Source organism: Pempheris klunzingeri, chromosome 15 (assembly GCF_042242105.1).
Source record: "Pempheris klunzingeri isolate RE-2024b chromosome 15, fPemKlu1.hap1, whole genome shotgun sequence".
In the NCBI taxonomy this organism is placed as follows: domain Eukaryota; kingdom Metazoa; phylum Chordata; class Actinopteri; order Acropomatiformes; family Pempheridae; genus Pempheris; species Pempheris klunzingeri.
The window spans coordinates 7,483,738-7,625,883 of NC_092026.1; the positions used below are offsets into that span (position 1 = coordinate 7,483,738).

Sequence of the window (142,146 nt, forward strand, 5' to 3'; positions counted from 1 at the left end):
TACTATGGCATCTAGTGCCACATCTATAACCACATGATGTCTGATTACCACAAAAGTTTGGAACAGTTTGGAAAGCCTGCAACTGATAACTTTATCTATTTTTGGATCGATTTGTGTATGAGAAACATTTCAAGTGCTCAGACAACAAGGTGACGTCTTAAAATTACTTGTTTTGTGCAACCAGTGTTCCAACACCTCAACATATCCAGTTTGAAATGAAATAAAAACAGAGAAAAGCAGCTCGTTGTTTCCTTCAAATGTCGCTCAAAGTATTAACTGATATATTGAACATTGGTTGGTGGCCACTTAATTCTGTACTAAAATTGTTTACAGGGACAATAAAATACCCCTACAGTAAAACGTAGACACTTTATGTCATCAGCAGAGACAAGCACAGCACACAGCGTTACGTAAAATGCGATTTGTATTACAAGTCTTTTAAACTGACAGGTGGATGGCAGATTTATCCAAAGGGAGAATTACAATTACGGTAAGTCAAAAATGTCACATTTTTAGAAAAGGAAAAAAAAAAAAACTCTAGATAATACAGACAAACATGGCTTGCCATTCACTGAACCAAAATCCTAGTAGGTTAAAGTTACTCTGTTGTTCTTGTTGGACTAGTACCTCGAGAAACGGCCTGAATCTGACCCTGAAACAGCAGGTGTGCTCCAAGCTTAGCTTCCTGACAGTAAAACAGGAAGAGGTTTCTGACTTTAAACACCAAACAAAACTAGAACGCATATTGAAAACTGCTAAACAGTTCTGATTGCCATCAAGACGCACTGCAGAGGAAGTAGAGCTCATCAGTTGGCACAGTCACAGGGGTTTTTTTTTTCTTAGGGAAGGCACTTGACATGGGGCCGTGGCGTTCCCCATGCAGCGACAGCAATGCACTAAGGTCCTCGTTTGTGCACACTGAGGAGGGACACCGTCAGCTAAGTGCAAGTTCCATGATAAATCCACTTTCACCAGACCGGAGAGGGGAAAAAAAAAAAAAAAAAGCAAAAGAAAATAAAAATACTCAGGCGAAACACAACTCCACCACAGTCCACAGCTTCAAATACAGTATAAGTGGGTGGGTCTGTGCCTCTTGGATCACACTTGACCTTCTGGGGAAATTAAATGCGGAGATCAGATTTGAGTAACCCGTGCAAGGCTTGAGCGGTGATTGATGCGTTCATGATGCGTCTTAAGCACTTTCAGGTCTCCTGAAAGGTGACCAATCCCAGCTCTGCTTGGGATTTGCCACAACCCCCGACCACCACCACCACCACCACTCCAAGACAGATGGACCCAGCCCAGAAGATGTAACATTACAACTCAACAAATAAAACCACAAAAAAAAAGAAGAAAGAAAAACCAACCAGAAAACGGGTGTCTCTTAGGTTTCACAATAAGACATTCCCATTGAGGCACATTTCCAGAGAAGTGTCATATACAAAGCTATAAAAAATCCCAAAACATTCAAGTACTTTGTCATGTAAACACTTTTCCAGACTATAATACATAATCGATTGTTGTCGTGGTCGATTTTTGTTTGTGTGCAACAATAAGACAACAGTGTGAGGAGAGAGAGTAGTTTTGTAACAAGCCTGCAGGACAAGTTAAAAGCTCAATTATAGCCCGGATGCACTGTTTCTGTATGTTGTTGTTGTTGTTTTTAGAGCAGGACACAGGAGCAGCACTGGTCCCCACCACTGGGAACAGTGGAGTAGTTCATCTGTCTGACTATCTCTGCAAACAGTTCATCGACTGATCCTTTATTTTTGGCTGATGTTTCCATGAAGGGACAGCTCCAGTCCTGGGCCAGCGCCTTTCCTTCCCCGGAGGACACCTCTCTCTCCCCCTCCAGGTCCACCTTGTTTCCCACCAGGATCATGGGCACCCTCTCGTATCTCTTCACCCGGATGATCTGGTCCCTCATCGGCTTGATGTCCTGGAAGCTCTGCTGGTTCACCAGGCTGTAGACCAAAATAAAGCCCTGCCCGTTCTTGATGTACAGGTCTCGCATGGAGGCGAACTGCTCGGTCCCCGCCGTGTCCAGGATCTCCAGCACGGACGGGGACGAGTCCACCTCGATCTCCTTCCTGTAGAAATCCTCTATCGTGGGGTCGTACTTCTCGATGAAGGAGCCCGTCACGAACTGGACGGTCAGCGCGGATTTGCCGACTCCGCCCGACCCCAAAACAACCACTTTGTACTCCCTCATGCCTGTGGGGAGAGGAGAGGAGGAAAAAAAAGGCAGACACCTCCTTTTTTTTTTTTTTTTTTCCGCGACGAAGCCTGCTCTCTCCCACCCGCTGACCAGCCCCGATGTTTTCAAACCGAGCAGGCTGGGAAGGGTGCCCTCTCGCTCGGATAGCAGTCGGATCCCACGCCGGCAAATCCTCCGAGCCCGCTGTGAGAGATCCGAGGAGAATGGCCGCTCCTGGACATCAGCGTGGTGAATTAAAGCGCATTTTGGTCGCGCTGTATTGTGCAACGCTGCTGGGAAGCGTGATCGTTTCTCTCCCCTCTTGCGCGGCGTTTCCTGCCCACATCCTCAGCGCGTCAAACGCACACGCTCAGTTCCGTTTTCTTAAAGGAGCCGCCACCCGAAACCCGGAGAGCCAGAGCCGTCAGATGACCACGCAGACGCTGCAGGCGTGTGCATGACTGTGGCCTAGTGTGCATGACCCCTCACACACACACACACACACACACACACACACACACACACACACACACACACACACTAACACACACTCACGGTCATTGCTCTCAACAAGAGCTGCCCCACTGTCCTTGTAATTATGATTAAACACAGGCATGGAGCTATGCTAATGAGGTCACCCATTAACTCATTATTCAAGTGGCACATGTGTCAGCCTGCTTATCCTCCAGTGGTGGAGGGAGTCTACACATCCTGTGCCTGAGTAAAAGTAACAGTACTGCACTGTAACAGTACTCCATCACAAGTAAAGTCCTGCTCTGAGAACATCTGTAGGTAAAAGTATTAAAACTAGTTCTCATGATGCAGAGAAATGGCTCCTGTGGTTATTAAACATTACACTGTTAGATTTGTATCGCCAGTGGTGGAAAGTGATGAAGTACTTTTACTTTTTTTTAAAATCTACTTCATCATTTTACTTCATTGCATCACAAAGGCAAATTATTGTATTTGTTACTCCACCAAATGTATTCAATAACTTATGTTACTTTACAGATTTATACTTATCAGACAAAACATAGCCCACAAATAAAAAAAAACAATGTACTATTATTAAGATAAAACCTTATTCATCTTATTGAGTATATGAAAGGGTAATAATTTGTGGCCTTCACCAACCTTAAAGGTGCAGAGGGTGCTTGAACACCTGCACCTTAATGTCCAAAGTACCGTTTTGTCATGTGCCCTTTTACCTGTGGCATGATTGCTGCAACGCTCGGTGATGAGGGGGATTGGTGCTGCCCAAAAAAGTCAACAACCTGCCTACTGCATGTGGCCCTTTTTAACTGTGAGCACCTGCCCCTCCAAAGGTCTGTGCACGGCCCTGCATTCATGGATCAGCATAATGTGGTGATCATGTTCAACAGTCGTCCGCTAAGGGTAACATCAGCGGTTGGATTCCTGGTTTCTTTAGTCTCCATACTGAAGTATCCTTGGACAAGATACTGAACCCCAAGTTGCTCGTGAAGCTGTGATGAGCTGTGGTGGTTAGTCTCCAAGTGATGAGCAGGTAGCCCCTGTCATCGATGTATGAAAGGGTGAATGTAACATTAAAGAGCTTTGAGTGGTTTAAAAGACCAGAAAGATGCTATACAAATACAGTCCATTTCTAATATACATTTTCTGCAATGGTCCATTTTGCATGATGAGTACTTGTTAGTTTAAGTATATTTTGATGTTAATGCTGTTGTTTTGTTACTTAAGTAAAATTGCATGACTTTTACCTGTAACAGAGTATTTCTGTACGGTGGTGTTGCTAATTGCTACAGGATCTGTGTATTTCTTCCACCTACGGTTGTTACTGATGCATGAATGTGTGCAGAATGTAGCATTTTGCTGCTGAAGTTGTTTCAGGTTGAACTAATTTATTTCACTATTGGATTGTTTATTCTTTGACCATGCATCATGTTCTTTTAATAAGCTCATCATGTATTCTGTGTGTAAAGTGTAAAAATATCTGTCTAATAGGAGTCTAATTATAAAATAAAATTAGGATGAAACAGAAACACTCAAGTACAAGTACCTTTAATTTGTACATTAAAATACTTCCACTCATGACATGGGTGGTTTTTTCTTTTTTTGTGAATGAAATATTAAAGAGAAAATGTCCATAATATCTAAAATCTTGATTATCTTATAATCTTACTTTTTTAAATCTATTCTTTCTGTCTTTATCTTTGTTTTAAGAGATTGTATGTAGGTATTTCGTAATAAAGTTCTCTGTTGAGAGTTTCCAAATGGCACGTCCCTGTTGTGTCCCCAGCAGGTAAGATGGAAAAAAGAAGTAAAACAAATAGTTGCAGACGAAAGAATGTTATGTTTTGTTATGTTTTTTCTTTTTCTGATAAACATCTGAATGTAGCCCCAAATCTAATCTGATTATTCTTCTCTACAGCAGGAGGAGGTTTCTGTCATTTATTCTTTATCTGTTGTGATAATCTTGTAATTGTTGAGTTATGGATGCAAATGTAGTTGTTTCTCTACTTATGTTAACTGAAAACAAACCATGACAATTTAATTTTTGTTTCAGTACTTGTATCAGAAAACCTGTCAATCAATTTGGGAGTAAAAGCAGGTTTTTGTGTTTGGAATTTTACTACTTTTGTTCACGTTTCGATTGCAGACTGTAAGATACCCGTGAACCCTGTGGGAGGCATCCTGTGAGTTCATCTAAGTTTTTTTTTTTTTTTTTTTTTTTTTATCATCAGTTCTGACCCAGATAATGCACACAATCTCATTAAAACGCCCGGAGTGCTGTCAGATTAACCTTGCACATCTGCCACACATCAGTCTCTGTGGAGCTGCTCCAGTCTTGCTGACACTGAAGCATCAAAGTGACGATAATAGTTCATGAGGTTGAAGTTCAGAGACACTATCAAGTACACTGTCCTAGATCGTCCCCTTCATGTATGACTTGGGCCAAAGCATGATGGGAAATAAATACTCGCATGTGGACCTGCAGTACATACAACACATTCCTGTGAATATCTAAAGCATTCGCTGAAACGTCCAGTGTGTAAACCACAGTATACCCAGGACACACAGAGGCAGTGACCACATAGCTGTTGCATGAGCAAATCAAATATTGTTTATTCAGATTTTTTTCATCCATACAGCAAGAGTCAATTATGGCAACAATAAAATGTGCATAAACAAATCTGAAGTCAGAATAGTACATTATTGTGTGGCAACTGTTAGCAAATACGTAATCGGTGGTTGCACTTACAAGTAAAAAGCAGTCAAAGCGTGCATGTGCCCTCAGCAGGGAAGAGAAACCTCGGCTCCAGCCAGGAGACTGAACATCAGGTTTGGAGAAAATGGTGCTTTGGTTCTGTAGCGACTATACAGCAGCCTCAAGTCAGAAACACGTAGACCGGTGACTGTTACATTCATTTCAAAGACTAATTTGCCAAATATGCATTTGGTGTGGTGAGCCTTCACCTGCTGAGCGCACAGCTGTGATAGCAGGAACAACTTCCCATGAGTCAATGTCCGCTCTAATTACATGGCTATGAGAAAGTATCTGGGGTGGATGAGTGCTAATATTTTATCGTTCTTTAAATAACATGTTTGCTGGAAAATATTTTATCACACAAGAGTAAGATGACTTGTTTTTGAAGTATTATTTCTCCCCACTGTGGATGTTATCTACTGTATGTATAATTTGAAAAGAAAAAACATATTACTGTGTATTCTGTAATCTGAATGTGTTACCTTTCTTTACATAACTACGCAGTTTCTTTTGTTTACATGTTTGTACTTTTACATGCAGTCAAATCAAACTATAATAGAATACAAAATTTGTGTGTTTTATGTATCAACTGTACCATGGGAGCTGCAATACTGCATGACCAAGTCCAACAAATGATATATGGACATTATTGGATATGTCATCCTACAGGAGGGGTGGAGTTAGCATGACATGGGGATATCTATTCCCCTACAACATTCCCTGGCAATACTAGCCACTGATAAAATAAGACAAAAAGCGCATAGCTTTCTCTGAATGCATTGGCCAAGAAACTAGTGCCCTTCTTTGCAAGCAATTTTTTTTAGCTGGTCTTCTAATTTAAGAATTTAAATTAATCTAGCAAAATTCCTTATAATTATAGATCTTTTTTTTATTCAAAATAATATCTCAATATGATACACATTTTTTTCTCTGTTCATTTGACTATATACAGAAGTGCAAAAAGTCAACCTTCGTCCCTTAGGTTAGAACTCATCATCTGCAGCATGTCTGACTTCTCCCGTCTGGAGGAGTCTTTGCTTTCTCGCTCCTAATCTCACTATCCACCAAACATCCAAACACCCGTCAATCTCACTGCTCGTTTTGGCCTGACATTCAGGGCAAACTTAAGAAATATTCAAACAAAAGTACATATCTTTTTGAAATGGATACAGTAGAAAATAATTTTTACTCTAAAACATGGACAATCTATATTTCAGTACAATATATTTTCAAACGTGATCTTGACATGTTACAAGGAAAATTTAAGTCGGTTAAAACAGTTTTTTTTTTATGTCTATTCAGAGATGCTGCAGTGACAGCAAATTAATTGATCTCATTCCTTGTATCAAAAAAGACTTTCATCGACAAAATTAACTGATAATGTAACATCAACTGAAAAAGACGTCCAGCTATATGAATGAAGTGAATATTTAAAACTGACTCAATACATTATCATTTATATGGTTTGAAAAAGTTATGAATGTCATACTACCTCAAAATCTACAACGGCTATATCAATGTTGTCAAGTAATATATAGTAAGGCAAAAAAAGAAAAATCTACAACTACATACCTCAAATAGATTCAAATCCTTAAGTAGTACATAACACATAAGTTCAATGAAATTTAAGAGAGTAATTGTTACTTTTACATAGAGAGAAAGAACAAAATAAAAGATCATAAGCGGCATGTGAGAGATTTATAAAACATCATTGGTGTTCTTTACCTGCATGGTGATTGAAAGTACATTTGATTGGGCTGGGACCCATTAATTGTAATCTAAGGCTTTGTTAGGTACATACAATCGGTAAAGACACACTACACACCTCAGTGAAAACAAAAAAAGAAGTGATCAGATGGATGAAAGATGATAAACCTGTTTCCTTAATTCCTCTTGAGGGATGCTTCTATACTCCTTTGTGAATACGATACGAGAAAAACTGTGCTTTGGTTTCTGCAGTCGGAGCTGCACATGAACGGGAACCTTCACGTTTTGCTTGGAAGGACAAACACATAATGTGCTGTACGTCCTCAAAAGTGAAAGTTCACTCGGGATGGGTTGGTGAATTAAAACAGGGTGACTAGACAAACAATCATTCAAGTGCACATGCGGTTTAAATGACCTAATAGACCTCCACGTCTGTTGTTTTTCTATTCCCACTGTTGGTTTTTAATTCCCATCAACACGTGGCTCAACAGTGCTTCTTGGAGACACAGTTTTAGAGTCGCTCCTCTTTAAAAGAGGGGGAACAAGGTAACACGCTGTCAATTGAAGCTACACCCTCTACTTCACCAGGCTTTAGAGTCAATGGACTTGAGCAACAACTTAATCCCAACAAACAAAAACAACACTAATCTATGAAAAGAGGTATGACAAACTTTAGAAAAACCCTCCATTTTTGATTTTAAAAGAAAAAACATCTAAATCAAAATCTAAAAAAATGGCGACAACCCCACTTCTAAAACTGATTAATTAGAGAAATTAGAGAAAAGTAAAAAAAAACAAAACACTCGCAATGGAGATTCTGAAAACAAAACAATACAAAAAGAGCCATACAAAACTTTTACCTTCGGTAAACAAATAACACTGCTGAGATAACACTCTGGTTTTAGCTGTATGGCCTTGATGGCACATGACAAGGTGAGAAAAGCTAGCCTGGCTGTGCTTTCAAGGTACACAGGTATGTTGGTTTACCCAGAACATTCATATGTCCAAGACCCTCATTTCAACATCTAGTTTCACTATAGTAGCCGTAAAAACACAATACTGTACATGCCTTATTCTTTTGGCGAATAAAATTCCTGTTAAAATCATTGTGCCTTTCAGATTTCAATTCAAATTCAAGGTGCACGTTTGCATTTCACTTGTAAACTATGAAATATGGCTATCAATTTAAAAAAAAATAAAGCAGAACAAATAAAAAAGGAAAGAAAAATCTTGGTCTGATAACGTACCAGCACTGGATGTTGCTTTATGCAACCACGCTCTTGACCTTCTGTGTGTGCAGTAATGATTATAATTAGAACAAATTGAGTGCTATGATTTAGTCAGACACAGAGGTGTAATGTGAACGTTTCCCACAGAGGGAGAGACACACTGACCCCAGCACCAAGACATCCTCTTCTCTCGGCTGGACGTTGAATTTGACAACAAAGTCTTCTTGACGTTGATATGTGGGAAGATGGCACAGATCATGTGTTGCACCCTTGATGTTTACACGTGTGATGAGACCATCGTCGTGGACCGGCTAAGAGATGGCAGACCCTCCTTGTCCCATTGCTTGACATTCTGAAGGTTATGTACATAAAGGCTGAACTCTTTTGGCTTGGACGGTGCCAGCACACATTCATTTGATCTGTAAGACATGACGGGTCTCACTTGAGAAAAACATTACCCTCTTAAACTGGAGCTAAAATGATTCAACACAAGATAAACAAACTTTGTAATGAATAGAGAGAATGTGAGGATCGAAATAGGAACTCACTGTTCTTGAGAGGAACTACATTTGAGTCAAGTACTTGTGACTACTCAGATGATCTGCAGATATTATTGGAATCTGCGGGAGGGGGGGAGAAAACAGACAGAGATCAAATGAAGCATCATAAACGGAAAGCGTTCAAGTGGACGTTGGCCGACAGCACAAAACACAGATCAATGCATTATAACCACATCCTCTCGCAGTTAGATGAGTTCATTACTGAAAAAGATGACACGATAGAAAAAAGCAATCTGGCAACAGTTGCGGCAAAATTCACTCGGGCGTGCCATGTCAATAAGAATTAAAAGACACTTCTGGACAGCAGGGAGAGGAAGAGGAGGATTGAAGGGAAGGGTGAGATGAGGGGGGCAAAGGGAAACTGTCAGTGAGGTGGCTCCCCCATGCAATTCTAAGTCCTCCATGTTGTTGACCTGCACACCTCAGTAAAATGCAGAAAAACTGGTCCTGGACAAGCCTAGTGACATGATGATTCATCCTGTACTTTCATACGTCTTTTCATTGGTATCATAAAATTGTGCAGTGTAGCTAATTGCTGACAAGATGCCATCAATAGAACTGAAATCTTGCACATCTTGCACATGAAATATTGCACATCTTACAGGCTGGTTTTTAGAACTGCTCTGACCTCAACAATGAATATGTCCAGCTTTAAAACATGAGGAGAATGGTAAAGCTTTGCTTTACGTGCTGGAAGCGGCAGCGAAAAAAGAAAAAAAAAAGCGAAGCACCAAAGGGCACAGACAGCGACTGTTGCACAAGCTGTGCTAATGGCTCTAAAAAAACGTGAAAAAGAACTACCTCATACATACCAATTGCATGTATTCGTTGGTAGTCAACTTTGATAGGGAAGAGTCCTCAAAATGGGAAAGGACAAAAATCGAGGTTACAATGAGGACAAACATTAAATGCAGTACAGATAGATCATCTATGAAATGTATGAAAATTGTAGTTATCGTAAAAATGGACATAAATGTTTTAAAACTAGCCACAGTATGATATGTGTACACATGTTGGACTCTAGTGTAGGCCAACAAGAGGGAGTACCGCCTTTTACCCAACCCACCCCTCGCTGAAAGACACAAGCATCCCCAGATCGTCCAGGTGCATTAAGGGACAGAGTGAGAGAGAGAGAGAGAGAGAGAGAGAGAGAGAGACAGAGATAGAGAGAGATAGAGAGAGAGAGAGAGAGACAGAGAGAGAGAGAGTGAGAGAGAGAGAGCGGTGTTGAGGCGGTGGAGGTGCAAACCTGATTGGTGGAGGCAGTTGCGAAGGGAACGCTTGTGGCAGATGTGGTGGCTGCAGACACAGTGGCTGGAGTACCACCGTGCATCATGGGAACTTTTTTGGAGGGAAAATCATGTAAGCAATAATACACAGAGGAGCAGTGTAGCCACATACACACCAGGCAAATGAGGGAAGGAGAAGGAGAGAGAGGCAGTCACAGAGGGATTCGATTTAACTGGTTCCCTTTCCTCCCTCTGCCGACGCTGATAAGAGGTCTTGTGATTTGAGAACTTGATGTGGCGGCAGCACCGACTTACTTCCACATTTGTGTGTATCATTAGTAATAAAATGATCAGCGCTGTACTTTGTTGGTAAACCCCAGATGAAAGCTAACTTTTAAAAAGTTCGACAAAAAAAGCACATTAATAAAAGTGCTGCTACATGAGTGTTAAGAATAGAGTCATGAAGGCAGAGGAGATAAAGGGGAAGGTTAAATTTGAACTCCCCCAGTTTTTTAAAATGGTTTTAAAAGGGTTTCAGTACGTGTCAGTTTAGACCAGCCAAAAGCCGAGTTTAGAACGAGCATGAGAACGAGAGTGGTCAAGCAATGTACGACACAGTAGGTGTACACAGAGAAATTAACAAAGTAAAGGTCACTTAAATTGATATTATGAACAATAACAGCTGTCATACAAGTAATAGACAACATCTAAATGTAACAACATTTGTCTTTCCTTATGTGGACTTTTGATTTTGTTTCAAATAACAAAAAGTCTCCACGCAACCAAAACAGTGGCTCTCAGGTCACCAAAATCTTATAGAAAAATCTGAAACTTGCTGTAAACACAATACTGTAAACTTCACAGGTTGGTTATATTTTTGATGACGTGCGAGTCACAGACATGAGGTTACAGATAACTGAAGAAGGAAAGCTGGAACCTACCAACGCTGGCTGCAGGGGTCATGCACAATATTGAGCCTGCCCATCATGCAGTGCAACAGGAAGTGGATTGGATAGGGAAGAGTAATCAAAACAGCCCATCACAAGGTTCGTTAGAGTGAGGGGAGAGATAAGGTGGGAAAAAAAGGTTAATATCTCTTGGACACAGTCATCAGTGATTTGAAAAGGCGAAGTGGCGAACTCATCGTAAGGCAATCTGTTAATCAAATGAGAGAGTGAATCTAAACTTTTGTCTGAAGTGCACTGCATATGAATGTGTAATACAACATGGGTGATAGTGCGATTGTGACTGTAACTATCAAGTATTAAACATTATATACACACTCTAGACAGAAGTGAGGAGAACAGCAGACGTGTACAGAAGCCAGACTCTGCAGCCTGCTGCTTGCTGCCAAACAGAGGCGCAAGATACCAGCCCAACCAGCCCCGTTCGTCCCAGCCCAAGCCAAAGCCCCACTGGTATCTCATCAGAGTAGGAGTGATCCGGCCATTTTAATCTGACAAACTAGGAACAAGTTCTGTCCTTTCTCTAACAAACATCCGCATTACTCATTCAGCCCGCATGTACTAGGAGGAGCATGTAGCTACATGAAGTTATATCAAAGCAGTTAGTAGGCAGAAAGGCATTCTAACCCATCCTTAGCACCTAGTGGCCATGCAGTGCCATACAAAGCATAATGTACAAATTTGTTGAGGCATTCATAGCTTCTCAACTGCACTGCACTGAGGTACACATGTTCGACTGTCACTGTACTAGAATGAAATCTATGTGAAGACGCAAAAAAATCACAGAAGTTGACCAATAGTCCACAACCAAGCTGCTCTGTGCTGCTATCTACCACACCACTGTGCCCAACCCCAGCCAAGCAGGAGCCAGGTTAGACTGCTCCAGGCATCCTCTAGGTGGCCAGAGCACGAGTGGCGGTTGCTTTGGGAGCCATACCTGATGGGAGGAAAGCAGCCTGCTGCTGAAACTGCATGCTGGCCAGGGCCTGTTGGTACTGGAGCATGCCGGTGTTAAACATGGCAGAGGCCCCGTTGGCCTTCTCCAGGGCTGCCCGCTTGGGCAGCGGAGCCATGACACTAGGGCCGATACCCTGCCCGGCCAGACGGAGGGAGGTCAGTGAGAAAGAAGAAATAAAAACAGAGATAGACAGAGAGAGAGTTGCGTGGTAAAGAGAGAGAGAGAGAGAGAGAGAGAGAGAGAGGGTGTGTTGGAAAGAAGCAAAAAACGGGAAAGAAAACAAAAAAAGGTACATACGTTAGAGGACATCATACAAACAGCATCACAACATCCTTGTGTGTACAACAACAACAACAATATCATCATATCATCAGTAGCAAGCAAGCAGCAGTCTGACACAATTACTACACAAGCAGGAGCATGGTGCCTACTGGAGCTACTGGCTAACAAGCATTCATATATCCATTATTTTATCAGGAAGCTTACTTTGATTATTATTATTACTATTATTATCATTATTATCACATATTCCTAGGGCTGACTAAATGCAATATAAGCAAGCATTAACTATTAAAACAATAAGGCTGCTAACAAGAGGTGGAACAGGTAGGAAGCACAGAGAAAGGGAGGCTGCACTGCTAGCTCCATGATAAACTGTGTAAGCCATGTTTAAGTGATGGTTCACTCTCAGACAAATGTCAAAAATGATCTCAGGCCAAGGGTCACGAATCAGATGTTTAAGAGTCAGTATTTACACCATCAAACGCTCTCTGAGTGGATTTTGTCTTGGCATGAGGCCACCTGTGAGGTCTGAATATCTGTGACAAGATTTGATGACGGAGTGAACTATCATTTGAACTGTAATCATCTGTTATGGTGGGATCACTCCTGTATGGTTTTAAAGATTGTTCCTCTTAGCCCCACCCTTATCCATCTGACATGCACTAGCAACACAGACATGCACACATTTGATTGAGCTGCTCCACAACACTGAACACTGACTTGGACGTAAGACTGAAGCCATGCCACCATTATAGAAGCTCTTCCCTAGCCCTCACTCACTTTTGTTAAATAAGCTAAAGGTGATGAATTGATTGTGGCTCCTAATCACAAATTCCACGTTCGAATTCGTGTTGGAGGTGATTTCTATATGAGGGTAGTTGTTTGGTGTTGGATGCAACCTAAACCCAGAAAGCCACAATCATTTTATCACAGGCAATAATGACAGATCAACAGGAGGAAAAAACAGACATTGCACTGAGACAACGACAACAAAAATAGCTAGGTATCGTTGGTTAAAACACTGCTCTACACAAAGCCACATGCCAAGCTAAAAGGTGAAAGGTCATAGTACCAGGTCAAAGGTTGCGTCGAGGGGTCGCTTCAGTGATTTGACAGCCGACTGAGTCTTAATTAGCAGGCAGCGAGCACATGATGGCAATGGGCCAATGGGGTTCAAGCGCATTAACATAAACCAGCAAGCAGAGGTGCATCATGGGGGCAGCAGTGCAGTTTGGGTATAGGTGAGAAAAAACAAAAACAAATAAAAAAACAAATCATTGGAATGCAATATACAAGGGGATAACAGGACTAAGGCATGCACAGTGTGGACACTAGCTCTACTGCTCAACAGTTAAATGATCATCAATAATCAATCATAACTACCAGTCTACATTAGTTATTGTCACACAAAGATGGACGAATATAGCGATGAGAATATCATTTGATCATTACTTCAAAGTGGGAAATCGTATCAGGCAGAAAATTACATGTAAGCACAATTCACAGGTTTCTGTTTCACTGTGCACATCATAGTCAGTCAGTCACATTACAATGATTCACCCCAAGCTGTCTGCCTCGCTAAGTCAATAAGAGCATGTAAAAAACACTGTGATCAACAGACAAGTGTGGCTGTACTATTATTCACAGGTTAACACACAGGCTACTGTCAGACGGGACTGAAAGCACAATGAATCCTTTTTTGATAATGTCGAGAGGAAGAGAAGTAATAGATAGGAAGCACAGAAACAATGGTGTCACAAATAAGACCAGGCCATCAGAGAGAGAGAGAGAGAGAAGGGAACTGACCCTCTGCTTGTGGTCTGGGATGAGATGAACAAGGAACAAGACAATCTTTTGTTTTCCAGATTAGGAATAAAAAAATAAATAAATTCACAGAACGAGGGCCCATTGTCTGATCCTCAGTCATGTCATCAGGTTCAGAACAAATTTTACCCAAACCAACTGGCAGAACTTTAAAATTTGACCCGGCAGAAAGCAGTACTGAAAGACAAGCTACATAATACCAACCAGGAAGGTGAGACACTTTCAGACATGAATGTGAGTACAAGCCACAGAACATATTTCCTACTGGGTGATTGCATTCATAGTAGATAGCCCTGGTATAAATTGAAGTAAATGCTCCATAGGTATTGTGTGGGTGTGAATGAGTGTGGCCACGCTTGCACAGACTGCTCACCATGGCCGCGGCGGCTGTGGCCTGGTTCACCTGGTGCTGGGCAGCCTTAATTTTGGCCTGCAGATGGGCCGGCGGGTGGAAGTACTTGCACTTTTCCCGGGAGCATCGGCCCTTGATGTAGTCCATGCACACGGTGACGGTGTTGTCGTTGGTGTCGATCATGGTGCTGTCTGCAGGGTGGGCGAAGCGACAGTCGTTTTCTCCCCGAGAGCAATTGCCCCTCTGATATTCCCGACACACCTAGAGACGAGATGAGAGGAGAGAAATAATGAAAAGACAAGGACACAACACATCCATAAATCCACAGAGAACATTTCCTGCTTTGTGCATTTGTATCTTCATGGAGAATACAACAAGTATGACTCATCAGGCCTTTGCTTCCCCATTATAAAGGATGTGTAGTTACAAATATCCATCAAACTTAAAAATGCCTGCAGAGGCCCGCAGTGCAGAAAATAGATTAAAATGCTCATATCGTAAATCATATCCCTTCTTCTAAATAAAACATTATCTAGGCCTTCCTCTGTGCCATATCCTTTCACACCACACACAAGATCTGTACAGATACAGGCAGCGTACTTCCTGTTAACCTTTCAACTTCAGTTCCTGAATAATATGACACTGTAGAAGGTTCAAGCTGTACTGAAGCTTTTAGTTTAACACAGTAAATGTAGAATCTTGAAGATGAAGTTTTTCTTTATAAAGAGCTTTGTTGAGTACCAAACATGTTTTAGTCTATGTGTCAGACACCAGAGGGCAGCACCTTCTTTCAAATCAGAAGTATCATGAACGAATGGGTATTCCATATCTGCTATCCACTGTTTTTCTGCTCTGTGTGCGTCAGCAGCGTATGGTTGAACTAAGATAAATGTGTGCTGCATAAAGACATTAGAAGTAGCAGTCGCATTTATACTTCACTGTTTTCCTGACGTGAATTAAAAGAGAAAACCTTTTCTACAACACGAATGCTCTACCAAACGCACAACACTGCTTTTTAATGACAGGCCTCTGAGTCTCTTGCGTGGTTTTGTTAATCTTTTTTACATGGATGTGATATTTGAGATTTTTCCAGACCAGGAACAACAATATTCAATTTTGGTGGAGGTCTCTCAGTAGCAGAGAGCAACACTGTTAGAATCCTACCAGCCACAACAGAAGAGGGAGACACGGTAATAGCTCAACATGTTGTTTTTGTTGCTACACTATCACTGGTGCTAGACTGCTATGGCTTTTCTTCACTCAAATAAATATTCCACAAGTTCATTTAAAAAGTAAACAACCCTTAATTGCAAAGCAACTCTTGGAATGCACCACACATCATGAACTGATGAAATGTAACACTTCTTCTTACGGTTTTATTTTAATTCTGCTTTTAATAAGCATCTATTTTACATAATGGTACCTGCTATTAATATTACAATGCACTTTCAGAAACATTTTATGGAAGTCCCATAAAGGGGGAAGTTATTTTTATGCTTGTTAAACCACTTGTTAACAACACTTGTCTTGTTTACAGGCTCATTATCATCCTGGGCAACTCCACTCCCACTAAGAAAGAAACATCATGAAGTAGAGTTTATTAGAGTTTTCCTGGAACTCTTTGGGGGGAGTGGGTTGATTCTATGCTGTGTAATGCATCCTCGCCCCAAAACAAAGAGAAAAACCTGTTACCTCAAGTCTGTCTGTTCTCAGCAGTTTCTGGGCTGCAGCGGCAGCGGCATTGGGGACTTGGCTCATGGTTGGGCTGGAGGCCATGAGGACAGGGGTGCTGGGCAGGATCTCTTGGGGCATGAGGCCTGGTGACACAGGGCTCAGGTAGGGATTAAAGGCCGCAGCTGCAGCTGCTGCTGCATTGGCGTTGGTGGCCAGGCCTGGCGTCACCGAAAACATGGGCTGGACGAGAACAAAATGAAAGCAGACGGATGAAATGACTGCGGATAGAATGTACACGTAAACCACAAACAAGCTTTCTGTGTGAGAAAAGAGAGGGACTGACGAAAAGACAAATCAGAAGACTGAAAGAGCCACGCAGACAGTGAAGGAGCTGTATGTGTGAGCTGGTCTCACCGTGGGCAGTAGCTGTGGTGTGTTCATACGTGTGTGCCCTCTCACCATAGGTGGTAGCTGCGTGCCAGGCATCATGGCGTTGGCGAGCTGCATCTGCTGGGCCAGCATGGCCATGTTCTTCTGCTGGATCAGGTTGTTCCTGCCATTGATCTCAAGCTGGGTCTTTAGGTGGGGAGGAGGGTGCAGGTACTTGCAGTTCTCCCTGGAACAACGGCCCTGAAGGAGGCAGGGAGAAGAGACAAATGGAACAACAAAGTCAAGCAACATAAGAATTCATATACTGTAAGTTAGGCTGCATTCTTATCACAGTATATGTTGAAACAAGTAAAGTTGTTGAGGGAGTATCTTAAAAATAATGTTTCCCTCAGTGTGAATTGTAATAACTCATGATCCTCTAATCTTTCATCGCGCACCATCATCTGGTCAAAGTGGTTTATGACCAAATTTCTTCAAAATCTAATGACATTCCCATCAGTCTCAGCTGTACTTCGTGTTTGTTGCTAGTTAGCAAAGGTTAGCATGTTAACATGCTGAAATAAAATGGTGACCACAGTAAACATGCTTGCTAAACATCTATCTATCTATCTATCTATCTATCTATCTAGACTGTTTGTTTTGTTCTGAACTAAGTTGAGATCAGTCTAAGTCATCTCTCAGTACACAATAAATCAATTAGAATAGTATATTGAGCATTAACATGACAGTGTCCAATCGGATTTTGGCAGAAATCAAGCAGATTTTTTTGCTTTAACGCTACAGCATCAAAAATGGTGTAAACCCTGGAATGGATGGATGTGTGTGAGGGATTAAATGCCAAATGAAAGCATGTGTCTTTGTCCACAGTTAGCTCAATGTCAGACACTCAGATTCAGATTAGGTCTGGGCTGAGTCTAGCACTAATTGTTAACAACTTGCTATTTCTGTCACTCCCAACAGGGACATGTCTGTGTGTGTGTGTGTGTGTGTAAGCCCCCCAGGAGGTCATGACTGACACTGTGGTGCTGCTTTCCAGACGTCAAGCTTAGCTACATGTCCAACTAACGCTATAAATACTCTTCCCTCATATGATCCCTATATATTGTATCAGCAGTCATTCAGAGGTCACACTTTAAAGTCTTTGAATAATTATCTAAGACAGGGATCTCTTTTTGCTGCCCGCTCGCAGTGTCTGATTATATATTCAGTCTGGAGAGGAGGAGTCTCACACATGCACACTCTCATGCAAGCAAGCATGCGTGCACATTAATGCATGCATGTCGGGGTCATGCTCTAATGACAGGTGGCAGATACACGTCACAAGGCCAGGCAAAGGCCCCCACAAACATGTCCACAGTTTAGGAGAGATGTGTATTTACTTTCAGCCCTGCGGCACAGCTGAGCTGACTGTGGCAGCCTGTGCTTTTCCTCGCTGACAGAGCTGTCCCCACCGGGATTCATGTCTATACCCCGTCATGACTTCATTCCCTTTTCCAATCTCCTTCACTTTCACTGACACTGGAGCACCAGACAGGTGCGAGGGAAAGGAGGCGGCTGGTAGGTCAGGGGGCCTCTTTAAGCTATTTAGTTTTGTCCACTTGTCTGGCTTTGCTATATCAGGTTCTCATCGGATCTCCTTTTAAAATTATTTCAAATTGTGTTACATATTGCACTCCTCCCCTCCTCTACTCTGTGACCCCGTCACCTTTCCTGTGGCCGCGGTCTGCCCTCAGTGGTCTGTTTCCATATAAAATCCACTAACTGACGTGAGATATTAAGTATCAGCATATCTTTATTTCTGTATTCTAGTTGATTTTTACGTTTTCAAAGACTCCTTTTGACATACACAAAGGAAAACACAAGCACATAAAGGTTTAGTGTATGTGATACACCTTCACTGAATTATAGCAGATAAGGAATATGTCACAGTTTCGGTATAGGATGGAATAAAATAAGCATTTCTATGACTCTGAATCAATTTAAATGGAAAATGTAAGGGCCATGTTAATCTATTCTGGGAAAATTCAACAGAAGCATAACTTCCCATGCCGAAGCGTGTACATAAAGCTGAGCTGGCATTCAGAAGAATTCTGACACTGACAACACTAAGTGGTGAGAGTGTGTGGAGAGATAGTGCGTGTTTGTAGAGAGGGCTGCAAAGGCATGAAGGATCATGTTGCGTTCACCCCGTACGACCCTGTCTGCCGACCACTAGATTCACACCTGCAGCGGAGCATATGTGGGTGTGTGTTAAAGTGGAAGGGTAATATCTGACAAACACGTGGCTCTGACTTTACCTATAAGAGTAATGCCATTCTGCCGCATCATGCAAAGAAAAAAAAAACATCAACCAACACCGGCAGCCATTTTGAATAAAGAATCATGTCCCAGAAGTGGAAACGTCAGGCTGCATGAGTGGGAGAGAGAGAGAGGGGGAGTCATAGTGCCTCTACAGAGAGAGCCGGGCTGCGTCAGGGAAATTTTAGAAGTTGCAGAAGAAGTGATTAGTGCGGGTCATCACATGCAGGGAGGAGAGAGAGAAATGGAGAGGCAGACAGAGGGAAAGAGGAGGAGGATGCCACCCCTCTCACATCATGTTTGTGGCTGTTATTGTGACATCAGCGGCCTTGAGGAGCAGCTAGAGACGGTGTCCACGGCAACAGAGCAGCCAGACACTCCTGCTCGAACAACACAGTGATTCCTGGAATCTTCCTGATTGCTGGCAGATATGGGAACTCAGCAGAGAAAATACCACAGATACAACCAACCCCGAAGCCACAGCTATTCCAAGGGTAGAGGGCATCCAGTCAGCACCCCTCTCTGTCCTGTGTCCAGGCCTGTTTTGTATCCATGCTGCTAATGCTACTGTCATGAAAAAGCTCACTGCAGATGAATGTTTAAGATATCATCTTAACCGTTTCTTATCGCTGACCAGCTCTTTTTTCTACATTGAGGGATTCAAAGCTGGACCGGAGAATTACATTATCTCATACCAGAAAACAGAATTTATAGGTAATTATGCAAAACACTAAATTGGACGTGCTATGAAGACCTATAGAGATCTTCAAATCACACTGTCCATGGCACAGAGAGGGAATATCTGATTCGTGAATAAAATGATTTGTCACAGTTACAGTAGTGCCTTTCAGGTGATCAGGTTTTAGCGTCTTGCAGAGCTGCTGCATTACAGCAACAATATTATGATCATAAATCCTGGGCCACAACTAACAAATGACAGAATTGTATACTACTGGATGGTATTTCTAAGAAATTGTTTGTTGATACATAAAAATGACCTCTGATATATACAAATTTTCATCATTACTTTAGATAACAGCTGTGGATGATGGATCCCCCGCAACCCTGACGGATAAGCGGTATAGACGATGATTGGATATATATATATATATATCTTATTTTAAAAGAAAGATCATTAATGGTCACAGTTTTTTAAAATTACCATATGCTATATTTGCCCACTCTCCAGTTCAGTGAGCCTTGTTTTTCTCAACATGCTGCAAATGCATAACTAAGCGTCTGCTGTCTTCTCCTAAGTTCAGTGTAGACTGTGTTTGAGGGAGTGGGAGTCTGTGTTTCTCCTGGTGAGATCAGTCTTGCCACACTCCGGGCCAAACAGGGAACAATAATCCCACTGGCTACCGTGCAGTTTGATTGATGATAAGTTGTAATAACATGTCCCACCCTGACCACTCTCTCTTTTAACTCTCTCACCCGTAGACACACACCCTGCTTTTGTGACTGTGTGGGATTTAAGCAAACAATGACCCAATTTATAAAGAATGCTGGGTGGGGCTGCATCCCATCCTTTTGAGGAGAAGAGATGAAGCATGCAGCAAGATGTATCAATGCACACGTGTGTGTGTGTGTGTGTGTGAGAGAAAATACACCTCTGATCTGATGCTACGCTATGAACCGTCCAGACCTCACGGGCCATCTGGTGCGTCCAGTCTGCTTGTCTAAAGCTACGATATGTGTCAACAAGTTGTGACCGGTTCAACCAAAGACGGATCCTCTCTCAGATTGTTTTATTTGAGTAACTGCAGAGACCCGAAGAGGTAAAACTGTCTGGCAATTAAGTAAAAATACAAAACTGAAAAAAAAGAAATATGTTATTTTGCTTGCCTATCCCGTTATATTCTTTCTTTATCTCTTATGACCCTTTCTGGTATCAATACAACAAACCATATTTTCTTTGAGCTTCTGTGACAAAAGCCTTTACTCAAATTCTCAGGGATTAAAAAAGATGACATAACAATTTGTGTTACACCAAAACAGCTACAGTATGTGTGTTTTATATCACTAATTTCGGGCATCACCTATGAACATATATATGTCCTGCATGCCATGAATCATATCTCTTTAACGATGCAGTATGATCACAGTCACGATGTGTCCAGATCTAATTTCGCCCTCGTCTTTGATGCTCCAGTGTTGTGGTGTGATGTTATGGTGTGAGACTCAGTTGTGTTGGGCTGTGGTGTGACGTTACGCTGTTCTCTGCTCTGCGTTCTAGTGACTTTTGTCCAAACATACACAGAGATGAAAGCCCTTTCTCCCCACACACACTGTGAATGAAGCTTTGTTCCGCTGGTAAGCAGCGGAGACTCAAAGGGCCAGGCCCAGTGGTTGGTCCCTTTGTCTACTGTGCGCTCGAATATGGAATGAAATATAAAACATATCAGCTCGTTCAATATACTGACAATGTGCAGATCATTGGACAGGGCACGCAAACTGGAATTTCCTGAAAGTCAGTGAAGTAGCATGCAAATTACTACCAACATAGCAGACCATAATCTAAGAATATTCAAACGTCATGGTGTGGTCTTATGTTTCGTACACTGCAAGCATTAAGCTAGCTAAAAGGCAATTTGCACATCACAATCAATAATACCCTTTTACAGTAAAGTACAATTGATTTTCTTTTTGTTTTTAGCCACTTAATTCAGCATCAAATTAGCAATGCAGCTTTTGAAGATGGTGAAGAGGAGATTAGAAATCCACATGTATGCAGGGCTGTTTCTCACTGTGGCTTGCATTTTTATATCAGACCAAGAACACACACTCGCACCCTTGTGATTATGGCTATATCTCCCTGCTGGGACTCAATGTACACAGTGAACCATGCTTCACAGCTTAGTGGTCAGGGAGACGATGTGACCAGAGAAGCTTATGGAGATATGGAATAGGGAGGGAGTGTTAATCTATGATAATAGTTACAATGTGCCCCCGGTGATGAATTACCAGCCTCAACAAACAACGACAGAGAAGGATTATAGGCTGAAGTAGAGCTACAACACAGACCACACAGAGAGCGATAAGGTGAGCCACATCAATGCAACATGTTTGCATGAATAGAAAACTTTGGACTTTCGAAGTTTAAGGAATTCAATAACTAAGAAATGAAAGTAGTTTCTGTTGAAAACTCACATAAACTCACATACGCATTAGACACAGCAGCAGCTACACAAACCTCATTATTTATATAGACGTGAACAGACTGACGCACACACACGCACGCACGCACACACACATACACAGAGCAATGAGTTATTCACACTTGAGAGGGTGTTGGTTCTCAGAAATGCCTCAGGTCAGATGTCACGTACACAGGAGCCCAGGATCCAAACTTAGACCACCCTGTTTTTTTCCTGACATACCCTCCTCCTCTCTGTTGCTATCTTCTTCCAGCTCTTTTCATACAAATACACTTTCATGTGACTTTATTTACGCCAGTTTTATCTCTGCAGTCTCTGTCCGCTGCAGTGCTGCGTTTCTCCTGTAAGGGCTAACAAGGTTAGGTCCGTACTTTTCATTATCAGTAATAACAGAGCAATCATGCAGGTATCGATTTGTGCAGCAGCACTTTATGAAAGCCATCCAGTACTCACAGTGCGAGTACGTGAGGCAGTCTGGGATTGTTCGTTTAATTGTCTCCAAGCCCCGCTTTCCAGTGGGAGAGAGAAACAAGAGTCACTGCGCAGAAATCACAAGGTCCAGGCAGCGCTGAGGCATCAATAACGAAGCTGTTTTTTCTGAAAACACTGAGGTGCGCTCTTTCCTCAGGGTCTGTAGGCCTCACAGAGACATATTTGAGCTCTTCCAGGGCATGTTCAAAACCATCCTAGCCTAATTGATCCTGGTTTTTAGGTTGGCATCTGCTCACAACACTGCCTGGGTATGTGAATGCTTCTACCTCCTCTAGGGCAGTGCAGAGGATAGGGTAAGCCTCGCAGGCTGAGGATCAAAGCCTACCATTTATCTTAATCAGCCATTTCATAACTCAGAAGATGAGTAATCCAATGACTAAAGATAATTGTTAGATTTGCTGCTTCTAGTACTGAAGCTCTTTTTTTGAATACTTTCCTCATTAAAGAGCATCTACATCAATAGCAAATCTAGTTTCCCTGCTATATAGATGGATAATGGTGTTCTTATTAAAATCATTACAGATATATGCTTTAAAGTGAGGATTAGGCTACCCTAACAGTCCTGAATAGGAGTATTGGTCACAGACAGATAAGAAAAATGGAAAAAGAAGGGGAAGTGATTATATAAGGCAGAAGTAACATAGGCGCACAGACAGAAAAATCCTTTGACTAAGATAACTAAAGTGTATTGTATGCCTTCCCCATCTTTCTGTCTTTCCATCTCTTTTTTGCGGAGTACACATTCGTTTCTGCCTCTTAAGAATGGCAGCTTTGATGCATCTTCACACCTCAAAAGCTGAAAAAAAGTTTGGAGGTACTCCTTTTCTCTTTTTTAAAAACATCTATTGATCCCAGCTGCTTGGTCTCCCTCTTTTAACCTCACTGCTACCATCATTATCTGCACAGGATTCATTTCCTTCTCAGTTTTGTGACATCTGGATTGTAGAAACATACAGAAAGAGTCTCTCCCATCAATGGCCAAGTAATAAAAAACGTGCAGATGATTCATTTGGTTTGCAACACTAACATATTTAATCTGGCATGTATTATACTAATCTGATCTCACAGACTGTAATCCTATTCAGGGCTCTAATCCCACTGTCAACTAGCCTAATCCTGTTTCTACGTGCGTTTATCTCCATCGGACTTGGCACTAGACAAGCAGGACACTTTCAGCCTGGTTTTCTCTCTCTTATTACATTTCAAGAAGTGATTTTGCCTCATGTGTATTCTCCAAATTATTCTTGTAAGGTAAGACAAAAAAAGCACAGCGAGTGGAGTGAGATGATTCAGTTTGTTTCTGTGGCTATTTTACTCGTTTCATAAAGTCTGTGCAGGTGTTGATGTCCTATAATTAGCTAAAAAAAAAAAAGCAGCAGATAACTGAGAGTAGCTACAGTTACCAATGACATCTAAACAGATATTTAACTAACAAATCAGCACAAAGTCCAGTCCAGAAGTCCAGACTTTTAAGATGGCATTGGTGTAAATAATCCATAAAAACATTAGAAAAATAAGACAGCAAAATAAAAAGTTAGTGCAGTAAAAAATACTTATCATTACATTATTGTTATTTAAATAAACAGTAATTATTACTGAGGGAAGTCGTGCAAGTAACGCTAATGCTTCTAGTATTAATGATATATAAAGTGATATGTACACAACGTTGGATGTGCAGTGCAATATAAGGCAGTGTAAACAGACTCCATCAGTCTGTGCGTGTCACACAAAACTAATTAGTGCTAACACTAATTGGACCTCAGGTGGTGCCACTATTTCAGGCCAAAAAACAAGGATCCTAACGGGCAAAAATGGAGACATCATTTGTGAGGTTGTTGATGAACTGTTTACTGCTGACTGGCTTCATAGTTTTAGCTCAATGTCACATAACAAAGCAAAACACTGAATCACAGAAAAGGCGAAAGAAACTAAGACCGATGCCATGGGCTTGACAGGCCCAGACACTGCGATTCTGAGAAGGAATGCACTTTTAAAAAAAACAACAAAAAAACAACACAGGCACAAAGAAAGCAACTGACTGAGAGAAAAGCAGATGGACAGCCATCAGCTATGTTTTTCCTGGTTGCCTCACATTCTCGTGCCTTTCACAATCACCAGCGGGCATCTCGCCGTGCACCTTCCATTTCACATTTTGGCATCAACATAGAGATAAAGGGCAGGGTAAACTTGACTGATGGACCTAGCAGCTGGCGGTGGGGGGGAGAAGGAGGAGGCAGTGTGAAAAGGTGTTGACAGAGTTGAGGCTAAGTGAGTAGCTGTGCCCTCGAGCTCCTCTCTCACCTGTCTAATGGGAGGATAATGGCTGAGCTGGATACGAGACTGTTCGCATGCAAGAAACTCCACCTTTTCTTTTTTATTTTTGGCAGCACCATTTCAGCCTAATGCATTTGGTATTATTGAAACATTGGGCGACCACCTGAGTTTAAATAGGGTTCTGTGGACAATGTTTGGCTGCATGGGGAGCCAACCATAATCTCCAACTTGAAATTGTTAGGTCATACTCAGTTGATATGTTGGTCTATGCAAAACTAGTTTGCATGAAGCTTTTATAAAAAATAGAGAAAGCTGAGGGCGGATTCCTTTAAATGTTTACTCTGATGCAGTCTCTAGTATATAAACATCTGCATCCAATAAAGTCCTGGAAATAAATCCACTAATACAAACCAAGTGACATTACCAATACATTTCTGTGATTGTATGAGTTGTAGATGATGAACACTCCAATCTTCGCTATCATCAGTCAATGTTTGTTGATTGGTGAAGCAAGCAAACCCTCAGGCTATGTGTGATTTTATAGTATGCCTGTATGTTAAAGAGAGTGAAAGGGAGAAAGAGGGAGAGGCTAGAGAAGTAATCATTGTATCAGTGGTGTCATAAAGAGGCCCAGTGTGATGGAGGGACAGGGACGGCTGACACTGAGAAGAAAAGACAGGCTGTTGTCGCCGATCTTCCGTCACATAAGCTCACAGAGAAGACGCACAGCCGCACTGATCTGACAAGGATGCACACACCATGGAATGAGCAGACCAAAGAATGTCTGTGTATGTGTGTGTGTGTGTGTGTGTGTGTGTGTGTGTGTGTGTGTGTGCGCGCGTTTGTGTGTGCATGTGTGCATGCGTGCGTGTGGTTCTGGATTAGACTGGTCAAACCACAAATCTCTCTGGCATGAAAATGAAAAAGACACTAAGGATAAACACCATCAACACCAGGTGACAGAGAAGTGAAAGACCACACTTACTAAAATAAAAGTCCCTGTAATTTCACTTGCTTTTAGCGAGTGAAACCTGCTCATTTTAATCAGCCACCAAAAAGACTGAGCACAGCTAAACAGACAACACTGAGACATAAGCAGCTCTCTTCTAGTGAATCTTATGGATGGCTGAATCCTAGCCTTGTTAATTTATAGGAGAGAAATTTTCATTGTGGATGCGCCCACACATATCCCATTAAAAATCCAATTAGGATGGAGATCCCATGCGTCGGCTGCAGTGGAGAGAAGCCCATATGGATCCAGGAAACAGTCTCTGTCTGAATTATAGCCTCACCGCAGTACGCCGACAGGGGATAAGCACAGGGCTACTGAAAACAAACCTTTCAGATCACATGTGTGATAACACATTCTGAGATCAGATTTATCTGTACACAGGTGCCCCATTTTGCTGTCTTCTCAATGTTTTCTTTGGGCTTGTAATTTTTGGCGAGAGCTGTGAGGATCACACAGCAATGAGTGGCTTCGGATTCATCATGCCCATCAGCGGCTATTGTGCACAAAGACAGCATATTTGGATTGTGTCTGAGTGAGGCACAGACCTATTAAGACGACAGCCAAGGAGGAAGTTTGATTTGTTTATGTCTAATACTGTAGATAGTTTAACACACCAGATCGCTCCCTCTGAAGTTTACTCATACTGATGTTCAATCTGTGTTGCAGTGTCCAAAAAATGCATTACATTAAATATTGTAACAGTACAGGAATTAAAACTACGCAAAAATAAATTAAACAAACTGAATTGTGCTGTTTTTTTGCTCTGGTTTTCATCAGTTCGTCACAGGCCACAGTAACGATAACTGCTGCCTGCACGTGGCAAAGTGCAGTGTGTCTTTTCATGTACTGTTTGGTATGTGACAGTAAGTATCAAATACAAATTAGCCTTCTGAACTCATAACCATATGCTTCACAGGGAGCATGACATGTTGATTTTACTGCCCAAAAAATGGCTGGATAATTTATCTGAAATCATAAAAAACACTGTCGACTAGCAACGCAGCTAATATTTACCCCACATGTGTCTGGCCAACCACCTCTAAGCCTCCTAGTGTGTTTAACCTGACTGTTCCATCTATCCAGTGAATGTAAACGTGCTGTCAAAATATGGTCAGCAAAATGAGAGGAGAGACAGATAGAGACACAGACAGTGAGAGAGAAAGATAGAGACATAGACAGAGAGAGATAAATAAGAGCTATTTACCCGCCCTCTGCTCTACAGGAATGTAATCTTGGCTCAGAACAGTGTGGTGACACAAAGAAACCCGCTGCAACAGCAATACTAATACAGATATAACACACACACACACACACACACACACACACACACACACACACACACACACACACACACACACACACACACACACACACACACACACACACACACACACGCACGCGCACTCTGTCTCTTTTTCTCAGAACTCAGACATGATGACAGTGGGTGTGTCAGACTGGCAGGTAGACAAAGTACAAGGTCTATGCTGTGGGCAATTGTATACGTGTGTGTGTGTGTGTTCTCCATGGTAGATTGTTACCGCTCGTTTTTTTTTATGACATGGACAGCAGTGTTGGGGGTAAACAAGAGCCTGCTGCTGCTCTTGGGTTCACACAAGGTCATGGTTGTCACTTCAGCCCCTAAACTCGAAGCACAAAGGTTTGTGTGAGCACATGCGGGTGTGTGTGGGTCTACCATGGTGTAATGTGAACCATCCTGTCCAGGGAAGGGTGAGGCCTGAGGTAAATGAGGCAAAAACCAGACTGAGCAGGAAATCAAGTAGAAGGAGCTACCATGATGGGAGGAGAATGAAAACAAGCAACGGAGGAAGGGAAAACCAGTGAAGGAGAAGTGAACTAGAATAGGCTTGCATCAAATGAAAACAGGATGGCACAGCACTTGAAATAAGCTGGCAGTTTACCCTCTGTGTGGGTGGGGTAGAGCTGCAGTGTTACAGTTCATTTACTGTAGAGAGTAACCTATATTATTTCAGACTCTTTCTAGTATAAACTAATGAGGCAGGCATTAGCTCACTTGCTTCTGCAACCTGATCTGACTATTATACTCAAATCTGATTAGAGATGCAAGCAGACAGCACAAGTGATTACAACTACTGAAGGTTAAAAGTAGGTTACTTCCTTGGTGTACATTTTAAACTCTTCTCCTTGTAATTTTGTCAGAAAAAGTGCAGCTAAAAGGAGCACATGCTCCATGACACCTTCTCACCTGTCTCATCAGTTATGCTGTTTGCGTTTATAGAAGAGCAGAACTAAATATTTAGCTGCAAATGTGAATCGTTTAAACAGATTTAGAATCAGCGTGTCTTAGCTAACCAGTCTGCTCACTTGTTAATCATTAATAGACATCGTTACAAAGCTGACTTTGAATCAGGGAGTTCTGGCAGCCATTATCCTTCTCCAAATATTTACCCCGCTTCGACATAGCTGAGCTGTCTCTGCTGCACCAAGCAGATGCACAGGCAACAGAAACGGCTGCACTCCGAGGTTAAGGCCAAGTCTAAGGCCAGTGAACGCCCACACATGCGTGCACGTTGTCAGCGCATGGCCAAACACACACACACACACACACACACACACACACACACACACACACACACACACTACAACTTAGTTTTAATTCTGTGGCCTAGATGAAAACTTGGATGTAATTGATTGTCTTGCTTGCGGGTATATCATCCACATCTGATTACTGCCATGAACATCTTCCCATGAAAAACTGCAATTTAACTCTTTCTGCTATTTCTGGTACAAATATATTCCCTGCTCTAATTCCCTCAGCGTGGTCTCTACAACCATGGTTTAGTGCAGGACACATGCTTTGTGTGTGTGTGTGCATGTGTGCTTTTGTATGTGTGTGTGTGCACCATGTAAAAACGAGGCCAGAGAGAGAGAGAGAGATAGTGGCTGTTGGGGAAAAGACCGGGTTTGGGTGTGACCTGCTCAGCTATGCACTGGTGATCATGTGAGACCTGTTCTAATTATACACCTCTCAAGAAGAGGGCCGTTCCTTTCTCATGGGCAGACAGTGTGTGCACATGTGTCCAAGAGAGTGCAGCGTGTGTGTGTGTGTGTGGGTTTGGGTGTAGGGAGAGCAAGGCTAGTAATGGGGAGCAATATGGCTTCATGTAACACAGCTAAACTGAGAACTTGTCCTATTTCAACCACTCAACCTGTGTGAAAGTGGAGCAGGACATGATTTTTTTTTAGTGTGTGTTTGTGGGTCTATGTAACACTTTACCATGTGGTAAATGTGTGTGTGACTTGGTTTGCATTCTAGGTGTTATCTTCTGGTGTATACATGCAACAAATCAGCAGCCTTCGCTTCTGATTTCCACCATCCTCTTTAGCTCTCTCTCACTTGCTTTCTCCTGCTGTTTCCACTGTGGGTTTTAGAGACCTGCTCTGTTTTTCATTAGCGGTGGAAAAAATGGGGCGAACAGTTAAAAAAAGTATCACCCATCTCCATTAATACACAAGTCCTAGTGGAAAATGAGTCCAAACTACTAAAATAGGCCCCTTGGTTCCTTCAAAAAGCCTCCATACATGTGCCAGCTTCTCCTTTCCAATGGCTGACCTTTACCTAAGTGTGAATTCACAATTTAAACATATGTTAACATATTGAAATCCTTTGGCTGGTATATAAAAACTCCACTGTGTTGTCAGAGAATGTCGACATATGGTCACTGTGTTGAACTGAGGCGTCCATGACATCCACATAGTCAGGAGAACGCTTGTGTTCCGTGTTTTTGTAGCAGGTACATTGCTGCGATGAATCCAGTTTCTTATAGCTTGGGTAATATTTTTGTAGTTTTGGCCACAATTTCTGTTGGTAATTATAACATTTTACTCGCCCAAACAGGGAAATAAATGAAAATGGTCAAACACACAGATCACAGGCCGTAAACTGGCAAACAGTTTAGCCAGATTATCTAGCTCTTCGTGAGGAGGTAAAACCAAAAATGAGAACGTTAGACATGTTGGCCATAATCACTCATTGAAACTTGAAGGAAAATTGCATGTACCCACAACTATAATAAGTATGATACAAAGTTGAACCGGGAAGTGGGTCTGTAAACGACGATGGATGTTCTCAACAGACAGTTTGGGTAATAACTTTACCATCTTTGTTTCCTCTTCCTAATAACTCTGGCCAACCTGGCGGCTGATTTAAAATTAACTGAATTATTGTGTGACTACTTGTGCTTCTGACCTCTTTTTAGTAAAGTTGCCTTGTTCTGTCATCTTTCAATTACACTGAAAGTTATTAGGAAATTAGGGAGAATGATGGTGGCAATCCCCACCAATAGGGATGATGGCCAAAACTATAAAGTGGGACTCAAGATGTAATAAACAAGAATGATGTAATTCAGCTTGTAATTTTGACAATCACACACACACACACACGGACATAGGCGTTAGCACATTCTGAGGAAACTTGGGAAGAGTTTAGCTTGGGTTCGACAATGTTCCTCTGTCCACATCTGGCTATAAACACTGTTCTGTGAGTCTACTCGCACGCTGTCCTCATCCTAACCCTGCGCTGCTCACACACTGCCAATGACCACGAGTCAACAATGTCTGCAGGGGCAGAATACAAGCAGAAGTAAAAAACACACAGAGCCAAACCTGTGTGGGTGTGTGTCAATGCTGGAAACTTTGGGTTGAGGTCCGCCCATCTCTAGAGATATTGGGCTCCGATAAAAAGACAGATTGTGAAAGAGAGAGAGAGAATGAGCGAGAGAAAGCAAAAGAAGTGTTTGCTTTTCTGCTTTCCTGCTGCTGCCTAAAATGGAAAATTACTGCATATGGTGGACCAAATCTGCCCCCAAATTCGCTCTAAAACACACACACACACACAAGCGCATAGTGGTAAGCACACACAAACCCTTTCTAACTGCCCCTCGGCCTCTCCACAGGAAGTGGTTTGACTGAGTGCGATCTACATGATGACGCTATCGCCTCGCTCCTCTCTAGCTGTTGAAACGTGTTGTGCTCAGGGCGTCCATATGAGTCTGTACATGTGACAACCTATTCATCTGTGTTTCCCTATTCACATGCTGGCACACAGCATTGTTCATCACGTCCAGTGGGACTGTGCTGATGTAGTAAATTCATGCAACAGTGTTTATGTAAAGTGTAATCAGTCGGAAATGCAACTGAGACGGCTGAATGACTCGTTTGAAATAAATGTCATAAACACCAGCCAAAACACTTCAGCCAGTCCTAGAAAATTCCACAGTGCAGCATTAGAAACTCCTGACTTCTGCTTCCTGAATCTCAAAAGCTGAAACTCCCCTCCTCCTCTCTGTGAACCTGATCACATGTTGCAGTCACCTGACCAGAAATAGGTGGGACCAAGTAGAGCACACGCCGTGGCCAGATGGCGTGCTCTAGCATGATGCAGACTGTAGACAGCTGCTATTTCCACTTTGTAACTCCATATATTCCCTCAAACTGTGTGTCAAACTGATTGTGCTCAGTCTCTTATCTGTCTGAGATCTGACCTCCAGGCTGCCTGTTCACCACCTCTCTTTTCTTACCTTGAGTGAGTCGAAGCAAGCGATGACCCGTCCATTGTCCACCTGACAGCTCTTGGCCGGATGAGCGAACTTGCACTCCTGGTCGGAGCGTGAGCACGTGCCCCTCTGGAACTCCCTACATACCTCAAGTGTCAACCACTTTGTGTCACGGATATGGGCCATGTTAATTGCCATGGCAACACGCTGGCAAAAGGTATTCCGAGCTGAAATCTGTTCAAACACAAATTAAGTACCTCTACTGTTTTAATCCACAACTTTAAGTCCTTTTGCTTTGTGTATTTGTTGTTAAAGTCTGTGATATGCGTATGTAACGTTGAAATGAAACATTCAAAATAAAGTTCCTATTGATTGAGGAGGCTCCTTTTCCAAAGTGAAATGTTGCAGGACGATGTTTCACCATGAATGTTATCAGCCACAGAGAAAGTGTTTATATCCAGGAGATGAATTAGCCTAACCATTAAGTTGCCACTCTTGGCTTGACTTTTCTTTCACTCTTGCTTGCTGAATAGCTTCATCTATAGCATTCAGAAGCCAAGCAGGCAAAACAGATGAACAGGCCAAACCGAGAGCCCTCTGGTTATGTGCAGTGAAGCAGGCAACAAAGGTGACAGTCTGGGTGTAGCCTGCTACAGGAAGGTTAAGGACACTGAGGACCGAGTGGAGGCTTAGAGGGTCGAAAGGCGAAGGTTAAAGGCAAGGTGGGTGAGATGCTGCGCGGGCCTGGTGGTGTGTCGGACTGCTGAGGTAAGGCTGTTCAGCTGGTGGAGAGCAGTTGTCAGCAGGGCCGTCTGGTGAGGAGAGCTGAGGCTGGAGCCCGGCTGCGAGGAGTGGATGGTGATGGTGGAGGATGGACGAGCAGGTCGGAGCGTAGGCTGCGAGGTGGGTGTGGTCGCTGTCCTTGTGCTCGTGTTATTGTGGCAGCAAGCGAGCGAGGCGGGGGAGGGGGGGAGGGTGGAGCTTCAGCTGTAGAAGCAGGTCAAAGCTGCAGCAGACATCAGGGAAGGCACTTCCTCTGGGGAGAGAGAGAGAGAGAGAGAAAGAGATAGAAAGGAGGGAAAGACAGAAAGAAAGATTGGTCTGATGACACATATCCAAACAAAACTTTCAGGTTTGTCTTCTCCTTTATTTATCTTTCATAAGAGTTTCTGACCTGCGGTATTTCTTAAAGTTACTCCACTGCTAAGCTATGTAGCTGTGAGAATGAAGAAAATGTAAAAATGTCAGAAATGCAGGAGTGACAGCTAAAACAAATAAAACTTTCACCCGTCCAGAACTCTAAACACACATGGTGTGCACACACGCTCGCCACGCCACGCCACGCCACGCCACGCCACGCCACGCCACGCCAAACATGCACACAGACAAATGCACAAGGCAGCTATTCACAACTTTCCACCTCTTCTTGTCGACGCTGGTAAATCAGATCCAATCCTGTATCACTTACAGTCCAGTACAGCAAAGCCGGCCATTGCAAATGTGTTTAGAGGTGAGAGAAAGGAAGAGAGTGAAAGCAGAGGGGAAGTCGAGGCAGGGCATGAGGGAGGTTAGTCATTTCCCTTCTTGTGAAGCGGTGTGAGAGTGGGACCAATGAGAATGAGCAGAGTTGCAGCAACATTCTGGGCTGAGCGCCAGGTGAGAGCAGGGGGAGGAGCAAAGAGGAGGCTGACCTGCCTGCTGTTGGAGGAGAGAGAGAGAGAGAGAGAGAGAGAGAGAGAGGCTGACCGAATCGCTCTGCTCACTATTCCAATACCTGATTTCCTGAGAACAGATGATAGACTTCGTTCAAACAACCACCCCTCTATGGCAGTAATATTGTCCATGAACTCAAGCATTTGTAAGTGAAAAGTTCCATCATCATCACAGCAACACTGCGGTGATCTCACACAGATGGGAACTTGCGATAACATCATGTTTATTATTTCACTCTTAAACTAAATCCCCCATTTATCACATGCAGAAGAGATCATGGGTTGCAAAGTGTTTTTTGTTTGGAATTCCATAATGTTGTCAGTGGTTTCTATTTTTGGTTAAACAATTGTACGGGGTTTGCACATGGAATTTGAATGACTGGGCTCCCGGGGGCCCATTCAGCTCTTATCGCACAGGCAGGCTAACACACCACACCCTGTGTAGAGAAATCGCTTTTCCCAGAACAGCATGTGCACCTTCAGCAATGCTACAAACCGCTGCTAACTTTACGGCATTGCAACACTGCAACACACTATATTAGAGCCCTGCAGCAGCCCAGCCCAGGTCATGATGACCCAGCAACATGGATATATGTTACAGAGACAGAGAGAGTGAAGGAGGAAACTGCTCAGTTTCACCTTGGATGACCCCTGCGATAGCAAAACTAGCATTACTGCTACGAATGACCTTTGGAGTACAAGCATAATCATAACACAACTGCCCTGCCCCCATAATACACAGGAACAACAAACATAGCGAACGATCTTCCATATCATGCACTTTAGGTGGGACACTGAAATAAATGAACTTTTTGATAAAATAAAAACAGAGAGGATTTATCACTTCACTGCTCAATATTTTATAATAACATTTTATTAAGTGCTATTTTTAATGAGAAGCAGTAATGTTTCTTTGTCCGTTTTATAGTATTTTCATGCCAAAAAACATTTTGACCAAGAGAAACTAAAAATTAAATGTTTTAAATTGTTTTTTAATTAAATATTTGCCAAGCAGTTTTTTTGTTTACATTGCCAGGGGCATGTTTCTATTCCAATACATGTGAAAATGTCAAGTCAGACAAGTCTAATCTTTCCGTGCAACCCTGTATGCCCTAGGACCTGTTTTTTTAATATCATATGATGTTGATGTTACATATATTTATTGCTACAGCCCAGTGCGAGAGGGCTGATGGCAACACACTTTTACTACCTAAATATACTTTGTAATAAAACATTTCTGAACTAATCAGATGCAACTCCAGCCACAGCTGGACATGAAGTAATGAGGTGGAATAGACACATCTATTATAACGTTTTTTTTTTTTTTTTTAAATTGAAGCCGCCAGCGGCTGTCTTCAATCAAATGAGAGAATGCGATGACTTGATGCATGAAAAGCTGACGCCCCCTGCGTTCTGTCTGGCTGCCTAATCTGTTTCTATGGTTTCTATTAGAGTCAAATGAGCACATATCTGTGAGAGAGAGAGATGTAGTATGCTGTAAGACAGTGCCAGAGTGATAATGAGCACTCATTATGATCCATCATGTCTGGACATGGCCGTCCTTCCCGTATTGATTTCTTCATCTCTATGGTCCTTCTTGTCACTATGCCACTCCCTCTATCTAATTCCACTTAAACTGTTGGTTCTCTTTGTCTCAAACTCATCCATTTCAAATATATGACTTTTTAATATGATTTACGTCTTTGCTCTAACCAAAGAATTGATATTGTTTAAACCAGTGGACCCTACTCTATTTTGGTCTTCCTGTTCTTTCCACCCTGCCCAACTCCCACTGCCACTGCCTTTGTGCCCTCAATGTGACTGTCTGGTCTGCGTTCTCTTCCAGCATCCTCAGCAGCACTCCCTCAGACTCCAAGGTCTTGCAAGTTGGTGCAAGGTCAACCACACTGGAGGAAGGGGAGATGGCGAGAGCGAGAGAGAGAGAGAGAGAGAGAGAGAGAGAGAGAAAGCGAGAGAGAGAGAGACCATGCGCTTCCCATTATCCTTTAGGACACGTGGTAGAAACATTACATGGCTGCAAGAAAAAGGAAGTGAGTCTTCAAGATCACCATCAGCTCATGGTCATGTGACACCAGCATATGGCTCACCGGCTCAGTTTCTGACATGAAAAGCAAGCCTGGCCATCTTTTACTTTCTCTTGGTTATGAGTCACAAAACAAATCTGTTCTCAATGAGTCGAAGACGCTGTCGAAATCAACTCTTCACCTCCTCTGGAAGTGCAAATTATGCAGAAAACCTGCCGGTGCTTTGCACAGTGAACTGTGATTGATGGCGCTCAGATGTTATGAGGTTTCTTCTTTAACACATAACTGTTTTGTTAATAATGAATGTCTTAACGGACTGAAAATTAGAGTAATCAAAGCAACTTGCTTGTTGCTAACCTGGGCTGGTCTGGAGCTTGTCACTGTGACTAACTACTGAAGACAACAAGAGAGAAGGTGTGGCTCACAGTTACTTAAGACAACTTACTGAAAAATGAGTGTCTAGTTTAGATAAACACCATCGGTCACGAGATACTGGAAGCTCTATTCTGCATAACTGCATAAGAAATAATACACTGGGGTGGACTGGTGCAGTATGAGGTAGAAGCTGGGGCAAAATACAAATATACTACTTGTTATACTGCAGCATCTGCTATGGCAACCTAACTAGCTCTTATTTTCAGCTTTGACTGCAGAGAAAGATGCATTCATCATTTGGTTTGCTGCTGTTCAGTAAAACGGGTGGTTTCAGCATATTGACAGAGGTGGAGTCAGGGTGACAGTGTGCTGAGACAGGTCATCACGGTGGAGGACGCAGTAGGAAACGCAACACCCCAGGCCTCGCTGCTGCTGCTGCTCCATGTGCTCAGAATATAGCATGTCAATATTGCCCTCACTGACCTTTACATGCATACATACACACTAGTGTATATATGGACACGTGAGCATGTTCTCCTCACTCTTTTTTCTCCTTTGTACTGACACGCATACGGAGAGGCTGAGGGCTACGACTCTACCCACCACAGCTCCTCTTTACCAGATACATCCCTGAATAAACTGCATTTCTATTGATGATGGGACCTTTCATCTTCGTTGAAAGATCGCATCCAGTAAGGTCTGCATAAAATAAGAATAAGGGCTAGACAACAGCACACTGAATTAAAAAGACATAAACAATACACCATTCGTACTTTGTTTTAAAAGTTGGGTTTGTTATAAATCAAGGTCACAGATGAAAAGAGCTCAAATGTGTAGTCATGTTCTGCAGGACGTAAAATCTAATTTCTTGCTAATTTGAGTATCACTATAGTTAGTACTGTCATAATCTTCTCTCAACTATTAGTTTAACGGACTTATTTGTCATCAGTTTATGTTTAATGTGGCTGTGAAAGTGAGTCTTAGGCTAGGAACGCACAACAAACAATGCCTATTGATTCCTCCCAGAGCAAACCTCTGGAGACAATTAGATCTCTTGTTTAGCATACATGGACAGAGCTATTCACACAAACACACACACACACACACACACACACAGTGATGAGACACAAATGCAAACCTATACAAACACACAAACCTTTATCCGTCCTAACACAGGGTATTCTTAAGCTGTGGTGAATATATGACTGTGTGCAACACTGAATCTTTGTGTGTATATGTGTGTGTGTAAGGATGTGGTGAAGTCAACGGACAGTGAGGATAATGGTGGGCCTTATGGTTTAATGAGTGGCTCATTGGCTCACATTTACGTTGTCTGTGTGGATGTGATGAGACATAGTCAGGCTTGATTTCCCCATATGCAGACAAACGATAAATTTAAGAAAAACCTCAATAAACAAGAGGAGAAACGCAGCATGTGCAAAGGCTGAATGGTTTGATGAGCACTAAAATGAAGCGAATCATAAGCTATGACATTACCAGTTACCAGAATATCTTTGGTGGTGTTCATCCCTCCAGTAATGTTTAGAAACATGGAAAATCTGTTCTGGCAGATCATGGTAGAAAACACCTTACTAAGACACAGATTATGTGGGTTTTTCACCCTTTTATTTACACCTGTACATATATCTAGGAACTGCCTGACCTAGTTATTATGCCAAGGATAAAAATGAAAACATATGCAAACATAAATATATATAGTAGGCCCATGATTTTTTACACAATTGTTGATGTGACTTTCTGTGTTTTCAAAACACATTATAGCATTTTTGTGTGACTGAAATTTCATAAAATGTAGTACAAACTATCAGTCTCCAACACACTTACGGATATGTCAAAATGTGTCTTTGCGTTTATCTATTTATCATATGTACATTTACATATATATAGAAGAGAATCTTTTTCATTCTGGGCATACACCATAGTGTCTTATCATGTATGCCATTATCACGAGGCCCCCACAGCGCCTACGTTTAGCTTCTTTATCAGTAATATTACATGCAAACATACTTCGCCAGTGACCAGTTTTATGTTCCGCACTAGTAATCTGCATAATTTTCATTTAGTCAATCATTTTCATGGAGGACAGGCTATGCTAGCGCACCCACATCCACTGGCTTGGGTCGCAGTCTGCTTCTAATACACAAAGGCAAACAGACACAGTAAAGCAAAGGTAAAAACAAAGGTAATGGTAACTAGAAAGAAACTGTGGGTGAGAGAATACAATTATTGGGGCAGAAGCGTGTTATTAAATGTTATAGCCGTATGTCTCTGCTGCAGAGATGGAGAGGTTTAAGATGTCAAAGCTGTAAGCAGGAATTGATGCAACTAGAGTGAAGAAAAACAAGGACCAGCTTGTGTTGACACATGTACTTCTGGACAGAACAACAAGGAAACAACAAGACGCTTATTACTGACTCCATGAACAGCAGTTTCAACATGCTGCTTGCCCTGCTTATTAGCACCACTGTGTAGTTCAGACAAAGATGATCACAGGCATTGTTTGCTCTATTCTGAAATATTTGATAAACAATTATTATTGGCTACCTATTAGAACAGAAATAGGGAAATATTGGAGCAGGTTAAAGACATAACCATCTTTGACAGTGGCTGAAGTCAGTTCATTTCAGCTTAGCTTGGAATTTTGTTAAGTGGAAGGTGTCACGCTCAGCCAAAGCTGTGTCAAACTGCTGCTCAGAGGGGTTGAAATGTGGTCATAACACAGTAGGAACATACAGGGAAGCCCCTGTGTAATAAAAGCTTAACCTGTCAGCACAGATTCAGCCATGCACATAATCCTGTCTGTAAGGCAGATCCTAGATGATACGCTACTCACAAAAATGCAGAGCAAGATTTTGCTGTATATGTTAATACACAGATGCATACAACAATACTCAGGGAGCAATTTTATCTTTGACATTATTAGCCCTGATGTTCACCTACAACAGCAGCACGCTCCTCAGGCTTCTGCTGCACAGAAAATTGACAGTCTACCTGCAGCAGAGCTACAGTGGGGATTATACAAAGTCTCGACGACGCAATCTGCCACACATCTGTCTGTGTTGTGCATGCTTGCATGTGTGTACATACTTGTGTGTGTGTGTGTGTGTGTGTGCTACTGTCTGAGCCACCCCGAATCCCTCTAAGTCACAACAACAACATTCCTCATCATCGCCCCAACCACGGACACACCACCAAGAGGAAACCCAGAGAGTCGAGGGACAAAGGGGGGAGGAGGGGAGAAAAGCTTGAGTTTAAAGCTCTGAGGATCCTCTGGCTTTCACGTTACGTACCACGTTTTCAGTTTCTCATTTTATCAAAATCATGTCCTGCTCTTATTCAGGACAGTTTTTAAACTCTCAGAAAGAATGAATGCCTACAAAAAACTTTTTAAATTATTATACTTGAATCTGACAAATAGCCAGATATTATCGCACGTAGGAAAACACTTTCATTCTGTTTACCATAGCATGATTCACCCAGACAACTTAACTACTGAAAGAAAGAAAAACATTATGGGTCAAGACCTGTTATCTCCCAAAGCCATAATGAAGTGCAAAACTACTTACTTTCACTCCAGTTTAACATCGACAAGTAAAATCCCTCCATTTACTCCTTCTCCCTGTCTCTCTCTCTTGTTCTTGCCCCTCTTTCCTTCTCTCTTCAACTTTCTTCCTCTCTCTTAGTTACTCCCCCTCTGTCGGACGCATGAAAACACTCACTTAGTCACACACACACACACTAAAGCACACACTCCCACAGACAGAGTCACCCTCTCACACACTCTCTCCTCCCGCGACCCGGAATGCTTGGCAAGATCCAACTGTACTGAAATACTGTGCTCACCATATAAGGTAGCAGCAGCTTCACATGTCACACATAATTTACATGCAGTGGGGCGGGAGTTTGCCTTACACAGCACACACACGTAGAAACACACATACACACATGCAAAACCATGCTTCCCCCTTTAGGCTGACGCAGCAAGGGAGGTAAGAGAGAATCAAATCTTGCCATTCTCCTTGTTAACCAAGTACTGCAGGATAACTCCAAACATGTCCGATGTTGAGTCAGACGGAGGGAATGAAAGCTGAGTGGGCGATCTATTGATCCTCTCCACTGCTTCCTGGAACAACCATTGCCCTCCAAACACACACACACACACACACACACAGACACGCACAAACACACACCAGCAAATTTTCTTGCTAACTAGCGCTACCCTCAGGAAGTAGCTATTGTATGACTGTCTCCTCTGAGCCAAGAATGTGTCTTACCGTGCATGTCTGTGTGTGTGTACGTGCATGTCTGTGTGTGTGTACGTGCATGTCTGTGTGTGCGCCTATATCTATAAAACAAGCTGTAACAAATAGATGTTAACCCTGTGGCACACATACAGAACACACACACACACACAGCAGACACTTAAAGCAAACAATTCCCATATCTCTACCTATGCTCCGATGCACAGGCGCTTACTTTGCAAAGTAAAGACTGCAGCACACACAGGAGGAAAGATCTAGATAAACCAATGAGACGAGGAGGAGGGCTACGAACCAGGCTCTTACCTCTCACATTGCTCTTCAGTTTGTGTGTGTGTGTGTGCTTCCGCCTGTCGATTGACTCTGTGTTTATGAGTGTGTTCAGACAGGCCGCGACAGCAGACCCCCAGGCACCGGCTGGACCATTCTCAGGCAGGCAGGCAGAGCGCAGCAAGGCAGAGCGACTGGCAGAAGAGAGGCAAGCTAGTGAGCGAGTGAATCAGCAGCGAATGAGTGGAGGAGCTGTGCGGAGCCGAGCACCAGAGTGAGAGAGAGGGAGAGAGAGAGAGGAGGAGTGTTTGTCTGTGTGATTGTGTGCGTGCGTGTGTGTGTGTGCGCGCTGCAGCGCTGGCTGTGTGCGCTAGTGTCTCCCCTCCCCTGCCTCTTGAAGTGGCTGAGCTGGACTGTGCTGAGCTGTGCTGAGACGGGCTGGGCTGTGTCTCTACTGACTCCCAAGCCTCTGGATCGTCTGTCTCCTGCCCGAGGAAAGTGGTGCTCGCTGGGTGGCGGTAGCAACAGCTGTGGAGGAGGAGGAGGAGGAGGAAGAAGAGGAGGAGGGAGCCCTGACTGCACTGGGCATACAGATCCTGCAGTCCCCTCTCCCTCCCTCTCTTCCTTGCTGAAGGCTGGCCACGCCCCCCTAAAACACCAGGAAGTGCTGGTTCAGTTACAGCAACACTGCCCTTGCCTTTCCAGTGAGGAAGGAGCATGGAGGGAGGGAGGGAGGGAGGGAGGGAGGAAGGAAGGAAACATTAGGAAATCACAGCAAGAAGATAAAGAAGGAGAAGAGAAGGGACAAGTAACAGGGTAAACATGGAAGCAAGGAAAGGCCATGTCTAGTGAGGAAGAGCATTAGAAAAACAAGCTGGTACAGTGGTATTAAATATGAAAGGAAAAAAGTAAGATAGAAACAAGTGAAACAAGGGATTCAGCGAGGTGAGGATGAATAAGGAGAAAAGCAGCAGTTGGAAAGATTGAGTAGATTAAGGGGTGTGGAGGAAAGATTTTGGAAAGAAATTTAACGGGACTTTGCGACACATTAGCTCTGGCCTCTGTCTGGATCCCGTCTCTCTTTCATAGTGCAACTCCCAGACACCTCAGTTTAGCCTCTTGCTCACAGCTCTTGCCCACACTATAAAAGCAAGACACACTGAATTCCACTTATTGAAACTGGACTACGCTAGTGAATGGTTATACATTCAGAGTAACACAAAAGGGAGTAAATACATAATAAAATGACTAATCAGAAACATGCAGACCGGTGCAGTCTAGTTACAGGTCAGCAACATTTATAAAAAAGGCTAACCAAGACAACACTGAAGCAACTGCTGTTGCCAACTCTCCTGTATCGTTGTTGACACAAGGCTTCTGCTGCCACAGTCCTTGCATCCAGTGGAAAGCCAGGGAGGCAAGAGGAGCCTTCAAGAGTTTGATTTGGACCTGATACTGCAATATCCGGTAGCCATGGAGATAATGGGCTTCTGCAGGAATCTTTACAGATTTCAGGCTGTGCACTGACTGGACTTGTGTCTGTGACACGCTTCATTTGCTTGTAATCAAGGAGAAAGTGCATCCATAACACTGCCTGTTTGGAATGGTGAACTTAGCATGTCAATGTATTTACATATTTACTAAGAAGGCACATTGCTCAAACTATAGCTGAATCCATTTTGACTGAGATCACACCTGGGCCCATACTTGTAGGGAGATGTGAGAGCCCTTTCTTTCTTTGGTGCATTTGCATATACATGTGTGCTACTGTGAAAAAATATCCCATTGCCTCTCCTATGCAAAACTGTTGCAGCTGTCTTTCTGCTTCACCCCTTCCTTGTCTATCTGGACTAGTTTACACTGCTGCACAGCTCTGTTTAATACAAAGCTGGTGATAAGTCATCTCTAATTTACACAGCAGGCCTGTAAACCCTGGGTGACAATCTGTGGTAGAGCCCCAGCTGCAGTGCTAACCCTTTACCTAGCCAATATTCTTGTGCAATGTCCCTGAGGACTAACATGTTGTATACTTCAGAGAAAAGCGAGGTGTCATAGTACTATTTTAGTTGATCATGTTGTCATAGACAGTGCCATTATTAGCTACAACAGCCTTGATCCAGCCATCATTCATTAGTGATGTATTTCCAACCATGGGAACATGCCTGCTCGAACACATGCAGTACGTCTTCTACATTAGCGGAGGAATTAGTTGATCAATGGAAGCAGCAGGTCGCTCGAACTTCCAAATGAAGTTTCCCTTCACCCATGATGAGGAAACGTAGTGATTGATGTTGCTCTGGCTCAATAGGAGACACATTAGCAACGCCTCCAAAGATCTGGGCTCTTTGCGAAACTCAGACACTGACGTGGAATTTCCCCTCTTCTGCTGGAGCTGAGCGCATGCCAGTGCTTCTGCTGCTTTCTGTCTCTGCGTCTTTCTTTTACTCCTCTGACCTGCCAGTCCCTATTTCCTACTCATAATCATTCAACTGTCATCTATGAGTCTGTCTTTTCATCACTTTCTCTCACTTGTGACTAAGTCTTAATTCCCCTAAATATCCCCCCAAACAGCTACAACCACTTGTCTATTTGTCACAACCCACAGATGAATATTCCCTGAGTCCAATTAGAGGTATAAATGTAGAGCCAAGCTCAGCAGCTACCAGATGGTTTCCTCATTCAGCTCTCCAACTAATAAAAGGACTAAACAACTAAAAGTTATATTCTGCATATAATTTTATCAAATGTACAACAGGAGCCTGGTTCTTCTTTTCTAGTTTACATTTCTTCAACTGAGGTGAAATGTGCCGTATATTTTAACCTCCCTCTTCACACGTCTTGTGGGTCACAGATAAGAGGATGGTGTGACTGTTGTTCTCTCTAGGAGATCAATGAGACAGTATAGCTGTTTAAGTATGAGCAAAGAGCAGCATGAATCAACATACTGGGGTTAAGCACACTGCAACTAACCAACTGAAAACAGGAAGAGCTGTGTGTGGTGTAGTTAAAGGGGAATACCACCGATTTTACTCATCCAGATCAGTGAACTACCCATGCGGCATACTACTCAGCCTCTAACAGTGACAAGGACGCTCGTAATATTCCAGAAACTCCTTAACACTCTAATCTTAATCAATTACATTTCCCCTGAGCCAACAGTATAGCATGTATGAGCCGCCTCCCTCTGTCAAACCATCAAGTCGTAACCTCTCACCTCTGTCCACCCTTATTTTTTCCCTCCTCCCTGATGAACGCAACTTTCCACCTTAAGCTTCCATATCATCTCAGCGCTCTGCTATTTCCCAGCCCTCTGTAAATGACACTGGCTGGCTGATGTGAACTCTCACTCCACTGAGGAAATGTCCCAGAGCTTTTGTGTGCCAAACTCTGACGGCTCATCTATCACTAAGGCCGCAAATACACATTACACTCCCATTACAGACCATCACAGCAACAACTGCAACAGTACACAGTCTTGCAGGAAGCTCCACGGCAGGGAGCTGCGTTCAACGTCAGCCATTTCACTACAGCTTATTTTAGAGGCTGCAGAAGGAGAAAGCAAAATATTTCTTTGAGGTCACTTCAATGCCTAAAACAACTCCTGTGGATGTTATTTGTTGCTTTAGAATATCTAGAGTGCCCCACATAAACATAGATGTTATAAACATGGTAGACATTAATAAATATAAACATGACAGTGGGACAAGTTGTAAATGCGTGTAAGCTGACAAATACCCCTTTTCGGGTGTAAACCTGCAGTCATGTTTCCCTGCTGCATACTTTGTGGTTTTCTCTTAACTTCTTTCCACTTTGACGCAGTGGGGGGAAGCAGGTGCAATTCAAGCTGTCAGGTTTGAAATACAGAGAGAGGAAATAGCACAATGTCTTGTCCCCATCTGACACCATTGTGTGTGTGTGTGTGTGTGTGTGTGTGTGTGTGTGTGTGTGTGTGTGTGTGTGTTTAAGCACCATTTAAGTTTGAAGCTTATCTTGGAGATAAAATGGAAACGAATGGAAACACCCTTAGCAAAGAGGCCACTTGAGCTTTCAGCAATTTTTCTGTCTAAATGCAACCAGCAGACCTATTGCTGCAAATATTAAATAAAGTCTCTTTACATTCCAAACTTATTACAAAACTTTCAAGGTACAGATAATCATTAAACAAGGTTGTATAAAGAGATAAATACTGCAAATGTCGGCGTGCCTACAGCTGAGAAACTTTCCGTTGTTGCGAAGTGAAATATTTATATGTTGAAAAAACGGAATTATCACCAATTACAGGATTATGAAATCATCAGGAAACACAGACTACGAGCAAAAGTCAGTTCAAAGTTATCTACAGGCAATTATCCTACAGATAGTGATTTTACAGCCATTGAGCTTACCTGTGTGTCCGTCAATCGCTAACGCACCACTGGGACAGACAAAGTCACTTCAACACAGGTCACACATCCCGCAATGCACTGTGGGATGCACTGACATCTTCATTTCTCTCTTCCTCTACTTCTCTCACTCTCATCTCTCTCACTCTCATAATAGCACCTTCTGCTTGGCAACGGCCATACCACAAATGTGGTCAGGTTTATAGCGAACCATCACTGCGCAACATCAAGTCACCATGACAACCGCTTTTTATCTCATTTGCATCTTCCGCTTGCATTATCTACTGATGCCAAATATGGCCACCTTGTTATTTCCCGCCTCTCTCTGTATCCCCTTTTTGTAACTTCCTCTTCCCCTCCATTTTCACAACTGTGTGTATGTGCTTTGTGTCTAATGTATATGCACACACAGACATGCAGCCTGCGAGCGTGTAAAAAGAGGAAGTGCCTGTAACATTAGACCACTTTGCAGCCTGAGAGATAAGCAGTGAAACTGCTTTTTTTAAATCAGGAAGTGGGGTGTTGTAAAGGCTGCTGTTGAGGGACTTAAAAAAAATGAGACTTGCAGTATATTATCCCAATCGTCTCATGGCAGGTGCATCGTCACGGGATTTCACTTACCCCCTCAGTTCTTCTTCTGCGAGGTCGGTGTGGGCATTTGGCTTCTTCCTCTTCCTCTCCCACTGACTGTGTCTATCAAACTATCACAGGAATGTTGAACCAGGCCCCTGGAGCCCACACACAGCAACGCTCAGCAGCACTCAGCACCTGTCTCCGACTGCCAGCACAGAGAAAGAGACACGGTCAATCACACCGGACAGCACAGCAAAGGGGAGAGAGCAGGAGAGAGTGGGAGGCAGACAAGCATTTCATCAGCACAAAAAAAACATACCGAGCAGGTTGCATGTTTTGTGCTCATGGCATCATGGTTACAATTTGTTAAATGTTATATATATTATAATTAAATTCATTATTAATTCTCTGCATATTTACCATAAACAAAACAAGGTCAAGAAAAGTTGCACCTTCTGTCTTATGTCAGTGTTCTGACATTTTAAAAATGGTTTTCAAACATAACACCACAAAAAATCTGCATGTTGCTTCAAATATAATGTTACTATCACAATCCATACTTTAATCTACCAATACCAATACAGTGGATATAAAGAGGTGATATCTAAATGCATAAAACACGAGCAAAAATGTGTTTAAAAAGTTAATCTGCACTACTTAGAGGCATTTTACTAAGACATTTAAACTAAATTTCAAGTTGAATATCTATAGCCTACACATAAGCCTATATAGTTAGAATGAAATGGCACCTGGCCAAAGGTGGATTTCAGGGAATAATCTGTTAATGTTTAATTTACTGAAAGTATGTGCTGACCTCTTTAGTTATCTGAGTTGTCAAAAGATCATTAAAAAGATTTAAAGAAAAAAAAAAAACATTTCTGTTACACAAAATTCTGATTATTTTTCAATGAATTGTCTTTAATCGATGCTTTATTTTCTTGTGAAATAATGGATACTTATATCCTTTAAGATCTCTCAACCCCCCCCAAAAACCCAATCTAATAAGGAAGTTAATCAGCGAATGATTTATTGATGTTAAAATGCACAACATCACATGAACTTTAATTCTATTCATATTTCTCTTCAACATATTCAGAATATTATCAAGAGATGCAACCTCTCATCTCAAGCTTTCCAGACATATCATCTCTCCATCTGACACTCAAACGTACCCAGGCAGTGTCTGGAGAAGCTCTGAGCATCAGAGGCCCCGAGCACCAGTCGGCTTCCCCTCCTCTGGGCTGCAGGGCTGCTGGGACTCATTGAATCCAGGCCTAATTTAGCCCCTGCTGCTTCACGAGGTGCCAGGATTCAGAGTGAGACTCCTTCCCTTTTTAGGGCTCTCTGAACACTGCAGGCTGGAAGTGGCACTACTGCATTCCTAGCTGCACTAAGGAGCTGGAGAGACAGAGAGAGAGCCACAATATTTTAAATGGAAGCACCGTTTTAATTATCTAGGTCCAAAAGTCCTAAACTTGTATGTAAATATTTTAACATCACTCTTATTTATTGAAATTACACACACTGTAAACTGATTAATGTGCCAGTATGGACAGTTTTACAATCATCTTATCTTTATACCACTTTTCATAGACAACGGACAGCCTGGTCCTTTAATTGACTGGGACACATTGCACACTGTCACAACAGCTTGCCATAAACTCACACCAATAATTAGGTGTCAAAAGAAGACTAATCTGAGTCTATACTTACTGTATCGACTCAGCCAGGCCCTGACACTGTGTCATGTAATCTTTAATAACCCCAGTGTGCACTGAAACTAGATGCTGCTGGCCTAGAAGTGCATTTGAGGGAGAAAATGCTCAACTTACACTTACACAAGATACATAGTACTTTATTCTAATGTTTTTTCCTCCCAACATGTTGGATATAAATAACTTGTATGTAATTTAGTAATTTGTAGTTCGTCTTTAGCATTTTATAAACTGATTAAATTCTTTCTTCAAAAACTTAGACTAAAAAGTAAAAAGAGACAAGGCAAGGCAGCAGCACTCATGAACATGATAGACACGTCACTATTTATTAACCGTGGCAGCCCATGTATTTAAAATAAATGGATTAGATGAGGATTACTCACTGAGCCACTACTCCCTTCCCATCCTTGTGTTTTCTACAAGTGATATGACAACACGTGTATTACTGAAGACAGTGATCACATAAGCCATGGTATGGCATACACAACAGGATTATCTGTGGTGGAGAGATGAAGTGTCATCTTTACCTCCCACCCCCTATGGGGAGCGCACGATACACAGCTGCCATTTTACTGCAAGTGTGTGGAATAACCCTGGCAAAGACCGATTCAAACTGACATAATCCCATTAGTCTGTTCAAGGTCCCTGTCTGACCACCCTGCATAATGAGGAGCTAAAGGCGGGGGCAATATCTATTAGTGCCTGTTTTTACAAAGAGAATTATTCATGGACAACTATTAATTCAATTAATCTCCTCTCTCTGCAAATATTATCATTTTTAAATCATATATCATTTTATAACATTTTCAAAGAAAGTTTGTGTTTTCGTAAGTCTTTGGCTGTAAGTCAACCGCTGCTCCAGCTATTAAGATGGTTGTTGAAAATTGTTTATCTTTCCTCTTCCATATCTGACTCCAGCCTTCTCACCTCCATATATAGTGCAGTTCACTGAAAATCTTTGCAGCTCCTTGGAAATCCTTTTACCATCTAGCATCATTTATGTGAACAATGAGCTCAGTAAAATGTCATGCAATTAAATGAGGTATGTCATCACTAAGGGGCAATTAACTGGCAAGAGACATCAATAGAACATTAAATTACAGTCTTGTGGTATTTAAGAGGTACCTGTTTCGCCAGTATATTCAGATAACAGCCATTGTTTAAGGAGTGAATTAACAATGAACAAACCAGGAAGCTGTTCAGCTCTGATCTGAAGTCATCTGCTATTCATTCATTATTTCAATAGATAATGAAGTATGAAGTACAAATTAAACACTCACACTTCAAATGCAAACCTGGGTTCCCTTGTGTCTTGTGCTGCTTTGTTTGTTTTTATGTATGAGCAGGACTTTCATCGAGTGAACTCTTTTCTTTATATGAGGACCAATAGGGCAGGGTAATATTAATGTGGTCAAATATCAAATACACAGTGTGGATCACCTATCAGTCACATTTCACTGATAAATGTACCAAAAATGTGACAATGTTTTGAAGGTAGATATTTATTGCTATAACTACTGTGCTCTGTGGGTCATTTAATTCACCTGTAACTCTAATGTGCAATTCACCTTTTGAGGAAAAAGAATTCATGCTATATCAAGAGATTATAGAAAAGGTTCACAATTTTTTAAGTGTGTCTTAAAACAATAGTCTGGTGCATGAACGCTGAAACAGAATTCACTAGTCTAGTTCACTAGTAATCATTATTACATTGCCCAGTCTAAAGCAACTATGCCTCCTTGGGCTTAGGGTAAGTATGGGGAAAAGGTTCAACCGCCAGACTTATGTCTATATCAAAAACATTTTCTATATCGTACAAGACCCTCCACTTAGTAACATAGCAACCAGTGAACTCAACATGGCACCTATTGTAATTCTAAAACTAGCTAAGCTGAGTGCCAGACATAATTATATCTCTACTGAGCCAATCGCATAGGCCCTAGCCATAAATAACAGACTGCTCCCCTACAGAGCACCAGTCTGTGCCGAAAAGTCAACAAACACTTTCTCCAGTAGCGGCTCTCTTGCTCACTACTGGATTCATCTTGTTCAGAGGAAAAGGGGGAGAGAGAGAGAGAGGCGTCAGGCCTATAGGTTTGCTAAAAGAACGAGAAAGAGAGATAAAGAGAGTGGAGAGGAAAAGAAAAACAAATGCAGCCTATGATTACTGAGTCATAATGAAGGCTGTTGGATGGGGCTGTGGCTATGAACTATGTCATTAAAGACAGTGCTGAGAAGCTGGAAACCCTACAGGTCTCTTTTGAAACACTGGCATGCTGGAAGACAAGGACAGATGGGAGTCAAAAAGTCCTTTCAAACAGCTTCTATGAAGTTGTTACAACATTTCACAAATATTACACTAATAATCTCAATAGCAGAAGCCCTCTTGTAAGAGGCAGTGGCTGCTCTTTAAAGCCTTATTACCCTGTGTGTGTTTTTGCCAGACAGCAACCGCAGCACTCTGTGAAACAGCTTAGACTCTAGGGCTTTATATTTAGATTTTACGACCAATATTGAATTCTGACCCAAGATATTTTCACCACGGTGATTTAAGATGTCACCTCGATGGGGCAATAAGTTATAGTCGCAATTACGATCAAATCACATCACATCACATGGCTGCAAGGGGACATTGGTGCATTTGTCCACTCTGGGTGATGAGAGATGGGATTGGGAATGTGCCTGCACATATGACATTACTAACATGTTAGAAAGTAACAGAACACTGGAGTTACTCAAGGGATTTGAGACTTTATCTAACCTCTTAATGTCATCTCATCATCATCACTGTGGTAACAAGTTCCAATGAAAAAAATAGCTGCATGGACACACAATGACAAAGTAGTTTCAGAAATATTTGTTAATGTGTTTTTAACTGCACTTACACTCAGTTTTCATGACAATGCATTAAAGCATCCCATCTTATCACATATCTCCTGAGATATGTAAACATGACTGATAGAAGTACCATTAGACATCTTTGGCATGTGTCACATAATAAAAGCAGATGTGTCCTGCCTTCCTATGCTATTTGTTTCACTTAGCACCTCTCATGTCATCAGGTGACACCGTCTAGACTTCAGCACATATGCAACGAGTCATAATCTTATCCTTGCTTGTGACATATAAAGCTTTCATAGCTGCACATTTTGACAAGGATCAGGTCAATACTGTTCTTTTACTGAGTCACTCGGCAAGCCCACGGACTGCATACTTGTCATTTCTCAGATTTTATGCCATGAAAAAGCCCAGATTTAGAGCACAGTATTGGCTTTTAAAACCTTAGCCTTAACTGTGATCTTAAGATTTTATGATTGTATCATTAGGATTTTATTGTTATATGATTTTGATGTTGTTCACAGTATCTTCGACTGTATTTACAGTTGGTAAAATTAAACAATTGACTGGCAAAGGTGTGACATAATCAGTCATACTGTGGGTAGACGCTTATACCTTAAACAATAAGAATAGACAAATCGCTTCCTTTATGCAAACCTGAAGGACGAATGTATTCCAGTGGAGGTGAGGAGACTGAGTGTGATGCTACAGGCACAGCAGCCTGACCCCTCTCTTAGCTCCCAGGACGTTTTCCTCAAGCCTCCCTATTGGGATTCTGGTAGCCTACATTCCTTGCTTCAAGGTCGGCAGCAGTGGCAAATTAAATTACTTGTCCTGTTTTGTGGTGTTGGCGCCAGGTCAACAGCGACTTGGCTAAAATGATGAGTGCGGGATTCTGAAGGGAGCCGCATTCGTCCTGAGCCTCTGGTGTCATGTTTGCAAAGCAAGTAGCAGTGATGAAAAGAGCTGAAATCAAAAGCAGTGTATTAAATTCTGCTTCTGTAATCACTTGCAAAAAATCAATTACCTCTGCTTTCAAATGCACCACTTTATACTGTTGTCCTTTGGGTTTACCCTGCTGCTGGAGAATGTCATGTGCTTGCACGTGGAGTCAAGCAAGAGTGAATTAGTCCTAATTTTGTTAAACTCCACTGCACACGCCACCTGCTGGGCATGTTGAGTATGATATGGGGGAAACAAAAGTAAATGTTAAATGCGTCTTTGTATTAATAATGTTGCGGATGACAGTAATGACTTAGAGTGTATCCACCCACAGTAATGTTGCGTTTAATTTAACAACATTTTACACAGACATCTTTCACTCAGCAGAGTCTTCGTTTCTGCAATCACAATGCATTTCTGTCATGTAGGCTGTCAACATCTCGTGTTAAGTGCCTCTACAGCAGCATGTGGAGTTTATCTCTCAGTTGCTGAGGGGGTTGTTATCAGCAGACAAACAGCTTACACACCACACGGTGGAATGGGAAGAACTTAGAACACGTAATGTGGTGTCAAAACACCACACAAGCAAGCAGGCAACTTGATATTATGCTTCACTCTGCTGCTCGAATGCGCGCCACAGAGGTATATCTGCATTGTCACCAAGCAGGAGTCCGCGTATCATCAAATAGTTTGTATGTTTTATCTTTGTAGGATCAAGTAATTTGTAACTTTGGCCCTCCAAGTGATATGTGTCTCACAGAGCACAAGCTGCACAACAACAACATGACCTCTGAGCACACACACAGTGGTTTGTAGCTGCAGCACTTCCTGTGCCGAAACCACAGTTCACATGACACAAACATCACTATCAATATGGGAGAGGATGTTACTCATCTGATATATACATACTTCTGTAAGTAATTTTCTAGAATGCATCATTGTTACAAGAACCATGGCTAGGCTCACATGATGGGTGATCATGTTTCACCTCCTATGTATTCCCAAGAAGTCCAGTGGAAGAGGCTTTGAAGAGGAAGAGGGGCGAGCATAAAGTCTGAGTGGACACTGCAAGCAGGGGTTGCATCACTGATAATGTGTGGAAATTTAAGTAGTGTATGCAGCAGAGGGTTTATTCCTATGTCTACTAGATGTGCAGTCCCATCTACAGTAGTTGTACAAGACCTCTGCATTAAATGTGAGCTGTACACTAAGCTTTGGTAATGAGATACACAAATCCACTGCAGATATGTTTCACTGCAGAATAATCAATCTACAATCAATGTGTGACACTATCCATCTGCTCAGGAGATAAAAGGTATGAAAGGTGTTAAAAACCAGAGATATAGAAGTATCATCACAGTGTGTTGAGTATGTCACTGGTAGTTGTATTCAGAGGTCCACTTCAACCAGAAGAGGTCAGTGAAACAATGCTTTTCTGCTTGGTGTTAGGTTACTCATTAAGCATGATGCTGGGTCGACTTGACACTAGAGAGCAGCAGAGCAGCATCAAACACTCTTTGACTCATATTCACACACATAAACACACACAGCAGTCAACTGGTTATTCATTTTGCTTATTTACGCTCTTTTAAGAGTTTATCTGTGTGTGTTGTTTTTCGATTTTTGTGCATGCAGTAAGGCTGTCGGCACAAGCCCTGATAATGGTGAGATCAGTGTAGAAATTGAGAGGTCTGTTCTGATATACCTCATAGAATAAACACATTTGGGGCAGAGAGAAGAAATCAAAGGTTTAGTTACACAACAAAAATATTTTAGACAAATACCATCTGTGTCCATCTATGCATTTTAGCCATATTGAGAAGTAGTCTTTAGTTTAGAGTTTAAAAGAGAGCCACTTCAACCTAATCACCTTTGCACAGACTGTTAGACCAAAGGCACATCTCTCCCAAGTACCTATTGTTGCTTTACGTTGACAGAGTAGATGAATATTTAACAGGAGGAGGGAAAGTGGGAGGCATCAGATCACTGAGAAGAAAATAACACTCTCCCCATCATGTGACCAGACTATCAATGGTCTGATGACAGACTAGATTGCTGCTCTTGATTGGCGGCTTATTTCTTTGCTCCCCCGAAGTTGAGCATTCGAATCAACTCCGAATGAGAGAGGTCTCACACGCAGACTTGTCTATATGTGTGTAGGCTTACACATATAGACTGTGCGTTCGCAGGTCAGATGGGGTCCTGCGGTGGGGTGGAAATGTGTGTGGTCAGCACCACGGACAGCGAGCAGAGACTTTTCCAGGTGATCAGCGCAATGCGGTGGGAAATCAGGAAGCTGGAGCTGGAAAACATGGGCCTGAGGAGGACTGCGAGAGCTAACCTCCGAAAGATTGCAACAGTTCCCATCATGACACCAGAATGCAGAGGTAGACTCAGCAAAATGTATTGATAAATAATCCAATAAAAGCAGAGAGGCTGGTCTTTAAAAGTTTGGGTTTTTGTGGGTTTACTGTATTCCAAGTTTGGTGTAATATTATGATACCCCAATGATTATCATTAATGCACATTTTGAAATTGTTTCTTCACTTTTTCAAGGGAGTTTCATAGACTCACCTATTTGTTGTTCTACTGTTTTTTTCTCCTCATTCAGAGAGCGTCGTCATGACAGTGAGGAGATATTCAGTCTTCCAGCCGTTGGCCCATCACCACCAGTTGGACAAAACTAAGCATCAGTGGACCTGAAAACAGCAGAGATGAACATCAGCACGGTGCCAGACTGTATCTGACACTGACACAGGCCGCTTAAGGTGGTGGCCTCAACTCACCTTAAGGCAGGGATAGCATTAGCATAAACTCTATTTTGACACCTGGGGCAAAATAATACAACACAGCCATTAAATAAAGTAATTTTTTCTGCCCTTGTCAATCCTTTTTTGTTTAAGTTGAAGCAGTTAATGTTTAATTTTGTAAAAACGCCCTTAAATGCTCGCTGCTTTTCGTTAAAAAGAAGAAGCTAAAAGCTAACATTAAAAACGTTGTGCTAATGCAATGATGTGAGTGAGCAGTTATTAGCAACCTGTGGAATGCACCTGTCAGTGTGGCAGCTCTACTCTCGCGAGACTTTGGCGTTGCGCAGTGGAGTCCAGCCGTCCGCCATCACTGCTCACAAGCTAACATTAGCCAAAAACCACTGAGAGCAGAGCGAGTGACAACAATATTACAGATACACAGAGCGACCTAATTCCCAAAGGGAAGGTCACTGAGTTTCCCTGTCGCTTTCCTGGCGTAGAAAGCAAACTACTAGCTGCCTTTCATGTAGTCTTTAAGTCAACTTAGACACGAAAGTCGTTCTAACTAATCATGTCCAACCTCAAAGGCGGCACCAAGAAGGACACCAAGATGAGGATACGAGCCTTCCCTGTAAGTCTTTACCGGCTCTGGAGGCGCCGAGACGCTAACTATGAGACTCGAGTACCGAGGATGACAGCTCTTTATGCTAGCAACTGCCTGCTTGCTAGCTGGTCAAACGAGAAAAACATGTCATTGTCATGTGAAAACCGCTGCTAGCTGGACAAATTACCCGAAGCACGTTAGCTGTGTCATCAGTTCAGTTTATTTAACGTTAGCTAGCTTTCTTAGTTGGCTTCATCGTTTGAGTTAATGTTAGCATATGTAAAGAAACTTCCCCAGTGACATAACCGCTACTAGCAAACAGTAGCTAGCTAAGTAGCAGGCCCGATCATGTTAGCTGACTTGACGCCAGCTAAGTTGCCGTCAGTCCGCAAGTATCCTCTTGCTGGGGTAACAGCAAGCCCTTTGTGCTGTTGGTATTTCATTGCAGCTTGCATTTGGTGTAAAAGCTGTTAAATGTGGAAATTAATACGTTGTCATGTAGTGTTAGCTTGAGAGCTAATCCAACTTCAGTCTAACGGGAGACTACAGTAAACATGCCTTGGGTAACTTGAGCAGCTAGCGAATGTTGTTGTGATCGTCGTCCATCCATCTACCTGCTACTAGTACTACTGTCACATAGTGATTTCACAAACATCCGCTGATCACTGAGCTGAATTACACATTCACCCACTCAGTTAATCTCCATTAAGAGCACAGTTGTCATTTTGTGGGATTTGCAGTCTTGCCTGAGTTTCACCTAGTCCTCACAACACCCTTCCATTTGTTTGTTGGGTGTTTAACACAGACAATTGCTTTCTATCCTGTTGGATGTCCAGGTTTATGAGTGGGTGTCTGGCAGAATGAGTCAGTGAGCAGACCAGTGAACACAGTTAATCCTCTCTCAAATGCTGAGCTTACATGCAAGTGCAACACCAGCCCATCAGTCCAGTGTAGCTACTACCAGGTGGTCTTAGTCAGTGTTAAAAGAAATTTGAGGGGATTTGGGGATAATATTAATTGATCCAATTGCAGCGTATGTATTTCCAATAGCTGTTGAAACATGCTCATCTGGTGTACCTCTTGCATGGAACTTTTTATCTGAAGTCAGTTTTATGTGTATTAACATGACACCAAAAACTTAGTTGGCAGCCTACGTGACTGAATGACTGAATGTAAGTGATAGCTGAAATGCTGAATTTTATAATGACATTGCCAAATAATGTGGATCAGTCACATCTGGCTGACACCTGATCCACCTCATAAAGTCTGTATTGGCGCTGGTACGCCCATCTCCTCATCTCAGCAGATTTCTCTGCGTGACAGACAATATAGAGACCTTCCCTTCAGGACAGATTCTGATCATGTTCTTATATGGTGGGATATCCAGAAAGTGGCTCATACTAGGATTTTGCAAATGGGCAGAAGTCAAACATATCATGATAAAAATAACACTGTTTAAATAGAAGATAGTAGAAGGTTACCTGTGGTCACAACTATTTTATTTTCAGCCAGAAAAGTTGAACTTGTCAGAAATGGGAGAGTTTGACACACTTCACGGCTTTCTTCCTCTTCTCTGCTCTCTGTGCAGCTTTGGAGGTACAGTTTAAGAGACATGATAACGCCCAAGGACTTCATCTCTTGGTTTACTGACGTCATCACATTTTTAATCCTTTATTACGACTCTCAGCAATAGAGACTCATGTGTTGCCACGGTGTTTGGTTACCTGTTTTCTAGGCTCAAGCACCACATGTCTATGGGATTGTAAAGCTTTTCATGCAGTGTGCTCAAAGCATCTTCAAGACAATTTGTAATGCACATTGTGTTTTTAGCTGTTAAATATTGATTGCCAGAATATCACCACCCTGCCAACATTGCTGTGATTTTTGTTTTGTTTCTTGGCTGTTGCTTGCTGCGAACAGTCCGCTTTTTTTCTTTGCTTTTCCTCCATTTTCCTCTGCAGTAACCAAACCAATAACATGTTGTGTTGGATTTGTTTCACAAACTTAACAATACAGTTTGTGGCAGTATCTAAATTTCTACTTTCTTGATATTTTTGTTATAGTTCAATTTCAGCCACTTGATATTATATAATTTATATATCTCTCTGATGCTGGTGATATTTGACTACACATGCATAAAATAGTGATTTGATCATAGCTTTCTTTTAGCCAAAGCTAACTGCTCTTGTGCTTAGATGTTCAAATTGCTATTAGGCCTATATGCTTGCAAAGTTATCTGACAGCAGACAGAATATTTCAGGAATCACCTGGCATCATGTGCGTTGTATCACAGAGAGATTTGCAATTAATTGTAGTTACGTGTGGCTGGTTTACAATGATGCTACTCTTTGGCATGCTATTATGCTTGATCATGTTATCAAGCAAACACCCATGTTTTCAAAAAGCCATTTCTTCCCTGTCCACACACTGCAAGGTTGAAATCATAAAGAAGACAAAGCTTTAGAAATCTGTAATTTCCTCAGTCATTAACAGTGAAGAGCATACATTGGACTTGATTATGCGTATGGATCTTTTTAACAAGTACTGCTTGTGTCTTCAATTTGTATTTCAAAGTGTAATCCTTTACGTTAGCATTGTTCTCTATTTATACCATGTAGAAATAGTGACATATAGACATTTTTTAGGTAAACACACATGCTTCTTTCCTTCCTAGATGACAATGGATGAGAAGTATGTGAACAACATCTGGGACCTTCTAAAGAATGCCATCCAGGAGATCCAGAGGAAGAACAACAGTGGATTAAGCTTTGAGGAGCTGTACAGGAACGCCTACACCATGGTGCTCCACAAACATGGGGAGAAACTCTACACAGGCCTGAGGGAGGTCGTCACCGAGCACCTCATCAACAAAGTAAAGAAATGATTTTATAATCAGTAACCGAGCACTGAGCTTGAGTCCTGTCACTGCTGAGCAAATTAAATGAGAAGGATTTGGAATTTGAGATTACCTATGGTAACTTTGTTTTAAGTCACATCTTTGTTCTAAGGTTCTTCAGGCAACTATTCCTTATAGATAGAGAAAATAAATTACCTTGTTGATAATAAAATGGATATAGAACTTTTAACAACAAAGTGAGTGCTTGAAGGAAGTTGGATTAATGTGACATTGGTCAACTTAGGCAACCTGTTTGTTTTTTCAGGTACGGGAAGATGTCCTAAACTCTTTAAATAATAACTTTCTGCAAACACTGAATCAGGCCTGGAATGACCATCAAACTGCCATGGTTATGATCAGAGACATCCTCATGTACATGGTAAGTGGGCAGTTGTGACCCCTCTTCTGTCATACTGATTTTGTATAATTAAGTCATTCTGTTATACATAAATTAATGTACAACGGTTTTTACCATTTCAAAGTGCAGTGGTGGCTTTTGTTTTATGTCAACGAGAAAAGACGAGAAGTTCTGTTGTTTCTCCAGTGTTTCTTATGCCTCTGCAAGTGGATTATGGTACTCGATCCTGTCGTGAATATTTTTGTGCTTTTGAAGAAATGGCCTTTTGTTTCCAGCTCTGGCCAACCTTCACCTACATCCTATTTTGGACTTTGATTGTAAGGTGCTGCTTTATATGTGAGCCTTACAATGAGCCTCTGTTGCTGTATTTTTTTCTTTTGTTGGAAAACTGGCAGAGCTAGTTGATTGCCAACAGCAAGTCCAAAGTGTTTGTGTGGTTGTGTGTGAGTGAGTGAGTGAGCCCTTGAGATCGGGACAAGTGTATGCTAAACAATGGCACAGTCAGTACGGAGACTATACAGCTCTCCTGGGGTTCCTTTGTTCTACATTCTCCCCTTTCCTGTCCTTGCCTAACCCCGAACAGTTGGCTTTCTGTTGTTTAACTACTGCAGACTCACTACGTCTGTGCAATTAGGGCAGCCTGCTGTTGATCATACCTGCCTGCAGACTTACAGAGGAGAGCCAGACAGATGTAGCAAGTGTGACTTTGCTTTTCTCACCAAGTGCATTTACGTTGTTAGAAGCCACTGCTTCTCTTTAGGCCCTAGAGACATCATTTATTTGTCTACGAGAATATAGTCACCATTCACTTCCATTTAGTGCTGACTGGAGCATGTGTTTATTTGTTTTTTCTTCAATTTTACAGTAATCTGATTTTATAAAAGAAAACGAATTTACTCTAAGAAAAAAAAGGAAAGGCATCAGATTACTAAACCCCATGAGCTCATAAAACTAAAGCTGTGTAAACTGGCAGACCTACAAGTAAGTGCGCTGTTACACACAGTAAGGGAAATGCAAGTCACATTTTTATACCACTTAATATGCTGGAAGTTTATTGTCTAGTAGAAACCACCTCCTGTAATTTGGCTCTGGCTAATATTTGACTTTCTCGATGTTAATGTCAAATTTTATTACTGAATGACGTGGTAAATATTTTGTCCTCTACATTCCTCTTGAATATTTATGTTTTGTAGAAGAGGTTCATGTCATAACCTTGTGTTTTTCTTGGAATTATTAACCTACCAGTCATTTATTCTGACACGCTAATGAGAACCGATAAAGCCTCACAACCTCCCAGTAGATTGTGGAATACAGAATGAAAGTTCCTGGTATATGCAGCCCCTATAAAAAGTTAGTCAGCGTACAAAGTACTTGAATACAAAGAAATGGGGAAAAATGCCTTTGATGCAAACTGTATACTCAGACATGTACAATAGTTTTACTTGTGCTCTTCAAGTTTTTCTTCAAGATTTATTTTTAGGAATGTAACAGTATCTAATGTTGTTTTACCCCATTCTCTCTCATCTCTCAGGACCGGGTCTATGTTCAACAAAACAACGTGGAGAATGTGTACAACCTTGGTCTCATCATATTCAGGGACCAGGTGGTGCGTTACGGTTGCATTCGAGACCACCTACAGCAGACGTTACTGGACATGATTGCTCGTGAGAGGAAAGGGGAGGTTGTAGACAGGTATGCAGGGGTTCAACTTCACTGCTTGAGCTTAGGGATTACTGTAACAGTGAGCCTGCTCCAGGATGCCCCAAATTTTGGTTGAATTAGAAAATTAGGTGCAGCAAGTTTAGATATCTAGATTTCTGTCTTGATCTTATGTGTTTTAACTGTATCCATGCATTATAAGCATTTTTTGTTGCTAATTGGAGTAGATTTTGTTGCAGTATATTATTTTCTGAAAATGAAAACATGGGTATTTCAATGATAATTTGCTGCTATGAAAAAATTGCATGTTTTCCCTCATTCATTGTAGGGGAGCCATTCGAAACGCCTGCCAAATGCTGATGATTCTCGGCTTGGATGGCAGGTCTGTGTATGAGGAGGATTTTGAGGGCCCATTCTTAGATATGTCAGCAGAATTCTTCCAGGTGAGTCTATGGTACGGTTTTTATGTCTTTATGTTTTTGTAACCATTGAAAATCGTTGGAATAATACAGCACACAATATCTGCCCTTTCAGATGGAGAGCCAAAAGTTCCTTGCGGAAAACAGTGCCAGCGTCTACATTAAGAAGGTCGAGGCCAGAATCAATGAGGAGATTGAGCGAGTTATGCACTGCCTGGACAAGTCTACGGAGGAGCCCATCGTTAAGGTTGTGGAAAGGGAGCTAATTTCTAAGCACATGAAGACCATTGTGGAGATGGAGAACTCTGGCCTTGTCCATATGCTCAAGAACGGCAAGACAGAAGGTGAACGCTTTGCCTACTTGATGTTTCCTTTTTCAATTAATTCTAATTATGGTTTTGAAATATAATGAAATAATTGCAAGCAAGAGATATCCTAAACAGTTTTTGTTTCTGATTCTGTTTCCCACCATGTCTCCCTCTCAGATCTGGCGTGCATGTACAAGCTGTTCAGTCGCGTGCCAAATGGCCTGAAAACGATGTGTGAGTGTATGAGCTCTTACTTGAGGGAGCAAGGCAAAGCTCTGGTGTCAGAAGAGGGAGAGGGCAAGAACCCTGTCGATTATATCCAGGTATGCACGTTGAATGATGCATCAAGAAGCTTTATGTCCAAAGGCTTACATGCTTGGAGAGCCCCGCTTAAATTGTAAATGAGAGAGACGTGTCTCCTTAAAGATTAAATCAGCTCTTTGTAACTGCCTCCTCAACAGGGCCTGCTAGACCTGAAGACACGATTTGATCGTTTCCTCCTCGAGTCCTTCAACAATGACAGACTCTTCAAACAAACCATAGCTGGAGACTTTGAGTATTTCCTCAACCTCAACTCCCGCTCACCGGAGTACCTGTCCCTTTTTATTGATGACAAGCTCAAGAAGGGCGTCAAAGGGGTACGTAGCTTCTTCAAATTCTCTATTGACACATTAAAAAGCGTTCTTACATTTTGATGTTCTGCAAGAGTTTTTGTTTTTCCGTGTGTTTTACATTACCCCATTCTTTCTCCTCCCATCTTGTTTGACCAGTTGACAGAACAGGAGGTGGAGTCGATCCTTGATAAGGCCATGGTGCTGTTCAGGTTTATGCAGGAGAAAGATGTGTTTGAAAGGTACTACAAGCAGCATCTGGGGCGCAGGCTGCTCAGCAACAAGAGTGTCTCAGACGACTCGGAGAAGAACATGATCTCTAAGCTCAAGGTGAAAGAGTGAGAAAGTTTTGGAAACAGTTGTATGCGCATAGCCCTCGCACTTTTCTCCGTGATTTCTATTTCCCTGCTCATGTTGCCCTAGTTACACCCTCTCAGCAGTTTGAGCTCACTGTCTTCTGCCTTTCTCCCTCACAGACAGAATGTGGCTGTCAGTTTACCTCTAAACTGGAAGGGATGTTCAGAGACATGAGCATCTCCAACACTACTATGGATGAGTTCAGGCAACACATACAAACCACGTCGGTAAGCACCCTTTCAGGAAAAACAACACTAATCATCAAGTCACGGAAAAACCCTTTTTTTTTTTTTTTAACATGAGGCCAGTTTTGAAAGGAGAATTCATGATCCATGTGTTTATGGGGGAACATTTACATGGCAGACTGGGTTTTAAGTCATTTTTTAATTATTATTGCACCAGAATGTCACACAAAGTAACTCATAGCTGTTGTGCAACAATTATTCTATAACAGGAATGTATGTAAAAATTTAATTCTTAAACAAACTTCCAGGCATCTCTAAGTGGTGTGGACCTCACAGTAAGAGTCCTCACCACTGGCTACTGGCCCACACAGTCGGCAACACCTAAATGCACCATCCCCCCCTCTCCCAGACACGCCTTTGAAGTCTTTAGAAGGTAACGCTCTTAAATTCACCCAACTGTTTTACTATACATATGGGAATCTTAAAGTCTTTCTGTGTGGTTTCTAAAGAACTGTGCCCTGGGTTTTATTTTACAGGTTTTACCTCGCTAAGCACAGTGGTAGACAGCTCACACTGCAGCACCACATGGGCGGGGCAGACCTAAATGCAACTTTCTACGGAACTATTAAAAAGGTGGACACAAAAAGCCATTTACATTTTTCTTCTTTTTGCAAGCCACATACAGTGGTATTGTTTGGTGTTGAAGTTGGTAAGATACTTCCTTAAGGTTCTGTCATAATGTAGAGTCTCCCTTTCCTTCCCTTCTGCTTCATCTGCAGGAGGATGGTTCAGAAGTGGGTGTCGGAGGTGCTCAGGTGACTGGCTCTAACACTCGGAAGCACATACTGCAGGTCTCCACCTTCCAGATGACCATCCTCATGCTCTTCAATAACAGAGAAAAGTGCACTTTTGAGGTGGGGACACAATGTGATACCTTCATCCGAATCTCGCTCTTCCATTAGATCCTGTCGTCCTTGTAGAGGTTATTTTTGCTCGCTGCGTGATGTGCATGGATCCTTCTCACTGAAGACAGTTTTCTAATAGTTCGTGTCCCCCTTTTTACAACCTTATCGCCCCTTTTGTCCCATTCTGTAGGAGATCCAGCAGGAGACTGATATTCCTGAGAGGGAGTTGGTGCGAGCGTTGCAGTCTTTGGCCTGTGGGAAGCCCACACAGAGAGTTCTCACCAAGGAGCCAAAGTCCAAGGAGATTGAGAGCGGCCACGTGTTTACAGTCAATGATCAGTTTACTTCCAAACTGCACAGAGTCAAAATACAGACTGGTGAGCAAAGTTTGTATGACACCTGCTGTCACTACAGAGAGATGTGTCCACCACTGAACTGCTATGTTTTTGGTTTCTTTTCTCAAAATCTAAAGCGTGGACTTGTTTCTATACTCTTAAGCTAAATGCGCCATTACTGCTGTACTGTTAAGTTATCCTGTCATTTTTTTTTTTAACCAATATGAGTACAGTTATTGTCATCTGTTAATTGCAGTTTCAATACCTCATGTACAGTAGATCTGCATTTAGCTCAGAATATAAATAGAATATCCCAGTATCATGTGTAATGTATATGGAGTATATTCATCTATGTAAAACAGTACATTGAGAGACCTACTACATTTTCTCCTCAAACCTCAATCTTGTCCCTGCATCCTACTTTCCTAGTTGCTGCTAAACAAGGAGAATCAGACCCCGAAAGGAAAGAGACGCGGCAGAAAGTGGATGATGACAGGAAGCATGAGATTGAGGCAGCCATTGTCCGAATCATGAAGTCAAGGAAGAAGATGCAGCACAACGTCCTGGTGGCAGAGGTAAGGGGCCCACGTGACAATACACATTTTGGTCTGTTTCACTGTGATCATGGACAGCAGTTTTCATCCAGTTACTCTCTCTTGTCTACTCTCCTTAATCCCAAAACATCAAGTTATTTTCGTGTAACCTTGTGGTCTGCAGAGAAATTGAATTTAAAAGGCTTTCTGTAACGGTGAAAAGGTGCCTTTTTGTTACATCTTGTGACTTTGTATCTTCAGGTGACTCAGCAGCTCCGGGCACGTTTTCTTCCCAGCCCTGTGGTAATAAAAAAGCGTATAGAAGGACTAATAGAAAGAGAATACTTGGCGAGGACGCCAGAAGATCGTAAAGTGTACACCTACGTTGCGTAGATGAACTGTGGATGGGAGGAGGAAGAGACTGGATGGGGAGAATTGGATTTGTTTGTTTTCTTTGGACTGTTGTTACGCATGGACTGGAAGTTTCTTTTAAAGACAAATGCTGGGAACCTGATTCATTGTCCCTTACGAATAAACACCGAAAACACACTTAAATGTGGAATAAAATGTTGGCGCAGACAAAAACATCCATCAAAACTTGTAGAAAATGATTTTTAAATCAGGCCCAGTCTTCCTATTCCCTGTGAGTTTTAACATGGATGGATCCAGCTTCAAGCTTTTCACTGTTTTACCCTTGTAGAGATCAAACTTACGAAGAATCCCTTGGGAAAAATGTGAATGCACACATTATTTTTTTGTTCCAATACTGTATAAAATAAAATTATTAAAAACAGCAAATGTGGATTGTTACAAAACTAAAATAAAAATAATGAGTATTGATGCTCTGTAGTTTTTCACAGAAATCTTCTACATTGGACTCTTATACTTACCATCACTTATGTATTGTAGTCAGTATGAAAACAGCAGTTCAGGTCCAGGTGTTATCTGCTCTGGTTAAAACTCCCTCTTTATTACACAAACTAAAGTACAACGATTTGAGCCCAAATTGGCTCTTTGTGATGATTGAGCCATGTGAACAGCTATCTGGGCTTGTAATGCTCCTTTTATTATTATCACTTGATGCAAATATATTTTCATTTCATTATCTCATTTTTTTATCTTTGTGTCCGCACAAAGGGTAGCATGTATTGCACATTCTACGTGTAGGCACTGCAGGCTGCTGGACAAACTGAAGGTATGCTTCTGAAGTCTGAAATCAAAATCACATCAGCAGATAACCCAACAGAGCCCAACTGTATCATCCAGACAACAGACGGACTCATTTTTCATGTGTTCAGTCACTACTAATCACATACTCCATCCAAATCAATTACTTTTGTCCTCAAATCAACAGCTCATGACATTTTCAGCGCAGACAGTCTATTTAACACATGTTTACATCACAGATAAATCAGGTCACACTATGCTCTGTCCAGAAGATATGACATATGATAATATGAAAATTAATGGACAGAATTAGACGATACATCAGACAAATGAGACTAAACATGACTAATATGCAGATTGTTTCAGAAATGGATGTCATTGGAACTAAAGCTTCGGTGTGTCAGTGACATATGGTGTGACATTTCTATCCAAGCTCAGACAAAGTGAGGTGTGGAAGGGCCCATGGGACCATTACACTCTGCATCAGGCTGTGACTGAACGGCTCTGGCCAGAGTCTCCAGCTGAGTCATGAACCTCTGAATCTCCTGAGCAGAACTGTGAGTCCAGGCCAGAGGCAGGTGGGCAGGAACAGGCCTACGGTCTGCAACACAAACAGTCTGTCAGAGCGGGTGATGCCAGACGATGGCGGCGTCTGAAGAACCTCCGAGAAAAAAAAAAAAAGAAAAGGAACGTGTCTGTTCGTGAAGTGTGAGACCTCATGCCGCTCACCTTGGAAGAACTGCCCGCTGCGTGTTCTGGCTGCAGCTCTACACAGGGCCAACCACACAACAGTGTCGGCTCCTTGCTCTGCGCTGCGCAGCCTCTCCCCCATCATCTGGTGGAACTGAGGCATTGACGTAGAAACAGCTGGAAACAGGAATGAAATCGGCCAAGGTCAGTGGTGTGTGTGTCTGAGTGTGTGTGTTGGGTTAACACTGCTAACAAAGAGTGACAGAGTTATTTTTCCTACTCAAGCAAATTAAGCAGAGGCGGGCTCAGTGAAAGCCACACTGAAAATCAAACTAACATTTTGAAAAGAGGGAAAAATCCACTTTTACACTGATTTGGTAGTTTTTCACCCCATGAGGATGATGAAAAGACAAAATACAGGTGTTAAATAAAAAGGTTTCTTTGCAATTGTTATGAACATTGTTTAATTTGTAAAGTATTCTAATGCGTCCTCAATGACCTGTTCAGTTCAACTATTTAATAATTACAAAATGTGACGGTTTGGCAAAATAGTATAACAAACTAGTATAATTAGCACTGGGTAAATACTCTGATCTCCATCATGTCCTCTGTCTCATAGCTCAAAATCACAGCCATTAGGTAGATGTTCATAAAGCTATAAAGGCACATGTTTATAGTTTATTATTATATTATCATTACAATGTTTGTGTGTTATGGGCTCAGATTTTGATGAGTTTTCAAAACAGGAAGAAAGTTGTACAGTCTTTGAGAAGAAATTATGGGGGATATACTAAATAACTGCTCCATTTTGTGTTTCGTTTTAATGGAACTGTAACCTGTAGAGCACCTCTGAGCTCCTCGGATCCCTTCTCTACGTCTGGTGAATTCTGGTTTGGTCTCTTTTTAAATAATTCTCCAAGCCTTAAAATATCATCTATAGCACCACCATCAGGACAATTGTCACTTTAGATGGACAGATCTGCTGTGCTGTATGTGTGTGATTATCTGTTCATTGAAAGGACGTTTTGTGACGGAAAAGAAAGAAACAAAGTAGAAAAAAAAAAACAGCAGCAGCAACAACAGCTCTCGGGCCCTTTGATTCAGCTGCGTGCTGAGTCAGTACCTGGTGTATCTACCCAGCCTGGGTGCATCACAGAGAAGTGAATGACTGGGTAGGCTTTGGCCCACTGTTGTGTCAGCACCACCTGCTGTCTCTGAGGGGGAAAGACACATGGTTACCTCAGCTTAGAGATGTACCTCCTCCATATTTACCACCGCTGTACATGTATGTTACATCACATAAACTTAAGATGTACTCAAACCTTTTATTTCAGTAAATATTTGAGCGTTAAAGTAAAAAACTTTAAGTAAGTAAAAGCACTCATAATGAAGAGTGGCCCATCATATTGCTGTATTATAATCAGTGTAATGGTGCAGCGAGTGAAGGTGGAGCTAATTTTAATTACTTTAGATACTGCAGGGAATCTTAACCTATAATAGAATATCGTTTTTATTCATAATCTAAATCTACAAACTAACCAGTAACTGAAGCTGTCAAATGAATGTAGTGGAGTAGAAGTTAAATGGAAGCGCAAAATGGAAATATTCAAATAAAGTGCAAGTACGTGAAACATTGTACTTGAGTAAATGTACTTAGTTAGATTCCACCGATTGTTGGTTTATAACCAGGTTTGCATCCTCCTCTCCTACCTTGTTCTGGGCGTAGACCATGACGCCATCGAAATGGCCCCTCTCTGACTGCAAGTCATCAACTCCGAGTTTCTGGACCAGCATGCCTCCTGAGGACACAGTGATCTAACAGGCAGGGGGAGAAGAGCCACAGTGTGCTCAGACAACAGCCACTACAGCGTGAACAGAAGTGGCATTATGCTGTCTGCATCATGCTCATGAGCACTTTGTTTGTGTGTGTGAGTGTGTGTGTGTGTGAGTGTGTGTGTGTTCTTACCACTCTTGGATACCGGCTTCTCTGTAGAAGTGGTATGAGGCTCTGGGTGAGGATGTACACCCCTAGAGAGATCACACGTTTAAACGCTGTTATCTATCTGTGCAGCAGCATGGCGCTCTTCGCCCATCAGAGCGAACTCTCACCCATAGTGTTGGTGGCAAAGTTCTTCTCCAGTCCCTCAGCGTTCAGCTCTCTCTTGTGCACCATACACCCCGCATTGTTTATCTGGCAGCGAAGTCAAACAACATTATGAGCTTATGAAGACGGATTTGTGGGCGGTTTAAGGAGACGAGCGGTACCTACCAACACATTCAAGGATGGGTACTGCTTCTTGAAGGCCTCTGCGAACTCCCACACCTTGCTTGTGTCTGACATGTCCACAATATGGACGTAGACCTCCTAGAAACACCAGATCAGCATCAGCTTCTGGCATTTGTCACTTATTCCTCCCATTTCCTGTCAGGCACGTTCAAGCCAAACAACACTCACCGTATTCCCAGACTCATTGACGATGTCCGCCCTGGCCTCCTCTGCTTTATCCTTGTTCCTGCACACCATGTGGATCGTCCCCCCTGGAAACAAAGCACCACACTTTATTTTCTATCAACATGAAACTCAGCGGAGAGCACACCACCGCTCCTGCTCTCACCTCTCTTGGCTATAGCCATGGCTGTTGCTCTGCCGATTCCACTGTTGGCTCCGGTGATCATGAAGGATCTTCCCACAACGGACACATCCAGGTCTTTGGGCTCAAAGTCTTTGCATGCCGCCTCATATCCTTTCCTAAAGGTGCCCAGACAACACCTTAATCAGTGTGTGTGCCTCAAAGATAAGGAATTTTAAGGGTTAAGGATTATTATTTTTTTGTAAAACAGCAGATTCACAAGACTGACAATCTGCAATGCATCTCTTTTCTCCAAGTTTTAGTTTCAGTAGTCAGTTGATGTGAATGGAGACAAATCAAGTCAATGGAGCTATTGTAATTGCACATAAAGGCCAGTTTGTGCAGTGACGTGCCACACAGTGATCAAACCTTTGACATCCCAGCCTTAGGCTAAAATAAATCACACGAAATACATCTCACACACAGTAAATCTTATATCCAGCCTGTCAAGAAGCAGGACTAACAATTGAGACTATGCACACTGTCTGACAAAAGACACTCACAAAACCATCCCCTGACTGCACTTTCTTCACATCTCTACTCAAGCACCAAAGTGAGGACTCAGTGGTGTGGACTGACCTTGTATACTGGTTCATTCCATTCCAAAACCAGACGGCATTTCGGTACAGAGACATGATTTCAGGTGAAAAACAATCCCAAGAAGTGCACCAGCTTGTCCGTCTGTGTCAACCAGTGACAGACCAGCATCACATGGACAGAGGGAGGGTGAGGGAGGGAGAGGGAAGGCTGCTCTCTGCCGACGCTGCGTGGGAATGACACTTCAAACACTTGACAGTGACATTAGTTAAAGTTTTATCCGCTCATTCATTAATATGCTTCGTACAAGTCACGTGGCTGCCGTGTGGAGCTCGTGATGGGCTGCTGGTCGGCCGCATCCTTCGCAACATGAGTCCGCAGCAGCCAATCCTGACGGCTGCGGGCTGCGGTGACGCGTCCGGCAGGCACCGCTCCCCCCGGCGGCCGAGGAGGGCGGAGTTAACCAACTTTCCCAGTGGCCCGGAGTGGTCGACGGACAGATGTGCTCTCCGCCGCACCAGCTGACCCCGTGTGAGGGTTAAAGCGCCTTTATTTTTAATAACAACACATATTCTGGTGCTTTTAATCCCATTGGCGTCAAAATGGTGAGTGTTTTGGTGGTTGTTTTGTCTACGCATGCCCGCAGCTGTGAGGCGGAGGCTGTTCACCTGTTGCACCTGTCGTCGCTGACAGGTAGCTAAAGCTAAAGAACTACACCTCCAAGCCGCTTCCCTTTTCACACTGAGGCCTGTTAGTTCCCGTCAGACCGCCCAACAGCAGCGGTATCTGGTTTCTTTTGTGAGTTTTTAGTACACATTTGTTTGTTGTCCGTCCTATTTTTAGTCGGAAGTAAGGTGTGCTTCTCCCCAACGAGTCCCCTCAGCAGAACTGGTTTCGTCACTCGAGTCCTGCCTCGGTGGCGGTTTCATGCTTTCCATAATAATTTGCCTGTGGGCTGACACCGGAGATACACCCAGAAAGACCAGTGTGGGGACTGCTTCTCTTTCTTTTAAGTGTAACGTGGGTTTATAATCCTGATACCGGCTCTACCTGAGCTGTTCTTCCTGTTCACTGCAGTGAACAACAGGCATGTCCTCAGGTTTGTGGAAACCAGTTGAAACGGATAAAAAGAAAACAATATTTCCACACTGATCAGCGGTCAATATGTTTTAAGCGTCTGGTTTGACCAACAGTTCACTGGAGGGATGTGTTTGATTGGGTGAAACATCACTTCCTGAGGAGTCATTCACAATGGCTGCAGCTTAACAAGAGGTGGGGGGGTGGGGGGGGGCTTGTGCATGATACTGTTCACACTTCATTGTCATCAACTTTGACTAATCGGCTCTTTTGGGATTTTTTTTTTTTTTTTGTAGAGTTTGAACTTTGTTGCTCCACATCAGCAATTTTCTTAACATAGCAGAATATCACAGATTTCCCCCAAGAGGTGCAACACAAACACCCTCTATCTTTAGACCATTCATCCAGATAAAGACAAACTCCACACACATAAAAACAGTCTGTTCAGCCCTCCACTAGCCCGTCCTGCATCCACAGCGTGAGGAAGACTTAAAGGAAATAGTGTGTCGGTGTACTTCCGATAAAAGTGGGTGGAAAGTGAATGTCCATTTTGATATGCAGCCAAATCTACTTCCACTGCTAGGAAGCAAGCTCTCTCAACATCCGCTACTCAGCTCCCCAGCTCTCTTGAAGATGAGAGAGGAAACACCAAACCTCTTCCTCAGTTGTGTGTTAACCTTCACATTTCTGCCTGTTTTTTTTCCAGTGATGTGCTTGGTCGGTGGAGTTACTCTTTAATGAGCCATTACAACAGCCTTGGCTTGTGTGTGTGTGTGTGTGTGAGTTAGAGGGTAGTTAATAATGTCCTTCACAAGGGCAAGGACTTTGTAAGTGTGTGTGTGTGTGTGTGTGTGTGTGTGTCCGCTGGTCCATACAAGTCATCCCCTCGGTTGCATCACCCCTGACCCTGCGGTGTGTCTGTGTGCCGTTAGATGCGCTTCCTGCTGCTCTTCAGTCGCCAGGGGAAGCTGCGCCTGCAGAGGTGGTTCGCGCCCATGTCGGAGCGTGAAAAGAAGAAGATCATCAGGGACATGACCACCATGGTGTTGGCACGGCAACCACGCACCTGTAACTTCCTGCACTGGAAAGACCTGAAGATTATTTACAAGAGGTGGGAGCTTGAACTAGTGTGGACGACCGTCTCTGCTCCGCAAGCAGCAGGACCCACACTCTCTTTTCTCTTCTCGGCTGTGTGTCTCATTTATAACTGGTCCATGTATTCCTGTCAGCTGAAAGCCGTCACTGTGGCACGTTTTCCTCAGGTATGCAAGCTTGTATTTCTGCTTGGCCATAGAGAACCAGGACAATGAGCTGTTAGGCCTGGAGGTGATTCATCGCTACGTGGAGCTGCTGGACAAATACTTTGGCAATGTATTTCATTCTATCTCACTCTCTTTCATACAATATGCAACTGTAGCCTGAAGGGGAGATGTAATGGGAGCCCAAGTCTGTTAATCTAGGTTGTAAAAATACATCAAACATCAGTGTTAATGTAAAGATGTACAGTAAACTCTGATAACTCTGATTACTTTATGATAATTGCAATAATCGCCGTCATACCTCCTCTCAGGTGTGCGAGCTGGACATCATATTTAACTTTGAGAAGGCCTATTTCATCCTGGACGAGTTTCTGATGGGAGGGGAAATACAAGAGACCTCCAAGCAGATTGTGAATCGCTCCATCGAAGCCTCAGACATGCTGCAGGAGGTGAGATGCCCTGGCGCACACTCTCGCTCACAGCACAACACAACACGAGGCGTGGCGTGGCGTGGCTTGCATCTGCGGTGTGAACCTGTAACATCTGTTGCATGGCTCGACATACTTAAGGAAGCGGTCACACATGCTCTGAATGCAGTTTAGAGTCGATTGTATTCTTCTTTCATCTCGGTTGTGGGGTACCTAGAACGGTCCGGATGCCTGACATTAGTGTTTTTTACATTTTTCTGAACACTTAATAACGAATGCTGTTTCAAGCTCCAGTACAGGAGTTTGTTTCAGTGTGTTTGTGTGAGTGTGAACTTACCAGAAAGCGTTGCAAGTAGTTGGTGTGAAAATTATGTCAATTAACAGTGGTGCTGCTGAGTCCCTGGTGTGCCTTTTGTCTTTCTCGTAGCTATTAGGCTTGCGGATATTAGCTGTTGCTCCCTTTGTCATAGATTTGTGTTTGTGCTGCTGTTTCCCTTCCCCCCCTCTGTGTGTGTATCTCTCTCTCTCTCTCTCTGTCTCTCTCTCTCTGCCAGTGTTATTGGGAGTGAGAGACAGATTTCCCTGGATCTTGGCGTAGGTTTAGCGTTTGGCTGATGCTTCCCGCTCTCCCTGTAGGCTCATGGCTCTGCGTGGTACCGTAGTTAACTGGGTGTGTTGCTCTGTGCTTCTGAGTAGGGATGACTAACACTTCTAATCTAGAGTTGGACTGTGTGCAGTGTAGCCTCCCATTCATTTTGACCATTATCGCTTCAGGATGACAACAGTGATTGGTATGAGGTGGAGCTGTTTGGATGACCTTGAATATGGACAGAAAGGTTAGATGTTCTGCTTGTGTTAGTTACCTACCTTGTGTTGCTGTGCTCAGCACTCAATAGCAGGCGATGTGCAGATACGTTCCTCTGAATATCAAATGTGTTAGAATACATTTTCACAGGAATTATAACCTGATTTTTTTTTTCTCCTCTTTGTGCCTCTTTCCAGACCATGGAGGAGTATATGAGCAAACCTGCATTTTAACCCATGTGGGAAAAGGACTTAAAGTAACAGCGGGGAGGAATACAGGAACCAAATGTACTGTAAATGAGTCAAAGAAGTTTCTGAATATTAAGGTGGGATTTACTTTGATTCTATTGAACATTTTAAACGGAAGAAATGGGCATATTGAATGCCCGTTCGCCTTCTTCCCGAAGCATTGCTGCATTGTAACTGCATTTGAGAGTTAGTATTTGTCCGTAGTCATGTGCTCAATTGAAGGAGGAGGGGCTGGGGGCTGTTTTTACACTGATTGCTGTTATTAAATTCAAATTAAGTAGTAATAGGGGGTGGGGGCATAAAAATCATAACCATTAAGTGGTTTTAGATGCATAAATGTGTTGCATTTCTATTTAAATGATTAATACGTTTGAAGTGAATGATAAAACTATAAATAGATTTTTGGAAAAACTGCAACTCAAGTCAATAGTTCACCAATCAAACTTCAGTCTCAAAAACATAAAACATGTTTAGAATTGATGGTTTTTAGGATGCTTTGTAATTTTAATGTGACCCTATCATGGGCTTTGCTTTCATGCCGTCAAACGTCTCATTTGGAATGGGAATAGTTTTTGATCAGTATAACCTATTACACACGTGTAGGAGCATTCGTCTTCAGAAGGAGCAGTTGCTAGTGTGGGTGTGAATATCACTGCTTTTTATAATGTGCAATTTCTGACATTGAAGCTTATAATTAAAATATGTATTTTCATAAACAATTTCCTCCCCAGTATTCATTCTTCCACCGATTGCATGTTTAATTATTTATTAGATTTCAAAGAAGCATTGTAAAACTTTAATGTTTACCAGCACCAACATGCTTTTAAAAAGTTCTTATTTTCCTGCCCACTGATTCCTCTGACTATAAATACTTGAGCTGGCTAGTGTACGGTGTGATTTTTAATAAGGCAACACAACTCAGCAAGAAGAAAAATAATACCGCTGATGCTTTATTCATCTGTGATTCATCACACATTATTGAACATGTACAAAATGGTTTAAAAATGAGCATACATAGCACAACCACTGGTAGGCCTACGATACAGAGCTTCGCAGTATGAAAGGGTTGGAAGGCAGGCGACGGTCTGATATTTAGACTTGGAAATAAGTATCCATAATAATAACATTAAATCCACTAACCCTGAATATATCAAGAGTCACGACAACACTCGTTCTCAGCCCAGCACACTGGCCTAACGAAACCCCCCCATGATGTTCCTGTTGTACTCCTATCATCATACTGTGTGTGTGTGTTTTTAAAGGCCCAGTCAGCATTATACTTTGTAATTTACAGATATATTCACATATGCAATTGAATAGTTTGACAAAGATGAAAAATAAGCGTTTTTACCATTACTCAGTTGATTATACTTGAAAATATAAGGTTGTTTTCTGCTGTTTACAAACACCATCAAGTAAACAAACCTTGAACAACATCACAAAACTTCAATAGCTTGGATTTTATTGTAATTTGATAGTAGTCAATGTGTTTGTCTGCAATTTGAGAGGTTTTTGAGGATACATTTTTTCTCTCATTTATGCACGGGTTGCACCTTTAATCTCCTCTGATAAAACTATAACATTTCTGTAATGTTCTTGCAGCAAGTAGGGACTAGTATGTTTCTTTTCTTTTTCTTTTTTAAAAAAAGAAATGTATCGGACCTGTAAGACCTCTATAGTTCATTGTCGTTAGGGTGATATTAGTAATACCAGCTATAACTCATATAATAGAAATTTGTAAACTAGATCACGTCCACCAAACTTTATTTTTGAGACAGTATAAATACTAAATTCATAATTTCGTGCGTCTTGCAGGGCGTCAGGCTACATCCCAGCCACTGTTTTTTCACGATGCTCCTTCTCCTCTTCTTCATTTACGGTCTGTGGAGCCAAGGTCTTCTCCGTGATCTCCTCTTTCTCCTGCATCTCCGTGGGACTCACTTTCTCCTCTGTGGCCACCTCGGTTTCCCTCTTGGCCACTGGCCTCTTTTCAGCGTCCGCTTGCCCCAAGTAGTCCTTCAGAGCGCGCTCGTACAGCTCGTAGGGGAACTGTCCCTTCAGCTGCGCCTGGGTGTCCCTCTTGGTGATGGTGTTGGGGTACTCCGTGAGGATCTTAGCCGCCAGGTAGGTCGTCACCTCGTCCTCCACGTCGCCATCGCCATCATCTTCATCATCAGCACCGTCGGCCTGGCGTTTCAGGGGCATTTTGTTGAGCTCGGATAGAAAGAGGTTCTCCCTGCGCCCGGTGGGAGGAGGGATTTTCACTGGACCTGATTTTGCAGCAGGATTGGACGCCACCGGGATTCTGTCCGAGGAGGGGGAGGTCTTCAGGGGTCTCTGCACCACAGGATACTCGTTACTGATCGTCTCCACGCCGATGATGTCTAAAAAGTCCTCTCTGTCCATGTCCTCCGGGGCGGGCTTGCTCTTCACCGGCAGCCTGCGGCTGAAGTACCTGAACTTGGGGGTCTGGCCGGTGCTGTAGCGAGCTGTCGCGTGGGGGTCACGGTGGAGCTTCCTGAGCTCCTCTGTGAGCAGCATATCGATAAGGTCCTGTGGGGGGACGTGGAGTTTCAGAGAAAGCTCCAGCAACTCCTTCACAGTCCGGGGGTTCACGATGGAGGGGCGGATCAGCCTCTTCCTCTGCTCTCCGGTCCTATCCCTCTTCTGCGTCTGGTCGCTCATCTCCAGGACCTTCAGCAGGTAGTAATCTACCAGCTTAGTGTCATCATCCGCCTCCTCTTGGTTCTGGCTCGCCCTGCGTTGCATCTCCTCCCTGTCTGCTTCCTCCTGCTCTCCGAGCGCTCGCTCCATTTCTTCGTGGCTCCCGTTGACCATCTCCTCCGTCTCCTCCCTCTCCTCCACGGGGACCCACTCCTCTCCTCCGGCTACATCCTCGTACGCCTGGTTTCTCAGGCTGAAGCCGTCCTCTTCCCCATCAGCAGCAGCATCATCGTCATCCCCGAACACGTCTCTCTTTTGGCCGCCGAGTGTGGGCATCCTCCCAAGCTCTTCGAAGATGGAACGCAAATTTGCGAGGCTCTGGGGGGTGTACTGCTCGTCCAGGTCCTCCGTGGCCCGCTTGGAAGCGTCCGTGTTCTCCTCATCCTCAAACATCAGAGGGTATTTCTTGTGGGGTCTTGGGAAATTGCCGTAGTCTACTGGTGCGCTCTCGGGGACTTCCGTGTCTTTGGTGCGGTGCCTGTGCGTGCGGCGGTCGTTCCTGGACGCCGATGCGGGGGTGAGCTTTGCGTCTTTCCCGGCCTGATCCTGGAGAGACTTGAGCAGGGCTTTCATCAGCTGCTCAGCGGTAATGTCCTGCCTCTGCATGGCGGGGGCAGGCTGACGGTCCCCGGGACCCTCGTCCTGCTGCGAGGCGAGCTGAAGCAGGACCCTGAACTTCTCCACTTCGTCGTAATCCACGGGTTCAGGTCGGCCCCCGTTGCGCTGCTTCAGGTTCTCGATGTACTCCAGGGCTTTGATCATGTCGGAGCTGGGTGGGTAGGCAGCCGGCTGCCCCTCACTCTCCCCGCCTCGGAGCCTGTAGTGGCGGGGGAGAGACGCAGCCTGCACGGCGCATCCATGGAAGAGGACGGCGAGCAGGACCACGGCTCCCCCCGCGGGCAACTTGTGGTGGAAATGCAGCATTATAGGCAATTTATTACCTGCAAACCAAGAGAGCAGAACGTGTTAGAGAAGCAAACGAAAAACAAAACCAAAATCCACGAGGATTTCTGTGTTTCTACCAATTCTTTTCGCCCAAAAACTTACTCGAAAGCAACGAGCGCGACCGAGCGTGTTTTGATCTGGGATTTGTATGCATATCAGGGAGTTACGCTCCGCAGATTGAATGATATGATGCTGCGCGTGAGAAGATACATTCACATCACAGGATGAGTCACTCCCCGCGTTGTTATGGGCAACCTCAGCATCCGATGTCCTCTCCACAACACAAACACTCATTAAAACAAGCCCTTCCTTCCTCACTTATTTCTCTATAGCAACTCATTGCAATCTCTGATCGTTGATGATGCGTTTCATCACGCTGATAAACTCCTTTCTGGCACAAAGTACCCAGATCTGCGGAAAGCGGATGTAATAAAAGGACGTTTCTCCAATATCAGACACGCTGGTGTTCATTTGAACTAAAATATTGAGAACACATAAAGAATATGTGCCTTACCTTTGGCGATAAAGCTCAGACAGCAGTGAAGGTGTATGGCATCTCCTCTGGAGCGGTGCTGTTCTCTTCTGTTTCCAGCACTTGGACAGCTCCCCGCGTTATATGAGGCAGCACCTGACCCCCGCGTCATCACACAAAACACGCAATAGCCAGCCCTAAAAAATCCATATAAATGATTCAGGTTTAACATATGGCATACTAAGAACCCTGCTGTATTAAAAATAGTTCTCTATTCTGTCTGTTGCACAGCACCAGACCTGTAAAAGCCTGGAAGCAGATGTACTGACTTCAGGACTGCTGCCCAGGCTTCACAAAGAGCTGCGTGTTTACGCCAGTATTCATCCATCTGCCCACCTCGCTTAGATTAAAAAAAATAATAATAATTAAACATCGACTTTAATTCAGAGAAACAATATCCAAATGTGCTTTCATCATTTGTGCAAATAACAACGTGAAGGCATCAGTTTTACGAGACTATAAATATGTGTTCAGATCCTTTCACACGTGACTTGTCACATAAAAAGCGAGTTTCTTCATCTCGGTGTAAAACAAAACAAAACATGGAGCTTTATCGTCAATCTCGTCTCGGTAGATGAAGAGTTAAACCCTCTAGCGATGACTCACAGGCTCTAACCACCGCCTCGGAGGTGCTGTCGCAGTTCAGCATCTCTCTCTCTCTCTCCCCCCTCTCTCCCCCCTTCTGTGACAGAGACGGTGATAAACACCCTCCTGTCAGCTGGAGGCCAAAGCTCCGGCATTCCGCAGGTCGACAAGATGAAGCGGGCACCTGCCGATAAAAGGTCAGGGATGGGTGGTGACAAAGTTTATGGTGAGATCAAAAGCCTCACTAAACTCTTAGAGAGCTCCGTTTCACCGTGAAACATCCGCTGAACATCTGTGGTCATTATGAAAAAAAAAAGAAAAACAGCATCGACATGATAACAAATCTTGAGGAACAGATTGGAGCTTAAAAGGTGTAAACACAGAACAGAATCTCACCAAAACAAAGCCACTGATATTCAGCCTCCATATTAATTCCCCGTCTAGATGTGTTTTCTCTATAGGAGGGTGCTATGAAGGTGGAAATTCTCACATTACTGGACTCTTTTCTCTTCTTTCATTCATACAATAAACTAATTAAACACATTTTTACAAATTTCCCGTGGGACAGATCTTCCTCTTCTTCTTGCTTTAATCTCTGTGCTTAGCTGGAGCCATGTAATTTATCCTTATAAAACTCATACATATATTTGAACTTAATGGAACATTCACATTGTGGCTCATCTCTCCCCTCGTGCCAATTACTGTTGTTAAAGCAGGTTGTTTTTTTTCTTCAGGAGGCAGCTGCTTTCACCCAGGAACGGGGAATGGGGGTGATTAGGAACACTCACTTTCCAGTCCTCTTGTTTCTTGTGCTAAATAAGTCTTTGTTGGTATCTCCATAGAAGACAACCATCTAGCCATTCAGACTCACCAGGGTGATTGTCATACTCCAGCAATGTCTCAAGTCTCTCCTATATTCTGATTCTAACTGTTCTGCTCAGTTCTGACTCCCCGTACACGACTGCTCTCAACCCCCACTTTGTATTTTCATTGCACTTCTAATTGCATAAAATCTGCTCCTTATTTATACCATGTTTTGATTGCTTCATGCCCATTAAACTAGCAAAAGAAGAAAACGTCATCGTTTGACTTCACCCTCAGGGCCGAGCACGCACTGAGTCGTCAAACCGAGGAGATGGAGTTTGAGGTGTTTTTTTTTACTCGATTGTGCCGTCAAGCTGCCTGCTCCCCACGGCTGAAGAGCTGCAGAGAGCCTCCTGACGTTAAAAGACACATCCATCTGTCTGGCTGCTGCTGCGTGTGCTGGCTGGTTTGAGTTCCTCTGTGTGTGAGTGCAAAAGAAGAGAGGGAGAGAATGAAGGAAAAAAAACAACAACTGAATCACAGATGAAGAGACTGATAGAGAAAGAGATGAGATCCGATGTGGTGGCGCTTGCAAGATGTTGTATAATCCGACAGCATCACCCCTCTGACATCACATCTCTCCATTGAGTAACAGCCTCCACCCCGAGGGACGGCATGAGCCACCACACTGTAGTGTCATTCATCCAGAAGTTCCATTCTCCTTGGTGCCTGTAGAGAGGTGAATCGTAGATTGTGCTCATTGTCTGCTATTAATCTGACTGACAATGAACAAGCACACGTGGACCATACGAAGATGATTTTTATTATTCAGGGCGTTTTGTGGCCAGGCCATCGGCTGATGAAAATGTCATACCTGTGTGAACATACGAGAAATAGTAATGGATGTTTTATACAGAAAAAAATGAGAGCTGAGATGAAACATTTTAAAAGCTCTCTTGGTAAGATTACGGGGATATTTATCCTTCAGTTCAAGAAACACAGGCACACACACACACACACACACACACGCTTACCATATTTGTCTGAGTCAGAAATGCTCGAATGTTGTGCTTTCCCCACAGCTAAAAATAACTTGTCACATGGTTAATGTGATGTGTGTGCAAGCGATTATTCACCACAACAAACAGAAATGCATTTTAATGGGCTGCGTAGACACATATAGTAGAGTCTGAGCTTTCGGGAAAAGTCTCGGTGACTGGATGGCCATGAAAGTCTGCAGGTTTTCAGATTCTCTGTCCAAGTAAAGGCACCAGTAGGGTAGTATAAAAATACTGCATTGTGGGTAAAAGTCCTGCATATTAATACTCAAGCTTAAGCATTGTTAGCAAGTATGGAGGTCAAAACAGTCATTCTGCAGAGCAGTGACCCCTGTGACTGATATTCTCTTATATATGACATTATTAAATCATTGATACTGATTCCTCAAAGCATAATTAGCATTTGACTGTAGTAGTTGGTCTAGGCTGAGCTCATTCTAACACCTTTATATACCTTTATATAAGTGCACTGCATTTTATTTAGTTCATCGTGTGTTTTATTTGTAAAATCTTAATCTGAAAAGTAACTACAGTTTTCAAGTAAATGTAGCAGTCAGAAGAAGTAGAAGTATAAAATAGCATGCAAAGGAAACACACAAGTACTTATACAATACTTTAGTAAATGTATTTGTTGGCTTCCCACCACTGTCTACATGCTGTTGGAAGGCAAAGTGTCAGTTGTGTCAGAGGCTGCGAAACATGCAAGACAACATTAAAATTCAAGGTTTCACTGTACAGATTAAGGTTTACATCCCCATGAATGAAACAGAATTAGACTGATCCCATTAAAAAGCATTTCATGAGTCTTATCTTATCTAATTTTCTTGTTTTCGTCTGTTGTTGTGTAAGTTTTATCACCCACCCACCCCCCCTGGGCACTATGAGGAATCTGAGAAATGGATCAGAGGCTTTTCAACTCAAATCCCAGCAGGGTCCTGATGGTGGAAGATTCACTGTCTGAATCTGTGATTCCTCTCCAGGGCTCGTGATGTGCTGTCTGTGCGCGCTGTTCCATGCAGACCCACACAGTTACTTCGGAGATTAAAAACCAAGTGAAACATTCAGCGACTGGTACTGCTACATCCCTGTTCTCTCTCTCTAGTCTCTCTATTTATTGATTTGGAGTTAGAGCAGGGAAGAGGGAAAAATCATAGTAATTAGATTAAGAGTCCTTAGTGCCACTCTCACTCTCTCATTGGCTTTGTTTCCTGAATTACATCACTTTATTCATAACCCCCATCCCATCTCTCTAGAAATTAGCTTTCTGGCTTTACTGTTGGCAAATTACTGATGACATGTCTGTTTCTGTTGGTTTCACAGCAGTGTATACTGAGCAGCTCGCCTTCCTCTCCGAGGAATAATCTGAGTTGGATAATGGGGCAAAGGTTATGAAGTCTCGCAGGTGTTTCTAATGTTTTTGTAATGTGTGCAGTGAAGAAGAAATGCAGCTGCGCCTCCTGCTTGGGAGCAAAGTTTGTCGATGTTACTGACAAACTGTGTTCACAGAGTCTGTGTCTTACATTGAGGTCACGCACATTTTGTAATAATGAGTTGAATTTTGATAACTTGATTAAGTAATCACTGCGTCATTTATATCATTTACAGGATTTATTCATGTGGGTATTTTACCATTACATTAATAAATAAAATTACTATTTTATGAGGGCCAAATCAACCGAGTGTGATTCATGATGAGCTTACACAAAGAAGGGGACCCCTCTAACTGCTCATCTTTTAGCACTTTAAGGCATCATAACGATACTAGTGGAGTTTGATCATTTTATTGTGGTTGTAGAATGCGATCGCTCTCCCTTGACTAGTGACCAGAAGCGTGCATTGGCCTAATGCTGCCCTGCATGCGTTGCTCTTTTTCTAAAAGGAATTGGTTTGCCGAGTTCTAGTTGCACAGCCTCAGTGGGGTGTTTATTAACATGATTGTGTTGCATATTCAGAACCCCAAACCCCCTCACACAGAGTTCAAATATACCAGTGAGTCATTTGAAAATTTCAATTCCAAATTTGCATTTCAAATTTCATTTTACTCTCTTTCTCCCTTGCCCTAAAATCATTGGTATAATTTTGTCTCCTTGATCACTGCATAATATCTACCACAATCTACACTATTCCCCTCCTCCTCCTCCTTCAGTGTCTAAACCCACAGCAGTCAGTTGGGACACTGCTGGTGTTTATCCACATGTCAATCAAAGCAGCGGGGAGAGAATGATATCAGCTCAACGACGGCTTGCGTGCGTCACTGTGGCACAAAAACACACACCCATATGCTCACATTCATGCTCTCACTGACAGTCGACTGCAGAGACACAAACCCAAACCCACAGAGCTGCATCACAAAGCTTTTTGGATCTTTTGTGTGTTCACATTCTTGCTTTTATGTTTTATCAGCTCAAGGGCCCATGACTCAAGCGGGAGCCAAGGTTAGAGAGCTCCAAACGCTTGGATTTCTTCTTGAATGGCATAACATTCAAATATGATGCTGCTACTTCAACTCCTGTGAGAAAAAAAAAGAAAAGAAAACATTATCACTATGAAAGGAAGAGAGAGACGACAAGGCCACATGTGGTCGTTCTTATCCAACTCCTTTGTTTGTTTTCGTCCTCCTCCTCACCTCTTAACCCCCTTTTCACCCCACCATGAGGCGGGGAGAGAACGGCACGCCTGTTGTCATGGCTCGCCTTCTTTTCAACCATCGTCGCCATGGCGACACTGCCTCACAGCCTTTCATCTGCTTCCACCTTCATCTCTTCCCACAGGTTGGTATCCTCCCCTCCTCTATTAGTCACTTTGCCTCTTAAGATAGTCTTTTTCTTTTTTTTTTTTTTTTTTTAGCAGCTTGCATTCATTACTTCTCTCCTCTGTTGCACCCATGCGGCTCATCTCTCCCCTTGTGCCAATTACTGTGGTTAAAACATGGTCGTTTTCTTCAGGAGGCAGCTGGTTTCACCCAGGAACAGGGATGGGGGTGATTAGCGCTGCGATATGTTTTCTGTGCCATTAGGACAGAGGAGCAGAGGAGTCCTGTCTTGAGTAACATAGGAAGGAGAGAATGAAAAGAATTGAGGTGGAGATCCTACCCAGGCTTAGCCTTTCTGAAAAGGGCACATGTCCACGTAATGCCACAGGAATGCAGCAGAAGACCTGTGGGTGTGGACTAAGTATATCTGCTAATAAGACAGAGTTCACTGGCTGGGCCTCCAGTCTACTTGTCTTGTCTAATGGTCGTCGTTTGATTGATTCTCCTTAAGGAAAATTTCAACATTTGGGAGACGTGCGTGCGCTGTCTTCCTGTGAGGAAGATGAGAAGATTGATACCACTCATATTTCTGCACGGTAAACATGTAGCTGGAGCCAGCAATAGATTAGCTTAGCTTAGCATAAAGACTGGGAACAGGGGGAAACAGCTAGCCTGGGTCTGTGCAAGGTCCACCTGCAGTGCCAGCCCAACTAAAGCTGACTGATGAACATTTTAATCTCGTTTGTTTAGTCCATACAAAAACAGAAATGTATAAACAAGTTGTGGTTTTACTGGTTTTACGTGCCAGGCCACGTCTCGGCCAGGAGCGGTGACTTACTCGAGTCTCTGCTGAGCTCCCCATGCTTTGCAAGTTATCATGAAGTTCCACTCCTGCGCTCATTTTTACTTTGCAACCCACGTCTCTACATTTAAGTCACTGCATCAGTCACATCTTGCCTCCACCATCACAAACCTGATTCTTCTTTTCTGTGGCAACCGTTCCCCCAATTTGTAGCTTTTCCCAAACTTAAGTTTCAGCTCCTTTCCCACACTGCCTCACACTAACCCGTCAACCTCCATTTTGCTCTTTTTTCGCTCATTATTATTATTGCTCTCCACCCCTCTGCTTCTCTACACCGTACATATTAATGGCTGTGATTGTTCACCTTGGCTTTCTGACTCATCCCTTTTCAACCAACCGACAGTGTGCATATGAGCGCACGTGCGCAGATTACATTAGTGTCTATGGTAAGGGATGCAGCGTGACGCACTGGCTGACGTCACCAGTGGCAGAGGCAGGATGTGTTTTTTGATGAAGAAATCCTTTTTTCAATGAGGAGAGAAATAGAAAGCCACCATATGGGAAAATGGCATTTTGTCACAACTGAGGGATCTGTATGTAACACATCACACTCTGTCACATTAATTAATGTTATCATACAAACAGCTACTGAGCGTACCAGTAATGATGCACATATTTACAGAAAAATGTCAATTATCAGAATTATATTAACATGTTTAAAGCTCCATATAGTCTTTTTGCCTTTATAATTGGATTTGGGTCTTTATGTCTCCCTAATTGTCTGTGCATGTAACAGCCTCATGTGTTTCACTTGAGATGTACAGTGTCTAGGCAACCGCTGTGATTTTTATGTTCATTAAAGTCTGCCACCTTTCGCTGTCCTCCTCTGCATGACTCCATCTGGCCGGCGTCTAAATGTGAGGCTGCAGGGAAGTGTGTGTCTTCGCCAACGTGAGTCGGTAAGTATGTAAGGACGTTGGTCACAACGTAGATGGAAACACTAAATTTGTTATCATATCCAAACCCCAGTGTGTTCAGTTCTTAAGTGCAGCCACATGTTCTGTGTGTTAACAGGCAGTTGTCTCTGCAGCGTGACACGCCCAGCAAGATTGTTTTTCATGTGAGATTTTTAAATATGCTCTTCCTCATGCGAAAGCCGTTCTATTTTTGTCTCCCCTCCTCTTCTTCACAGTTCATCCTCTCATCTTTCCATTATGTTCAGTCTCATTCATCCACCCTTCCGCCCCTCCCTCCTCTCCTCCACGCTGTCCCTCCCACCGCCCCCCCTTCTCTCTGATGCTTTATCTCTGCAGTCTCCGTCTCTCCCTCCACCACTCCCTGTCGGCGTTGCGATGATGCTGTCCTGGCCGCCTCCCAAACCGTTTGCCCCCCTCGCTCCTCCACCCCCACACCTCCCTCCCTCCCTCCTGATGCTATAAATACCCAGCATCGGTGAGTCATCGCCGAGACATATCGTTGCCTCTCCAGCCTCACCCCCCCTCCTCGCTTTCCTCACATCTCTCTCTCTCTCTCTCTCTCTCTCTGTTCATGCTCGTTGCCAGACCTCACACTTTTTCCCACCTCCACTTTGGCCCTCGCATCATGACGACCCAGCTGAGGTGGTGGGCACGGTGTAGCCAGTGTTACGGAGTCCAGCCAAAGGTCAGCTTGACACTTGATGACCAAAAACAAAATCAGCAGGAGTGTGCACAGTATTAGAAACACAGTCGACCAAAAAGTAGAGCATCAAATTCACGAACTTTCCAATTGATATTGGTCATAAGAAATGTGATCCTAAGTAGCTTCAAAGTCAGATGCTGCTGAAGTCAAACATTTTCCGTCTTGAATCAAATACAAAATATGTTGTGTATCTGCTTGTTCCAGTGCTTAATTGCTGCTTTATCACACTAAAATGTTGTGAAATACTGAATTCTGATGCAATCGTCCATCATCCGTCTTTGGAGGCCCTTGAATGTGGATTTCAGTTTGAATTGAGGTTCTGTGTGTTTGAACAGTGTTTTATCACATAGTATGAGTTTGTATTGATGGACCTTTCAATTGGTTTAAGGAGTTAATCCAAAATCTACAGAACAATGACATTTTAAGGAGCTACTTTTGACACCAAAGTGACGTTTTGAAAAAAAAAGAAAAGAAAGGACAACAGAAAGGATTTCTGCTGGATTTTCCTATCCTGCCCTATACATCCACACTTTACATCTCTAATGCTGCCTGTCCGTACCGTACCTCAGATAGTCTGACATATAACTTCAGCAGTCCAGCATCATATCTCAGTCCCAGTCCTTCAGCCTCAGATGTAATTATTGTCAGTTTTCTCCAGCCACCACCCACCTCTCCAGAGTTATGAGGCAGCTCCGGTTCAGCTCCGCTCATCCTTGGGTAAACTCCAATATGGCTTATTGGCTCACACTGGAGTGTGTGCGCATGGAGCAAAAAACACAGATAAAAGTTTTTGCGCACTTCTGAGTCATAAGTAGACAGGAAGAGGGAGCAAGCGAGGCGAGAAAGGGAGACAGAGAGAGCAGGAGAAAGAAGAAGTTGGAATAAAGTGTCAGAGAGCAATGAAAAGACAAGACAAGACACACACGCGCATACACACACACACACACACACACACACACACACACGCACACGCGCACACACGCACACACGCACACACACACACACACACACACACACTCATTCATACAATAGGGAAGATGTACTTCACAGTTTCCTGCTGCTTGGTGCCGGTGTTGTTATTGTCTTTGTGGTAGAGACACTCTGTGTGTGCGTGTGTGCGTCAGAATCAGTGGGCTAATGAAAGGAGCATTATGCCTCTGACGCACTCTGTGGTCCCATAGGGTTGGATGGAGGGGGATAGAGATGAGAGGAGGGGTTAGAGGAATCATTCGTCTCTCCGTGGTCTTTCTGTTTTATTATAAATGAAATGCGAGCGCAGTGCAGACGGATCCACCACGCTGGACTTTAACCACCCATGTTGTTTCAGATTGCTTTTACCTGAGAGGTTTGTTGTTGTCAGTAAACTAATACGTGAGAACTGTTTGTTTCTTTTTAGCTTTGTACACATTGTAATGTCTATTAAAAGCCCAGGTGCTGAATTTATTAGGAAGCAGATTATGAAACACCAAATCAAATGAATGAAAGTGGGAATAAAGTCATTAACAGATTTAGTGTTTCTACGAGAAATATTAAATAATCAGCTGCTCAACTGAGTGATGCTGATCACAAACACGCAACTATGTAAATATCAAGTTCTGTTCAATTTTGATGAACAATTCATTGACATTTTTGTAATATTTGAAAAGGCAAAAATACTAAGAACTCTTTTGTTCAAGCTTTTCAAATGTGAATATCTGCTGGTTGTCTTCTACGACAGTAAACTGAATATCTTTGGGGTTTTAGACTTCGGTAAGACAAAGCAAGCAATTTAAATATGTCAACTTAGGAAACTGCGATCAGAAAAACAACTGTTAGCCCTGTTGCTGATACCAAACACTGGTGTAAGATAAGGCCTAATATCCATGATTAATCAATAGTCTCTGTGTGGCTGTGCTGAAATGCTTGGACCAGATCTATGGGGATGCATATGGCAGGAGGTGTATGTGGAAGGAGCAGCAGCTAAGCTCCTTCCTTTTAATAAATCGAGTGATTTCACAGGTCTGCGATTCAACATGGTGTAAGAAAGAAAATAGATCCTTTGTTTACTACCTCTGATTGAAGGTTGACTCCCAGAACTGCATGTTCCGTTTGCGTCGACGCACCACACAGTCAAACACACATGCACACACACTGGCCTTTGTTGCCATAGAAACTCAGGTTCCAGGATGATTCTAATCAAGTCGCTGATCGAATCAGTCACACGTTCAGCACACAGGTGTTCAAAACACACACACACACACACACACACACCTCTAAAAACACACAGCGACCAGCAATAATTACAACACAAACCTGTTTATTTCATTACATCATTTTCAAGGCCAAATCACAAATAAATAAGGAAGGAGACACTTGCAATAGCCCGGCTTGCAGGGCTGCTTAACCACACAAAACAAGGAAGAGACCCCAAAAACTGGTCAGTAACAAAGATTATTAAATATGTTAACAGGAGACTTTACACCTGTACAATTATTGGTAGTTTGAATGAACTTTGATCATTGATCCCCTCCACTCTCAACCTATTTACAATGCAAGCGAAAACAACAGTGAGTGGTGAAATTGATTTTTCGCACCACCCACTGTCTTTGCCTTGCCACTGGATGTACAAATGGATGTAGTAGGGCACGGCATGTGTGCTATCAACAAAACGCGGGGAGTGCTTCACATTCTTAAGACCCCTGAAGACAGCTCATGTGTGTAAGAAGGCAACTAGCCGCCTCTAGCCAGGCAGAGGAAAAGCAGCAAACAGCACAGTAAGCTACTGACTTTCTGCTGAAGTGTCAGGAGAGATGCGTTATAAAAAACATGAAGGGGGGGGGGAATGGTTTCCCAGCTTGTCATGATAGTATCGTCAAATTTTTCACATACTAAAAATGGGTCTTCTGCGTTGAGCTGGTTTTCATATGACCAGTAGTTGATTGTACCTTAATGGATGCTAGGTGGGATTTGCATTCAGAGAGGGTGGCTGTGGGACACACATCGCCCTCGCAGGACGACCACGGACTAAAATGCTATTTAATCGTTTGCACGTAAAGAGAAAAAAAAAGAGACTGAAGCAAGGGTGTCTTCTCGTACTGATGCCAGTCAAAGAATATCACTACCAATCTGAAAACCTACAGTAATTATGTATGTTATACACGAGCTCAACGAAGTGTCAGCTGACAGAATCAGAGAACTTTAGACCCTTTTTATATACATTGCACATACAGTATTGTACATATAAACCAATTTGAAGTTACACAAATGGTTCTTGCACTCTATGAGGCTGAGTGAGCGTATGCTATATACTCACAATTAAATAAGAAGCATATTCATAAGGAATTTCTTCAGTTGTTCGACTGGAGTGCTATTCTCTCATTTCTTCTCTCAAATATATATTCAAGCGCTTTGGTACAGTTGCACGCTTTTCATCATGCATTTTCTATAATGCCAAATATTCAATTTTCACTTCATAGTCTTATTAAAGAACATTACATTGTATAGCACAGTACGTTCAAACGGGCTACATCTAGACTTCCCTATCAGTGTCTCTCTACCATCCTCGTCTTTCTTCCTATGCTTGTGCCCCTACAGGTTCTTCCGGTGTATACTGAAGTGGAAAGTAACAAGCCTACACATTCATACACTATGGAGGGGCTGCAGTCTGTGCGTTTTTTCCTTCCGACATTAGTTTAAAATTTGTGTATAAATATTGCACATTCATTTTGTATTCCATATTCATAAGTAAAAAAAAAAAAAAGATAAAAGTAAGAATAACTAGATCTATGGCAAAAAGGATAACATGTACAGTTGCACCAAAAAGTAGCTGGTAGAGCAACCAAAGAAAGGCTAACTAATTGAACTATTTTTCAATGGTGGGCAAAGTTCCCTTGGAGACATCCATACGGTGCATCGGTCATGACTGGTGGAATGTGTGGCAGATGTGGCAGGGCTGCGGTATGTCAATGAACCAACAAAGTAACTATTAAGACACAGGTTGGGAGGGGGTGGGGGCGAAGAGCAGGGATAGAAAAAGTCCCAATGGATGCCTTTTTACAACTGATGTTCGACCCCGCTGCAAAGGCAGAGAGCAGAAGGGATTGGAGACTGGTTCGCTTCTACTTGTCAAGTCAGTAAACACACACTCAAAGGTACAAACTTTGGGACACAGGCAAATAAGGGGTGTAAAAGACAAAAAAAAAAAAAAAGCATGTAAACAAAAGCTCATGAAAGTACAATTAGCGTAAACAAATTGGCAATAAAAAAAAAAAAAAAAACACAGCAGGATAAAGAAAAAGACCTTCAGAGTAAAAATACAGTAAGACCAAGTGTTTTAAAAACATCTTAATGCTCAATCTCTCATGGCTTTGCAACACCGATTCCTCGCACACAAAAATGCTCAAACAAATGGGTTTCAAAAGCTAAGAAACCTGAAACATGACGGAAACATAGCGACACAGATTACAAAAGAAAGAAAAAAAAAAAAACATTAAAAGATAATAGAGATCCCTGCATAGATTCCAACCTGAATGTTACTTAAAGCCCAGGAGGGATCCCTCTATCAGGCTCATGCTGCCCCGTTTCCCTGCCAGGTATCTGCACTACCAGTCCACGACCATGCTGAACTGGTGGAGGGCTCCAGAGAGCAGGGGGGAGGGGGGGGGGAGAGAAGCGACAGAGAGGGGGCGCTGACATTGATCCAGATACATCTAGCCTGACATTTCTTTCGCTTCGAGCCATGCGGACGTCCGACTTCCAGATGCCACCTCGGTTGTCGTGGCAACTCAAAGGGCTAAATCCATTAAAGAGGAATGGTGAGTTTGTCGCACCGTGCGCCGTCTGGCTGGTTCAGTTGTCTGTAAGGGACCTTCTGCCTTTTGGTCTTGAGAGAGAGCAATTAAGCTGGGGTTGTTTTTTCTCCCCGTCCTTTGATCGAAGCTGGTCGCAGGGAAGCCAAGGAGGAGGTGTATGAGACGCTCTATATGTCTGTATTAGTGTGTGTGTGCGTGTGTTACCTGTATCTAAAGTTTAACTCCTCTCCAAGTAGTCCTGGTGGTGGCTTCTGAGCTTCTCGTGTATGTGTGCAAGTATACTGTATATGCGGATGCGTTTCTGTGGTGTTTGGAGTGTGTCTATGTGTTATTTTCCCCCGTACATCCTCTCTATGTCTTCCTGGTAGTGTGTTTTGAGCTCCTTGCGTTTCAGTTTGAATGCGTCAGTGACCAAGCCAGTCTCCGGTGTCCAGGGCTCAGCGCTCAGACGGATCTTCTTGGGGATCTCAAATCGCTCCAGTTTTGCTGGTCGGAGGAGAGCAGAATCACAAGTCAGAGGGACAGATAGAGTGGAATACGCTAGGCAGACACGATCACACCAAATCTGTACTGATAACTTGTCTGAGAGTGCCGCCAGTTGCATCACTTTGGTTGAAATTTTGCCTGAGTGTTATCACCGGGATGAATGCCAGTGAAGGAGACGGAGAGGCTTTTTTCCCCTACCTGAGATAGCAGCCTCAGTAATGATGCGGAGGACCTCTTTCTCCACCTGGCAGTTATTGCAGATCTCCTCCCACGTGCCCCTCACCTGCAACTGCTCTGCCAGCCCCATTAGCTGCTTGTGGTTCGGCACCACAAAGCTGATCACATACGACTGGTCACTGAAATACAATGAATACAAAAAGGGAGAGAGAGATCGAGTTGAGACTAGAGACCACGAAAACGACGCAGAAAATGAAGATGTGTGTGGTTAAAGGAGGAGCTTTAATTGAAATGAAGTCAAACGTATGGAAGGAAATGATTCAGCGGGAGTGAGTGCAGGATTTTACCTGTTGGCATAGGCACAGATGTTGTCTATGAGTGAGCAGTTCTTCAGAACAGCCTCTACTTTTCCTAAAGAGACGTACTCTCCTGCCTGCAATTTCACCAGGTCCTTCTTACGATCTATTGAAAGAGAACACATGTCACAATCCTAATAGACCTAACACTGCAACCACACACACACACTCTCTTCGCTGATGCCTTACCGATGATCTTGAGGCATCCGTCAGGGTGGAACTCTCCAATGTCTCCAGTGCAGAACCATCGCTGGCCGTTCTCATCCACGAAAAAGTCGTTACGGTTCTTGGCTTCATTTTTGTAATAGCCCATTGTTACATTGGGGCCGCCAATCAAGATTTCCCCCCGTGGGTTGGGCTTGTCTGTGCTGTAGTAACCACCTAAAGGAGCACAAACCTGATTAGACCGATTTCAACGCATGCTGCCTTCTCTAAAGTTGGGTTCTTGTCATTTGGCTCACCCTCCTCCCAGTCCTTCAGTGTGATCTCAGAACAAACCAATGGAGCACCAACCCGCCCTGTGCTGTAGTCCCACACTTAAGAAAAAGAAAGAAACGAAACACCAGGATTAGCATGGTGAATGTAGGTAATAACTACAAATCAAGTTCTTGAGTTCTTGTTCGCTTCATAAAACCCCCTCTCTTACCCTCGCTGATGGTACCAGCTCCACATGTCTCCGTCAGGCCGTAGCCCTGCCCCACAGGGCAGCACAGGCAGATGTTCATGAAGCGCTGTGTGGCAGCCGAGAGCGGAGCTCCGCCGGAGAGCAGCACCCGCGTGTTCCCTCCTAAGAGCGCACGCACCCGTTTGAACACCAGACTGAGGGAGAGGACGACGGCGACGAAAACAAAAATACAAAGAAAGGAGAAGGCATGTGAGGGGTGGAAGAGACCAAAAAAACCTATTAAGACTCTTCAGATATCCATCCTGATGTTGACTTATACTCAAGAATGCTGTATGCAAATATCAGAATCAATACTATCCAATGAGTCACGTATGCTTGAGAATAACTCCCTACAGCTTTAGCAGTGACTTGGTGTTAACAAGAATTTGCACCCGGTTATAATGAGCCATGTCACAGGAGGTTAATGTTTGCTCACAGGGGGAGCAAATGGCAACTGAACTGACCGGCCTTTGTGAGGACTCGGCTCGCGTACACAGGAATGCAGTATGTGTGTTACCTGTCGCAGAGAGGCGTGCTGTAGCCCTTGGAGATCTGCTCCATCTTGTAGTTGTACGCCAGCACGAAGAGCGTCTTCTGGAATTTACTCATCTCCTCCACTTTGGTCATCACGTTCTTGTAGATTCGATCCATGATCTCCTACACACACGTCAGGCAGGAACGCTCTCACTTAACATATTTAACATTTTAAGTCTAACTATAGTATGATAAATAAATAATGCTATTGAAGAGGCCATTTCACTCTCCACATTGGGGTGATTGATCGAAAGACTTACTGGTACAGCAGCCATTAGAGTAGGTTTCAACACGCTGGTATCCCCTTTACTCCCCTTCTTGATCTTGGTGGACTATGAAAACAACACAAAGCGATCGGTCAGCTCTCAGTGACCTACTGAGCTAAGGTTGTAGACACTTTTGTGGGCAGGTGCCCAACCACGTAGAACTTTAAAAGTGACCATAAGCATAAAAAAAACAGGATAAGAGTGAAATGCTTTAGAGACAATATCAAAAGCTCAACATTCTACTAGTGTTAAGCTATGACAGCTGAAGGAGGATAAAATGAATGCACGAACAATCATTTCCAACTCAGCTGGAGATACAGAGGGCGTAGCTAACATAGCGTGTGGCTGGAATACGTGCTGGCCACAAAGTGTGTGTGTTTATACCTGGTCAGCTAGGGTTTGAGGCGAGGAATAGCCGATGCGACAGCCATGAGAGATGCACACCAGTTCAGCGCTGAGCTCTAGAACGTGGGCTAACGGCAGGTAGCCGATGTAGGTGTCTGTTTCACTGCCGGCACAGAAGTAACAGCGGGTTAATTTCCACAACAGGCACAAAGGAAGGACACAACTGAGTGTGTGAGGAAAGATGTGATGGTGGATGTGTTTCAGGGGCAGCGGGAGCATATTTTGTAGATTCGTATATTTGCAGAACACAAAAGTGGAGGGAGTGTCGGAGAACTAGCGGTGAATCGGATACTGGCATACTTGAGGTTAGGAATTCGTTCAGCCATGCCAGTGATTCCAGCAATGATGTTGCCATGGGAGATCATGACGCCCTTGGGGATGCCTGTGGAGCCGCTGGTGTACATGATGACGGCGATGTCCGAGGGCTCTGGCTGTCTGCGGTCTACTGCTACTGTGGAGACAGGAGAGCAGAGGGCTGATGGTTAGAGAGGAAATGGATCGCACACCAATATAAACACCATCAGTTGTGATCATACGGTATTGTGAAGAAATATCTACTCACTTAAACACAGAAAAATGAATGAATGCCTGTGTCTGAATATTTTTTTCTCATGCTACAGACAACAACTATTCATTCATAATTAACTGTTAAATCTTAACACCAGAAAAAACTGAAACCAAGTAGCTTGTTTTGCTCGACCAACCATCCAAAAGCCAAAGATATTTGATGTCCAAGAAAAAAAAAACCCATAAAAGCAGCAAATTCTATCATCATTTGCTTGATTTAACCAAATATCAAAATACTTCATTTTCTGCCGATCATATAATCTGTTGTAGTTGCAGCTCATATATTTTATATCATCTTTTAAAATGGAAAAGGCTGAGGGCTCTGGTTATTTACTGCATATACTCACCTAAATATGCACTTTGATTATGGTATGCATCAATAAATAAACTATTTTTTTCAGCCTGATACTTAATGCATACGTGGTTTAAATGATTGCAATCTGTGGAATTCTTGTTATCTGTGTGATTGTGAAGGAAATGTGGCTACATTTATTTTAGAAAAGTTGATAGTTTACATGAATATTGCGTGCTCTTATCCAAGATTTTGGATTTTCTTGATCCTATACTATAAGAGGAAAGGTATGAACGTGGTTTGAGTGACAGTTGTAGCACAGACATATTTTCTGTTTCCTCTCATTTTCCTGAAAAGATGACCAAGGTCAGCGTGGCATTGGTCGCTTGGCGATGTTGATTCGACCTCTTGCTGACTCGGTCGTGCACAGGACATCACTCCAATTACACATCAGGGTGTTGGCTTTGTACTAAGCCTCCATCAGTGTGCTTCCATTTCCCCGACAAAATTAGAAACCTTTTTAATCACATTGCACAAATACTCACTATTGTCAGGCTTGGATCCCATCTCCTTCACGGCGTCCATGTTGTGGACCATGATGCCTCTGGGCACGTCTGGCCAGCTTGTCGGTTTATTGTCCACTACAATGACATACTGCAGCCTCGGCACGTCACACAGTATGGCCTGGGAAACGGAGGTGGATGTAGGAGGGAGGGAGAAGGGGGAGTGAGAGGAGAAAGTAATTATGCGAATAGAACTGAGCTTCTTATCGAGCCCTGTTGACACACAGATGAATCAACCTCTAATTCAGTGACGATTCAGTGAATCTAGAGCCTTGTTTAACACATGATGGAGACAGATGATGACACCAAAGCAGGTACCTTGAGACGGCTCTGAAGCAGGTCTTTGCTTGTAATGATGTGTGTGACTTCGGTCTCGTTCAGGCCGTGGGAGATGGCCGTGGGTCCAAGGGTGGCGTACAGGGTCACGACTGTCAAATTCAAATCCAGTCAAGTCAGTCAACTTGAATGCTTCACTGCAGGAGTCCAAGATTGCGTGTGTATATATACATATTTGTCTTTTTGTCACTCACGTGGGAAATTGTACATGAAGCAGGCTTGCGCTGCCACGATCCACTCTGCTCTGGTCTCACAGAAGATGGCGATGTTACACTGAGGCTTCTGGCCGAGAGCTGCCAGGCCGCTGCCAAAACACTTTGCTGCCCGGTAAGCTTCCTCGTATGAAAGCCAGTTATAGTTCCCTAGAATTACCTACACAAAACATGCAAACATATATGCAATATTCAGGATTATCCAAACATACTACGCCAAACAACATGAGAACTGAAGCGTAGGAGTACGTTCTACAGGCCTTTAGAGCATCTTTTCAAGGACAAATACAGAATGCTGAAATGATTATACGAACCTTAAGCCCGTATACTGTATTACAATATAAAAGGGATTAAGGTGCTATACTGACGCGGCTGAATCTGAAAGTGGTCTAATACCAGTCATCCAACATCAGCAACATCTTTCATACAGAGTCTGTTAGCTCCACCTACAGGGCTTCTGCAGCCATGCAGGTGTTAATGAGGAGGCACTCAACTGTGAGACAAAGGCCCAGCAACACTGCTGCTCCTCCACCCACATTCCTCACACTGTGCACAGTGGCAGACAGCGCCGTCAGCCTCACAAACACAAGCAAACTTCCTGCAGTCCCACAGATTCACCTAAAACTTCCGCAGTTTTGAACCTAAATGTGATGAGTATCGCCCACTGACTTGGCTACTGAGAACTTTGCTCCCGACAACAGACCAAACATTTAAAAGGCTAATGATCAAAGGTGACACACGATCTGCTGCATGTGTGCAAGAGGAACAGGAAAGGGTCTCTCACCTTCTTGAAGACCTTGCCATTAGGCTGCAGCTCATCCTCCTCACTCAGCACCTCTCGGGTGCCCAGACAGTCTCTTTGTGGAAACCTCCTTGCAGCGTATTCAAACATTTTGTCCAGGGTGTCCACCCCGGGGTGCAGCCATCCCGCCAGCTTCTCTTGGCTGTTGATGGCTCTGTAAGGCCCTGCTGGGTGTCCGCTGATTGAGCGTGCCTTGATCCGGCGAGCCCGTTCCAAGTTGTTGCCAGTTCCGGAGAAGAAGTACCAGGGTATGAAGGAGATGACTGAATACACCCAAACCACGGAGCGGAAAACCTGCAGCAGCAGGGGGTTCATATCCTCCTTCAACTTCATCGTTGAGGATGAAAGTCAATGCTGGAGATTAATCAAACCAGAAGAGCAATGTTACACTGCACGCGTCACTGCTCTTCAAGTATTTTGACTTGCTGCTGAGACTGAAGGTTGCAGGAGACGATTTTTTTGTGCAGCAAGTCGAGCAGGCCTGCAACACAGACACACAGCATGAAATTTTAGAAGTGTAGTCCGGAAAAATGAATGAATCAGCACATTTGGAAATATCGAGCAGCAGCAAATGTGGGCTACTGCCTCCTGGTAAATGAATCTTTGCTTGTCTGAAGACCATCTCTGCCTATTCTTAGGTCGCTTCTCAGTCAGCACTAATTATCTCACCAGATCCTGGCCCTGCTGCACGGATCCAAGCCTGACGCCACCCATAACATCATCAAGATTTATTAATAGCGTTGAAATCATTATTTCATTCATTGACAAGTAGAAACAAAATGAATTGCCTCTCATATGTGATGATTTGCTGTTGGCTGTCAGTTTCTGCTGTCTGTCAGACTAAATATAAACAAGCAACAATAAGGCAACACTTTGTGTTGTGGAAACATTTGCATCCAGATTCATTTTTATACAATTTTAACTAGAACAACATTAAAGACTATTGTTAAAATTCTGATACAATTTTGCTCTCTCTGGCTATACAACAAAAACCTCTGGATCAACTCCAACTGTCTACCGGAGAGAGCTCAGCTATTATTGTATCCCAAGGGCCAGAGTTTAATTTGCTGTGTAGCCCGGCAGCCACTGAGCATGCTGGGACTAGTGACAGTGACTCACTCTGCAGCTTAGAAGAACAGAGCCAGAGGTCACGTGGGAGGTTAGCATAACCTGGTCAGCTAGTGCAACAGTAGCACTGAGAGGAATCTAGCACTGACCCATGAGGTGGGCTGCACCCGACCTCATGTAAACACAAGCGACTGGAAACGGCTAATATATCACTCAGTAACTCCACATGTTTAGCAACACGTTTTAAGAACTTTTAAGGAAGCTCTTATTTGGATAAATATTTTACTTCCAACTTGCTATGTAAAATGTGCAGAAATTTAACTTCGCTTAGTTAGACTGGCAACCCAATACTGGTCACCTGCTCTGAGCCACACTCTTGTGCTCCGGCAGGGACTGCGATGCCACGGCAAGTAAAATATGACACTGCAGAGACCAATCTGTCTCTACACAACAATGGATAACTGCCCCTCGCTGTAAGGAGTTCATTACAAATTCATACCAGCATGCAAAGCGCTCTAAACTTCTTCTTCATCTGGATACTAAAGTGAACACCGCATGACCTGTAACCTCACTGCTAAAACAAGCATTTCAGTGCACTGGTACATCTCCCCACATCAATTATCAGAATATATATTCATAATATTGCTAAGTAAAAGAAGCCAATTGGATTTTCCTGTGTAAATGTAGTGAAGGGTCTTAAGAGAAAGCACTGTCAGCTAACTCAGCTCCAACCCTAACAGCAGCTGCCTTTACTTACCACATATCTATCTGATGACACGATGCAGGAACAGACTGAATGTGTCTCACCTGTTGTGCAGCAAGTTATGTACCACAACCAACTGACACAATCCTATGGCATCTGGGCAGAGTCAACGGCTAAAGAAGTCACAGTCACTTTGTTTAACACCTGTAATACAGGTATAGTCACTATGTACGTTACTGTGAATGAGGTAGACACGCCTGCCCCTAATTACAATTCAAACAAAGCTTTTCTGTGATGCCAGCCCAATTGAGCAAGTTTGTCATTGCCACAAAACTGGCAGTAGGCCCACATTCCCATTGTGATGACAGCAAATTAACACAGTTCATATTCAGTGTTCAGCAATGGAGAAAACTGAGTTACCTGGACAGTCAGTTTTCAGCCCAACTATGCAGAATTAATTTATCTAGCAAGGATTCGGTACTGAATGCATTTTATCCACATTGCCATTATCGGAGTTAGCATCAGGACCACAGGATGATGCCAAAGTACAACCTTTTCCTCCATGATTTCAATCTGGTGATCATTTCACGCATTGTATCCATCTCAATTGAGAAAATCATCATTGATCATTAACATTGTTGAATCAGATAACGCGCCATCTGTTCATTTAACGCACTTATTGGACACTTATTCACGTTTTTCCTGCGCTGTCCTCCTAAAGTGAAGCACCAGACACGGTGTCGTATCGATATTTAGATGTGTGCCCGTAGATAAAGGCTGTTAGCATTACTTAAGATCATAGCACGTCGCTGTCATGATAACAGATTTCAAAACATCACGTGTGCCACCAGAAAAACCTCACTATTTAAGCCGGTAGTTTTCATTGTAGACTGATGATAAGAGGACATTTTTTTCACACCACAGTGTCCCTTTCTGAGGCTATAAAAAGCTAGCGAAGCAGCATCAAGATTAGCAACTAGCAGACAGCTCAAAGACGTGCTAGCAGCTAGCAAAGCTGGGAGCTAGCATGTAGCGCTCCGGCTAACCGCTGCAGCTGTTATTGGCTCGATGCTGATGTAGTAAAATCAGTTCATTCGTCAAAATGAGCCCAGGAATCTAAAGGCGACACACGCCTCGTGCTGTACGGGCATTTATGGCTTATTTAAGGCGACGTGCCTTTACACCGGTCGCTACAAATCAGTCCTTCTCATCAACATCTGCAAAGCGTTCACACAGCAATACATTCTCACCTCTTTTCTCAACCGCTACGCCTGTGTCGCTGCGGGATTGGATCAAGTCTATTTATCCTTGTAATCAAAGCTCTGCATTATACTGACACAATCTATTAACACGGTGTCTTTGGTTATAGACCACAAATGCGGTGTCTATTATAAACACGAATATAAAATTTAGTAAAATTGTAAATCTGAGCATCACCGGGACAGTCTCACCAGCCCGGAAGCTATGGAGTGACGTCAGGACATTTCTCTGTCGGTGATTGGAGGAGTGGAGGTGGCGCGTGCTTGGGGCAGCGGGGACGTCAGTCGGGTTACTAGCGGTCACCATGGCGGCGGGTTTCCTTCAGTCAGTCACCGGAACAACCAGACGGGTCAGACCCGGTCTGTCGGTTCAGTTTTCAGTGGGTCAGTCGTTATTCTACCAGGTATGAACACGGAAGTGCACCACCTGGCTTTGCTGAACAGGTGTCTGTTTTTAATTCAGCGGTAATGAGTGTTAACCGGATTTCACCAGGGAGCAGTGAGGACAGCCGAGCACAGAGAGAGGCGTGTTGTTAAACCCAAACAACACAGTAAATCTGTAGCACAGTTATGCAGAAGTTAATTAATCTGTGTGGGACTGTGAGACTCTAGTCTCTGGGAACCAGCGGGTGACGGAAGTCTTACTGGAGAACCACCAAAACCACCGAAAGTGTAACTTCTCCTCTATTTGTGGACTGGTCGGCCATGTGCAGTGAAACAAACAAGCCTCCGTCCCATTCACAAATATCACAACAACACAACAATGTGAAGTTTTCTAAAACTAAAGGCAAACATGCATTTCTCTAAGGAGGGTACAACTCACAGCACAGAAACTTTAACGGGCCAAAGTTTAGAGTAAATTTAAACCTGCATACTCATTTGTGTGGCTCTTTCTATACAACAGCTACAAAGTGCTTTACCTCTTAAGAAATGAAGGGAAGATAAATGCAAAGCAACTCAGCCATGTCAAATACAAGTGTATTCTGAATACTTAAAAAACAGACTCCAGAAATATTATTCAATTAACCTCATCAGCAGGCTTCAACTTCTGTTTTCAGTGCAACTGAGGATGTTAACAGACAATGAGAAATCATTTAGAATATTAATGCCTATAGAGAACTTGTGCAAAGTAGGACTGCACAAACTATATAAAGCAGCAAAAGTAGGCTGTAGTGTTAATTAACTCTAAATCAATAGCTAGCACCCAGCTGTTCATGAATATGAGTTTTGTTGTCTCCTACTAATGAATTAATTATCTTGAGAAAACGAATTGTATTTTCTTTGAGTCCAAGGAATAATTATGGAGAACTCCAAAGTGATCACAGCTGGTTTCAGCCGTCAGGACTTCAGGACGCAGCCACAGGTATGCCAGGCTTTTAGTTATAGCTTTACCAAAACGTCTTGTTCTAAACTATGGAGATAAATGAACGACTATGTTCAGTGTTTTGTTTGTAGCCTTAATCAGGAGGTCAGGGAACACAGGGTGCTGTTGAGACGAGTCAGTGGGAGAGAAAAAGTGAGGGAGCGCATCCCAAATTGACAGTGTTTTCATCATATTGGACAATGCCTGTGTGCCAGTGGTTAAGATTGCAGATGATGATTTGTATAATAATCACTTAAAATCAGCAGGGGGAGATGCTCAGAAGCAGCTGTTTAACTTAACGCTGCTGCTTTATATTGTTCACAATTGTTCTGTACGCAGTATTAACATTCTTTAATTGTCAGTGGTAGTATAAAATGCATACTGTCAGTTACCGGCAATATGGTTAATTATTAACATCTCAAAATGCAACCACCAGACATGACGCCTTGCATGATGATATTTTCTCCCCCTCTGCTATGACTGAAAAGGTTCATTTAGTTATTTGTGAACAGGTGCGTAGGAGAAAAATGTTCAAAAGCAAGAGAGGAGAGAAGAAAGCTCTGTCCTCTTACTTGCAAAAACCTTTGTTGAAAATAAAAAGTTTCGGTCCCTAGACCTTCATCAGGTAAAAACAGGTTTTCAGGTCATCAGGTTTCCTACCTGATGAAGGTCTTGGGACCGAAACGTTGTATTTTCAATAGAGGTTTTTGCACAGTGTGTGGGAGGTTTATTTTTTCCTCACCCTCTGCTATAAAACCCAGAATCCAATAAAATAAATTAATTTTATTATTCAGTCAGATCAAATACTATTCATAGAGCTGGTGTCCGAAGGTCTATTGGTACCCACTAAATCAGCAGCCCTTGAAAGGGATCCTGTGTTTTTAAAAAAAAAAACCAGCAACAGTGAAAAAATACAGGCAGCATTTTTTCACTGATGAAATGAAGTTCACTTTCTAACTTTGGCTCAAAACCACAATCATGGTAGCTTTATGTACAACTAAGTCTTAAGTGCAGAACATCCATTAGTAAGTTAACATTGCAAAATGTCAGCAGCTGGTGGTGCTGTTTTCCTCATCTCTGTTCAGTGAAGTCAGTAGCTGTTTCACACCAACAGTAATTCTATTGTACAGACATAAAGATGCTTCACCAACATTAATTATAAAACCCTACTGTATTACACATCCTTAGCTAGAGTAACTGTTTCAGGGGCTGGAGGAGGCGTCCACACGGCTCTCAGTTGTTTGTGTGGTGAAAGTTTCCCTTCCACTCATCTGTCTGTCTCACTGCTACTTTTGGCCTTGGCTCTCAGCTCTTTGTACTTCTCCCTCAGCTCATCCCGTCTGGCCTTGATTCTTTTCCAGGCCAGTTCCCTCATCTCATTCATAGTGTCCTTGTGGGATGATGAGGGAGAGGAGAGGGATCCAGATGAGGAAGATGGGGGAAGACAATCCTCGATCCACCTCAACCACTACAAGTATCGCAAAGGCATGGTAAATTTCTCATAAACGTCTGGGAATTTTCCAAGGGAAGCTCAGGAATTTTGGAAATTTTGCACTTCAGTCAGTATAAAAATCATGCTTTTTGATAGTGAACTTATTTTGCAGCATTCAGCAACATTCGTCATTGCATGTACTTTTCATTCGTTAAAAAAGGAATTCAGTCAAATTACAACTCTTTGCATGTAAAGTCCATTCTCCCTTCGCACTACTGTAGGCTACTGTCTGAGCTAAAGGACTGCGCTTGTTCTTGTTTTTGATTATGTTACTGGAGGGAATATGTTTTATATTTTTTATGCTTTTTAACATTTAACCAGCAGATACTAGCTAGATAACTAGTTTTTGATTGCTAGCTGTTACCATATTAGATGTAGCTTGATTGAGCGTGCTAATTGAGGAGTTAATCTATTTACATTCATTTTTATTGTAAAACATTTCTTTTATACATTAGTTGTTCACTTAAACCCCTGAGTTTGCACACAGCCCACATTGTGGGCTCAAATTTTTAAGCTACCTTTCCCCATAAGTTAACTTGCTAGCTAACTCACCCCATGACACATATGCATGAATATATTTGAAAAATTAATGGATTTTTGTCTTAAAAGAATGATCTGTTCATGAACAAAGGGCTTTGTATTCAGAGGGTTAATCAAGCTGCCTAGCTATGTATCTCTACATGGCATTGCATCAGTGCATTTTACTATCTTTTTTGTTTTAGGAACAGGGTCAGTGGGAATTTTTTTGTTGTTTTTCAATGAAAATTTACTAAAATGTTAAATGAGTCTACTCAAAAAGTTCTGTTTCTGTCTGCATATTATGTTGTTGATACAGTCTGAGCAAGTATTGTCCATTGTCTCCTGTAAAGTCCCATAAATTCCCCTTATTTCTCATGGAACATTTCCTGCTGTATATTCCTGGAATTTTGCAGCCCTAACCATTACCCATGAAGCTGCAAAGATTTAATTTCATCCTCCTACACAGGAAAATCAAATATACAGATTGATAGAAAACTGTTTCTTTCCCCTAGACTGCAATCATCTGACTGGCACCATCCCTGATAGAGACATCTGCAACAATGTGCTCATTAGTCATACTGCTGCTGTTGAAAATCAATACAGTCTGGTCCCATGACAGTAACTGGTGGCCATTTGAAAAAAAAAAAAAAAAAGATGTCACAGGGCAGAACGGTTCACTCACCAACACAAAAAGTAGCAGCTTACATCAACAGCTGGCGACCGGCTGATAGCTGGTGTTAAAGTTCCATTTACTTCATTACTGACCCAGTACATATCAACAAGACACTGAACCCCAACTATCTGTAGGATTACTGCACTTTGTTGTGTTTTGGCCACTCTGATTAAATGTATATGGGTGTATGTATGGACGTGTAGCAGACATTTTTGTCAATAACTCTGTCAAAACTGAACTAGTTCATTTTACTGATTAAAATTACAAGTAGAGGCAGCAATTCAAAGCAACTAAACAAAGTAGATTTTATTTATAAAACCAATTTTTAAATGGATTTATCTTTTAAAGAGTCAGCATGTGTTTTGTTCTTTGCTACACTCTAACTTTTATACACCAGAGGGAGTCAGTGAGCATTTCTTCTTCAATGGGGCCTCAGCTCTGCACCCTTTCATAATGCTATTTGTTTCAACTTTACAGAGAGACCATCCAACAGTTGTGTTGTGTTCGAGATGGAGGGTGACAAGATGGAACTGCAATGACTCGGTAAGTCATGTTTGACACTTTGAACCCGGATCCCTTCTCAGTGGCCTTTGGCGTGTGTGCATGCGTGTTAGGCCATATGTCTGTACAGGAATATTCTGACAAACATATGCACACAAACACACAACTTCAAGCCTTTTCTTTCTCATAAACACACTCGTGGGCACAAACATTCACAAAAGCATGTGATCACATGACGGGCCAGAGTGCGTACAGAGTGGTGATAATCGCTGTCCTCGGGCTATGTCTTTGAGGTCATCTTGATGGGACACGAACCAACAAAGGCAGATGTTATGAGCAAAAGAAACACTTTCATCTCCTCTGTGAAATACGTGTGTCCAATGTGATAATGACACTAGGACACACTCTGCACACACTTAAAGGCAAGAAAGAGAGGAAATGGGTCCTGGAACTGTCTGTTTCTGCTTGACTTAAGTCTTTCTTGACAGCCTGCACAGTGTCTTATGGCTGCTCCATGGAGATCCACCTATGACAACCACTGACCAGTGTCATGTGACTTAGTCAGGGTATATTTACTTAATGATATGCTTCTTTTAAGTACTTGCTGTTCTCAGAGAAAGGCCAGATTAGAAACTTTAGACGAAATATCTCTACTTTTGCTAAAGTCAAATTGTCAAAACAAAACAAAAAGTCGATTGGACATCACCGTTACATTCCCATCTTTTAAAAACAAGACCAGTAATAACTTTTGAGGCCTGGCTGATTATGAAGCCCCTCGACGGTCAGTTGGATTTATAGGGAAAAAGGGGGGGAAGGGGGTTGTGTGGGGATTAGGGAACAAAAGGATCCTTCTCTGTCATCAAAGAGGATCTGCTCCCAACTCATCCCCTGCTCTGTGGCGACAGCTTTTTATTTTTCGGGAGAGGGAGTGACGGCTGGAAGGGAGGAGGGAGGGTAGGATGTGGCGGGGAGAGTTTGATGGTAGGGGATGCAGATTTCAAAGTAATCTTTAACTTTAAGCCCTGCAGTCCCTGTGAAATGAAGCCCTCTGCTCCAGACACAGTGTTGCCTATGGCTCCCGGTGGAGGCCTGCCACCCCTCCCTCTTTCTCAAGCTTTTGTCACGGTGGCATTTAAGTGGCATTACTCACCAAGTGGATGACCAAATGAAGGAGTCCCTTTGAGAGAGCTGAAAGAGGTGGATTTTAACTCCTGAGCCCAGTGTCGCCCCTTAAAACAACACTAAGTGGAGATAAATACCCGCTGTGTTACTGGGATTCGGCAGATACCTAAACTAAATGAAGACATCTTCTTTAATCATAACTGATCTAATAACACAAACCTAAGTGAACTGACAGCATAAACGGTGGGTGAGATTTAAAGATGAATTATGTAAGACAAATAAGAGAAATTGAATTAATCATTCTTTAATTGCACACTTCCCTGTAACCTAAGACCTGGGCGTGGACCAAATCGTTAGTGGAGTTTATATGTTCTTGCATATTATATGACTTGGTAAAGCAAACTTAAGCCCATCAGATGATTTAAGACCCCTAGGAGGTCATCTGCACTTCCATTGTCTCGCTACTTTACAACACTACTTATTTTGGCCCCCTACCCCAAAGTTATTTCTCTCATCTTGTGAAGGCTCATGTCCCCTCAGGGTCGTTGGTCTGGGCTCCCCTGCTGACCTGGTCCACCACGGGGAGCCAATGTAATCACACAGAGGCGGTTATGGGGTAAGCATGTTCTGTCATTGGCACAATAGGCGATGATGTTTGAAATGCCGGTGGCACAAGGGGATTGTAATAAACCAGTCACATACCAAGAGCTCGACACATACATGCAGTACACGTGTACGCTTGCTTGCACAGTAGCTTCCAAGCACCGCTTATATAAATGATTTCAGTGCAGGAAACAAGTGTGCGAGGATGTAGGAGTAGGGGATGAGCAACCTTCCTGTTATTCTAGTCATTCTAGACTCTGTGTTAAAGTGTTCTTTCACCTTCTGTGTAAGCATAATATGCCCATACACACTATCACACTCGTGTTTTTACAAGCAAGGGCTTGACGCTTTCAAATAAAGTGCAAACTGGACTGAACCCAATTTCAAAAAGAGCTACAGGTATTCACTTTTCACATAAACTTCTTTACACACTTTTCAAGTGAGGGAACTGTTGCTCGCTTCAGTCTCAGTTTCAGGTCGGTACCTCAACATGCACATGAGCCAAGTGAGAATGAGCGAGAGCAGGGCCAGGACGCTGGCCACGAACAAACAGACCGGGCCGACGTGCGACGCGGGGCTATTGAAGTTATGCACAAAGATGAGGCCCAAAAATAAGAGCAGCACCATGGACAGGAAAGAGAAGATGGCGCACACACAGCTGGCCGTGAACGCAACTTGTTTGCAAGTCTGACAGCTGGCGTTGGCCTCCTGGGGGGCAGCAGAGGGGACGGAAGGACCTGTCCGGACGGCCGTGTCACACGAGACCCCGGGCTCGAGCTTTTCGAGCGGGAGCGCGTCCGTCAGCGCGGTGTTGTCTGGGAGGTTGTGAACCCGATACTCCGGCACCGGAGTCCGGTGGCGACACAGCGGGCAACCGAGTCTCCACCCTCGACCCTCCCGGGAATGCAGGGCGTCGAGGCACTCCTGACAGAAGGTGTGAGAGCAGCCCAGCATTTTGGGAGTGCGGCGCTCCAGGTCGAAGTAGTTGTAGCATATTTTGCACTCGTACTCCTCGCTGGGACACGAGTCTGGCGGAGCAGAGCCACAGTCGCCTCCTGAGCTGACAGCCTCCGCCATGTTCCCTCTAATTGGGCCACAGACGCAGCTTCAATTCACTACAATGTCCATTTACACCGGCGAACACATTTTCAAAGTGTTTCCGGTGGAGAAAATGCCCGGATGACAATAAAACGATATAAAGCGAGCAAAAAAAAAAAACAAAAAACGTTCCCGGTATGAGTCAGTCCCGTTAGCTGTCGCGGCTCCATCCGGTTGCACTATCACAGACCTGTTGTGTAACCGGCCTGGGGCAAAAACACGTGGACAGGGACAGACTATCACGATCATATTACCACAACTAAAGCCCGTTTTAAAAAACACTCCTCTCCATACACTCCTTCAGATTGATTCCCCAACTTGGTGTGTGCCACCTGGTGGCTTTGTCTCAAGTGTGGGTCATGTGCATAAGGTGGGTTTAATAGGCCTATTTAGCCGTATAATTGGCGCCTGGAGCGACAGTAAAGAGCACCGTGGTGTTGTCCGTCTGCCGTTCAGCACCACGGGCAGTGGACAGCGCCCAGCAGCGCGATCAGCAGTGACACCTTCAGCTGCAGCTCGGAGACCACGACGATGATAAAAAACGCTTTTATGTTGCTTGTTTCTGTTCAGTCTGAATTGGCGTTTTCGAGATTTAGGCAGCTTTATAGGCATTGTATTTGCGTCCCACTGTTGGACACAGCTGTTTAATGTCTGTAATGTTGCTCCACAATCTGCAGAATCCACACCATGAATAAGACACGATCAGATCACACCCAGACGGGATTAATAAATGCAAAAATGTTAAAATGCACTTTGAAATATTGGCGTGAAAGCAGAAACTATCTAAAAGTGTGATTCCCCTGCTGGAAAATCAGTTCAGTGACATGGGCCATGTAGTGTGACACCCATCCCTGGTCAGACATCCTCTCCCCTGGATTGTCTGAGGCTTGCAGCCTTCTCTGTTAAACAGAAAGTATGCCATGCAGTCTAATTGTGGATTTCTATTTGATGATGCCAAGACAACATAAGTAACAGCATCGCTTCTTCCTACAGGAAGGGGAAAGAGCTCTTCATGAGGTAATCTCTCTTAACAGAATGAGTATCTCTGTAAAACTAACAACAGGGTTTCACAGTATCAGACAGACCACATTCAGTCTGAGTTGTAGGATGTGTCTCCCTGTAAAATGAACACGTGCCCTCTTGTGGCTGAATTTGTTCATGCATGTTTGGTGGTTTGGTGGATACTGTATGCAGGCAGGGTTGTGTGGTTGCAGATTGTGTCTAACTGGATTACAGTTACATGCAATTAATTACATTTTAACAGCTATGTAAGTTTAATGAGCTACAGTTATTACCGAAAACAGAGTAATCAGATTACACATTAGTCCTTCTTTAAAAAGCATGCTGCGAAGGTGAAAAGACAGCGATATACATAGAGGACATAGTTAGTGTTTCATGTTAACACAGGAATTGATGGCGATTGTTGTTTTGTTCTATAAAGTAAAATAACTAAACTACCTAAAAGAAGTCAAATCTAATCAAATATGTATATCCAGGATGCCATAGGATGGGAATGTATGATCAAATAAAAACTGGATGTCCAAAATGAATTATATGAAATACTGAAACAGTTCAGTCTGTCAAAAGATATTTGATATATTTTATTATGTTTTTCTACATAAAATCTGTGGTTCCTGACAGTACTTTAGAGACAAATGACAAACATTTCCAGCAAAGGACTGGATCGTGTCATACATATTTTGCACAATACAGTCATTTATCATCAACTATCCTACAGTATTTGTCACAGTTGTACACTTACTCATTACTGAACATCGATATGTCTCACAGGTCTGAAATCTAGTACTGATTTTTTTTTTGTTTAATCAAAATGCATTCAGTTTCTTTGGGGAAGTAAGAAATCCACTTCATGGTGTTGTCACAACACCAGATAACATGCCTTCCTTCCCCTACAACACACACACACACACACACACACACACACACACACACACACACACACACACACACACACACAGACACACACACACACACACACACACACACACACACACACACACACACACACACACACACACACACACACACACACACACACACACACACAGAGGTAGTGTGTTGTGGGACAGATAGGAATCTTAGGAGGTAATCCAGCATGTTCATCATAGGACCATAAACTATTAGCTCACTGTTTTCAGTCCTTATTTACCAAACTATTAGGAGGTTACCCTGCATGCCCAGAGGCTGTATGGTTAACAAATACTCCCCTTTTCTCTTTCTTTTCTCTCACTCACCTGGGTGCACCTAAGAGGTCATTGTTATTATAACTGCTCTCAGTTTGAGTCTCCACTGAAGTTTTGTAGGTCACATGTATTTGATAAGATCAAGCACATCAGAAAAACAGTGCCTCTTTTGGAAGTGCCTTGTAACAGTAACATCCCAAGGCTACAAATCGCAGAGTGGGATTTCCTTATTCTAAAGATTCAACGTTTCTGAGATGCTTATCTAAATGTCGGCCTGGCCAGTCTTCTAATCTAGTCCACTGTATCATCTTTGAGATGCAAAGCTCTTTTGAACTGCTGTCAGTGAACGGCTGCAGGTTACAAACACAAAGCAATGACAATGACATATGCATTAAAACCACACTTGAGTCTTGTTAACATTAAACATAGATTGTATTGCATTTAGGTTTAATGCTTTAAGAATCAAATGCAGAGTTCATCTGGGATGATATTGAGACACGGATAATAAATGGAAAACTTGTTTAATGAAGGCCTCATTTCAAGGAACCGCTCAGAGTGCAGGCTGCATATTGACATCAGCTTTCTTCATGAACTGTGTCTGCATAACATGTGGCTAAGAAATAGTATTCTACGCCGTTTCCAAATCTGTGTTTAGAGCATTACAAAGAAAGAGTTGCCAGAAGTAATCTCATTCTGTGTCAAAGCATCAACTATAACTGGTATCTAGTATGTGAAATTCTCTCACAGCAGCAGCACGGTTTGCTGAAGATTAATAAAGGTTAAGAACAGGCTGTTTTACAGCTGTTATTTTAATATACTAAAACCAAAATATAAACCCAATGATAAATGCAAATTAGGGTTATCATCTTAACATATATGTATATATTTATGTATATATGTATATGTGTGTGGGTATATATTTATGTTTATATGTATGTATGTGTATATATATATGTATATGTGTTTGCAACAGTTACATAATGTATTTTGCAGCAAGGAATGCATGACTTAATATTTTCATTCTGAGAAGTTAAAGCTTATTAGCTCATAAGTTTTAGTCCCTGTAGCTCATGATCAGATAATCACTGTGATGATTTGATTGCATGCAAATGTGCATCTATGTTTGATCTGATGGTGTAGTGTTATTCAAAAATACTGAGCAGGATTGTAAGTCTCTCTGCTGAGAATGGAGATTTTCCCAGTGGTCTAAATCGGCCTTGTAGCCTGATGTGATGTAGGACCTTATCACTACAGGGCCATACGGGTTGTTTTGCTATTAGACTGACTTTATCTTTAGTGGACGTTGAGCAAATTACTTTTTTAAGTGAACGGTTTCAAAAAATATAGTCTTGAAAGCCCCTGGCTTATTCTGCACGTATGCGTCATAAATGCAACCCACTACTTCTGTTTGGGGCCATTTTGTTCTTTATTTTTGATGCACTCTGTCCACCACCACAGCACATTTCTGACTCAGCTTACCACACTAATTGATTTGACATGGTAGATCCAATATCCTTTTCATGATAGTCAAACTTTAGTATGATAACTTTCTTTCTCCCCCCATTCCCTCTTTTATGGACATATAATGTTTCCACATGTTCTGTGTCCACTGTGTCATTATTTTTTTTTCTACGTGAAGTCTTATAGGAGGAATAAAAATATATTGGGCCACATGCTGTGGGATACTGCAATGAAAGGGACAGGAAAATGACACTCTCCTGCTATAAAGTTTGGACAAATTAAAGTAAACATGGATAAAGAATATGTCATCTCACAACCATTGTTCACCATCAAAAGCTGGTGCTTTTTTTTCCACAACAACAATCTGTCACAGCAGTAGCACCATCAAAACAGCTGGCTTTGCTCAGTCATATTTTCACATTTATCCAACTACATGAGGTTGTGACCATGTACTTTTAGAATAATAATGCAGCAAGTGTTGACAAATCTGATGGTGGTCAATGCGTCAGTGACCAACAACTTATACAAGGAATGTAGGCCTCTAAACAGAATCAGCCAGTACATATCTTAAGTGTGTGTGTGTGTGTGTGTGTGTGTGTGTGTGTGTGTGTGTGTGTGTGTGTGTGTGTGTGTGTGTGTGTGTGTGTGTGTGTGTGTCATTCCTGGGGGAAGAGAGGAAAAAAAATGTATCGGTCTATTAAACACGCCTAATTATCATAATTATCACAACTCTACAAGCTTCAGAAAAAAGTCAAATGATCCCTCATGTGGTTCTATGTGTCCATAATCGACCATTTGCACGGATGTGTTACACTCCCGTGTGGCTCAACCTCGGGGCCGCGCAGCGCCCATTGTTCACTTCGTGCAACTATTAGGTGACGGCCCCGAGCTTTCTGCGTGGGATGTGGGTGAACTCGTGGAAAAAGAAAAATAGGTCGTCCTCTCGTCTCCACGCCATATTTGCCTTCTGACCATCATTGTGAGCGCTGTCTGATGCAGCCAAAATGTTCCCCATAAACTCTCCTTTACTTTTAGGTGTTTCCACCTCAGCTTTTGGACTCTTTGCAATGGTTTTACAGCCCCAAACGCACTCTTCAGGGCACACTGTAAAGAAGCCTCGTTCGAATACAAATCGTAGCGTTTGTGGAGCATTTACAAAGTGACTCAGTACAAAGCTTTTTTTTTTTTTTACAGGACGCCATAGACTAATGCTCTCATTCACAACATGGGGGGCTTCACTGGGACCTTAACCCCGCAGGGTTCTACTTTTTTGTTGCAGTGACAACAAATGGAGCATAGGCCTCTTCATAATAATAATAATAATAATAATAACGATGATGATGATAATAATCATGATGATAATAATAATAACATTCTTTGTCGTGTTCTCACCTGTTGCAGTCTTTGTGAGAACCATTTCGAGCATCATGGACAGACAGGACCATCCTAATTTAAATTATTTTAAATCCTCACACGTAAAAAAAAAAAATAAAAAATCCCGACTACTGGTCATTTTATTTAGTCAAACTCGAACCAGAAAAAAAAGATCCATCGTTTTTAATGGTGATTTTTTTTTTTAATCCAAAGTTTATAATAGAGATAATAAAATAAAAAAAGACAAATAACAACAACCGTAAGAACTGGTACTGCTGTTGTTATTATTTTCTTTACCAATAATACTGGTGTTTTAATATGTTTAAGTAAGGGAAACATTCGAATGAAAGATGGTGTGTGTGTGTGTGTGTGTGTGTGTATCTGAAAGTGTAACTCATATATAAAAGCAGTATTTAGGCCCATTTACTAAGCTCTCAATGAAATAAGTCCGGATTTTTTAAAGTAAGGTAAAACATTTTTAATTGTTGGTACTTTAAGTATTCACCCTTCACTGTTCTCTCTATTGATCCATCTATCACTAAACTTTCTGTTTCTGTAGACCGGTCCTGATTTCTCACCTAGATTATGAGGAGCATGAACCATATTACAGTTGAGGCAGGAAAAAAGCCAACAGTCAGATAAATCTTCGCCCAGGAATTCATTTAATTGGCATGATTAAAAGTTGTGTACTCGGTGGAAAGTTTCCTGCGCAGTTGCAGAAGCTTGTGACACGACGAGCTGACCTCGTGAGGTCAACCCTGACAGAGGGGAGCCCCTGCTGTCCAATCACGGAGCTCCCCCAGCCCCTGAACGTCCGGGTCCGCGACCAATCAGGAGGCGCAGCGCGGAGGCAGAGGGGACAGCCACCACAGATAAAATGTTTGACTCCCATCCATCCTCTCAAACCATCCTCTCAACCCTCGCAGGACTGTTGGCAACCTGCGCTTTGATTTAAACTCTGCCCTCAGCCCACACAGACCGCTGGATACCCGTCAGCTCCTCTCCTCCGGAGGCAACCTGTTACTGAGAGGAAAAGCAGGCTGCGCAGAGAGAACACCAGCAGACCAAAGGTGCTTTGTGGGATTAAAAGCGACGAGCAAAGGCAGCCTGGTCGAAGCCGCTACCTGACAGAGAGTCAGGGGTCATGACAGCGCTTGCAGGAGGTTTACCGAGAATGATGAGACCAACTCCTCACCAGAACTACCCGCGGGGAGGATACTCTCTGGAGGGTAAGACACCGCCACCAGTTGCTGAGGAAAATCCAACATCGGCAAAGTTTGATGCCTGCAGAGATATTATTATTATTAGCAACTCTTTTAATCTTGTTGTGTTAGCCCGAGTTTGAAATGTCATGATAGTAAGCAAAATAAAAACTATTCCGAGTTAAGTTCAGCCTGCATCTCCTGTGGCAGCACGACGTGCTTTTCCAATAGATATTTAATTTATTTAGATTATATTTCTGTATGTTTTTTTTGTTTTTTTGTGTTAATGGTAGCATGTCTCACCCAGAATCACTGATTGGGTGAGAAAATGATTTGGCTTTCTGGTGCAACTTTCAGAAAATGTCTACTTCTTTTAGAACAATAAAAAAAAAATCTTAATATAGTGCAGGCTATAAAATGAACGAGGTGTTTATTTAAACAACTTTTTCAATGCAACTAAGCCTTTATTTTTTCCGTATTTAGTTGCACTTTAATGATATTTGCTAGACTTTAGTTGTTTGTTAGTTGTTGTTTTTTTTAAGTAGACCTGTTTAAAACAAATGAATAGGTCATTGAGTGGCCAGTACATCTAACCAAAGCCCGTCGTGCCCTGCTGTCCAGTCTCCACTCCGTTAGGACAGGGTCGGGTCAACCAGCTCGGCGGTGTCTTCATAAACGGCCGACCTCTCCCCAACCACATCCGCCATAAAATCGTGGAGATGGCCCATCACGGAGTCCGGCCGTGCGTCATCTCCCGTCAGCTGCGGGTGTCCCACGGCTGCGTCTCCAAAATCCTGTGCCGGTACCAGGAGACAGGCTCCATCAGGCCGGGGGCCATCGGAGGCAGCAAGCCCAAGGTGAGAGATGGCTCGTGTTGTGGTGCATTCACACACGGCTGAAATGTGAAGAAAGGGACAAGTTAGAAATGTGTGAAATTCAGTAGGTTGATATGAGATTTAAATTGTATAATGGTGAGGCTCTGCTCTGTAGGGGACTCTCACTCTGAAGTGGTAGGCTAAATAACCCACTAATAAAAACTAAATGAAAGCTGATACAAAGTGGAGTCTGTTACAGTATTCCAACATTGAAACAGTTGAACTTTAAGGTCCTCTCCTAAGCTAAATAATGTTTTTAATCACTGTGTCACGACTTTGTTCTCCAAACTCTAAAATCAAGCCAATAACAAAACTCTGTCCTAATGTAGGCCTTGAACTTAAAAAAAAAAAAAAGTGACTAACTCTTCTTCTCTCTTCGCTCCCACCAAAGCAAACCGCTTCTCCGGAGGTGGACAAGAAGATCGAGGAGTACAAGAGAGAAAACCCGGGCATGTTCAGCTGGGAGATCAGGGACAAGTTACTGAAAGATGGGATCTGCGACAGGAACAACGTTCCCTCAGGTAGGCGGACAGTTTCTAAAGCTGTAGAAAAAGAGCAGGAAGGATGTGGAAATGACTGGTTTATATTTCACTGAAAGAAAACATCCATGTGTTGAGACAGAATGAAAATGTTTTTAGTCAACACAGCCTGTCCACCAATGTTTTTACACAGCTTTGAACAAGTAAGGCAGAACTTTTTTTTTTTTTTTATTAATTCTTTGGTAGAACTTGTATTTGTCCAGACATATTTCTAAATACGTATTTTTCATCATTTATTTTTTTTTCCTTCTTTCAAAGTGAGCGCAATCAGTCGCACCATGCGGGCGAAATTCGGCGGAGTGGGAGACGATGAGGAGGATGAGGATGTACTGGTGAAGAGGGAGATGGAGGAAAACGAATCGCGGACGAAACACAGCATCGATGGCATTCTGGGAGACAGATGTAAGTGCGCAGTTATGATTTTACAAAACGAGAAATAATTGCTGAGTGCTTTACGATCCACAATGTGCAGACTACATGATCTAGGAAAGACAACTTTTATTATTATTATTAGTTTATTAACAATAATAAGAAGAGTGATAACAAAAGGCTGGGAGTAATAGCAATGATTCTATTATTATTATTAATGATAATAATAATAATTGAGACAAAGTAAAAAATACTGCGATTAAAAAGTCTTATTTATAGATCTGAAATGTATCATAGAGGAATATTCTCGCCAAGCAGTTAACCTGCACAAAATACATTTTAATTTTTAACACAGTTTCAGGTGCTTGCGCAGGCGTTTAGGCTTCTGAGATCTAACAAATGTGCAGAGATTTTTTTTTTTTTTTAATAAGTGGATAATCAAACATTTGTCTAACTTCCAAGCCTGAGAAACTTTTCCTTTTTTTTTTTTTTACACACACACACAATCGGACACTTGAGGATGAACTTCAGCGGACAAAGCAGGGAGAGTCCATTGAGGCTCACACCTCAGCTTGACGAGCACAAAAGCCAAACTCCAGTGAGCGGCTCAGTGGTGTACAAAAAGACGCCAGGGCCTTTCAAAATGGGGAGAGAAAGGGAGAAAAAACTGCGCTGACAAAAGGCCGGGAGAAGACATTATGAACCCGCAATGAGCGATGAATTATTCAGGGACACCAATAGGCCCGGCGCGACCTGGTTTATAGACTGCTCAAAAAGTGCCAGATTGGGGGCTTTTCCTACTGTTTACAGTTTGCCGTTCAGAGAGAGAGAAAAAAAAGACAGCAGAAGAAACTGCTCAGACTGTAGGAAACACCTGTTGATTTACGACCTGTTGGGGTCTGAGGAGTGTTGCCTCGGGAGGAAAGGTTGCTGTTGGAGACATAATGCAGTCTGTAGTTAATTATTGATGATCGCAGTGGTGGTGTTTTGTCAGTATAATGACGCAGAATTATTCCTGTTATTCATTGTTGTAGGTTTGTTTAGAGTTATTCTTCCGTTTTAGGGGTCGATAACTAAAGGCCCGCAGAAAAATAAGAGAAACATTAAGTTAACGCATTCGGCAGCTGGAGAAAGGCCGCACTGTGTTAAATTCACGTCCAGGTCTTGAGTAATCAAAATTGAACAGTGCCGTTACTTTTGCGCACGGAGCTTTTGTCCCAGTCTTTGCGCATGTGAGCGTGACGCCCTCAGCCAGTGAACGCAGAGAGACCCTTCTCTCCACTAGATTAAACCCCAAGCTTTTATTTCTCTCCACTTTCATCTTAGATAAAGTCCGCCCCTTTCCTTTCTGCCTAGGGCGCACACATTCATGCAATGTCTGTGGGCACTTCCCTCTCCCTCTACCAGGCCAGACACATCCCTAAAAGTAAAAAAAAAAACTATAAATTTGCCTTCGGCTCAAACGGGAAATAATGAGATTAATCGACAAATTATGATGCATCCTTAAATGAATCTGATTGTGCCTTGGTTGATCATCCTCTTTTAACTGAGTTGTGTTTAAAACTTGAGGAGTGTGTTTGACACAACTCAACATGCCATGAGGAGTAATGTCATTTTTGATATATCTTTAATTCACACCTTTAGGCTTTTTTTTTTTTTTAAAGAAAACAAATAACATTAGCTATTTTACATCAGATAGGTGATGTCCTACATGCAAACAGCTCTGAGGCACTTTCCCCCCCATTGATATACAGAAGAGCACTATTTCATTCTTGTGTCTCTTTGTGGAAGTAGTTGTTGTTTTTCTCTTTTATAGCTCTTCATTAGAATGTGAAAAGCTTGGTTTGGGGACTGAGAGAGTGTCTTCTGGCCAAATATTGATTAAGTAGGTGTTTGCAGAGGCTATTGTTGTGGCGGAGAGAGGCCTGTTGCTCTCTGCCCCTTTCTCCTCTACTACCATTGTTAGCTTTCCTTAAGTGCGAAGATCAAAGCTGACTCATTTAGATTTATTTGTCTGGGAAAAGGGCCGCTAAGGTTTGTGGGATAAAGTATACTGGGCAGCTCCAGGTCTGCATGGCATTAGCAAGTGGCTTAAACATTGTGGGAAAAGGATGTTTGCTCAGATGAATCTGATGGTAAATTGTTTACATTTCCTTTTTATTTGTTAGTTATGTTAAGTTTGGAGGTAGAATTTACTCCAGCGTGCAGAATTTAAACAGCACGCATGGCTGAGCTGCAGCTTCAGATGTGTTTGATATCATTTTTTTCTGCCATTTATCACATTTGCCCATAAAGTGGAAGTGGAGCCAACTCAGTGTATCTCTGGTAATTCATTTGAACTGGAAGATTAAACAATGCAGCAGTGCCAAGAATTTTGTTTTTGCCATGAGTGGCGCTGAATTAATTGGTAGTATCCTTTCCTCTATTTATTACTGTTAGCACTTTAGCCTCATTTAACTAATTAAAGTAACCAAAGTCATGAAAGAGGAGTAGCCACTCTTGCAGGATCCATTTATGGCAGTGGGGGTGAAAGGGAGAAAGAAGAAGAAGAAAAAGAAAGCTCAGAAATACAAACAGTCAAAGGGATAACTTTTCTTTAAAGGGAATCCTGCAGTGCCAAATTGAATGAGCCCAGTTCTTTCAAATCTGCCATGGTGAACGCAGTCAACATGTAATAATTGGTTTCATTGAGGTGCATTCCAACAATCTGCTGCCATTCTCCTGCCTCTATTGTCCGGAGGCAGGCAAATAGCCAGAGGGACAGGAGGAATCAAGTGCTGACAAAACATGAAAGATTTAGCTGCTTTTGTCAAAGGAGCTGAGTAGGACTTTGTTTGTGTAAATAAACTGGGTTACTGGCTCCCTGTGACGCTGGCATGGATTTAGATTGAGGGGAATTTGGAAAGTAAGGAGAGCAGGAAGATCATATTTGTTTTTGTGAGTTGACCATATTTTGAAGCAGTTAAAACGCGTATGTAACATCCACACAGCTTAAAATGATGACAGTAGCGAGCTGCCATATCCGAGCCATCTAATCCAATTTTAAAGTTCAAGACTTATATTCTCTGGAGACATCTAAGAATATAAACGGATACATTTCTCACACAACGCAGGGAGCAAAAGAAAGTGAAAGCTACAGCAGCAAAGAGATAAATGTTGCATTTCAGGAACTTGTGTCTTTGTTAGGGGTCCTTGATTTTTCCATGGTGAATGAATTAAAGATTGGAGGTTTAGCTGGAGACCGTCTCTGCTAGTCACTGGAGACAGAAGGCCTCAAAGCAACCAGAGGAATGTCTGCTCTAGCTACATTTCCATTTTCCTCTCAGGCCTGTGTAATGGAGAAATTTATATGTGCGCCTCACTATGTTTTCCTGTTTTAATAGTGCTTATAACAGTAGTTTAGCCCCAGGGACTGCTGGGGAAAAGCAAAATTCACAATATTTTTCTGCTCTTGATAGATAGACAGATAGACAGATAGATAGACTGATAGATAGATAGATAGACAGATAGATAGATAATATAAACAAATATAAACGCTCAGCATTTTTACGTTCTGTGGCGGCGTGATTCTAGAGGCTCCCTCTTTCTCAAAAAGAAAGAAAAAAATCCACACTGGCTGATCTGCAACTGAATGCAGACTATGCTTCATTAAAGCCTCTTTCTCTGTTGGCACCCACATTGTGATCCTCCAATATTAATTCAAAGGACAATTAATGAATGCAGGCCAACTTTGAAGTAATAGGCTGGGGTCCTGCCCTGAGCCGGCCCCTCGGCGCTGATGTACTCTCCACATTCTCCCCACTAACCCCAAAGACACTGTGAAGTGACTGAAAGAGAAGCAATGAGCAATGGAAGGTCAAGGAGAGGAGCCCCAGTAGAAAAAGAACTCTCTATTTCCTTGGAAGTATTAGCCAAGCAAAACTCTGTGATGGGGAGGATAAAGGAGTGTGAAGAGAAAAGGGTCGGGGGCGAGGGGACTCTGCAAAGAGGAACACAATGGGATAGTTAATTGAGTAAAGCCAGACAGCGTTGTCAATCACTTAACTTTGTTTAGCCTCAGTTTTTGTGGAGCTGTTTCGTCCAGCACACTGCACATTATGGACACGCCAGCAGAACTCTGCGCTGTTTTGATTAATGTCTTTTTCTCCCATCCGAATAAATAAATCCGCCAAAAAAAAAAAACTGCAGAAATTTAGTAAGCAAAATTTAATGAAAATACGCGCTCCAAGTTACAGCATTTATTCCCTACGTTTATCCTAAAACAGGCATGAAAAAACAACAGCAGGAGACAAAAATTTGCAAGCAAAGCTCATAAAACCGAAAGAAATACCCCATTTAATGAGTGTTTGTAGGGTAAAGCGTGGAATGTGATGATGGCTTTCCTCTCTGTTGAGTGTCTGTGAAGTTTTGTTGCAGGGTCAGTGCTGAGGCCGTCTTCGCTGCAGTGCTGTGCAGTAGCTGTGAAAAGGTCAGGGGCTAACCTAGGGTCACTTGACTGGTAAAACTATCAGGCCCCAGGAAAAGAAGGTTACAATAATGTTTGGGAAGAAGACGACAACTGACCGACTCCCTAATATGAGATCAGTGTTGATTGAATTGCCTTCGTTTTAAGGCGGGTAGACTTTAATCTGTTGCGTGAATTCAAGAACAGGTTTTGCTGTTATTCCGAACAAGGTGATTGGTTTGGTTGTCTGCCTGGCTGGGCTGGGCTGCGTCTCCGCTGGTTAGTCTCCGTTTGACTGGAACGTGCGGCAGACTGGCCTGTTGCTTTGTCCCCGCGTGGGTTCTGTGCAGTTGCTTTGTCCCTGCCCCGAGGGTGGAAATGCCACCGTGAAACTGTCACCAAACTGCACCACAGTGGAACTAAATAATAACCACCGCACACTGGGCACACATAATAGCCATGAAGGGCCATTTGTGGCTTTTTGTCACTTCACCAATATTAGACAGAGATACATCTTTCAAAGTCATATCGCCAGCTATTTCTTTGTCCGTTAAGTGCCAACCTCCTGCGCTTAATTCACTCCATTTTTTCCTATCCATCACATCATCATCTCCCTCTCTCTTTCTCTCTATCTGCCCCCCTGTTTTCCCAGGCAGCTGCGGGTTCCTGGGGGCTCTTTAGCAAGTCAAGTGAGCAGCCCACTCACTCCCATTTTTCCTTTAACTGTTAACCCCAGCTGAGCCCATAAGCTGTCAGTTAACTATTCTTTTCCTCCAGTGCATCTGCTCGCTCAGGCTCTATGTGGCATGCCACTATTTTATTCAGTGGCCTACGCACACTATGCTCTGTGATCTGAAAGGGCCCAATCTACTTCCCTGGGCAAATAACTAGTTCATTTGTCTCTTCTGCCCTTTGTTTTGTGTTGCGAACACATGTCACCAGCTCAATTACCTTCTCTATTAACAGCCCCTGGAGGAAGGGCTATCCAGCCCCTACCAAGACAAGGCTATAAACCGCCCCATATGCTCCGCTTCTTTTTCTCTTTCTCGCTGAAGCTCCTCATTCCTTTTCCCTCCTGTCATTCTTTCTCTGTATTTCTCTCTTCTTCAGATTTCTTGCCTCTTTCCCTTCATTTAATATCTATTACAATTCTCTCTCACACCCTCTGTCTCTCTTTCCACCACATTCATTTTTTTACCATCTCAAGCTATGTGTGTGAATTTCACATGTGTGCACGTACATGGGTGTGTGCGCCTGTACACGTCTCTTCATATTAACATCTCTTGAACGGATGGGAGGGGGATGAATGCTTGGCAAGGCGAGCCCTGGCTGATGTAGACTATGCGGTAAACAAGAGCTGTCTTTATTCTCGCAGTTGGAGTCCTCGCTTGGATTTTTTTTTTTGGCCTGTTAGAGGCACTGCTGCTGCAGGTGAAGCTAATGGAACTGGACGTTCCCCAAGTTCACATCTGTGACCCACTGGAGTTTATCTTCCCTGCCTGTCAGTCTTCTCTCTTGATCGATAAATGGTTCTGTTTACGTTGAGCGGTCGGTGTGCAGCACTGTCCTTTTCATACTGTTGTTTGAGTGTGTGTGCTATGTGTAACACACCTGTAAATGCACTTGCTTTATTTTATTTAAGAATCTCTGAGCAGGAAAAGGGACCTGTTGAATTCACTTGTTGAATACTCTGCTAAACTGTGCTAAATATCACCCTTCAAACCATGTTAAGTAAATGATCTACCATATGCTCTACTATCCAAACTAGCTTGTTATTAGTTTATTACCCTTCTACGAACTTTGTTTTGAAACGTCTGTTTTATGGATGTTTCTGCAGCAGCACCAATTTCCGCTTGAGGGATAATAATCTATCTTTCTATTAAGACTCTTGTCAGAGCCACAGCCAAACTGTGAGCGGCTATGGAGTATTTTCAGCTCCCTGGCGCTTTAGCTGCACCGTAAAATTTGATTTGGGTGTTTAAGTAAGGAGGTCGAGGCCTCCCTTTGTGTGTTTAGTATCCTCTTCTGCCGTTTGTTGCGGGGAATGTGTGGGAACAACCCTTTCTGAGTCTGCTTCTGCATCAGCGTGCCTTAAAATCTATCCACAGCAGCGTAAGAGCCTCGTTTGAAAATGTCAAAGATGTGGATGCAGCGACGGGTGAACGCAGAGAAAGAGACAAGTGAAGTGAATGGATGAGATTGAAGGGACAGGTCCACTTTTAAGAATGACCAGCACCCCCATTCTCCTCAGCTTGGCACCCCGCACCCCTTCCCCAGCATCTTCTTCAGGTGCCTTCAGCCTCCCATCTCCTCTCCATGTCAACCTCCTCAACTCCCCCATCCCCCAGCTCTGCGCCCCTCAGGCTGCGGAGGGAGGGGATGAAGGGGTGCTCCCCTGCTGTGCCCCTCCACAGCCCATAGTGGCCCTTCTCTGGTCTCCTTTGTGCCCCCCCCCCTTCTCCCTCCCACCCTTCATTCCCCCACTCAGCCCCTGGCCCTACAGCCCCCATCTCACCCTACAGCCCCCCCCACTCCCCTGCTGGGCAGGTGACAGGCCCCTGAATGCGGGCCCGGGCGTCCCTGATGGCTCCTACAGATGGAGCGTGGTAATCGGTCCAATAGAGCCCTGCCACAGGCTTTTCCCTGCTAAGATACAAAGGCTTGGCCACATCACTTCCAAAAAAAAAAAAAAAAAAAAGACAGAGAGCGAGAGAGGAAGAGAGCAAAAGAGAAAGCGCAAGCCAGAGGATGACAAAAGCAACACTGTCATTTGCCATTAAGGGAGAGTCTGTGACGGAGTGTTTTCTCTGTAGTTTAAAACAGGGAGGAAAAAAGAGAGGGAAAGACAGAAATAAAGGGGGTAAAGGAGGAGAGATCCACCCCCACCCTGCAGTTAACATGAGTTACAGTGCCAATGGGGAGCTTTCTCCTCTGAAGAGTTTTATGAGCTCTCTTTCCCTCCCTTAGGAATCTTTTCGTTTCTGCGCTGTCATTGGTTCTCTGTCTTTTCTTTGCTTTCTCTGTTTCTCCGTCATTAAAATGGTAATGACATTGCATGTTACTTGTCTTGTTGTTTCTAATACCCTTTAGTGTTCTATATGCGCCGATTAATAGAAGTTGCACTCCCTAATTCCAGCAATATTGATGTTTGACAATGTGTTTATAGGAAAGGTATCAAGTTTTATTTTCATGTGTGTGGCCTTCTCCCTATGCCTGTTGTATTATAAAATTTGCTCCAACTGGTCTCAGGCCACATCCTTACCCAAACAAACCACATCCCAAACTCATAGTGCACGTTCCAGGAGTATCTAAGCATCCAGCCAATCCTCTGTGAGCCTTTATGCCAGCGTGGCGCCCTTAGTTCAAATGTAATAAAGAGCTCTTCTCAGCATCAGAGTCTTGTATGCCGGCGGTCCAGAGCACAGCAGCATTCCCAGAGAGCAAATCCGTGTGTAATGCCTGGTCAGACACACACTGGCAACCGGCACAAACATTTCCTGCTTGGCTCCAGAGGCTCCAGAGGCAAGGGGAGATCCCTGCTACCCCCCTCCATGTCTGACTTGGCACTTTTTAATTAAAGCTTTAAATCTGGAGGGCAGAGGGAGAACGAGCAGTCTGGGGAAACAGACAAGCTTCAGTCCTCTGTTGAAGCCTTTCTGTGGCTTACACCTGTCTCTCTGCTTTTGAGACTCTTATTTCTCCTCTCTTGGCGTAGGTGTTTGCTGCATGGTCTGGGTGTCGAAAAGGTGCAGTGAACCTTCCTCATGAGGTTTAAGAGGTCCCTCTGGGGGTGGATTTGGGAGTGGATTCCAACTCTTTCTGTCTTGTGTCCATCTGTGTTTGACACATTGTCATGGACGACGAAAGCCCATAGCCGAGACGCAGCAGATGCATGTTTGTGAGTGCGCATATGACTTAGAAAGAGATGGGGGATTGCAGACGTGTAATGGCGGACAATGGCAGGCTGTCACGCTAGTTTGTGGAGCCTAATCATTATTTAATAGATGGGTAACCCCCCCCCGAAATGCAGCAATAGTCCTCTGTCTCAAGTCTCAAGCCTTCATTGACTCCCTTCTTCTGCTGAATTAGATCCCAATAGCTGTCTCCCAGTTACCCAGTCGCTCTCTCCTGCCCTCAACTGAACAAACAGATTAAGAAGCACCTGCAAAAGGCTGCCTACTCTTCACTATGGGACCCTATCGGCATAGCGCACAGCATGACTAAGACTGTGAGAGACACAGTGTCCCAGGGAATAGATGCCCCGAAGCGATCTAGACCTCTTTAATCCGTGTTCAAGCAGCTTCTGGCTTTTGATCCCCTCAGGAACCACTGAGGAGTTTAAGGGAGCAGGAGGATACAATCTAAAGTTGCTCTGTACCATGTGTTGTACTCAGCATAATCTATTGTCTCGGATCTGTCTATTGTATCCCAGCTTAGTATTTATTTTAGTTTCACTATGCATCAGTCTGACTACGTTGAAGTAACGGCCTGTTTTGTTTTTCCATTTCCAGCCAGTCACTCGGACGAGGGCTCCGACGTGGACTCAGAGCCAGGCCTGCCTCTGAAGAGGAAGCAGCGTCGCAGTCGGACCACCTTCACGGCAGAGCAACTGGAGGAGCTGGAGAGGGCCTTCGAACGCACGCACTACCCCGACATCTACACACGGGAAGAGCTGGCTCAGCGGGCCAAACTGACAGAGGCTCGAGTTCAGGTTAGACACATGCAGAGAAGCACTCTTCAACCTCTAAGTCAGAGAGACCCAATCTTGACAGCAGCGCAGTGTGTCGGTCTGTCATGGATATGTGTCATGTGGGCGTTAAAATTGCCTTGGGTTAGTGCCACACATTCCTTACAGCCATTACACATGTCCCCCACCTCTGACCCCCTTCCCTTCATACCCAGACACAGACAAACAGATACACTGCACCCACTGTGCAAGAAGACAGATTCCTATTTTTGTCAGATTGTCTGCCATGTAAAGATCCCAAAATAGATTAGCCTGATTTAGATTGTGTAATAATGCTAATAGAGGCTCTAACAGCTATATCAGCCCTCTGGCGTTACCCTCTGAACTCTTGCAGTAGCACACACACAAAGATGTAATGTCTGTGGTTTCACTGCATGCTCCAGATGTTAAGATCTCTATCAGTTCAGCTCCCTGTTATGGGTCAGAGAGGCCTCATCCACACACACATTTGCGAGCACCAAGCACTCTCACAAACACAGATGACCATACATGTAAGATCCAAGTGTACTTATTCTTTGATTAGACTGTAAATAAACGCTTGACTCTGTTTTTCTCTCAGGTATGGTTCAGTAACAGAAGAGCCCGATGGAGGAAGCAAGCAGGAGCCAGTCAACTGATGGCTTTCAACCACCTCATCCCCGGCGGTTTCCCTCCATCAGCTATGTCAGGCCTGCAGCCCTATCAGCTGTCCGACAGCCCCTATACTCCTACTTCTATAGCTCAAGGTGGGTTCAGCTGAGCACACCCAATCATACTTTATAATATCAGAACTGAGTGATGCTATTAGCTTACTTTGATGTAAAAATGTGATTTTAAGAAGGGTGTTTCATTCTCAACAGCATCCGAGCAACCCAGTACTGTCCACCGACCACAGCCTCTGCCCCCCACCTCCGTGCACCAGAGTGGGCTCAGCTCGTCGGCAGGCTCACAGGATGGCGGCTCTGCGTACTGCCTGTCTTCTGGACGTCACGGCTTCTCAGGATACTCGGACAGCTTTGTGGCCCCCACGGGACACACCAACACAGTCAACCCCACCATCAGCAACAGCCTCTCACCACAGGTTCGTCTCTACATCCACTATGTTAAAATACAGCACAGAAACACTCACACCAATGAGTGTCTGCGTACATACACATATGCACACATAAGTTCTGTCTCAAAGAAACATACACGGATTTTCACACACATATGCTATCGTACCAGGAAACAGGACTCTAATAGTTCTTCATGGTGTTTGTGACACACACCATATTGAGAGGTGATGATCCATGCAAGCGCACACACACACACACACACACTCCTGTGTACGATCCTTGGAGGTGTCATTGCTGTGACATTGATGAAAACCTTGTTAGGCTAAGAAACGCGGTAGCTTTTCATTTTTGTTTATTCTGATGGGTTGTTTGATGAATTTAAAATGTGGCAAACGTCAGTCTTTGGGGACGGAAAGAGGACCAGACATGAGGAAGGATGTATGGATGTCGGATGATGACACAAATCAAAACTGAAAAGACAATTATGGTCGATTACACAGTCATCAGTGTCCATCAGTGGCTCCCTACCAGCCCAGAAGATGGACTAACAGGCGGAAAACGAGCTTTTAACCACCACAAAGGGTGGCCAGCCCACATGCAATGCATGCTGGGTACTAATTCCCATGAGAGAGAATCTCAGACTCCTGTCAGGCACAGATAAAAAACTGCCTCAGGCAGGTTTGTTACTGTGTGAATGCCTGAGGATGTATATATATTGAAAAAAGGAAGATCTTTGTTGTGGCTGCCAGGGTGCACCGTCAGAACGTGGAAGGTGTTACCATTGTGGCTGAAGGTATAATTGACTGCTTTGATATATGAGCTCTAGTTAAGGACTGGGATTTGTTCTGGCTTCCTCAAGAACTAGCCACATTTACTTTTAAAACAGTATTCTTTGGGGAGTTTTATTTTCATTGGACAGGTAAAAGTGTAGAGACACAAGGCAGAGCAAGGATGATGAGCGATCGTCAGTGGTCGATGGTTGAAATCTTAGCCAACTGAGCCGACTCATCATTAGTGCTTCAGTTAATGACTTTGCTGAAGTTTGGTATGCAAAGCTGCCTTCCTGTAACTGAGCGCATGGCTGTGGTGTGAGTTCACAAACCCACGGGGTCACAGAGCGACTTTAACTCCAGTAAAGAGGCCAAAGGTGCCGTGGCCTCGTGGATGGTTTGGGCATTAACCTTAGTGGGCAGCTCCGTTCAGAGTGGACATCTCATCTCGAGCCTGGAATGTTTTCTCAGTCTGGAATTGCAATCACAGAATGTTCCAGTGTCTTAATTGATTGGAATGAAGTAATCTATCCCCTCGTAACAAAGTGTGTAATTTATGCAAATGACTCACTTTGTTGGCTAATTTGTTTTAATTCGTGTATTCATTGCAGCTGTTTGAATGTATATTGCAATACAGTTTTCTCCATTTCAGACGAGGATAGAATTAATTTGCTGATTTTTAACTTAATAAGAGGGAGGAAATGAGAATTGATTAAATTCTATGACATTGATAGTTAATACACGAAGACCCTTCTGCACAAAACTTCACAGCTTAAATTTTCTGGAATAGCTACACAGCTTGGGTTATTTTGTATTAAACCCTCCATGGAATTATCTGGTTATCCGAACTCTGAATCTGCCTATAAAAGCTACTCTGTCTTCTATTCTGCATCCAGCAGGAGATTCAGAGGTTCAGTTAACTCCAGATATAGTCAAATTAGAGCGCCGTGCAGTTTTGAAATGGATAAGGTTTACTTTAGATAGGTGATATTCTTGTCTGAGTGGTTAGCTCTGTATTTGGAGCTTCAGTCAGTGGTTTTCCTGTGGTGCGGGATCTCTGGCGTCTCACTGCTGATCTGGTGCATACCAAAGGAACCCTTTCTCACCAAGGAAGCGGGCGGCCGGGATTTGCACCCCCCTGAGACCTAATCCCCGGAACAACCTCAAAACAGACACCATCGGGAAGCTGCTGCCGTTTCAGTTGCAGACAGAGTGCATGAAGCACGAGCGTGTAGATAGACACAGACCCTCTGACACAAGCATGTTCTCACACACACAAACACACAAACTACTGTTTGCACATAAACGCAGGAATCTGCAGCATGACTGATGTTGTTAGGAGATGTAGCTAAACACCACTGGATGGCCAGGAAAACATCTTTTCATAAAGCCACCACCAAACGTTCCATTTAAGTTTGTACATTTGAAGTTTGAACAATGACTTCATTGATGAAATATCTTAATAAACAATGCTCATTTTTTCTGAGGACACATTTAACTGTTTATTGTTGCTTGTGGATAACAAAAGTGAATTTGTATTGAATCTAAGCACTTTAGATATACGAATACTCAATTTTCTACGGACGTTTGTATTTTACAATATATCACGCATCCCTAGCAGTGAGAGGAATCGTGGTTTGGTGGTTGGCCTTGATGTGTTTGTCAGATGTGTGAGGTCAGATCACTTTGACAGACCAACTGTAAATTACATACATTAAAGACACTTGAGGTAGCTTCAGTATGTGTACATGTACGTGTGTGCCAGCTGGCTGTCAGTTGGGAAAGCCCTTGTTTTTACATCACTCTGCGTTACATAGTCAATGCTTCACTTTTTTTTTTTTTTTCAGTTTCCTTTCTTTTCAGGTTATTTTCAGTGTGTTTGTTATTGTACTCTGCGTCAGCTCTATTTTCTCCTACACAGACTGTAACTCTTTTCCCTGCAACTCGTGTTCTCCCTTCATTTTTTTAGACATTTTCATGACTTCGCTTCTCACGCGAACCTATGTGCAGCTGTTCAGCATGTATCACCGATACTCTTACACCCCCGACATCAGAGCAGAAAATGCTTATATTACACATGACCGTGCACACACGCACACACACCTACTGTTAAATACACAGCTCCACACGTAGGAGAGGCAGCTCTCACACACATACACAAACACCCCGCTCCTCATTCCCACGTACCCTTTGGCCTCTTCACCCTGGCCCCACAAGGACACGGTGATTTTAGGTAATCAAGAGAAAGTGAGAGAGGAAAAGAGACAATGAGAGTGCACTGCTCTGAAGAGACACAATAATGGACATCAGTGGACACATACAAATCTGTTAGAAGCCTGCTTGAAAAGCATCACATTATCCCAAATGTATTGTTTGCATATGTTTCTATAATTACAGTCGAAGTCAGACTCTTTATTTCTTTTCTTATCTGTTTTATTTCTAACACAATGCTAGAAGCCCACAAGTGTCATGATTAGTAAAAAGTGAAGGGAAAAACACCTCCACATCCATAAATTTGACAGGATAACTCGAACAGAAACCACTGGTTGGCTAAAGGGTTGAACTCCTTTAGCTACCATCAGCTCCTCAATCAATCAAGCAGAGTAAAGGGAAACCACATGTGTGAGGGGAGCCAGTGATAATGTATTTCTGACACTGAACAAGGAGAGGGCCCACTCTTTAGCCCACCTGAGTGGAGTGGGGAATGCTGACTGGACTTGTGTCTTTTCTTTGTAATTCTGTTCTATTCTAAACACCCAGTTTCCCCCCTGTTTCTCCCCTCAGGTAATGGGCCTGTTGAACCCAGGTGGAGTGCCACATCAGTCCCAGAGTGACTTTGCCCTCTCCCCACTGACTGGAGGCCTGGAGCCGAGCAGTGGCATGGCCGCCAGCTGTCATGGTTCCCAGCGCCTGGAGGCTCTACCAGGCCTGACCAGTATGCCCACCCTGCCCAGCACCCAGTCGTACTGCCCGCCTTCCTACACCTCTCCAGCCTACGCCATGGACCACCATCCATCCTACCAGTATGGACAGTACAGCCAGAGCAAGGTATGCCTGAAATACACTTTACTCTTAAAGTCTTTACATAACTGGTGTTTTCAAACTGATTTAGAGGCATTTAGAGCATCATTTCTACATCTGAATCTTACATTTTTTTTTAGAGGTTATGTCCTCCTGTGACCCTTGCTCTGGCTTCGCGATTTAGTTTATCTTTTCAAACCCACGTTAATTGCACAGACCCCTCTGATGAGCGAGCTTCTCAAATCACCCTGCACAGTACTGAAATTACCCGTATTTTAGAGAGCGCAAGTGGCCAGGTTACCTCAGTTTACATTACCATCATCCACGTCCACCCATCCACGTGGCCCGATGCAGAGGCACGTGCGGGTGTTACCCCAACAGACTATTTCTCTCACTGTCCTTTCTTGACCTTGTATGATGAGCTTGCCCATCAAACCCTCCGTGTAGCTCACCTAGCCATGTAATGACCCCCGTGTAAGAAAGATAGCCGCCCGAATGAAAGGAGCCACTTCCCAAAGCGTGTTTGACAGGAGGGGAGGGAGAGTACGGGTCGCTGCGGTGCGTTGTTGAGGCTGATCTGAGCTGCACTACCACATGTTGACTGGCCCATCAGTGGCAACATCTTGATGTCATTAATTTGGCCAGTCCTGGGAGAGACCCACATGCAGCTTTTGGGGGTTTGGTGAAATATGTGTGTATATGTGAGTGCAGGCATGTATGTGTGTGTGTGTATAAAAGGAGGGTAAGGGGCTCTTTAACAGGGGGCGATTATGGCCTTTGGCAGGCCAGGATTAGAACCATGTGTCCCACTGGAGGTCAGATTTAGAGCTGTTATTGATCAGTGGAGCAGAGCCAGAGATCCAGGTTAAGGCTCAGTCTGAGGCTAGTTTTACCAACCGTATTAGGTTCAAAGAATGTCTAAGGAGATTCCCAAAGCTCTTCACCTGTTTTTTTTGAGTTTTATTATCTAACCTAGGACCCCAGTTTCCATACTCACCTGCCCTCATCTGCTCCTCTTCCTTCTTTCACAGTCCGTCGCCTCTCATTTAACTTCCCATTTCACACTTTTTGCTATGTTGACCATCAGAGAATTTAAGCAGTTAAAGCTGAATAAAATGCAAAGAATCTCTTTAACCCTCCGCCTGTCCTCCCCTGTTCTCCTCAGGTGCCTTTCATTATATGAAGCCCCCAACATGGCCCGAGCAGGAGGCTTCCCAGCCAGTCTGACATTGCCAGAGAACACCAACCCCCCACCCCACCCGCTGCCTCTGCCAAACCTCCCCAGCCCCGAGGACAGCGGGAGAGAGGTTGGGTGGGTGAAGGGGTTGAGTTTTCTCCATCAGCAAGGGAACCAGTTGAGATGGAGGTGTAGTGATGGCGATCGAGGGGGTTGACTGGAATAATTAGGACCAAAGGCGCAGCCTCTCCTGTTACCTGGCAATCGCTTTGCTTCTGCGTCACGTCATGCTCCAAGGACCAAGCACGGTTCGTTGTCCACGCTTAAAGAGGAAAAGAAGAGGGGCGGGGAAAGGGGACTAAATACATTCAAGATTGTGTATTTGATTTTTGTAATAAGTGGCAGAGAAGCAAGTTGAGGCGGACTTGGTAAGCCCCCCTGTGCTTCTCTTCATCACAACGTCCTAGGAAAATAATATTTACTGTACATTGATGTGATTCTCGTAAAAAGACATTGGAGATGAAACTGTGACTACACCGGAGAAAACCAGCAGAAAGGCATGAGTCGAGGCTGAGCGGAGTCATAGCGAAACCACTGCAACCCAAAGAAAGTGCAATACATTCATACCTCATGTGATGTAAATTAACACGGATCAAATGCCCCTGATTATACCCTCAAAAATATGCTGTCTCTTTTTAATCTCATTAATTTTGGGTTGTGTGCATTGATCAATCAGGGGAACTCATCAAGCGATGAAAAATAGCAAACGTAGTTGTGACATCATTAAGCCAAAAAATTCTCTGCCAGTGAATACATTATTCAGTTTGACAGTTTTTTTTTGCATGTGGTAAATTAGTTTTCACCAGGAACTTGCAAACATTAGTTCCATTTCTTATTTATTTAGTAATGTTTAAGTGTTATGTCTCCTCTGTACTGTACGTCTGGTATTAAGCGCTCTTAAGTGCTTAAGTAAGTCTTACACATTATACATGTTTTTTTTTCTTTTGTATAATTTTTCATTTACATTGGCGTAAAATGATTTTGTTGTAAGAAGTTTTGTGTACAATACAGCAGCACTATTTACTATTTATAATAAACTATAAAAATGCATAAAGTTGTGATTTGGAGTGAGTGTCATTTATGGGATACCACGGCTGCAGCTACCATTGACAACACTGAGGGCGTGTCCTAATCTAAAAATAAATAAAAAAATAATAATAAATAAAATAAAAAGTTTTTCTGTTTTTTAGGTTTGCAACCTCGTAGGAGTTTATATTCTATAATTACAAAGAAATTTCATGAGCTAATTCTAGTATTTTTTAGCCTCAATACATTTAAGTTAAACTATTTCAGGCCAACAAATGAATAAACAAACAAACAAATAAATAAGGGCTTAAGCATTTTATTCTTGACTTTGTAGAGAAACACCAGTTAGACCTTAAAGTTACAAATATAAATTCAGAGAAATCAAATGAACATTATGAAAACTTATGTAGTATTTTTAATTATTAAGTAATTGAAAAAATTGAAGCCTTTAATGATTTCTAAAGAGTACTGAGGGTCTGCAGTCCTCTGCTTTATTCTGTCGGTTAAACCAAAAAGTCTTTCTTTCTTTTTTTCTTTCTTTCTTTAAACACACCAGCGCTTACCCCCCCCCCCCCTTTTTATCTAAATCCGGATGAGCAGGACACAGACAGTACCTACTGTCTGTGAGCGGCATCCCTCGCGCCCACTGCTGGAGCTCTAAAATATAAATATAGCCCCTTTCATAAACACTCCTTTTGGACAAATTCCTGCTCCCTGGGGGCCCCTTCACACCCCTTAATGACTAAAGCAGAGCTGCTGTAAATTATATAAGCACAGCGGCCCACAGTCACACCAGGACATCAGTCACTGACATGGCTGCACAGGGTTCAGAGGGGTTTTGGCTCTCGCTGCCAAACAGAAAACACTGCTCACCCAGTTGGCAGACTCCTCAAAAGGTTACAGATATCACTGGAGCATTTTTATCACTCCTTACTGTTTTTTTTTTTTTTGCTCTGGAGGTTTAGGGATCAGGTATGCAGCTGTCCTTGTCATTCATATATGTTTAAAGGGCGTGCACAACCGAGAATATGAAAGTTTGTTTTTCTATCTTTTTAAATGTTTGAACTATTTTTCTGAGCATGTATTTGTGTGTTAGCACGTTTGTTGTTTGCCAACAGATAAGATCAAGGCACGATCACATTTCACTGTTTTCTTTGCTCTCTAACTTTTTTTTTTTTTTTACAAGTGCTAAACTTGTAAGACACAATGAGTGAAAAAGCCAAAGGGCTTGCTTTGGAGCGGAGTGTCAGTCAAGCAGCAACACACTGGAGACAACTTAACCTCTGACCCCAACACTCTTTGAAATGAGTAGACTACTTGACCGGAGCTGACAACAATCCAAGTGTCTCTGCAGCTTCCAAGACCCCAAATTGAAAGTGAAGGAAGGAGCACAAAGAGGACGGGCTGGAAAAAAAGAGTTTCAGAGAGGAAAAAAAGAGTTAAAAGGGAGCTTTAGAAAACCCGTCCTTGAAGACTGTCCTCAAAGAATTGTAATCTTAGAGCAGATGACCAGTTTAGATTCATTTCTGATGATCTAATTTCAGCATAAAATCATTCTGAGTTCATGGTTTTGTTTTTATGATACTTTTACTGCATCCAATAGGACAGAAAAGGAGAGGGCTTTATCTCTGAAATACCACCTTATCAAATCTCATGAAGAGTGGGTGGTTGACTCACAGCATGCCTTTCCTAAAGCGGTGAGTGCCTGCCTGTTACACTTTCCATCTGTAGCCCTTCCTCAGTTGCCCTGGTCTCTTTTCTGTCTAATCTTTTTGATTTATTTTGTTTTTGACAGCATTCTTAGTCTGCCTTCCATGATTAATTCTGGTATGAGGCTCATGAACCGGACCTACCAGCAGGTTCTGAACGACACCGGTGTTGACATCGCTGGACAGCAGATCAACAGGACTGCCTCCAGCACGGCGGTGAACCCCGCGTCCAGCTCCAGCCCTGCGTCCACCGTCCTCAGCTCCAGGGAGACCTACGACAATGCTTACTTTTACATCCTGTTCGTCATGTTGTTCTACGCCTTCCTTGCCATGACACTTTTCAAGTGCTTAGGCAGCGACGAGGAGAAAAAAGACCCCTACGAGGAGTTCATAAGCGGTGGCCAGACGTCAACACAAAAATTCAACACAGGCCACATGGTGGAGAAGTTTGACTTTGAAGAGGAGAGCAGCCTGTGAGCCACAGGCTTTTTAAAGAGAAAGAGGGAGGCTATGAACGCATGGGGGGATGTTTTGACAGTCACCAAGCCAGAAAAACGTCAGTGCGGACTACTCAGGCAAGACCTGCTAGTGATTTTGCAAAACCTGTAGTAAGTTCATTTTCCCCCTTTCCCCCCTTCCGTCTGACAATCAGAAATCTCACGCAAGCAGGCAAGGAGAAGACGGCTGCCTCTGATGATCTGAGAGAAGGGTGGAAACATGGAGAAGTGTGGGTCAACGGCAGGCCGGAATCTCCTCCTGTGAGGCCCAATCAGGATCAATAACACCGGGGCCTTCGACATGCACACACTGCAGGGAACCAGGGAGACCTCAACAGACTGATGGTGTGGACATGGACACTGTGTGTGTTTGTGTGTGTGTGTGTGTGTGTTTGTGTGTGTGTGTGTGTGTGTGTGTGTCTATGAGAGAGAGAGTATTGACCTGCCATTGGATTTTCCATTTTCTGAATTCAATTTAACTTTAACTGAACACGCTGAACAAATTAGGTAAGGACTGTGCATCATTTTAAGGTTAAACATGTAGACTTAAAGGTTTTAACTTGTGTAATTTCACTCCAAGATGTACAATAGCTCGATCCTACATTGCGGCAGCATCCAGTAGTAGGTTAGCAAGCAAAAATATTTGCCCTCAAAATGTAAATGCACCCAAACGATGTTACTGAATAAAATGAAATGACATCCCACTCTCAAATTGGTTGTAATTAGGGCCAAAAGCTCCATGCAACAGCCGGGGCTGGGCGACATTCCTTTGCCATTACATTTGTAACTGATCTTTGGAGACTGGACGCGCAGCTACAGGCCGCTTCAACCTCTCGCTGACCCCATATGATTTAAGTTTACAAAGCTGTGGAGAAACGTGAACCCGAGACTCACTCTGTGGAATTAACTTCAATTGGGATTGTGCAGAGGAGCTTTAAAGAGGACACACGCTTCTGATTTGCTCCGCGCATCGCCAACGTTACCTTTACGCAGAGGGGGCAGGACGCTTGCTTCAGATCAGCGGCTGAACAGGTACAGTGAGATCTGCAGAGAGAAAGACACTCATTCACTCTTTCTTTTGCATTAAGGGCGTCAGTGCAATTAAATCTCCGGGGTCAAAGGTGTGCCTTGACCGACAATGCTGCTCTAATTTGAACTATCCGCTCCTGGAGGTCATCCCGGTCCCCGAGGCCATGTGGACCCGTTTCCTCTTCTTCCCTCTTCTTCTAATTAAATTTAGTCTCATCCTCCTCCCTTGAAGTGCTGGGGTCACCACGTGTCGATCCTGCCCGGCCAAACAACACGGCCTTGATGTTTTGGGCCAACCTGCCAGATTGTGATGACGGAATAAATATGTGGGTTGAAGTTATTTTGTTATCTAGGGCTGAATCATTAAAAACAATAAGGAGAAATAATGGAAAAATCATTGATTATAGCATTTTATTTAACATATTTGATTTTATATATATTGTAGCATATATTGAGGATGACTATAATTATTATTATTATTGCAGCACATTTGTACTTTACACAATAAAACCACATCATTACAGTATGGCCTTATTACACTAACACACTTTCATGATGCTCTTGTAATATTGTAAATCACTTCTTCACAGCATCACATGATGTTAAGCGAGCGAAGCAGCATGACATTATGGAAACATCATAGTTAGAGAAACGTAGGCTCTGCTACAGTACTTTCCTGCCACAACAGATCAACAGGCCTACAGACAAATTACTATAGGATGCTGTACAGAGCATTTAAGGAAACCATCTGGAAAATTAAAACAAAGATGTGACAGAGACCAGCAGAGGTGGGATTATGACATGACAGAAAAAAAAAACAATACACAGAATTAACCTCATTGGTCAGACTCTCCTGAGGAAAAGAATATTTTCCTCAGTGCTCACAGTGAATTTTCACATGATGGCCCCACACTGAATGAAATGAGGCCTTTTCCCAGGTGGGTTTGATGTGTCTGACCTTCAGGGTGCAGCCGTCACAGCTCTGCAGGACAAGAGCTTTGGGTACAAACAGTGAGGACGGAGAGAAACCGCACACAATGACTACACGAGGAGAACAGTTGGATGTGATACTGTAACTCCATGATGCTGTACTTACACTTGGTAAAGCCTCTTAGATCACATCTTTATTCTCTCTCCCCATGGGTTAAAACAGAGCCCTTTAGGAAAACGGATCATTGTCAGGATGAAAGTTAGAAACTTTTAAGCACGTCATTTGATTAGTCCTGGAGTCTGGCCTTTGGTTGGAACCTGTTGGTGAAGATGTGACACCACTTACATCCAGAGATGTGTTGGTACAACTAAAAGTACAGGAACACCTGAGGTGTTATTGAGCGTGCAGAGGTGTGGCAGCAACATGACCACTTGAGGATTATTGGTGACTCAGACCCTGAGAGTGTGTTTCTTTGGCGCCTCAGAGGCACAGACTGTCGATTCTGTGCTTTTGCTGCCATCTACTGGTGTAAATGTCATCCTGCTGTTTGTTTGTCCTGGATCCATTTGGCAGTGCAGTAAGCTGCAAGTATGAGGAAACGCTTGGACAGCAACAAAGGTAATTCCCTAAACTGACTTATACTGGAACTCTGCCGTATGAAAAAACAAACATAGATGTTATCCCATTGTTATTAGAAAGTGTTTGTAGGCGTTATGGAAGCTACTGTGAACTTTGTAGAGCAGCAATCCAATCCAGCATCCAATACAAGCAACATGTGAGTGATCATTTATTGAACATTACATTTCTACCAACATAACAAATAGTGATGAACAATCCATTTGGAGCCATGATGACTCATTATGGTTTTATTGCCTGTAAAAACAAACAAACAAAAAACAGAGATTTAGTGGGTGTCACCACGAAAGGTACAGTCAGACTAATGGGACTTAAAACACACACACACACACACACACACACACACACACACACACACACACACACACACACACAGACACACTAGAAACTCTACATTAGAGTTTTTGTCCCTTCTCCATTTTTTTTAAAATTATAAACCTTCTGTTCAGTGGACGATGTCTCTATTATCCCGATGTGGAGGCTGATCAGAACCACATGCATCCACTGAAACAGTATCACCTTTGAATAAATCCTATGCAGGACTCACAAATGTTAATATCTATGTCTAACACACACAAATAGTCTTGGTCTGGAGTAAAACAAAATGACAATGAAATTAAATCAGCTCTAATCACAGCCACAGCTTAATGAATATAATAATATAATAATTTGCTTAGGAACTAAGAAGAGACAAATAAGGTCATATTAACTTACTTTTCTTCGTCACATTCAGGACAAATCCTAATTTCCTCAAATGAGCGAAACAGCGCCCCCTCTGGCTTTACAGCGGCTAGTACATGCCACTCAGTTTGTAGCGTCAGTAAATAGAAACGCGCCAAACAAAGAAAGGTGAAGTTAATATAAAAGAAATGGAAACTAACTCTCAGCATCGGCTGCTGCTGCTGCTGCTGTGAAACAGTGCAGCCCAGTCGCCCTCTGGCCTCACGACAGAGAGATAAACAGCTGCTGAAACATTTCACCTCTGCACGGCAATGAAAGACAAAGCAAAATGGACCTAAACGTCAAAATAACGTGAGTCAGAAACACCCTCTTACTGTGGCTGTCTGTCTCCATGATGGTTAAATGTCTGTCTTTGGGTTTCTGTCATGTGTTTAACTCCTTGCAGAGTTCAGGAGTTGAGCTCACACTCTCATTGTTTGGACAAAGTTTGTGCTGGTGTAAAATAAGCCATAAACTTTGATGAAGTAATACTCATAAGTCCTCATAACTTTTCAATCTGACAGTGTTTTTAGTGTTCAATCATTTTAGTATTCGTAGTATTAGTGGTGATATGTAGCTGTGTCACACTCAAGCTTTGTAGAACTGTATTTGCTTAAATTACATAAGAAATATTTGTAATGCAGGCATCTTTTTTTTTTTTTATAATGAATGTCATCCTAAAGTCTATTCATTCAGTACTTTGCGGTTTTGTTGTAGAGCTGCATTGACAAATCAATGGACACAAAATTCATTTGCAACAATTTTGGTAATTGCTCAACAGTTTGGGGTTTTTTTTAAAAGAAAAAAATGCCGACATTGATTTACGTACTCTTCTATGAAATCTGTGAATGGATTCTTTGGGACAACAGAGGACATCTGAAGACAGGTGATAATTGACAGGTTAATCAATAGTGAAAATAATTGTTACTTGCAGCCCTGGTTTGTCGTGTTGCTCCACAATGAAACAGTGGTACATGTCTGAATTTGAGAACTTTTATGTTAAAATGACGATGACTGTCTTCATTTAGATGACCTGACTTGGCATGTGAACCACTCCACTGCCAAAATGAGCACTTACCCTTTAAGGTCCGCACCAAGAAAAAAGTGATGGAAAAATGTATTCTTTATATATTTTATTTCCTTGGGGCACTAATTACAAAAATCTATTTTTTTTTTATGAACAGACCCCACATATTTTGAAATATTGGCCTCTACCAAACGGTTGAGATGTCATAAGTAAAACATGTTTTCAATAAGATATAGTGAGTCAAAATGTGCTCTACCATATGGTTGAGCAGAAGGTTAAAGGGTTAAGAGTTAGGCCCTAATATAACTGCCCCCTGTGGTTTAAATGGGCCAGAACCGCTGCAGCGAGCACAATTAAACTTTCTACCCATAATCATCCTTTTAAGTGTGGGAGAACCACTCGTAGACCCTCTCTGTCCTAACTGCCTCGATCCATTTGTGGCTGCTCACCCTGCTCTAACGCTAACTCTCAACAGACAGGCTTTAGGTAAGCACTGATCTTTAGTAATTTATTCACTTCAGTGTTCAGTTGTTTCTTGGAGCACGTGGAGCCAAACTGATCCTTCCTTTGTCAGGTGGGTTTGATGCGTCTGATAGTGGAAGTGCAGCCCTCGCAGATCTGCTGGAGAAGAACCTGGGGCACAAACTGTGAGAGAGAAGACACACACTGATTAGGTTCGCGATGGAGGTGTTTATAATACCGTTTTTTGTGATACTGTAACTGCATGATGTATATTTAGAGGCTGTTGCTTACATTAGACAGAGCCTCTGAAATCGCATCCTCATTTTCCTCATGGGACAAAACAGAAACTTTTAGGTGAACAGTCACTATTTGGCCATCTGAGGAAAGAAAGAAACAAATAAAAAGGTATCTTATCATTCCAACTGTTAACTACATCACTAAGTACAGACGTCCATGTGGCTGACTGTACCTGTGTTTGAGCCGGTGGTGGTTCTGGGATCTGTGTTTGTTTTGGAAACTTTAGTTCCGCTCCCATCTGCTAGTGAAGATGTGACACCACTGGCATCCATAGTTATACTGGTTTCTGACGGTGCTGTCTCTGCTATGAGGACAAGGAAGCTGTCAAAAGCCTGAGATAGTTAGTGATTGTGCCAGAGGTGACGCACTAATTGAGGATCACTGGTGGCTCACAATCTGATGCAAATACTTAGGGAAAAAAATCAGCTAAAAATTAATAGAATCAACAAAAGACTCCCTATGCACTTTTTAAAAGTGACATAAAGAATTAATGAAGTCTTTTAAATGTGAATTTTTAAAATGGCTTTAGGGGAGATAATCATAATGAACAACCTGTAGATGTGGAGACTGTGGATGCTGAAGTTATGAGGCCATCTAATGGTGTAGATGGAGTACTGCTGCTGTGAGTAGAGTCTGCAAAGACTGACGTCGTGCTGGTATCTGATGTGATGTGCGCTGGAGATGCACTGCTGCTGGTTCGGCTGGCTGCTGTAGTAGAAGAGACTGTGGATGTTGAAGATGCGTTCGTTTCCATCAGTGTAGACGTTGTAATGCTGCCTGTTGTGTTAGATGTTGTAGTTCCAGACACTGTGGATGACGTTGTTATGATATCTGTTGGCGTTGATGTAGTACTTCTGTGTGTCAAGCTGGAGGCTGCTGTTACAGAGACTGATGAAGTTGTGCTGTTATCTGCTGGTGTAGATGTGCTGCTGCTGGTTTGGCTGATTGTTGAAGCACCAGAGACTGTGGATGTTAAGGCTGTCATATCTGATGGCTTGGAGCTGGTATTGCCGTTTGATGTGCTGTGGGCTGCAGGAGAAGAGTCTGCAGAGACCTTTGTTGTGCTGTTACTTGCTGGTGTCGATGTGCTGCTGCTGGTTTGGCTGGTTTCTGTAGAAGAGACTGTGGATGTAAAATTCTTGCTCACTTCCACCAGGGTAGATGTCACAGAGCTGCCCGTTGTGTTGGGTGTTGTAGCAGCAGAGACTGTGCTGAGAGTTGACGTAGTATTGCTGTTTGTCAAGCTGGGTGCTGTTGTTACAGAGACTGATGAAGCTGTACTATTATCTGCTGGTGTCGATGCGCTGGTTGCTGTATTAGAAGAGACTGTGGATGCTAAGGTCGTGCTCACATTCAACAGTGCAGATGTAGGTGTGGCACTGCTGCTTGTTGGTCCGCTCGGCGTTGCAGCGCTTAAAACTGTGGTTGAGAGAGAGATTTTCATTAAACCATATCTCAATCTCAAATACTAATCTGACATAACTTAGTCTCTAATTTGTGCTGTTTCTTTTATTGCGCTCGCCCTCACTTACATTCTGCGCAGGTTGCCGTGTAGTCTGGACAGCAGTCGTTAAGTGTCAAGCAGGCCTCGTCACAGAAACACCCCCTGGCACAGCTGTTGTCTTGACCAGAGCAACACAGCACAGGTGGACCTGCACAGCCTGGAGCACCCAGCACAGCACAGAATGATGACTGGTGACTTACAAAATCTAATAAACTGACTGATGGCACAGCTTGCACTATAGTAGGTAGTACAGGTATAATGATAGTAGTAGTTTTATAGTTGTCACTAAGAGCTTTTGGATGTGATGGAGTCTGTGAGATGACTGGCTGAGCTGTTAGTGTCCAGGAATGAGAGTGGTGAAAATGTTTGATGCATGTTGGGTGGATGCAGCTGAGAGACATAAGAAGTGTGTTGCTGAACATTGTGTTGTTGAGGTGGAGGTAGAATATGTTGCATTCGAGAAATGAGAGCAGGAAATACAGTGTTTGAGCTGTTGTTGTGGATGTTACCTGATGGTGGGGTATTGGGAGCTGCTGTTTGAGCTAGAAAATGAAAATGGACAATGACATTTAATTTAATTGGAATGTCACAGTGAAAAAACTAGATCCACTCTGCCACAGCTGGCAAATGGTCAATTTCCAGGTTTGACATATGATCACAGCAAACTCCTCAACAAGCTAGTACTTGCTCAAGGAATTAGTTCTTTGTCTTGACAAAACTGTGTGAATGTGAATTTTAATGACACACTTGCCCCCCCAAAAAATGACGTTCATTCAATTTAAAGGTCCCATATGCTGCTCATTTTAAAGTTCATGCTCTGATTTGGTGGTCCCGCTACAATTTGTTTACATGATTAATATTCAAAAAAACACTTTATTTTTCTCATGCTCTCTCTGCACGCTCTGGTGTTAGTGTGGAACAAACAATGGCAGACAGACAGGTGGTTTCAGGAGGTGTTCAGTGGGCAGGGACAGTCGTATTGCTGGAGAGCTGGAGAAGGGCCCATAATCCTTTTATGACATCATAAATGGAGCCAAATCTAAATGGTGTGTTTTCACACACATTTACTGAAAGATGGAGGAGAAGAAATGGACTGAAGATGGTCAGTTTGGCTGTCTCCAGGCAAACTGGGGAAACACAGTTATGTTCAAAAGACATTGTGCATTTTGCATTATATGCGACCTTTAATGAAAGGGGCATAATTGACATTTTCTCCACATTTATTGAGGCTGTTCCTGTAATTTGTTACTATTTCTGTATAAATAGCAGTTTTCTTAATAATGGTGCAATTTACCATTAGAATCAGTGACATAATTAACCTCTTTTCTGAATTAGGAACTGAATTAGTAATTTGGTATTCTCAGTGCCTATTTCTTCTATTTCGGGATGTTCGGTTTGGTATGTGACTTTCCTGAGGTATGCTGACTGTATGTGACCCAGTCAATTCCTGTCAAAGTAGTTTAATAATACAATAATTCCTACTTGTGGAACATTAATTCTAGAGTGCGAGTGTGCTTGGAACATTTTGGCAGTGCACTACTCCATTGTAGCACACTCATGAAAAGACTCGGTCTTTAAGTGAAGCCATTTGGAACAACTATAAACACTTTTGATTTCTGCTGTGGACGAACAGTGTCGTCAGAACCAATTCTGAGAGACAAATTTACAGTAATAAATAAGTATGAAAGTACAAGTGGTGGTTTGATGTATTGTAATATCTGGCATCATTAGATTACTAATACTGAAGCATCACTTTATGACTTTACCCAATTAAATCATTCTTCATTAAATGTGATAATGTTTTACTCACCATTGTAGAGAGGCAGCAGCTCCAACAGGAGAAAGAAGTACAATGCAAACCAGTCCATAACTCTGTGTGGCTGCTAGTGCAACCAAGGCTTATTGTGTGCATATGAACGTCACAGACAATTACACACAGGTATTCTCCTCACGAAAACAATCCTATTGTTTACCAGGATATCAGGTTACAGAAGTTCTTTAATATTTTTTCTTTCTCTGACAGTTCAAGTAGATAATGGATAAAACCACAGTGCAATGCCAAGAATGCTGTGGTAGGTGCACTTGAGACGGAAATGACTAAACTGATGGCGACGCACACCTAACCACTGTACCACAGTATGAATAAGAACAGTGAAGAGTCAAATGAAAATCTACTCGTGCACTGGCATTAAAGCACACATCATGACAAAGTGTAGGCTACATTTTACATAATCATTTCTTGCACATTGAAATTTTCTCCAGCAGCATCAGATAGTGATAAATAAGCCATGTGTAGTCAGGGATACATTGTTATTTAAACCCATTGTTTAGGCACACAGTATATGCACAGCTGCAATGACCTCACCTTCATATAAATAGAATGCATGGCAATGACACAAAAAGAAAAGTATGATCTATTATCACAGGGTACAGAGATTTCTTAAAAAAGAGGACAATGTTAGAGATTTCAGAGAAATTAGTTTGAAAAATAGACTTGAACGCTTGACATCAAATTCTTGAAACTTAAGTGCCGAAAAACGTACAGAAGAAAAAAAATGGCCGAACAGGATAACAGTAGCCCCTTTTCCACTAAGATTTCCAGGAACTTTTATTACCTGGAATTTATTTACCTGGGTAAAATAATTAGTGCTTAAACACGGAAGTGTGGAACGCTGCAAGTGTGTTCAGCACACAGCCCCGCCCCTCAAGAATTCCGGGTAATCTGAAAAGTAATAACTCGCTACTAGGACCTTTTCCGGGGAAAGTTTGGGGTTGAGGGAAAGTTTTTTTTCCCTGAGTAATTTTGTAAGAAACTCGCCAAGGTTTTTCAAAATTCCGAGTAAATGAGAAAAGTTCCTGCGGTGGAAAAGGGACTAATAGTGTGAATGCTGTTCAGCATACAAAACTGGACATGATTGCCAGTGGTGATATTTATGCCAAGTCATGTTTAGCAGCTCAGGTTTGGGAGAGGGTGTGTTCAAGGAAAAAAACGAAATCTGCATGAATTTTGCCTTCCTTTATTCAAGGAGGCGACACATATTATCATCGTAGAGCTTTCATGTAAACTGCTGCATTAATGTTTCTACAAGTGGTCAAAACATCTACCGTGTATTTTCAAGTGCCACGTCTCATTCTTGCATGCATCTGATATTCACACTCTCCAGCTCTTTCCAAACTCTTGAACGCTCCTGGCCATGGTACCATCTGGCTTCATCTGGTCATTCTGCCTTCGACCGTCAAAGTACCCGCACAGACCCCCCACCTTCCTTTTGTATATGTGTGGTAGAATGATCTCTGCAGAAACAGAAACATCAGCAATACAATGTGAATTAATTCATTCTATCAGAGAAAATGAGTCATTCATTGACATGGAATGGTATGTGAAATTAGATATAAACTGCGATTATAAGGATTTGTTATGAATCCTACAACTTCCAGGACTACTGTTGTACTATTGATCTGTGCTGTTGTTCTATTAGACGTGTTTTCATGAAGTGAATATTAGTGACCTGCTGTGCTGTATCCATTAAACTCCACTGAGAGACCAAAGTCGGTCTTCAGGTAGAGGCGAGAGGAATGCTCCCTGATGATCAGACCAGCAGTCGGTGAGACAGGAGTATTAGTTCTCCTTCCATCCACCTGGAGAAAGACAGAGGGGTATGTGTCAATGCAATCATATCCACATAGACTTGTTTGATTTAGTTTTAGTGACGTGTGCAGGGATTCACGAAACATGTTTAGCCATGCTACCAGCATTTCTAAAAATACTGGCATGAAATTTGGATGCAGGGGTGGTTCAGTGAAAATTGCCATTTTTAATCATTTGTATGATCTGTGTAGATCAGATAAGGTTTTGAAATTTGGGATGTCAGGGTCTGTGAGGACAGAGTAAATAACAAATACCAAAAAAATAATGGCTCTTTGTTTCTGGCATCTTAAACAGGGGAGTTCCTGTAAAAAAACAGCTGCCACTAACAATGGGAATGGGGTAAATAGCAACTTGCTCTTAAGTTGTTTCCTCTCCGGTGGGGTAATGGTATAAACCGCTTTTGTGCCCTGAACTGATGTCCTTACAGTGCTTTGATAACAGTAAGATTACATTTAATTCTAAGGTGAGTTTTGCCCTGTGTCCTCATGCTAAAACTGTCCACATCTTAAAACTGATATTTTAAAAAACTTCTCCCTGCAGGGGGCATGTGCCCAAACTCCCTTGGTGGTTCACATCTTTGTGACCTTTTTCACCCCCCGATGAGTTTCACTCCTGTTCATTGTCCCAAGAGAAAGAATCCTGCAGAATTTGGCAATCCCCTGACTTTTCCTTTAATTAGGTCATTTTTTAAAATTTGTTGTTTTTTGACGAAACACCTGCAAAAGTAAAGACATGCTAACACGCTAAGATGCTGAACATGTTTTCTTTCTTTCTACCTTCTCAACATTGTCATCTTGAGCATTGTTCAGCCCAAGCTCCACAAGTATAAGTACAACCTCACCGGGCCACCTTCACTCTAGTAAAAGTAACAGTGACCTGTCATTTTTTTTTTTGAATTTAGAAAATGTGAGCTTTACCAGTTACAAAAAATTGACAGTCACTGCTTGAATATGCTTGAGCACCCCCCCCATCCTGCTGATACAAACACCATGTTTTATGTTATAAGTGCCAATAGGGAAATAACATATGACAGGACAGAATTTAGCACATAGCACATCATCTGCCTCACTGCTGTCGTAACACCTCACAGAAAATGTGAAGGAGTGCTGGTTATTTCCCTCAGTGCTTTCACAAATGTTTGTGGGTGGGCAGAAATATGATATCTTATGAACAAAATATTGTGTCTGCTGAAAAGGCGCCACAGGAAAATGAGATGAGAGGCAGAATGTTGTTAAAAATGCCCTTGATACTTACAAGCAACCTCCGATTCCTCTTGAACTCCACAGTGTGATTGTACACTCTGATCTTAAGCTCTTGTAATCTGTGGTGATCCTTATGCCTTTCACTGTCTTCATCATGTTTGTCGCCATCATC

The 142,146-nt window shown here is 42.9% G+C and overlaps 10 protein-coding genes across 36 annotated transcripts in view; 3 read left to right on the forward strand and 7 right to left on the reverse strand.

Moving 5' to 3' along the window:
• Positions 1 to 355: 355 nt before the first annotated feature.
• On the reverse strand, positions 356 to 2,530 carry LOC139214386 (ras-related protein Rap-2b-like). Its single transcript, XM_070845229.1, has one exon. It carries the CDS (start codon positions 2,210 to 2,212, stop codon positions 1,664 to 1,666), a length of 549 nt encoding a protein of 182 aa, XP_070701330.1. The 5' UTR covers positions 2,213 to 2,530; the 3' UTR covers positions 356 to 1,663.
• Positions 2,531 to 5,275: 2,745 nt separating this feature from the next.
• On the reverse strand, positions 5,276 to 44,553 carry mbnl1 (muscleblind-like splicing regulator 1). Of its 24 annotated transcripts, none has more exons than XM_070844989.1 (12): positions 44,450 to 44,470; positions 31,407 to 32,418; positions 16,639 to 16,854; positions 16,243 to 16,464; positions 14,572 to 14,811; positions 13,447 to 13,500; positions 12,072 to 12,225; positions 11,111 to 11,146; positions 10,190 to 10,281; positions 9,753 to 9,797; positions 8,929 to 9,000; positions 5,276 to 8,799 (listed from the first exon to the last, which is right to left on the reverse strand). In XM_070844989.1, the coding sequence occupies exons 2-11, from the start codon at positions 31,578 to 31,580 to the stop codon at positions 8,944 to 8,946; spliced, it is 1,290 nt and encodes a 429-aa protein (XP_070701090.1). In that variant the 5' UTR covers positions 31,581 to 32,418; positions 44,450 to 44,470; the 3' UTR covers positions 5,276 to 8,799; positions 8,929 to 8,943. The 24 variants fall into 24 exon arrangements, with proteins under 24 accessions (XP_070701090.1, XP_070701089.1, XP_070701094.1 ...); XM_070844988.1 differs by lacking the exon at positions 44,450 to 44,470 and adding an exon at positions 40,101 to 40,394; XM_070844993.1 differs by lacking the exon at positions 44,450 to 44,470 and adding an exon at positions 39,102 to 39,326 and having other exon boundaries at positions 16,684 to 16,854.
• Positions 44,554 to 53,617: 9,064 nt separating this feature from the next.
• On the forward strand, positions 53,618 to 63,274 carry LOC139214412 (cullin-3-like). Its single transcript, XM_070845258.1, has 16 exons — positions 53,618 to 53,895; positions 56,543 to 56,740; positions 57,030 to 57,143; positions 58,654 to 58,814; positions 59,110 to 59,224; positions 59,316 to 59,544; positions 59,686 to 59,831; positions 59,970 to 60,146; positions 60,279 to 60,449; positions 60,596 to 60,703; positions 60,970 to 61,094; positions 61,198 to 61,294; positions 61,441 to 61,575; positions 61,757 to 61,943; positions 62,331 to 62,476; positions 62,696 to 63,274. Exons 1-16 carry the CDS (start codon positions 53,836 to 53,838, stop codon positions 62,825 to 62,827), a joined length of 2,301 nt encoding a protein of 766 aa, XP_070701359.1. The 5' UTR covers positions 53,618 to 53,835; the 3' UTR covers positions 62,828 to 63,274.
• Positions 63,275 to 63,738: 464 nt separating this feature from the next.
• dhrs12lb (dehydrogenase/reductase (SDR family) member 12-like b) lies at positions 63,739 to 67,556 on the reverse strand. Its single transcript, XM_070844602.1, has 10 exons — positions 67,501 to 67,556; positions 66,907 to 67,040; positions 66,747 to 66,829; positions 66,561 to 66,656; positions 66,401 to 66,482; positions 66,258 to 66,319; positions 66,002 to 66,106; positions 65,415 to 65,505; positions 64,331 to 64,468; positions 63,739 to 64,202 (listed from the first exon to the last, which is right to left on the reverse strand). Exons 1-10 carry the CDS (start codon positions 67,554 to 67,556, stop codon positions 64,036 to 64,038), a joined length of 1,014 nt encoding a protein of 337 aa, XP_070700703.1. The 3' UTR covers positions 63,739 to 64,035.
• On the forward strand, positions 64,400 to 72,012 carry ap1s3b (adaptor related protein complex 1 subunit sigma 3b). Of its 3 annotated transcripts, none has more exons than XM_070844603.1 (6): positions 64,400 to 64,495; positions 69,468 to 69,646; positions 69,798 to 69,906; positions 70,106 to 70,243; positions 70,997 to 71,058; positions 71,225 to 72,012. In XM_070844603.1, the coding sequence occupies exons 1-5, from the start codon at positions 64,481 to 64,483 to the stop codon at positions 71,036 to 71,038; spliced, it is 483 nt and encodes a 160-aa protein (XP_070700704.1). In that variant the 5' UTR covers positions 64,400 to 64,480; the 3' UTR covers positions 71,039 to 71,058; positions 71,225 to 72,012. The 3 variants fall into 3 exon arrangements, with proteins under 3 accessions (XP_070700704.1, XP_070700705.1, XP_070700706.1); XM_070844605.1 differs by lacking the exon at positions 64,400 to 64,495 and adding an exon at positions 67,943 to 68,063; XM_070844604.1 differs by lacking the exon at positions 70,997 to 71,058 and having other exon boundaries at positions 64,409 to 64,495.
• A 154-nt stretch (positions 72,013 to 72,166) lies between these two features.
• scg2b (secretogranin II b) lies at positions 72,167 to 75,513 on the reverse strand. Its single transcript, XM_070845354.1, has 2 exons — positions 75,459 to 75,513; positions 72,167 to 74,940 (listed from the first exon to the last, which is right to left on the reverse strand). The coding sequence occupies exon 2, from the start codon at positions 74,921 to 74,923 to the stop codon at positions 73,100 to 73,102; it is 1,824 nt and encodes a 607-aa protein (XP_070701455.1). The 5' UTR covers positions 74,924 to 74,940; positions 75,459 to 75,513; the 3' UTR covers positions 72,167 to 73,099.
• A 12,277-nt stretch (positions 75,514 to 87,790) lies between these two features.
• Positions 87,791 to 96,813, reverse strand: acsl3b (acyl-CoA synthetase long chain family member 3b). Of its 2 annotated transcripts, none has more exons than XM_070845189.1 (15): positions 96,629 to 96,813; positions 93,590 to 94,088; positions 92,788 to 92,965; positions 92,576 to 92,685; positions 92,240 to 92,378; positions 91,136 to 91,283; positions 90,815 to 90,938; positions 90,425 to 90,496; positions 90,148 to 90,287; positions 89,613 to 89,785; positions 89,428 to 89,502; positions 89,156 to 89,347; positions 88,958 to 89,072; positions 88,632 to 88,789; positions 87,791 to 88,433 (listed from the first exon to the last, which is right to left on the reverse strand). In XM_070845189.1, the coding sequence occupies exons 2-15, from the start codon at positions 93,938 to 93,940 to the stop codon at positions 88,276 to 88,278; spliced, it is 2,133 nt and encodes a 710-aa protein (XP_070701290.1). In that variant the 5' UTR covers positions 93,941 to 94,088; positions 96,629 to 96,813; the 3' UTR covers positions 87,791 to 88,275. The 2 variants fall into 2 exon arrangements, with proteins under 2 accessions (XP_070701290.1, XP_070701288.1); XM_070845187.1 differs by having other exon boundaries at positions 91,136 to 91,286.
• Positions 96,814 to 103,345: 6,532 nt separating this feature from the next.
• Positions 103,346 to 103,987, reverse strand: LOC139214118 (RING finger protein 228-like). Its single transcript, XM_070844872.1, has one exon. The coding sequence runs from the start codon at positions 103,985 to 103,987 to the stop codon at positions 103,346 to 103,348; it is 642 nt and encodes a 213-aa protein (XP_070700973.1).
• A 6,061-nt stretch (positions 103,988 to 110,048) lies between these two features.
• pax3a (paired box 3a) lies at positions 110,049 to 127,342 on the forward strand. Its single transcript, XM_070844498.1, has 9 exons — positions 110,049 to 110,276; positions 110,871 to 111,106; positions 111,516 to 111,645; positions 111,922 to 112,065; positions 120,988 to 121,187; positions 121,783 to 121,948; positions 122,063 to 122,283; positions 125,812 to 126,075; positions 127,214 to 127,342. Exons 1-9 carry the CDS (start codon positions 110,192 to 110,194, stop codon positions 127,229 to 127,231), a joined length of 1,464 nt encoding a protein of 487 aa, XP_070700599.1. The 5' UTR covers positions 110,049 to 110,191; the 3' UTR covers positions 127,232 to 127,342.
• A 12,782-nt stretch (positions 127,343 to 140,124) lies between these two features.
• Positions 140,125 to 142,146, reverse strand: part of LOC139214120 (mucin-2) — a 17,602-nt gene continuing 15,580 nt past the window's right edge. The window contains exons 31-33 of the mRNA XM_070844874.1: positions 142,027 to 142,146; positions 140,633 to 140,762; positions 140,125 to 140,417 (exon numbers count right to left, since the gene is read on the reverse strand). The exon at positions 142,027 to 142,146 is cut by the window's right edge and continues 305 nt beyond it. Coding sequence (XP_070700975.1) covers positions 140,275 to 140,417; positions 140,633 to 140,762; positions 142,027 to 142,146 — 393 coding nt within the window. The 3' untranslated portion in view covers positions 140,125 to 140,274. The remainder of the gene's footprint in view (positions 140,418 to 140,632; positions 140,763 to 142,026) is intronic.

What these genes read in the sequence shown, in the direction of transcription:
- LOC139214386 (XM_070845229.1), bottom strand. Translation starts at nt 2,212, where the DNA reads ATGAGGGAGTACAAAGTGGTTGTTTTGGGGTCGGGCGGAGTCGGCAAA.
- mbnl1 (XM_070844989.1), bottom strand. Translation starts at nt 31,580, where the DNA reads ATGGCAATTAACATGGCCCATATCCGTGACACAAAGTGGTTGACACTT. An exon ending in CTTGCTTCGACTCACTCAAG is followed by an intron (nt 16,855 to 31,406) that starts GTAAGAAAAGAG and finishes TGCCTCCTTCAG; the next exon opens with GGCCGTTGTTCCAGGGAGAA. An exon ending in GGCTGCTTTCCTCCCATCAG is followed by an intron (nt 11,147 to 12,071) that starts GTATGGCTCCCA and finishes CATGATGGGCAG; the next exon opens with GCTCAATATTGTGCATGACC.
- LOC139214412 (XM_070845258.1), top strand. Translation starts at nt 53,836, where the DNA reads ATGTCCAACCTCAAAGGCGGCACCAAGAAGGACACCAAGATGAGGATA. An exon ending in ACATGATCTCTAAGCTCAAG is followed by an intron (nt 60,450 to 60,595) that starts GTGAAAGAGTGA and finishes TCTCCCTCACAG; the next exon opens with ACAGAATGTGGCTGTCAGTT. An exon ending in CAGAGTCAAAATACAGACTG is followed by an intron (nt 61,944 to 62,330) that starts GTGAGCAAAGTT and finishes CTACTTTCCTAG; the next exon opens with TTGCTGCTAAACAAGGAGAA.
- ap1s3b (XM_070844603.1), top strand. An exon ending in CTGAAGATTATTTACAAGAG is followed by an intron (nt 69,647 to 69,797) that starts GTGGGAGCTTGA and finishes CGTTTTCCTCAG; the next exon opens with GTATGCAAGCTTGTATTTCT. An exon ending in CCTCAGACATGCTGCAGGAG is followed by an intron (nt 70,244 to 70,996) that starts GTGAGATGCCCT and finishes TTATCGCTTCAG; the next exon opens with GATGACAACAGTGATTGGTA.
- dhrs12lb (XM_070844602.1), bottom strand. Translation starts at nt 67,556, where the DNA reads ATGTCTCTGTACCGAAATGCCGTCTGGTTTTGGAATGGAATGAACCAG. An exon ending in GGAATGAACCAGTATACAAG is followed by an intron (nt 67,041 to 67,500) that starts GTCAGTCCACAC and finishes GGGCACCTTTAG; the next exon opens with GAAAGGATATGAGGCGGCAT. An exon ending in GAAGCCGGTATCCAAGAGTG is followed by an intron (nt 66,107 to 66,257) that starts GTAAGAACACAC and finishes CCTGCCTGTTAG; the next exon opens with ATCACTGTGTCCTCAGGAGG.
- scg2b (XM_070845354.1), bottom strand. Translation starts at nt 74,923, where the DNA reads ATGCTGCATTTCCACCACAAGTTGCCCGCGGGGGGAGCCGTGGTCCTG.
- acsl3b (XM_070845187.1), bottom strand. Translation starts at nt 93,940, where the DNA reads ATGAAGTTGAAGGAGGATATGAACCCCCTGCTGCTGCAGGTTTTCCGC. An exon ending in CGGATGCCTCAAGATCATCG is followed by an intron (nt 89,073 to 89,155) that starts GTAAGGCATCAG and finishes CTCTTTCAATAG; the next exon opens with ATCGTAAGAAGGACCTGGTG. An exon ending in TACTGAGGCTGCTATCTCAG is followed by an intron (nt 88,434 to 88,631) that starts GTAGGGGAAAAA and finishes TCCTCCGACCAG; the next exon opens with CAAAACTGGAGCGATTTGAG.
- LOC139214118 (XM_070844872.1), bottom strand. Translation starts at nt 103,987, where the DNA reads ATGGCGGAGGCTGTCAGCTCAGGAGGCGACTGTGGCTCTGCTCCGCCA.
- pax3a (XM_070844498.1), top strand. Translation starts at nt 110,192, where the DNA reads ATGACAGCGCTTGCAGGAGGTTTACCGAGAATGATGAGACCAACTCCT. An exon ending in TCGGAGGCAGCAAGCCCAAG is followed by an intron (nt 111,107 to 111,515) that starts GTGAGAGATGGC and finishes CTCCCACCAAAG; the next exon opens with CAAACCGCTTCTCCGGAGGT. An exon ending in TCCTACTTCTATAGCTCAAG is followed by an intron (nt 121,949 to 122,062) that starts GTGGGTTCAGCT and finishes CATTCTCAACAG; the next exon opens with CATCCGAGCAACCCAGTACT.